This window comes from Netta rufina (genome assembly GCF_964035555.1).
Source record: "Netta rufina genome assembly, chromosome: 17".
Classification (NCBI taxonomy): domain Eukaryota; kingdom Metazoa; phylum Chordata; class Aves; order Anseriformes; family Anatidae; genus Netta; species Netta rufina.
Window position 1 is genome coordinate 7,875,605 of NC_140141.1, and position 109,326 is coordinate 7,984,930.

General features: G+C 44.8%; 4 protein-coding genes across 7 annotated transcripts; 2 read left to right on the forward strand and 2 right to left on the reverse strand.

Moving 5' to 3' along the window:
• Positions 1–1,223: 1,223 nt before the first annotated feature.
• On the forward strand, positions 1,224–24,741 carry LOC311215820 (protein CUSTOS; the record flags this gene model as incomplete). 2 transcript variants are annotated; one of them, XR_014618919.1, is made up of 8 exons in its annotated part: positions 1,224–1,359; positions 1,571–1,616; positions 2,382–2,480; positions 3,158–3,231; positions 3,557–3,647; positions 3,987–4,358; positions 23,736–23,861; positions 24,603–24,741. XR_014618919.1 is itself a non-coding variant. In XM_084297180.1 (6 exons), 6 exons carry the CDS (start codon positions 1,224–1,226, stop codon positions 4,333–4,335), a joined length of 795 nt encoding a protein of 264 aa, XP_084153306.1. In that variant the 3' UTR covers positions 4,336–5,106. The 2 variants fall into 2 exon arrangements, 1 of the variants encoding a protein (XP_084153306.1); XM_084297180.1 differs by lacking the exons at positions 23,736–23,861; positions 24,603–24,741 and having other exon boundaries at positions 3,987–5,106.
• Positions 7,172–22,106, reverse strand: HNF1A (HNF1 homeobox A; the record flags this gene model as incomplete). Of its 2 annotated transcripts, none has more annotated exons than XM_084297370.1 (10): positions 21,706–22,106; positions 14,552–14,751; positions 13,642–13,828; positions 13,084–13,322; positions 12,176–12,333; positions 10,213–10,414; positions 8,707–8,898; positions 8,349–8,470; positions 7,904–8,045; positions 7,172–7,299 (listed from the first exon to the last, which is right to left on the reverse strand). In XM_084297370.1, the coding sequence occupies exons 1-10, from the start codon at positions 22,038–22,040 to the stop codon at positions 7,172–7,174; spliced, it is 1,905 nt and encodes a 634-aa protein (XP_084153496.1). In that variant the 5' UTR covers positions 22,041–22,106. The 2 variants fall into 2 exon arrangements, with proteins under 2 accessions (XP_084153496.1, XP_084153495.1); XM_084297369.1 differs by having other exon boundaries at positions 12,176–12,396.
• A 5,602-nt stretch (positions 24,742–30,343) lies between the features above and the next one.
• On the forward strand, positions 30,344–87,756 carry SPPL3 (signal peptide peptidase like 3). The gene is made up of 11 exons (XM_084296998.1): positions 30,344–30,621; positions 62,828–62,905; positions 69,501–69,589; positions 72,568–72,687; positions 75,918–75,996; positions 76,757–76,869; positions 82,036–82,142; positions 83,081–83,244; positions 84,469–84,668; positions 85,748–85,857; positions 86,606–87,756. The coding sequence occupies exons 1-11, from the start codon at positions 30,599–30,601 to the stop codon at positions 86,675–86,677; spliced, it is 1,155 nt and encodes a 384-aa protein (XP_084153124.1). The 5' UTR covers positions 30,344–30,598; the 3' UTR covers positions 86,678–87,756.
• Positions 87,757–93,249: 5,493 nt separating this feature from the next.
• Positions 93,250–106,168, reverse strand: ACADS (acyl-CoA dehydrogenase short chain). 2 transcript variants are annotated; one of them, XM_084297120.1, is made up of 13 exons: positions 105,938–106,168; positions 105,390–105,503; positions 104,764–104,875; positions 104,346–104,536; positions 99,230–99,372; positions 97,591–97,740; positions 97,271–97,382; positions 96,713–96,864; positions 96,273–96,443; positions 95,635–95,772; positions 95,267–95,362; positions 95,001–95,057; positions 93,250–94,636 (listed from the first exon to the last, which is right to left on the reverse strand). In XM_084297120.1, exons 1-13 carry the CDS (start codon positions 106,146–106,148, stop codon positions 94,484–94,486), a joined length of 1,800 nt encoding a protein of 599 aa, XP_084153246.1. In that variant the 5' UTR covers positions 106,149–106,168; the 3' UTR covers positions 93,250–94,483. The 2 variants fall into 2 exon arrangements, with proteins under 2 accessions (XP_084153246.1, XP_084153245.1); XM_084297119.1 differs by lacking the exons at positions 104,346–104,536; positions 104,764–104,875; positions 105,390–105,503; positions 105,938–106,168 and adding an exon at positions 99,552–99,673 and having other exon boundaries at positions 93,254–94,636.
• Between the last annotated feature and the right edge of the window lie 3,158 nt (positions 106,169–109,326).

A 109,326-nucleotide genomic window follows, 5' to 3' on the forward strand; every position in this document is an offset into this window, starting at 1 on the left:
AAAGACACAGAACTTCCCATCAGCATTTTTCTCATCAACTCTTTGTTTTACTTGTAGTTTGAACTTAATGGTATCTTAATTCAGTATTAAACTACATTTGGGAATATTCTTCCTTCCTTAACATTTCCATGCAAGGGTTTCTGTTTGGGAGTTTTTTGCCTTGTCCAGCCAGAGGAGCAGTTTGCAAAACCTCCTGCTGATTTCACTTTTCTGTCTCACCAGAAAGGTGGGAAACCATACAGCTCTTTCTGTTATGTGACATGCTTCCATCTGTTTTTTTTTCCCCCTGTACTTTTGTCTCTGAGAAGTGACACATTTCAAAAACCAGGCCTATAAGCACACTGAGCTCTGCCTGATCTGCCTGAGTAAAACATACTTTGAAGCATCTGGTGCTTTGACATCTGTGAAGCAAAATAATCAAGCTGAAATGGTGTTACAGTCTGTGAGAGGAATCCCAGTGTCTGTAACAGTTAGAAAGAAATCGCCACAAGGAGTACTGCTGGGCTGGGATGAGAGAGCCACCAAGCCAAGCTGGGAAAGCACTGAACAGAACTGTCAGTTCTGTTCACACAGAACAGAAACTGTTCTGTTCAGCACAGAACAGAACTGCCGGGCAGCCTTCGGGTTTTGTGAGTGAACGATTTGATGCCTCTGTGGACGTCAGATGGAATTTGTTGTTCCGTGTTTGTGGATGAAGTGGCTGTGAAAGGCGCAGGCAGAGGAGATGCTTGTCTCCTCTCCCACATCTCAGATGTTTTTCACTTATCTTTTACTAAAGAGACGAGATGTTTTTGCCTTATCTTAATGAAATTTATCCTAATGAACCTTGCACGCCTAGTACCTTCTCTGACCTGCTTCTCAAAGCTACATTCCTACAGCAGACAGGTGCCATCCTACCAGGCACTTAATGGTAGAAGGTTTTTGTGCTTGCCAGCACATAAGGACGCCAGTCCATCGCAACCTTCCCTTTGGGTGCCCTGGTTCAGTCGCTCTGAAGCCGTGAAGTTACAGCCTCAGAGCTTTGTTTCCCGGGGGAGCGGGGGAAGGGCTTTGGAGAGGTGCGGTGCCTGCCGCCGCCATCTTGTCGGGCAGCGCCCTGCAGGACTACAGCCCCCAGCATGCCCCGCGGCCGGCAGGTGCGGCGCGGCAGGCCTACAGCCCCCAGGACTACAGCCCCCAGGACTACAGCCCCCAGCGTGCCCGGCGGCCGGAGCCGCGTCAACATGGCGGCGCCCAGGGGTGGCTCGGGCCCGGACTCGGACTCGGACTCGGAGAGCGGCGGCGAGGCGGCGGAGCGGTTCCGGGAGGCGGCCTGGGACTGCGCCAAGCAGGCGGCCGTGGGAGCGGAGCCGCGGGGCGGTGAGGGCTGGCAGAGGCCGGGCTACGCTCACCCGGCGCGGCGGCGGCGCCCAGGGTGGCGGCGAGCTTAAGGGTCTGCCCCAGCCCGGGCGGTGGGAGGCTTCCCTCTGCCCTCCCGAGGGGTTTCTCCAGCCCCTGTGTCTGGAGGAGGGATAAGGAGGTCCTGGCCGCGGGTTTCTTTCTCACATAGCTTTACTTCTTTCTTTGCCAGGTGGCTTTAAAAAAGATCGGTTACAGTCTGCGCAGCAGAGCCTAAGGTATTTGTGCTTCTTGTTTCAGAGCTGTGTTTCTGTGGAGAAAAGCCTGAACTATGTTGTGTTTGTGCTACTTACAGTTAATACCTTGTGGCGCTTCCATTCGCGGAGCCATTTGGAAACAAATGACTGCTGATGGTTAAAGCATTAGTTCAAGTTGTCAGAAATGTCCTATTAAGGAATTAATATTTACTTGTAACAATTTAATAAAGTTTAAAATAGAGAGTTATATGTAGAAAGACATATTTAAAATATTGCAATTGCAAAGCCAATCATGTGTAAGCTGGGAAAGCAGCACCTAAGTTAGGAGCCTTGCAATGGAGGTGATGTTGGGCTATCTACGTTTGCAGCATTTCTGTAGGCTCAGTTTTGAAAGTTGTCAGCCAGGCAACTTCATAAAATCCTTTCTCATGGGACAAGATTTACATGAATTGTATCAATGTACACAGGAAGCACATAGCAGAGAAGGGATGTCCTGACATCACTTGTTTGCTTTGGTAGGCTATTTATAGGCTATTCTTTAGGCCATTTCAACTACAAAATCATTGGATTACTAACTGTCAGAGCTAAATAACATGAAGTTCACTCTTGGGAGCTGAACTGTCACTGTTGAGCTATTTTCCACCTTTCTTAGTAGTCTTGTCTAGCAACAAAGTATAAATTAGTTCCTACAGAGTGGGAAACTTTACAGTCCCTTATCTCCTGTTTGGGTGAGAGCACCGGATGTTATTGCCCTTGGAAGAGATAACCTGTTTCTATTTTAAACAGGCGTGAGGTGAATGGTCATGATGAAGATGGAAATGAGCTACAGACCACACCGGAGTTCAGAGCACATGTTGCAAAGAAACTGGGGGCAATGCTAGACAGGTATTGGCATGTGATAGTAAAAAAGCTTGTTCTATGGGTAAAGTACAAAGATGCTTTTGTTTGCTAAAAGTAAAAAATTCCAGATCAGAGTGTAACCTGGATACGCAGGGGAAGCTGTTTCTCTTCTCATTTCTTTCAATCCTGTATTTAATGCAAACTTCCAGTATTCTAATCTGGCCCATCTCTTGTGTTCCCCTGTTAAAGACTTACCTCTGCAGCACCACCAGTCTCCATTTGCTTCTGCAGTAAATGTATGGTGGGAGGAAAAAGCACAGTTTGTCTGCCTTAGCGCTTTGGTCATTTAAAGGTCAGCACAAGAATCTTCCCTTTGTTTTTGTGGCTTAAAGCCATACTCTGTTCAGGGTTGTGCTGGCAGCGTGCGTCTGACTGGGCTGCTGCTGTCTCTATTATGTGTGTAACTATTGCCCTGAGAACTAGAATTCCTGGAGTTTAATGTAGCCTTTCAGAAATGTTAAGTCATTCTTGTGGCATGTGTTGCTAAGGAGAGAAGGCATAGTCTGCTTTGAAAGCAGAGAATTGAAATACTGAGAAAAAAGTAAGGAAAAAAATATCTTCCTCTGAGCTTGTTTCCTAGAAACACCCACCCAACTTTAGCTCATTTTTTGTACAAAACTGAGATCTAAGTGTCTAAGATCTGACTGGGGTTTTCTGTTTAGTTTCATCACTGTCTTGAAGGATTCATCAGGACCTTCACAGACTCATGTGCAACAGCCTGATGGTGGAGATGATGGTGAGTTCTAGTCACAGACCTCATGGGTGTTTTGTGATCTGATTAGTTAAATGGTGACGAGTGGGATGGATCCTATCCAATGCCAGCTGCCTAAAGAGCACTTGCAACAGCAGATTTTGTTAGCACCATGGGAGGCTGTTACTTTGATGTTCTGATTGTTGTGCCCTAAGTCCTCACAGACTGTTAGTCCCAAATAATTTCTGTTAAGCCCTGTAGCTATCCATTAACAGCAGTGAGGTTTCCTAGTGAGATTACTGCTGGTTGCTCTCACTTTTTTTTTTTTTTTTAATCTTGGCTAAAATTCCTTTCTAAATGCGTATTTTAGGTTTTCGCCTCTTCTCCTCCTCTGTCCCGGGAGACTGTGAGAAATCAGAGTGTAGCCGAGCCTCAAGGAGGAGACAGCCATCTAGCTCCAGGTGAGGTGCTGTCAGCTGCTTCACTCCTAAACGCTGTTCTAATCCACATTTCAGAAGCATCTTGGACTCCCCCATGGGAACAAGAAGCTGAAGAGCCTGAGCAATGTTTTCTATGACTCTGAGTATAGCGGACTTCTTTTGTTACTTTTTTAATACTGGGGAACTAGAAACTTTTGTGGGAGGTACAAACTATTTAAACGCTAACTGTGGGTACTGGAGTCCTGGAGCCCCTGGATGTCTACCAGGTGCTCTGGTCTTAGATCACTCTGCTCTCTGTGCATTGGATTGATTTGAAGCAAGCATATAACATAACTTCCTTCCCTTTTATTGCCTTTCTAGTGACCTGGACAGTGATCAAGAGTGGCAAAGGTACCAGGAGGCTGCTGTGTCAGCTGCAGACATTTTGAAGCAAAGCGCTTTTCCTGTGCTGTCCCAGGATTCCAGCCAGAATCCAAGTCAGGGTTATGTAGAGCACAGCCAGAAGAAAAAGAAGAAAAAGAAAATTAAGGGGGAGAACAAGACTGAAAAGAAATTAATAGACTCAGTGGAGTGTGACCAGGTCAGCAAAGATTTGCCACAGTTGTCTGCAAATGGGCTGCATAAGAGACAACACAGCAATCATACAGAGAACGCAGCATTGCCAGGATCTGTGAAGAAGAAGAAAAAGAAGAAGAAAAAAAGTGAATGAAGGTTTTGCTCTGCAAATGACAGGTGATTGTGATGAAGAATGCAGAAAATAAAAACTAAGAGTTGCTAATGGCGGAGCTTTGTTCAAAAAGCTCAGTGCCTTGAGAATCTAAGTGACTTCCTATGTTTTTGGCATCCCTCATGGAAGGGAATATTGTCCTAGTGCAGTGTTTATCTGTGCTGCTGCTTATGCAGACCCAACACAAAGGGATTAAGTACTGCACATGGACTAGTGTGGCAGAAGGATGTAACCATAGCTGTGTTCTTCCTGATCTGTTCTTTCATGTCCTGAAGCCAAGTCTCATGTCATGGAGACAGTGTATGATGAACTGAATTTGGTTTACATGGCAACAGGTGATCAGCTCCTCTTTGCTTGCTCCTAGATGCCTACTAAGAATAGCTCTGGCCTGTGGCAGACTCATGTATCAAAAGCACCCTGGCAGATGTCAGCCCCCCCCCTTTTTTTTCCCCCTTGTGATCGTCATAATGATCTGCTGTTGAAACCTGCCATGTTACTAATCCCTCTGTAGTCTGCACCTCTTCAGGGTGATTTCAGCTGTAAACAAAGGGTGTGCAGTGAGTTTATTTTGGGATTGTTACAAATAGGTAGTTCTGTTCAAATGGTGTCCTTTGAAATGTGTTTTCTACGGCATTTTTTATTAAATTCTACTACACCGTTAGTCTTATTTAATTTGGCAGCTTTTTGTTTTGTTGCATTCAGAAGTCTCCTTCAGCAAGGCGAAATACAGCTGAAGATGGCTTTTCAGTTGGTTGGTGGTCAATGCTATGAAATTGCTACGGGAAGAACTTAAATCTTAGTCACCGTGTTTCGGACTTCATTTTGGTTGACTGTGGCTTTTGTCTCTGAACTACAGTGGGCTTTAGTAGTTTTCAGTGTGGTTCTTAATCTGTTGGTATTTCAGCTCCAGTATTTCAGGAAGCAGCCTGTTATTTGGATAAATATTCCATTTCTGGTTTAAGACTGTTGGGTTTCAGTAACTAACTCATTGGTCTTATTCAGGGGACCTAAAAGCCAGACCAGAGAAGTCAAAATAGTGAACTCTTGTTCTTTGAGCATGGGAAAACCGAAGATGCTTGCTTTGCTACTGTAAAATCCTTGCTGTATTTCACTCAAGAACACACAGTTGGCATCCAAAAAATGGAGAGACTGAGTAGAAGATTGGCTCGTAAACAAAACAAATGTGACAAAAAAAATATAGCCAGTTAAAATTTCAGCATACTGAAGCTAGCACCTGGGGTTTCAAATATATAGTGGTTGAAATATTATTTTTTGCCTTGTTTTATGATGACTTTTTTTCTGACTCAATGTACTTGCAAGTAATGCACATAGGAAACCAGGAAGCCATTCTAGGGTAAAGTTCCTCAGGGAATGTAATTACTGCCACTAATTTCTGATGCTTGACAGTATCAAGAGGAAGCTCTTGACAAAAGAAACTCTAATGGACATCTGCAATATTGAAATTTCCAGATAAGATATCTGAAGAGTTCACTGCTGGGCATTTTTTTTTTTTTTTAAATTCTTCCTTATATCTTAATGTTATTAGTCTTGGGCATATTTTATTGTCAAGGAGTTCTGTCCCTTTCACAGCAGAATGAATAGCTCTGTTCCTGTCACAGTGGCAGAAGCACGTTGATTGGGGCTTTTCTTGTGTCTGGCTAATGACGTATCAGTGATGTAAAGATTCAGAGCAAATAGAGAAGATGTAATTCCTCCTCTAATTATTTCTATAAGCAGATCTTCAGGGCTAAAAGCCTTCACTTAGTGCAAGCAAGACTCTTAGACCCCAGGGAAATTATTTACCTATCAAGAACTGTAGAATCTAGTCTACAAGGAAGCTAAGAACGAACAATTTTGTAAAATCAATCCAAGTTGACATCATTACAGAGAACAACTGAAAGAACTGCTGCTTGTGGAGCATGGGAACCCCCCCAGATGCTGTGCATTGTCAGGGACCGGTAGAGAACGACACCCCCATGGTTCAGCAAGACAGAGTTCATGTGGTTAATGCAGAGAGCTGGAATCTCCTTGCTGCTGTTAAACTTTAATTTCTGCATTTAAAACAAAGCAGAGCTATACCAAAAAAAATAATAATAACCAAGCCATTTCCACTGGGATAGCATGATTTTAGAACAGGTCATTTTGAGCTGGGACTGCCTGGGATTTGTAGTTAACTAAAGGATTTGTGGCTTGTAGTCACAGGTTGTGACCCCAGCTTGTACCGACAGGCTTTTGCCAAGCCATTCCTGATTCAGTTTCTGGGTGATTTTCATTGCAAAGTTGAAAGCCAGGTTCTCACTCTTGCCTCCAAGATTAAACAATTTCTTGTAATTCCCATTTGGGATTCCTTACAGCACAGGAGGTCAGTGTTTTACAGGCGGTGTTCCTCTGTTGGCAGCTCAGTTATGCTCTTTTCTGTGTGGCTTGGTTTGGTGTTGGCAGGCTTGTGCAGGCCCAGCCTCGTGAAGGCTGAGCAGGATGCAAGTCCCATCCACGCCCTGGTGTTTTTGCAGTATCCCAGTCAGATCCCTATCTTAACAGGGCTCCGGCAGCCACGAGATGTCTGGCTGTTCTAGGCTGGCTTGTGGGGTTGGGTTTGGGGGGGGAGCAGTGGGTTCTAGCAGTGCCAGCATCATTGTTCCACAGCTTCTGCTCTGAGCCTGCGCCGCCTTCTCCCCTGGAGGCAGCTGAATGAGGGGTTTGTGAGGCGCGGCCGCAGCCTGGTCTTCCCGCGAAAGGCAGTGGTGGCAGATGGCAAACGCAGCTGGAGTCGCACCTTGCGTGTTGGTCGTGGCAGTCCCCGTGAGCTGGTTGCTGGTTACTGAGTGGAGGAGGCCATCTGCGTGGAGATGAAGGTCTCGATGACGTTGTGAGAGGATGGCAGCAGCTGACTGTGGCTGTTGGTGGAGTCGGAGCTCTGGTACAGCACCAGGCTGCTGGAGGACACTGTTAAAAGCACAGGCATCAGTTAAGTACAAATTATTGTTGCAGTCTCTTTCTCAGTTGTGTTGGAAATACGGGCACACATAAAACTTTCTGGCATAGTGGCATAATTACTTTTTCTACTTAGTGTGCCGTTACATACCTAGCTCAAGTCCTGAGCTAGCTTGAAAGTGTTATGGGAGGCAGCTCTCAGGGAGTTTGGACTGGAGGATTCGACCTGGTTTTTAATGTCCTAGCTAATGTCTTCTCTTGGAGCAGAAAACAACTGGAGTCCCTCAACGAGAAACTTGAGCTCTCCAGCCCTGAAAACCACCTGCACGACTGGCTGTGCATGGACATTGTTTTTGTCAGTCTTTATAAGGTTATTTTCCTCTCTCAGTTCTGACGAAGGGTCCCATTTCCACAGCCTGGTTTTACACAGCTTGCACAGACCGTGCGCAAAACCATTTCTTCGTGCCACCTTTTCAGCAACCCCCATCCCTCCCCAAGACCCTGGGAGAGCCCTCTTAGAGAATGCTGAGCCCCAGGTGCCATTTTTGGACTGGGTTTTACGGCATTGGTAAGAGAAATTAGGCAATGTGGGCTTTAAGGTAGTAGTAGCTCTTACCAGCAGGGCTTGAGGTGAGGCGAGGGCCGGGCTGCAGGTGCTGGATGGTTGTGTCTTGGTTCTGCAAATGTATCGTCGGAGCCTGCGATACCGGCGTGTGCATCCCAGACTCTGTGTGGGTTTCTGAGTCAGGTGTGAATGCCTAGAGGAAAAAAAGTTAGTGGTGCCTGGCTTCTGCATCCCTGCTAACAGGCACTAGAGAAGAGTATTAGAAGGAGCGAGCAGGTGCTGTTTCCAAGGAGATTAAATTCTCCTTGATGATGCAGTGACCAGTTTGTTTTAATGCCTCCAGTACTGCAGCTGCTGCCAGCGAGGCAAGGAGATGAGAAAGGTGGTTCTGCTGGGACGGTGCAGACCACACACCCAGAAACTCTGACAAGCAAGGGGCTCCCAGCAGGTGCATTTGTGAGGTGGGAGAACAAACAGATGTGCTAGAGGCTGTTACCTGTTTAGTTGGTGTCAGGTTAGTCAGGGCGCTGAGGTTGGCGGTGTCTGTTATCACCATGGTCTGTGGTAAGAGGCCTGTGTGTGTGTACTGGGCCACCTCGGACTTGGGGCCGTAGAGAGCTGTGCACGAAAGAAAACAAGACCATGTGGGTGCTGGAGCTGTGCATGCCATTAGCTTGGCTGAGCTTTTCCTTCATGCTGCCTGTGTGTGAGCCAGTGGGAGCAGAGGGGCAGGGAGGTGAGTGCAAGAGGAAAAACAATTCAATAATGACAGCACTTACGTCTCAGAACCAGCAAATGCTCCGGAGCAGAGCCTTTTGTTTGTTTTGCTTGAGCAAACGAGTTCATGCTCTTACCGTGAGGGTTCTGTATCTGGGCCATGGTAGCCATGAAGGGGCTCTGGTTTATGTGGCTCTGGACCTGCTGCATGAGGGGCTGCTGGTAGGACGGGTGCAGCTGCTGGGAGAACTGGACGGGCTGCAGGGTGGTGAGGCTGCTCCCCATGCTGTTTATCACGGGAACGCTCTGGGGCTGGGTTGAAGCCAGGCCTGAAAAACAAGGAGTGATGTCAGTGGTGTCTCACACCACGGGAGGAGTGGCTGCTCTGCAGCAGGGCCTCTGAAGTCGTGGTCATGGCAGGTCTGTTGCAGCAGGGCGAGTTCGGATCCTGCTTTTCAGGAAATCGGTTGGTTAGCCATGATCATGAGTAGACTTCATGCCTGTGAAAATGAAGCGAGGCTGTGCAAAACATGTAATGCACACAGGTACCATGAAAACCCCCTCTGACTTCCCATGTTTGCTCCTGGGGTGCATCCCTTTGTAGATCACTTGCCAGTTTAGTGATAGCCCCGTGTAAAGCTCCGCTGGAGAATCCTCACTCAGAAAGGAGCTCAGAGCTACATCTCGGTGTCCAGCTCGATCCTTTATTCTTTTTTGTTATGAAGTTGTTGGCAACAGAGATCACTGTGCTGTAGCTGCCCAGCCACATGAAATGAAAATTAAACTCCTTTTGTTTGGGCTGCCAAATTTTGGAACTTGGACCAGTGAGAAAGTGGTAGAAGGTTTCACACATCAGTACTCACTTCTGTCTGGACCCTATTCATGGAAGTCACCAAGTCTCTAGCACTGAGACAGTGGTAATGCTCTGGCAATCTTTTTTTCTCCTCTTTTTTTTTTTTTCTTGCACAGAATTAGAAACAATGTTATAATCCTGGACATAAATGAGGAAATGGAAATTAGCTCCCAGTTGTCACCATGGAACAAATAGGACTGCTTTCTTCCCAGGAAGAAGATAGAAGAAGAGAGTATACATTTTTATTTTTCTTTATCTAATTAAATGCATTTTGGCAGTAGCCTAGTCCTGGAATGAGAAGTAATCTCTTAAGTCCAGAAAAGCTGTCAAAGTAAAAAAAATGTTTTTACTGCTGTAGGTTCCAAAGGCATATGCTGCTTTTTACAAGAAACAAAACAGGATGTTTTGTCTTTCAGGCAGGCACTAGGAACATGTTTCCATTTCCATGGGTTTAAGGAGGCATGACGTTTATCTTTGGGAAGATGCACAGGAGCAGGACAAAACATTGGCTTGGGAATAGATTGCAAAAGTCCCGTGCTCTCAAGGCTTGGGTTTCTGTGTAACCTAATTCTAATATGAATAAGGAACATCTGTCCCCTAATTACATGGGTACCTGTAAGTAGTGCAGTTGAAGATCGTTAGTGTTTGTGGCAATTTCCCCAGGTACCTATCACTGCCAAATTAGTGCTTTTGTCCCTGAAAGCAGGGAGGTGATGCTGACAATTACAGGCAGCTCCCTATCCCGATAAGCAGTCATTCCAGAGAACAAACAGCCGGGGACACAACTCACCTATCACGAGGGTGGAGGCACCCGTGTTGGTGAACGCTGGTGTTAGGGATGAGGTCTCGCCAGCTCCGATCGCCATAACACTGGGCAGCGAGGCCATGATCAGGTTCTGAGTTTGCTGGCTCAGTGCGTGTGGATTTTGCTCCAGGCTGTGCAAGGCGGTCAGGGTGCTGACAGGGGGGAGAGTTCCTCCAGAAGCCGAGATCTGTGTGGAAGGAGAACTGTGAAAAAGCCACCTGCAGCGGGCTGAGTTGGCGAGTCTCAGGGCTGTGATAAACTTCTGCCTGCCCTAGGCCCCTTGCTAACCAGGAGTTCACACTTGCTTGTCTGCAGTTTTCCTGGTTTCTCATGCTCATCAATTAACTACCACAGGTCAGCTGATGAATTAATAAGAATAAATCCTTGCTCTGTTTTATTTTTTTCATACTTAAAGGGCTCAGAAGGGCTGTACACACATGAATGAGGTCAGTCCAACTGCATTCTGTAGGGAAGGCTTATCCTATGCTTTACAGCTGAGGGAAGAAGATGATGCCCAGAGAAGTTAAGGGGCTCAGGTAATTTTACGTGATAATTCTATCTGTGAAGCTCAGTACAGAATCCAGGAGTTATCTTTTTGTTCACCCTTTCCTCTGAGAAATGTCTGTACTTTCTCCCAGTGCATGTCTTTTTGTGGCCAGTGAGTTTTCAGACTGAGACCTTAAAGGGATTGCTGAAAAAATTCTTTATATCTCTTTCCTTGTATTTTCTTCAGGCCACGTTAACTGACAGTTCCCTGTTCTTAGAGATAAAGCATATCTGTTGGGTAGAAATTATTCTATGCTTAGATGTCTTTCTGATTTAGTTTGTGACCTTGAGTCACCAAAAAAATTAGTAACTGTTTTCCCAGCCCCTGAAATGAACCACATCACCTTTGTTCATGCTCTAACAGGGTTTTGAATTTTCAAGGCCCTTTAGAGATCTGTAGTTGAAGTACAGTGGAATGGCAAAATATCATTCTAATAATTCAGCTGATAAAGAAAATTGACATTTATACTACTTTTTTTTTTCTCCCCTCAGAAAAAATCTATAAGGACACTTTAGGAAGAGCAAGCACTAACAGGTTAAACAGTGGGACAAATCATTTTGGTAGCAGTTCTGGAAGACAGCTTTAGAAGATGTTCAGCACTTCATGAAAGCCTTTATTTTTTTCTTCAGGGAGAGACCAGAAAACCAGCCAAGTGAGTGAGTGACTGCAGAGATTTAAATCATACTCATTTATAGTGAACTTAGCTTTGCCTCAGGCCAGTATGTGCAACTTCTGCCAACTGATTCCCTATAAGCCAGGGAACATGTGCAAACTGAAGGTGGCCAGTCATGTAGCCTTAATGTTTCATTGTTAATTATGTGGAAGGAGGTATAGTTTAAAACAAAACCAAAAAAATCTCAGAAGGAAATTTGAGAAGGTAAATTGCTGCAGTCAGATAACAGGTAAGTGTCTCAAGGGTGTGTGTTGCAAACAGGCTATTGGGCTTAATTTTTACAGGCAAGTAATGGATCAGAGACCAGTTAATCTCATCTGATCAACTATCCTGAGATGTGTAGAGGTCAAATGACAGATGGAGATGATGAGAGACTGTCAGTGGGGAAAGGAGAAGAGAAAAGAGTCTCCTGGGAGGAGGGAAGTCATGTCATACCTTGAGCTCTGTGTTTTTATTTTTTATTTTTTTGCCAGGACAGACTTTTTTTTATTTTATTATTTATTAATCTTAAGGAAATGGCCATGGTTCTTGCTTTCATGTCTGAATGCTCACCCTTCCCATCAGTCACAGGTATCCCAAGCATGATCATATTACACAGCCAGTGCAAAGTGGCTCTGACACTTATCTGTAAGAAGGTGGCTTTAAGAGTATTTGAGGAAATACTGAGTAACCACAGGCAGAGGACCTGACATGGTCTAGGCAGCGGTACGTCAGTGTATGTCACTTACCAGCTTAGTGTCTGTGCTCAGTAGGTTCTGGCTGGGCTCCAGCCCAGGGGGAGAAACCTGATGCAGGATGGTTTGGGTGGTCACCATCGAGTTGTTCCCGTGGTGGTTGCTGCTGGAGGACTCAGCCTCGCTGGCTGGCTGCTGGTTGTACCTCACTCCTGCACCACAACGGGGGGGAAACCGGTCATCAGAAGTGAGAAACGGAGCAACTTTGGCAAGTGCTAAATTCAGCTTCCTTTGTGGGCACTTCAGTGTTTAGAGTTACATTTTTACCAGTTTGCCCTGGCTCTCCGCTGTAACTTGGCCTAGCTCCTTCCTCTGATCCTGACTTTAAGGCATGGCTGTGTGCTTGCTTGCTTGCCCTGCAGGGAGCAAGCAGGGTGCACTGGAAACCACCTCCTGGCATGTGGGTGTAGAGATGATCTTGCTGAGACTCCTCTCTTCCCAGGGTGAGAGTGGTTTACTGCCTCTGGCCTATGAAGCTGAAGAAGCTCTGTTGTTCTAGGGTGTAGAATGACCTTTCCTGATGCCTGAAAACTTAAATCACAGTGTGTAATGGTGCTGATATGTATTGGAGAGAGCAATAGGCATGCACCAGAGTGAAAAGATACAGAATTAACCTGTGGTGGCAGCCCAGCAAATAAATTCTTGAAAGGGGATTACTGTCTGCCAGCCGGGAGGGAGTGCAGAATGTCAAAGAGTAAGTGAGGAGATCTGGCTGAAAGTTTTGTTACTGAATTTAATGTCACCCTGGCTTTTCTAGCCACTTGGAGACATGATCTCTATGCTCTTTCCTTATAGCACGCTTTTTTATCTGTGAATTCACTTCCTAAAGAGCGATGGTTTCAGTGACCACATTCGGACAGGTTTGAGTGTCTCTTTCAAATCTCCCTTTGCTTGTTTCTTACCATGAACTTTGCTGGGTGAGAGAGCAGATGGTGGCTGGAGGGAGGATGAGTTGTGAGGAGTTAGGGGGGGAGCAGGCGTGGGCTGTGGCCCGCTGAAGGTGTCCATGGCCAGCTTGTGCCGGAAGGCCTCTTCCTTCCTGCGGTTGGCAAACCAGTTGTAAACTCGCACCTCGGTCACCAGGTTCGAGCCCAGGCCCTGGGCCTGGGATGGGGAAACTCCTCTCTGAATACACTCTGCTCTGTTAGGAGAAAGCACAAGAGGAGTCTTGCTGAGCTCGCCTTAGTCAAAGACACGGAGTTAAGTGCACAGCCCCAAAGTGGCTGTGGCCTTGCACACCATGTGGAAGGATCCTGCAAGGTGTAGCAAGACATGGGGTGTTACTGGATCCTGTGTGAACAGGAGATGTTCAGCAGTGGCATTTCATTCAAGTGTGGCTGGTGGCAGTGGTGAGATGCACTGCTGTGTCACTGCTGTGCCACCTCTCACAGGCTCTAGCATACCGGGAATGCAGAGAGAGCCTGCTCTGCCCTTCCTCAAAGCCAGACACCCAACTTTACCTGTTGCACTCCTCCACCAGTGCCTCCCTCTCTTCTTTGCTGGGGTTTTTCTGTCTCTCGTAGGCTTGGAACAGGATCTGTTGTGAGGCAGGGCCCCACTTAAAGCGGTTTCTTCGTCCCTTCTTGGTGGGCAGATCGTCTCCCATGGGTTCCTCTGTCAAGATACCCTGGCCAGCATGTGTGAATTCTGCAGGCACAAGAGGGCAAAGGAATTTGCTTTTGGGAAGCAAAAATGACAGGCTGCCTGTCCTTTTCTGCATGGATTATATCTTTGCTCACACCTTGGAGGAGTGAAAGCCGATGCAGGAGACTTCAGAGTAAGTATGCCTGGAGTCCTGTTCTCCAGAACAATATGAAGGTCAAATGCCTCATTTTACTTGCAACCCATCAATACAAAAATAAGTGTGGCCAGTTCCAGGCAGACTCTTGGAATACAGAATTGCATGCTGCAGGGATGGGTTCCCAATGGGTGCCCATAAAGAGAGGGTTTAGAATGCACGAGGTGACAGTCAACAGTGCTTTGCTGTGGCAAGTACTGCTGCATGCTGCTTTTTGCAGCTAGGGGAACTGTTGCTTTAGCTGAAACTGCTAAAGCCTCGTTCTCAGGCAGAAATTTTGTCTCTGTTAGCCTACACTGTTTTAATCAGAGGATGGGTATCAAACTGTAATTGCAAATGGATAATGTTAGGTTGCTTCTCTTTAGCCAAATGAGGGTTGGGGTGTCAGATAAGTGCAGGCTGCTTCATGAGGGTTTTTTTTTCCATGTACAGTTTGAGTACTGGCATGGACTTCTCTAAGCTTCCTGCCAAAAGTGGCTTTTCTTTGATATAAACGGGGAGTAAGGATTAGCAAGAGACAGCACAGGCTTTTATGGAATTAGGGATAGGAGAACAATTGTTGCCATACTTACGCTGGGCCACCTCTCGCTGCTTGCGGACGTACCAGGTGTAGAGGGCTGCCCTTTTTTGGGTCTTCATGGGAGTGCCCTTGTTGAGGTGCTGCGAGAGGTGAGATTGGTTCAGACCAGTAGTGTCCACCACCTCGCGCTGAGGGATGTTGTGCTGCTGGAGGTAGGATTTCACCATCTTCGCTACCCGCCAGGGATCCTCTCTGGAAGGAGCAGAAAACATTCCTCAGGAGAACCATCTCTAAAGCCAGTGCTCAGCAGACCTGGATGCCAAGCATGTGCACTAGAGCTTCCTGAGGCACATCAGCCATCACCACTGCACGTAGTGCGGCAAGAGCGTTAACTGGCTGAATAAGGGAAAGGTATTCTGAAAGGTGTCCTGAACCTTGTTCAATTTTGGCTGTGCATTCAGGGTAAAAATTGCATGGTATCAGAAATAAGGTGGCAAAGAAATAGCAGTAGCTTCCCTTAAACTGATCTCTGCAGGCACTTTGATTTCCCTTTAGAAGAGGAGTCATCTGTGGTTATCAAATGAATTTCCCAATATGTAGCCATGTCTTTGCCATCTGTGCTCAGTTCTGTGCAAGGTTTTGCCCTGCTCTGTCTAGGCAGTTGTCATCTGTGAATGACAGACAGCACTGACCAGCAAATGAGCAAAGAATTCATCTTTCCGCTGGAAAGTAATGCAAAAGTATTTTTTTTTTTGCTGCTAGTGAGAAATAAATGTTATAAGGAGGGAAGTGACATTGGATTTCAGCATTCAGCTAGATGTTTTATGGTTATAGATATTTTTTCCAGAGTTGACATCTCTTTTGCCATTCTCTTCCTTAAGGCATAGGTGCTGGGGTAAATGTACCTAATTTTTCCTGGACAGATTCATTCGGATACTATGCTGAACCTCGCTCATGCCCTGGAGGAGATCCCATACAGTGGTGTAGGAAATGAGAAGAGGCTTTCATCATAGTGTCACACAACAGCTCTGTATGCATATGCACACCAAGCCATCCAGGGTTACGGTTTTGCACATCAGCTGTGTTGTGCAATTCCACTGCTTTGCATCTAGACCCACTCAAACTTCTACATGCTTCACAGAAGAACAAGAAACCTATTAATTCCTCTTATTGCCACCTTCCTTTGGGATAACAGCTGAAGGAATAGACAGACCTACTTGAGACCTATTCACAAAACTTGACACTAATCTGATTTGGGATTTTATTATGACTGAATCTCTGACAGTGAAGGTCACCTGTTGGAATATCCATGTCAGTTCCTAAGGGAAATAGAGAAAACATGACTTTGTGACTTCTTTTTGTGTATCAATTTCACTAGCACTGAAAATTACAATAAAAACAGATGTGAAATCATGCAGGCTAGAACCAAAAAGTGCAGGAGCCTCTATGGAAAAGATTCTGGGTTAGTTTTTAACAGAGAGCATCCTGCTGTGTATCATCTGTGAAATCTCTGGTGGAAGTGGTTTGTGTGCTGTAGAAATGCAGTGGTGTGGCATCCAACACCAGCATCAAAGGAGTAACAGCGGGGGAAAAATGTACCTAGGATTATGGAGAAACTGTTGCAAGTGCACACAGGTCTGAGCAACAGGCAACAGCTGTACTATTCATGGCTTTGTTGACTCAGTAAGTTGCCAGAGGCTGCAAAATGATAAGGAGGACAAAGTCCACACCTGTTCTCTCAGTGCAAACACCCTTATCTCTGTTCCCCTCACAGTCTCTTTCCCAGTGGCTGGATAGTCCAAGGAACAAGCTCTGCTGCAGTTAAAGTATGACAGACGCAGTGTCAGTTATAGCTCTGAAGATTCTGTTTTCTTAAAATAGAACCGTTTGCTTCTCTCCTATGATGGTACAGTTGCTATAGAGGATTCTGTCTTCTAGCCTCTTCCCTTTACCGTCTTTGTCTTTCAGTAGCCTCAAGTTGGGCTGAACTCATGAAAGCTTTCCCTTTCTCAGTGTCTTTTTCTTCTCTTACCATCCAAACCAAGGATCAATCTCTTCCCTCTCTATTTGTGATAGTCTAGCCAGCATACGTACCCTGAATTTGTTGCGCAAGTTCCTGTACAAAGGAGAAAAGGCTCAGACTTGGAATCTCTGATCTCTTAGATTTGAGCCCTGGCTCAGATGGGGGGAGGAGGGACTGGTATTACTGATGGGAACCTCTGTTATATATTGATTTCCTTCCTGCACCCTGATCATGAGTCACTTCTATCTCCTCTGACAAGGAGTCTCCTTCTGCCTTCCTTACTTCTTTGAGGTAGAAATAAAGCAGGAAGAACCTGTGAGTCTCTTTTAACAGGACTTCAAAGCCTTGTGTATTTCCATTTTGTTTTGAGACAAAGCAGAAAGAGTTCTGTGAGGTAAAATAGTGCAGGGAAGTCTTAGCCCTGTATGATTTTGTAGGGCAGCTGTATGAAATCCAAGCTACTCTGTATGCTGTCAAAACACAGGCTGTAATATCAATGCAGCAATTTTTTTTTGGCCCTAGGCTACATCACAGAGCAAGTGGTGGCAGTTGGTCAGCTGGACCTCACATGAACCATTGCCCAAACACTGAGTTCCATGTCTTTATTGTTGTCTAAGACACCATAAAGTGAAACCTTCACTGGTGGTAAGACTCATTGACTGTCAGAGGGCAGGATTTCACTCTAAACCTAGTTTTCCTGGTTGTAGGTGCACTAAAATCTCAATTCCTGAGTTAGAACTGTAGTAACGGGTCTGCCTTTCTCAAACTCTTCTATCTGCAAGCCTCTTCTCTGTTTTTTATCTCTTATTTCTTCTCAGATGCAAGCTGCTTCCCCACTCTTCTCTTGTTCTCCCAGGTCTAATTTCTGCCTGCAGATTCTTGTCACATAGTTTTTACTTCCTTTTTTCCTAAGTCTTGCTGTCCTGCTGTCAGCTTCATCTCACCCTCTGAGCATAGCCCTTCTCCCTGACTCATCTCAGCCACAGGGGCCTGGGTCCTCTCTGCATTCCGGCTTCCCATTTTCTTAGTTCTGAGGTCACTTTTTAAGGGCGTTTTCACCTCCCTTTTGTTACCTGAACAATAAGTAACCCAGGTAGTTAGTTATAAACTCAAAGGGAACAAGAGGCTGGTTGATAATTTATAGCAACATCTCAAATTTAAATGGAAAGTAAATATCAAGTTGTTAGCATTAAAGAAAACCCATTCCAGAGAGCTGGAGATGTAACATTCAGGGGACCTTCTCCTTCCTTCACTATTACTGACTTTTCTTTCTTTTTCCTTTGTTCCTTTCTTTCCCCTCCTCTTCCTCGTTTTTTCCCTTCTCTCCTTTCCTTCTTTCCTATTCTCAGATTCTCAGGTAAGAGAATCCTTCATTTCCTCAAGGTAGGTTCTGAATTTCTGCTTTGGACCAGACCTCGCTTAAGCAGAGGTTCAGAGCGAGGAAGTTCTCTGGACCATCCTCTGGCCCTTTCTTCTGGAGCCTGCCAGACAACCCTCACTGATGTCAGTGCACAGACTGGAGCCGGGCTAGGCAGAGAGCAGGGAAGGTAAGACCATCCGGCAGGGTTCCTTTCTATTGAACTTGGCCTGGTTTGCCTCATCTTGGTTTATATGTGGAAATGAAAGGGGTGTGGCAGCTTCATCTCCAGATTCCCCAGCTAGAGCCATTCTAAGACGCACTGTCAATGGGGAAAAGATTGACCCTTTATCATCACATCTTTTTTTTTATTTTTTCCTTGTGGAAAACATGCTTTTATCCCTGCCTCCAGGGGAGATCTGTTGCTTATCTCCATTTCTGTCTGTCCTAATAGAATTTTACCCCTTGCCCTACAGGTGAATTGTTGCTATACGTCTCTATTTGCTGTACATGTATGATCTGTCCCTTCTCCCAAGGTAGCTTCTTTCTTGCCTTCTACTCTAGGTAATACCTGATAATTACTCCACACAGCTCCACCTTACTAGTGAGTTATTTATTCTTTATCATAGATGCAGTTCTTTGTGTAGAATAACAACATTCTTTCTAAATCACTCAAATTGCAAATTTACGGAAGATCAGTAAGATAGGGAGGAAATAGAATATTAATTCCTCACTAGAGAAGCCATTATATGCAATTCCTCTGTCAGCTGTTTTCTGCAGGGACAAAATGTAATAAATGCCCATAGGTTTACTCTGTTCGTGGATGTCTCTTGTCTACATCCTGTTTTGCTCATCTGTGCTTAGTGGTTCTGAAACTGTGGCTTCAACTTCAGTGGTCCTGTGAGGACATATTTGGTGTCTTGATGCTATCACTTTTCCTTTCCACCACCTGGTAAACCTAGCAATGGTTTCTTTCCTGATGCTACTTAATGAGCAATGCCTGCAGTTACCACAAAGACTTTCTTCTATCACTTGTAGCTGCCCACAAGTCAATCTTTCTGTTCAAATGTGGTTTACAGTGTTAGACCAGGAATTGTTAGGCCAAAGAAGCTTCTGTCTAAAGGCAGAAGTGCCTCCATCGAGTTTCTAGATTTGAAATCCTCATGTGGATGCTGAAATAGCTTTGCAAGCATTAAAATTCTAATGTGGATACCTGGGCTTGGAGATTAGTTCTTGCCTTCCTTCCTTTTATTTGTGGCTGGCAGTAATTTCCATTACAGACTGTTCTGCCTTGCCTGTAATTATTTACAATATTATTTTAAGGACATTACCTTTTCCATATGTTAATGGAAAGGTTTGTTCTTAAAACCAAAAATATGTTTATTAATAGGTAACAACTGCTTAGATATTATCAAACCCTGATACTGGTTCGGATACTTTGAATAGATCCCCAGACATACAATTGCTTTAAATGCATTTTTATATATATCTTTGATCAGAAATTTGAAACTTGACGATACAGATTTCCTACTATCTTCACTTTATCTTGAATAATTTTGATCTATTATATTCCTTCATAAGTGCGCTTCTAACTTACTGGCTGAAACTGGGGCTTTTGGTCCCCTTCATACTGTCTGGAGCAGCAGAAGTGAATTACTCTATCTTGTAGTACTGGGGAGTGACAGAATAAAGTTTTGGAGTTCAGAACAAAGCTTTGCAATTAAGACCCAGTATGAGGCTTAGAAGTTCCTGATTCTTGCCCAGTCCTCTGTCTGCTCTCCTAATGTTTAGGTAAGTCATAGAATCCCATTCTGTAAAAGGGGAATGCTGCTCAGTTGACTCTGCAGAGAGATGGGAGACTGATTGGAAAGCATTAATGTTACAGGTTTGCAGGAGAGGTAAGTGTTGTGCTGAGGCTGGTAATAAGCACAGGAAAGACCAGTAGCAAGATCCCAGAATGGCAGGGAGGGTCAGAAAACAGATTTCACACTGAATTGAAGGTGACAGGAAAGAATTCCTTCCATCTGCGAGTCTGTTCTCAGATCACAGGGGATGGCATGTTAGTACTGCTTCACCCATTCATCAGAGAGAACGGGACAAAGCCAGGTGCTCCTCTTCAGCTTCCATGGCTGCCTTTGTGGAAAGATACCTGATCAGAAGTTAATGATCAAAAAGCTTATCAGGGGCTTTTCATCTATAAATTTATAAGACAAAAGAGAAATAATAAAGCCATTGGATAATTAGTAACTAGCCAGGGCCCGCCCGGTGCCACTGGTCTCAAACTACCCCAAGACCTGTACGCAGACTCAGGGAGACGAGAAGGAGACAAGGATGGGGGGAAGGAAGGAGAGGGAAAATTAGCCAGGAAGGCATCAAAATGGGAGGATTAGCAGCAGAGACAAAAGCGAGGAGAGAAAAGGGAATAGTTAAAAAGAACAAGGGAGAAGAAAAGTAAGGGGAACAGAGGAGACTAAAAGATGTAACAGAGCTGGAAGGGGGGAAGACGAGGAGAAAGAGTTACTGGTCCAAAAAGAAGACTGGATTGCTGGGAATGCTCTCCCCACCCAGGTAAGAGCTGATCCAGTGAATTTACCTCTGATGGGTACTGCAGAGTCATCAGCTCCCAGTCTCCCAGGGAGCTTTCACCTCTTAAGTATTTACAGTGAAATCAAACTCTTGACATGGTGTTTTTCTAGCTCTGGCCTTTGTGGTGGGATTTTAAGTTTGCCTCTTGTTTTTACCTTTTATATTAATTTTGTTTGCTTATGAAGAGGAGTGACCAGAAAGCTTGAGAAATTCTCTAACTGGGTTTTAGTGAAGATTTTAAGTGCAGAACGTTGCTGCATCCTGTGTCTTCTGTCAGCTTGTGATTTCAAAATACCCACCCCTAAAACAGATGGGCAAGATTCTGCTTCTGTTGTGCTAGATAGCTTGGGATGGACCCGGTCCTTGCTTGGGCAAACCTCTTAGCTTGCTCTCAGGAATAGTATCCCGGGAAGAATCCCAAATAGGAATCTTGGTGAAAGTTTCTCTGAGTCTGTTACAAGGCTTATTGGCTCAGGGAACTCTGCCTGTTTATCCATTTCAAAAATGCCTGTATGCAAAGGCAAAATTGTGTGGCAGTAAAACCTGTAATTGTTGCTGTATGTGTTCTGTTGTAGTTGTGACAGGCAGCAGATGGTAGAAGTGTAGTTTGTTCTGCCTAGATTTTAACCTCTGCGTCTATTTGATTTGTGCTCTTTCTACAAGAAAAATCTCCAGTGAAGTGAGGAGAACTTTGCACTTGCAGGAATGACAAGAACAAGTTCTCTTGGTTTGTCTTAGACCAATAATCTGTAGCAAAAAATGGTAAAATTAAAAATATTTATCTCCTTAAAAATAGCAGGAAAGCATTACAACTTCAATTTACAAAAAATTCATAGGCTAATATGATACCAGTTAAGAGTGACCACGTATGTTTTCATTTTTCATCCCTCGATGACTGAAATTGTGAATCCTACAAAAATGTAAATCTTAAAAACTAGCATTTAGTCAGAGATATAAGTTATACAGGCCTCGGACTGTCCTCAAGCTAGATGATATGAGCATTTCAAATATGTAATCAGGGTCCAGGGCTCCCTTTATGCATTTTAAGTGAGATTAAAAGAGAAAGTTTGAGCATCTGTAAGGAACTGAGGGAGTGTTCTGGGAGAGCTGCTAGTCTGGGCATGGTTGAAGACTGTCTCTCCAGCTAGATCAATTGTGAATACCAGGAACATTGAGCGGAAGGGATAAGGAAAAGAGATTTAGAGGGAGAATACAAGAAAGCAGCAAAGAGGAGCCTTACTGTAATAGTCTTTCCACCACAGCCTTCTGGTGAGCAGCCTCCTCAGGGCTCAAGTTTTCCAGCTCCTTCATTATCGGAGGGGTAAATTCCTCCCCGTCATCAGAGGTTTCATCTTCCGATAACCTGGATTCCCCCATTCCATTGGGGAGATTGGGGATTTCGGGACAAGATTCCCCTTTCTCTGTCTGGAGGGCATTGATGGCGCGCTGACTTTCACTCTGGAGCATGTAGGGTTCCACTTCGCTCAGTGCCTTAATCAGGGTCTCCTTGGTTAGCCCCGACTCCAGCAGCGCTCCCAGCAGCTCCACTTGAAGATGACTCAGCTTCGAGACCATGGTCTTCAGGCTGGTGTCCCTTGGCTCTGAATTCCAGGTTATCCCGCTTCCAGCTTCCCTACACCATGTTCCTGAGGTAACGCGCCCGACTGTCAGCAGAGTGGGCACAGCACAGCCTCCCGCCTTTACGCCCCCCCAAAAAAAACAAAATACAAAATTGAGCCACTTCAGACCCCCCACGACTGTCCTGAGCCAGTGCTGATAAAGGGACCCTTGGCTATCTGTTTACATTGGAGCAATGTAAATTCTCCAAGGTTCATATTTATCTGTGTGCTTAGCAAGTTACTGAACTTTGGACTTCAGCACTGCAGCAGCAGTTCACAAAGTGCAGAGGGAGAGAAAGCAGGGGGAGGGGGAAAGGGAGGGAAGCAGAAGGGAGAAGGAGAGTAAAACGAAGGGGTAGAAGTTCTGCCAGCATGGAGAAGAAAAGTAAGCTATGGAAAAAGAAAAGGGGAGAACGAGAAAGGAAAAACATGACTTATTTTTGGCCCTATTGGATTTAGAGAAGGAAGGAGATGGAGTAGCTAAGTGGAAGAGGCACGTTGGGTTCTGCCTGGTTCAGGAGAAGGTGCTGCTGTTGGAAGATGGCAGAGCCTACTCAGAGCTCTGGCTGGGGTGAAGTTGAGCTACTTGCAGCCCTTAAGGAAGGCTTTGGGCTGAGAGAAAGCTGCTTGAGGCTGCAAGAAAGCTGCCTTGGCAGCCTCGTTAGCCCTCGTGCAACCCTCCAGTAGAGAAGAGCAATGGCTGGGTTTATATAAATGTTCCCAAGACTCACAGGACATTCTGGAGATCCAGCTGGCTTCTGTGGCAGAACATCAAGTGTTGAATGACTTTTTCACTTCTGCCTTTTTGTTTGCTGTGTATCTTGGTATACAAATCCCAATCCCACCATTATAACTTGCCATGTTTATTGCTTAACTGATGAGCAGGTGCAGCGTACCCACATAATTCAGAGGATTACAGGGCTTGCCCCATTGAGCTTGTGATTCAAGCACATGATAAGGAATAGCCCTGGGTGTTGGTATATGCTGAAAGTCCCTCTCCTATCTTCAGTTGCCCTACTTCTGAGAAGTGCCGGCTTTGGTTCCCATTTATTACTCTCTCTTGATACCAGCCCCTCTCTAATGTTCTACTCCCACCTGTTGGGTGACTTCTGAAAACGTGTTCTCTAGCTCAGCTGGAATTACTTAGTGCAGTTCTCGGGGAGTCGTTATGACAAAGGTCTTCTCTGCTCTGAAAATATATAAATGACTCTATCTGCTTCGTGTGGCTAAATTAGGAAATATCATGGTGTGGACTTGATTGTGCATGAGCATCTTGTGCAAGTGATTCCTTCTTACGTGATCAAGAGGATTTAAAACCGATGTTTTAACGGTGGTTTCCTAGGGGCAACTACTTGTCTCTTTACATGCTCCCATCAAACCCAAGCTAAGGGGAGCCCAGTTTCAAAACTCACTAGTTCCAAAACTCACTGGTGTCCTGAGACAATGCTGCAAGGTGAACTTGGCTACAATTTCCCTTTGTGGGCAGCATTAGCCATGCTCTCCGGGCTGCAGTGACAAAATGCTGAAGTCAGCAGCTGAAGGATAAAGCTCTTTTTCAGACTGGATCCCTTCTTCTGCATGGCAAACTGCAGTTGGACTGCTGGGTTGATCCTTTCAACCAGGACTTGTTAACTGTTAGCTTTTGTTTCAGATGGCATCTACGCCCAGGGTACCACCAGCTCCCCTTGCAGCAGTGACCTAAGACAAGTTCAGATGGCTGCAGAAGACTGAGGCAAAAAAGAAGTAACCATTTGGAATCCATGTAAAAATACTTAATGTAAGAAACTTTCTTGTGAATATTAATATATAAATACATCTTTGGTTTCTAAAGGTTTGTTTATTGTTATACTGCAAGAGCATTTAAGGAGCGGTGAGTTCTTTGGGATCGTCCTATCACTGTTTTGATACAATTTATATGCATTTTACTTGTGATTTCAATTGTGCTCATTTTTCTCTTCCAGTAGACATGCCAATGCTGGTCAGTAACAGTAATTGCAAATTGTAATTATAGTATCCAACTGTGATATATATTTTATTCACAATACATCCTTATAATTTAAGAACTTTGCAAATGGGGATAACAGATTGTGGGCCTCCTACCATATGTGACAGAAGATTCTGTCATACTAGGTTACTTCTGTTTTTCTGTGGCATGGTGATTTCTTTTACCTAAACTAAGATGGAAAATATCACTGTTGTTATTTAAAAGATTGTCCAATCTGTTTTCTGTAAGTCTGTCTCTTGCATGCTTGGGGAGGAATGAGAGGGCCAAACAACCTAAACTTGAGGCAAAAACGGCAGTCTTTGTCAAGGGAAACCGTGAAGAGAAGAAAACACAGCAACAAATTGTCTGTGTTGTGTGGTTTCGAGGATTCTTTATGCATCCAAAATCCCTTTCCCTGTTGCTTCTGCTTGCCCTGGGGACCTTCAGTTGCAGGGGGTTTTAAAATAGCCTGTTTTGAAACTGGTGAAATTTGAAGACTTTAGAAACAGAAATGAACATCTGTTTGTATGTTAGGACCTCATTGAATGCTGCAGCCGGCTGCCATGTGGAGAACTGTGAGCTGAAAATGGAAACCTTTCAAATACTGAGGAGGAGGTAAATACTCTATTGCTTTCACCTGAAGTGCTTTTTCCCTTGGTCTATTAGAGTTGCCCGCTTTAAACTGTAGTAGCCTAGACAATTAACAAAACAAGAAAGAAAGAAACTTTCTTTCAGCTTCTACAGCATCACCTCTATATCCACTGTAACCTGCCAGACCCTGCTAGTTAATGGTTCAGGACTCCATTAAGTATTTCAGGTTCTTCAGCGCAGGAAAACTAGTGACCTTTTTAGTGTTTCTTAAACATTACAAATTGCTAGCAATCAGACTGAACACTTGGGAAGTAGACAGGAGGCTGCTGCTGTGAATTACTCCTATTTTAGACATGGACAATAAAGATTGCAATATCGTTTTTTCTCAGATTATTATGAGTGCCACAATATACTGTTCTGAGGTAATAAGGACAGCAGAGGTCAAGGGTGGAGGCTGCAATGCGCGGCAATGCTTTAACCGACTAAATTATAGTTCTAGTAGGAGAGCAGGAGCTAAATAGTAGGGTGCCATAATCCATAATACTCTTGTAACTAAATTGTACCTCACAGATTTTGCCTTGAGAATGAGTATTTGAAAGAAAAGGAGATTGTTGCAATTAAGGAAATCAACATATACTAAGCATTGGTAATAAATGAAAATGGGTATGGCAAAACAATTTGCTGGGCCATTACTTGATTCTTAATTTACCCAGACTAACATGATCTTTGTAATTGTGATAGGGCAAGTTTTTGAAGTTTGAAAACACTGAATGATGCTGCTTATTCTTCTCATGTTTACAGTATCTGTTTTTGTTTTTCTGCAAAATTGCTTGGTTTTCCCTAGATGTAACTAATATGGTTGCTGAACTCCCTCAAATTCAGTGCTTCAGTGACAAGGCATAAGCAGCTTTACAACGCTAAACTGGCCAGATTAACAGCAGGCTCACAAAAAATGTTTTATTATCAAATCGGTTTGGATTCGGATTGCAAAAATAGATCAGTAAATAATCACAGGAAGTCTGATTTCTGTTTTATTTTAATGGCAAGTTTAATAAAGATTGTTTAAACACACTTGAATACTTTGCCTTGTTTTCTGTGCGCTTTAATACAACTTTGATGCATTTTTCTGCTGTTATTTTCTTCATTTCTCCTGAAGTAGCAGGCAGTCAGATAACACTGTATGACAGCCATTTCATAAAGCTGGGCTCTTGGCATTCTCCAACATCCTTCCTAGTTAGGCATTTGTTGCCATTTGAGGCAAGGATGTCCATGGTTCCTCCAGTTTTTATTGATGTCTAATAGTCTGTCTCAACTGTCCCAATGTAATCCTTTCTCCACTACATGTAATAAAGTGGATTATTTAACACTGATAACTAGTGCATGAAAGCATAAATAGGTAGAAAATAGGAAAGTTATTCTTATTTTAGATTTACTGGTCTGTATTCTACTTATTACACTTATTACCAAAGTAACAGATTGTAGAGTCTGGTGAACAGAATGGAAGGCAGATAAGACTCCTAACGCCTGAATTCTCAAATCAATATATCTATTACCTTTGTTTCCATTTATTGAATTATATCTATCATTAAGTGTACATCATGAACAATACAGTAATATGCTAGGATAAAGCCAGCCTCATGTGATTTCAAGGAGCACATTGGGAAAGAAAGAAAGAAATCCAAATATTTTTATGATATAAGTGCTAGTAAAGGGAGCCTGCAGAGTTCTATGAAAAGGGTGGTAAAATTGCCATTGGCAAAAGAAACACAGAAACGGTTCTCTCAATAGTTTATTTATTTTCCATTTTACTGTTCTTCCTGCTGAGATCGCTAAATGCTTTATTGGCCTGAATGACATTAACATCCTCACCTCTGTGATATCTGAGTTGTTATATGTTCACCCCTATTTCTGTGCTTGGGGAAAAGAGGGTTATGCAAATAACAAAACCAATTATTTGTGCCCTGGGAGCTTGGCACATGACTGAAAAATCCAAGGTAATTGTCATTTATATATTGTTTTCATAGGGTTGGATTACAGCTGTTTGTGCAAACCCTGAGTATCTCAGTGGGAAAGAACTTACTTGAATACATGCTTTTAATGTTCCAAATATATATCCATTTTATGCTTTAATTGAGTAGTCTCTTGTAAATATGTGATAATGTAACTGAAAATGTGATTTTCAGAGGAGAGTTGTGTGTGAGTTTTTTTTGTGCCTCCTTTCTTACTTTTGAATTAGAACCACCAAAATCTTCAGAACCCAGAGATGGAGGCTATCTTTCGACTGAGACACAGGAATAGGTTCACAAGTTTCTCCTTACCACTGTTTGCAGGTTGCAGTTTCGTTCAGAAGAATTCATGTTTTCCTCTGTATCACCAAAGATTGTGCTCGTTAAGTTTTAGGAGCCTCAGTGAGACTGAGGCTAAGGTGTAACAGCTATTAAGAACTGAACTAACTGGCTGCAGAACTGGAAGGTGTGGTGTAATAATGCCATAGGACATAATGGGTTTAAAGTATAGGCTCGCTGTCTCTTTCTCTCTATTCCTATTCTGGTATGGAGAAATAGGACTGTGTCATTCTCATTCATCACTCCATTTCCCGTTCGCTTATACACTGTTTCTATCATCAGGGTGAGGATGAGTTGGAGAACAGGAACAGCTCTGGAGTTCAGTTAATGAAGGAGTTTCCCACTAGGTGGTAGTGAAGAGAATCCTATCACATAACTGGTCAGTGCACATTTTAATTATTTTCTCAACAAGGGGAATCCCATAAGGATCTTACAAGCAGAACAGCCCAGAATAGCTGTGAGCTATACTGTCAAAACTGGATCTCTTGATTTTTGCACTCCGTAGTTGTTTCCATGCCATTTGCTCCTCCTAAAACCAAGCTGCATTAACAACTCTAGCTGTCATGTCCTTTCCTGAAAGGTGAAGTGAATCTACATGATGAATCTGCTCTGGTTTTCTTCCCACCTCCATTATAAAGGCATCAAGACGTGGTTAGCCAAATGTCATCTAATGACATTTAAGCTCTTTGGAGATGAAGACTCTTTGTAGTCAGTACTTTCATCTGATTCTCTACCATACTTGCCTGTCTGTGTTCTGGGAACTACATAAAAAAATACAATATTTTTGTTTACTGCTAGTTTTGAAATACTTTGACAGGTCTAGGTAGTGCATCAGTCTGCATCAAAGACACCAGAAAGAACAGCTATTTTGGAAGGGCTTTGTAATGCCGGAGTAAATTGTCACTGAACTTCAGAGTAAAGCTCCCTTGTAGGTCCAAAAAAAATATACACAAAAAAGATGCTGGAAAAGCTACCTGCAGAATGCAAGCTGTGCTCCCTTTTGGAGTGAGGGCAGATGTTGAGTCTGTGAGGAGGAATAAGTTTCTCCTGTGAATTCATCTGACCAGTGTAACATGATGGAGCAACCTTGCAAAACCATTTAGTAATTTACACACAAAGTCTGAGATGCTAGAAAAAAATATATACTTCAATGCTCATCAACTAAGAATCACTTTTGTCAAATTAATGTGTTGCAAGTTTTGCAAAACTGATAAACTGGAAGCTATTTCAGTAAGGGCACAAAGCAGGGATATTGTTTTATAGATAGTGTCTTTTACATTGTCTCAGAAAAAAATAAGAAAGGATATTTAGTATCAAGACAACATTGAAACATTGATTTATCTTTGCCTGCATTGATTCAAAAAGTCTTCTCTCTTGCATTTATTGTATCAGAACCATTGAAAAGGGTAGTATAAACACACATCCCAGATACTGGGATAGCACCACAACAAAGTGAAGATTCCAAATTATTTGTCAGTTTTCTAGTTGTTACTGTAGATTCTTCTGCTGCTATAAGGAAGGAGAAAGCAAGAGGACTTCTCCATTGTGCAAGTCCTATCACTAGTCTGAACGTTTTTTAATTTGAAACAGGGAAAACCCTAATTTCCACACAAACTGATCAACTAGGCTATGTACCCTACAGCTCAAGGTTTTATGCATGACTCGCTCCTCTCTGTTTATATCCTATCCACCAAAGCTTTAAATCTTACTGAGATAAGCACAAGTATTGTGTATGGGGTGCAAATTGGGAGATATATGGTCAGAGGAGAATTTTTTGCAAGGTAGCCTTGCCTGAGCTGGGTGAGAGATGTTAGTGTTGCTGCCTAATCCTTCCCCAACACATCGCAGCCATGACTGACCCCAGCAGGAATCCCACTAAGCCAGTCAGTCATGATGCTTTGATTATTCACACCACCTGGTTGATAAATCCAATTCCCAAGCAGATTTTTCTAAGCGTCGGGAGCTCTAAGGTCATTCCTGTCCACAAGGAATATGAAAAGTGCAGAGGATTTGTATGTTGAGGTGTGACAACACCCCGAAGCTGTGAATCACTTGTAAGACTCCATAAAATAAAGGGGAGAGAAGATTACTTCCTTTGACTTCCTTTCATCTCCAGTGCAACTCTTCACCACATTTTCAATGCATGCACAGTGTAGAAGCTTTTGAAGCTTCTTACTAAACACTTGTTTAAAGTTAAGCACAAGAATCCCTGGCGTTCCCTCCACCAGTAACTCTGCATCTGCCCATGCAGCATCTTCCATTGACAGTGCCCCTACACTTCAGGCAGCTGGAGCACACTGTGTTTCTTCTTTACTGATGAGGAAACCAAGCTAGCAGAGGAGAATTGAGCCACCCAGGATTACACAGAACTGAGAAGAAATTATTTGTTCTCAGCTTTTAATCCTGTCTCATGACTACACACAAGCCTAAGCTGTTTGTTTTTTTTTTAACCCCCATTTAAGAGAATAACCCAGGTGAGCAGAATTAAGTCATACATTCTATCCATCACTAATAAAAATAAGCTCAGGTGGGCTCCAGAGGCCATTTTGGAGCCGTGATGCACCTGTAGGTGCAAGGAGGCTGTCCTAACGCCCATTCGTTTTTCTGTAGATTCTTGCGAAGTTATATTAAGGCACAGAATTTCTACATACCTCGAAAAAAAAAACCCCCACCAACCCCAACCACCTATTTTTACCAGACCTGGGCGTTCTTCTCCTATTTCGTGCGGTTCCCTCACCTCCAGCTGCGAGCTAAACTCGGCTCGCCTCCCTCCCCCGCCGCGAGGAGCAGGGAGCGAGGCCGCCCCGCATCCAGCGGCCCCGAGCCCAGCCCCGCGCACGGGGAGGCCCGGGCCGGGCCGGGGGCAGGGCCCCGATCCCGGTGCCCCCGGGGGAGCGAACCCAGGCTGTTACCGTCCCGGCACAGCTTTCGCTGCTCGGGAGCTGACACAGCCCGGACGAACGAGCCTCCCCCAGCACCCCACCGCAAGGGGGACACCCGAACCCTCACCGCCCCTCACCCCGACCCTGCGGGACACCCCCCGCAAAATCCGCCCGCCCGCCTGGTGTCGGTGCGGCCGGGCCCGCCAAGCAGCGCCCCCTCGCCCTGCCGCACGCATGCGCGCTGCCCGAGGGAGGCGGCGGCACGTGAGCGTGTTGTGGGCACGTGACGCCGCGCGGCCCCGCCCCCGCCGTGCGCGAGCGCGGGTTCGCGGCGAGGCCCGGCCCGGACCCCCCCCCCCCTCCCTTCAGCCTCCCCCCCCCCTCCTCCTCCTTCCCCTCACGCCTCGCCCGTCCCCGTCCCGCCCCTCCCCGCCGCCGCCGCCGCCTCCCCGCCGGCCATGAGGCCCCGGCGGCTCCTCAGCGCGGCCCCGCGGCGCGGCTGCTGAGCGTCCTCCTCCTCCTCCCGCCGCCATCGCCCTCCCCGCCCGGGCGGGGACCCCCCCCCCGCTCCCCTCCCTCGCTCCTCACAGCCGCCGCCATGTTGGGCCGCCAGCCGCAGCGGGGCCGCCGCTGAGCCCCGGAGCCTGCGGGCGGCCAGGAGGAGGAGGAGGAGGAGGAGGAGGAGCCCGGGGCCGGCCGGCCTGCCGCAGCCATGGCGGAGCAGACCTACTCCTGGTGAGGCGCCGGGCCGCGCTGCGGGCCGCGGGGGGGGTGGGTGATGGGGGGTGTGAGGGGAGATCTGTGAGGGGATCGGTGTGAGGGGGGGGTCTGTGAGGGGAGATCTGATGTGAGGGGATCTGGGGGGGGGGAGGATCCTGTATGTGTGAGGGGAGATCTGTGAGGGGGGGGGACCTGTGTGTGTGAGGGGATCCGCTGTGAGGGGGGGGATCCGGTATGTGTGAGGAGATCTGTGTGTGTGAGGAGATCTGTGTGAGGGGGGGGGATCCCTGCGTGTGAAGGGATCCTGTGTGTGTGTGAGGGGATCTGTGCGTGAGGAGGGATCCTGTGTTTGCAAGGGGATCCTCTGTGCGAGCAGGGATCCTGTGTGTGGGGTGCTGTGGGGGGAGGGTTGGGGTGCCCTATGTGTGGAGGGTGGCAGTGCTGTGTGTGGGGCTGGGGTGAGCTGTGTGTTTGGGGTGCTGTTAACGTGTGTGTGGGGCTGGGGTGTTTGTGTGTGTAGCGTTGGGGTGCTCCGGGTGTGTTGGGGTGCTGTGTGTGGGGTTGGGATGGGGTTGGGGTGCTGTGTGTGGGTCTGGGGTGCTGTGTGCCCAGCTTCTCTCCTGGCCCTGGTGCCTCACGGCAGTGCTGGGGCTGCCCGGAGCAGAGGATCTCCTCCGGCCTCCCCGTCCTGGAGCTCCTCGGGTCTCCTCGGGTCCCCGGGGGCTGCCCGGAGCTCAGCACCTGCCCTCCCCGGCTGTGTAGGGCTGGCTGGGCCCTGTGTGTGTGCGCGGGGGGGCTCGCCCGGTGACAATGGGCTTGTTCTGTGTACAGGAAATAGAACGAGGAGGAAGAGACCAGTTCCTGTGGGAAGACATCAAGTATAGCAAATCAAAGCAGAGGGCATTTTTTTCGGCGTCCTGACACTGTGTTGGGCCTAGCCGGCGGTGGGTTGAGGAGCCGGGGGCTGTTTTCTTCGTGTAATGCTGGATTTTTGGTATTGTCGAGGATCGCAGCCGAAATACATCAAATGATTTTCGAGTGCATCCGCTCTCTTGACCTGGCCACTGCAGAGATTTGATTGTGATGCTCTCGCTGCATTTAAAATTCATTCTAGTGAGAACATCCAGGGTTGTTTCTTGCGGATTTTTTTTTTTAAGAGTTATGATATTCTTATTAAAAAAGGAGTTAGATCTCAACTTTTGACCTTGGTGTGTGCTGGATGTGTAGATGGGATTTCTATTCTAAATAGTTCTGGAAATCTTTCCTATTACTTTTAAAACTTGGGAGCCAGCGGGGATTTCTGTCCTGCCACATGTTGAGACTTTGACAACCCCCACTCCTGTGTTCTGTCACTTCTCTCTCAAGAACCAGTAGATGTATGGGGCTTTTGCTTCTGGCTAGGAAGAGGATTAACTCTTCTTTAGGTCAGGTTCATTAGGGAAATGAAGCTGGGATTTAAGTTTTTCTGTGTTGCTTGTTAGACGGATCCCAAGAGCAGCAGCTCTTTGTTGCAGATCAGGTTTGTAGCAGAGCAAGGATGTGAGACTAACATCTCAAAACACTGTAATTTTGTCGTGTCTGTATTCACTGACGTGTCCTCCTATTTTTGAGGTTTCTGTCACTTCCCATTTAGCCCTGTGATCAGTATTATCTGGAGGCTGCAGAAAGATCAAAATCCAGTTTCATCCTAAGGAATCCTGCCCTGTAACTTGCGCGCTCTTGTCTGCGTACGTGTTTAATTACTTACACTTCTAGCAACACTCTCGCATTTGCTTATTTTTAATTATGGCAATACAGCTCTGCATAAAATTGGCTGGTGCTTTAGGGCTTTTAGGAAAAGTGGGCATGTTAAGTTGTCGGCTAAGGAAACCGATAGCTCTATAAAGGAATTGTGCAGAACTGTGTCCAGTAATTCGTGCTGCTGTACAGTTTGGAAGTTGGCAGGTTTCATCCTGTCCATTTGCTGGACCCAGTCCTTTTTGTGTGTTGCAAAGGCTGCTTTCTCAGAACGAGCGCTTTTTGTGTTCCTCGGTGTCGTGGGTAGCTGCTGTCAAGATTAAGTGTTTTCAGAGATGTCAGATCAGGTATTTGACATCAAGAAAAATCCTTTCACGTACCTACCTTTGGACAGATGTAAATTGAGAGTGAGGAAATGGGTTCCTGGCCTCAGCAGTGCTTCCCTTTTGTCCAGAAATCCGAAGCTTGATTGCCCCTTGTAGTGCAAAGCTATCAACATTCATCATCAAATCACTGCAGGTTCATAATAAAGTTGTTGCTTTCCTTTTCTGAATTGTCTCTGATGTGTTAGAAATACCTCATAAAATGTACTTTCACGCTATGATTGCTGGACATCAGCACTGCAAACATTTACACAAAATAGGCCTGCTGACGTCTGCTAGCGATGGTATTTTGAAGAGATGAGAACTGATTCTGTTTTTGCTATTGTTTTCTATGTAAAATTCTGAGATGTTAAGGTGGGTTTATATCGTTAATTACTAAGTGAAATTGATTGCAAGTATTTTCTTATATTAAGTTATTGTAAGAAGGAGGTACCTGTACTTTTCCCCCATGCCTCTCACAATTTCAAATAGATAAATTGTCTTCTGGCACTACTCTTGTGCATTGCTTTTTGCAACAACCTCTTTTGTTTCCTTTTTTTCCGCAGTAATGCCCACACCTATAACCATCCATACTTGTACTTAGCTCCTTTTTAAATCTCTTGCCAGGATCTCAGATACAGATGTGTTCTCCCTGACAAGAGGAACTACTGAGAATTTTGCCACTGAGTGCTGTCACCCTGAAAAAACTAATTTTAACATGAAATGCGGGATAAATGCCAGATGGAAATGCTCTCTCAAAGGATATGCGCTCCTTTTTAAAGAGGTGTTTGAATAGAATGCCTGTCAGTAGTGAATAGAGACTTTTTCTTTGGCAAGTACCTGCAATAATAGAAGGAAGTTAGGAGAGCTGCGTATGGTGCTGCTATTACTCAAATGTGTAAGCCACAGAGAAACATGACTGCTGCATCATAGGGTTGCTCATGATTTTCTATGTTAAATGAGAGCTGAAATGAGTTTTCTGCAAGTGGAATGGATTGGGAGAGGAAGGAGGTCGTGGAATACCCACCTGCCCTCTGCGTCCTGTGGGTTCCAGCAAGGAGACGGGGCTGGGTAGTGACAAAAGTTCTTGCTGCAACACGGGAGGGGGGAATAATGGGGGCAGAGTTACTTGCCCAGTACCGATGTGGATGTGTGTGGGTAAGAGGTTTGTAAATGGCAAGGATTTGATTTTCAGGCACCCGCTGTTGGAAATATTACAACGGGTGAATCTGATCTAGATCACGACCCCGTGCAAACCTTGTTGCTCCTTGATGTCCAGTGCCTCATGGTGATGTTTTTGCAGTCGGTGCCATTTAGAGAGCACAGCAGCACATGTATCTTGTTTGCCTTCAGTCAGTAGGTGTTCAGTGTTCTTCAAGGCCTGATGTAACACCCCGTCCCTTTTCACTGTTGCCCAGTCTGGCAATAGAGATTGCTTTGTGTTTTTTGTTTTGCCCTTTGAATGCACAAAAGATTTTCACAGCTTCTTTCATATGTGTGGAGAGGAGAATGAAAATTCTCCAGAACCAAATATATTTTTAATTTGTCCTTTCCCAGAGTGTTGCCTAAGAGCAATACGGGTTGCAGCACATGCAAGCCCATCGGGGTAACGATCGGGGAGAGACGGGGAGGCTCGGCTAAGAAAAAAGGGAGCTGCTGTGTTGAGTCAGTAATCTCAGAACCGACTGAACTCCCTCTTAAACGTTTTAACCAGTGGAATGATTCTTGTGTTAGCCATCAATTGTTTGATGACTGAAATGGTGATATATTTGGAAACTTCTCTACGTAATGCAAAGGGTGTGGGAAATTAAATGTAATGATGTGTCAGAGTAATCCATAAAGCTCCCGGGTGCTGGGCTAAGTGTAGATGCACAATGCCATCTTTGTTCCTGGGAGAACTCCTATCGGTTGTTGCTAAATGTCTTTCTAGGTTCAGAGCTCTGAGAATTCGCTTTCCTTGCATTAAACGCACAACTGCCGTGAATTAAAATGCGATCTCCTCCAGAAGACTGGGGGTTAGTGCTTCGAAGGCTTCGCTGGCTGGCTCAGAGGTGTATGTGGGAGGGCAGGGAGTAAGGGGAGCTGCAGCTTGTTCACAGAACTTGTCAAGCACTAGTAAAATCATTTTAGGCATTCAGGTTTTTTACTTGCCTTGCGCTGTTCGGGCTGAGAGGCCCTAGCTGTCTAATTAAGGTGTTTTGAGGCAGGGAAGCAGCTTACATCACAAACAAACCAAACTGTTCCCCTGAATTTTCCAAGTGTTGCACTTCTTAGGAAAAGAACTGCAGAGAGCACAGACGAAGTTCTGTTGGGTGTGCTGCCTAAGATCTTTTCTGAGAGCTTGGCATCCAACCCCAGAGGTTGGCCTTCAGTTTTACCTCTTTCAGGGGCTGGCTGCGTCCCGTTGTAAGGCTTGTCAGAAGCCTCCTGAGGACAGGGATGTCCATTTAAGGCATCAGAGAAGTGACTTAACCGCGGTAAATTTGAGGATGTCGGATTTATGGTGAGTGCATTTGTCTTTCAGTACCAGGCTCGCTTCACTTGTTTGTTCTCCTCCCTCCAGCTTTTGATAGCTCAGACGGTACGTTGTGTGGGCAGGGACTGTCTGCAATGCTGGACTGAAAGACAAACAAAGCAAAGAGCGTGAGATTAGCTGCAGTTTACAGTTACTCGAATGTCCGTGTATGTACAGTGAGTGATTAGCGAAGGAAGATTCTTGCTACATCAATACAAAGGCTGCATTTGGTAATCTAGTAATCATTCTTCAAGAAACATCTAAAAGTGGAGACCATAAACGGATGTTTTCTTGGTGCTGGAGTGCATTCTGCATTTTAGTTCAGAATTACATGGGTTCTGCCTTTTTGGAGCATTGTGGCAGTGGAAGTTACTGGTTCCTTGCTTTTCCCCAGTGATTTCTGAACTTGGCCAGGACACAGGAGATCAGTTCTGTCCCCGAGGGTTTTGGAGCTTGCATCCCTCACCTTGTGAGCGAGTGCTCATCAACAAACTGTGGCATTCAGAGGCTGAACTTTGTGTGTCCTTCGTGGACATGTGCTGGGCTGGGAAGCAGGCATCGGACTTAATGGTTAAAAAATTGATTTGGGATTGCCAGGGATATAGGCTCCCCTTCCTGCCTTGATAAAATTGTAGGTTGAAAGAGGGAAGGGGCTGTATTCCAGGGGGTAGCTAGGTTGCTGCTCTTGAGATGAAGCTTTGGATTCCCACTAGTAGAAGGCAAGGCGGAGATGATTTCCTGAGTCATAGGTAAGTGAGCTGGTAGCTGTGTTAGGGGCCTACCGCAGTCACTGCTTCTCTTCTGGTTTTGTTTTTGTCAGGCTAGATGAAGCCTGGGAGCTTCTCTGTCTTTTACTGAAGGATGTGATCCAAAGTAATTGCTTTTCTGTGAACTTTGGGATTTTGGTCTGTGTTAAGCAACCTGATGCTGTTGGAATTCGAGGGATTGTGGGGGGGATATTAGATAGGGCAAATTAATTGAGGATATTAATTTTGACAAAACACATCTAATCTCAGAAGAATGCCACAGTTTTAAATATTAGATTTAGGTCCTGAAATCTGTCATTAATTGTCACTGAAACGCAGTGCCAAACAAATGTATTTTGAACTATGTTTTTTAAAATACAGTGATGCAGACTTCCTGAAATTTGGAAGAAGAGCAGAACCAATTCTGTTCAGATACTTTATTTCATTGTTTTAGTGATGTGATGTATCATCATCTTCTGCATAAGTGCCACCTTTGTTATTATCTTTATTGCCCTTTGGCATTTTACGATGGTGATAAACATTATAATATACTCCAAAGCAAATAATTGACACAAGCCATTTAGTCAGACAGTCTGATTTAATTCCGGTGACATCTGAGTAAAGTTTCCAGGAAGAACCAAGGCTGAAATTGGTTAAAAGAGAAATTGTTGTGCACATTTTCTTTTTGCAGCTACATTGCTTTAGTGTAACTGATGAGGTTTAAAATTGGGAATGATTCAGTCAGTTACATGGGCTGAGCGAAGCAGAGTGAAACACAAGTTAGTGCGCCAGCTGAACTGGATCAAGGCAATCAAACTGACTTTGAAAGGTGATGATTTAATAAGATTAATGGGGCATATGTGTCATTACAGCCCTTCCTGATCCCCTTTCTCCCTCTCTAATTCTTCCAAGGATGCTAACATTGGTGATCTTTTCTCCTGCCCTTTTCAAAAGTGGTGTCTATGCTTGAAATGCTTTGATCTGCCACGTCTCCTCTCTACAGGAACGCTGCTCTCGTGACACAGCAAGTGTCCTTCTGTCCACCAGAAGCGCCACGATGAGATTATCCTGGAACTGACTAATTCTGTAGCTCTTGTGCTGTCATCTTCATTATCAGATTCTGTTGAGGGTTTCTTTTCAGGGCCAGCTCTGCACCTCAGGTCCTAACTTCACTTGGATAGCCTCTGTGGCTGTATGTGACATTAAATGGTGTGGAATACACAGGAGTGTGAGAAAGTAAGGGTGGTCAGCTGCCTTTTTGGAAGGCTATTGGGTAACTGATAATTTACAAGTTAGAACAGAAGATTTTTTAATAACCCATGACAATTATGCTAAAGTAATACATGTGTTAAACGGGGCTAGCCGTGTACTGTGCTTGTGGAGATGGGGACTAGGGATGGAGTGACTTACTTTTTCAGGATGTCAGAACAGAGATTCCTTAAAATCATCACAGCCGGCCTCCTCAAGCCGAGAACACACTAAGAAATGATTTGCTATTGCACAGCCTTGTGCTCAACATGCCTCCCTTGTTCCTGAAGTTGCCCACGTAGAAGCTGGTGAGAGAGAATCATATCTTACAGTTTATGTATGTTAGCATTTTTCCCTAACCAGCGGAATCTGAAGGAAAATTATGGTGTTGGACTCACATTTTCTCTCCTTCTGCCTTCTGAAAATAGTATTTTCATTTGTTTCTCTGCCTGCTCTGTATGTTCTTCCTTTCCTTTCCATAGCTAGTTCAAAGGTTTTTACCCAGGAAGGTATTTCCTTGTGCAGCATGGCTATGGAGCTGAACTGTGGAATGACTCCTTTCCATTTTTACGCCGTAGCTGCCTTTCTGCAGAGGTGGCGTGGGGGAAGCGGGAGGGACCCACGGGGTTGCACCCTCTGTTCACACACAGTCTCTGACTTTAGGCATGAGCTGGCAAGCTTATCTGAAGGAATAGGCTTGAATCTAGGTTGGTCTTCAGTTCAGCTGCTAAAAGAAGAAACTGGGCTGTGCACTGGAAGCCACTGGTTTTTCCAGCCCCCAGTCCTCTACTGCTACCCGTTAGTTCTGCCCTGCCAGGCCTTTTCTGCTTGCTGTTTTTTGTCTTGAAAGCCCAGATTTACTCCTTCACTCCTATGGACTCTGCTGTATTGGGACAAAGGTATCTTTAAAAATTCTTTTGTTATCTGGTAACTAGTCATAAGATGACTTCTAGTAAGCTCACACTGATTTTTCCTAACTCCATGCACCATTTTAAATAGCTTTAAAAATTTGGCAGAAGTTCACAGAGATGGTTGCTAGTGTTCCACTGAATCACAGAGTTTGGCAATTCGTGGCACGTGCCATTTTCCCATATCAATGTATTCCCAACTACTGCCACAGACAGCAGCTTCAAACTATAAGAGCAGGAGCACTGCACAAATGGATTCCCAGCACAGCCTCGTTTTGGATGGTGCCAGAAAACCGAGTGCTCTCACCCATGTGTTTGCTGCGCCTGTCTCCACGGTGCTGGTGCACAGGTAACGTTGCAGGGGGGTTTCGTGCAACTCCAGCTGGCAGCAGGTGGCTTCATTTTCATTTCAGTAGATACTTGAATTAGTAAGTTCACTTGACTCCAGTTTAAAGCTTGAATTAAATCTTTGGTAACTTCTAGGGCAGTTAGAAATTCAACGTGAATTCTGAATTGTGGTTGGAGTAAGCTGGTAGGACTTCCTACCCATAAAAACTTCACCAGCTGGTGGTGCAGATATGGTGGACATAGGAGAGCAGAGCTCGGTGGTAGTGGTTATACAAAGGGCTGTTTTTACTAGTCCAATTTTCCTGCTTACAGGGCTACAGTGGTGGTTTATCTTAGCAGCATCTGTGTCAGACCCATTTGGCGAGATAAAATAGGTGTAACATGACTTCAGCCCAGTTAGTCATTGGGAAGTGCATTCTGCAGGTGACTGTTAGCTAAAGGTGAGGTTGGCGAAACAGCAGGAGGCAAACAGAGCTGGGCTGGATGGATTTCTGTGGCCCGTACTGCCGGCTGGTGAGGTGAGCGTGTCTTGCTTTCGAGGTTTGAAGGCACGAGGTCGTTCTGGTCCTTTTTGGACGTTCAGATTGGTGGTTGTTTGCTGGAGGGAAGATCGTCTGCTCTGTGAACCCTTTTCTTGAGATGGCTGATCCTGTGCCTTCACTTGAATTGCTGCTCCGAGAAGTTAATCACAAAGGGCTAAAAGCTCTCGTGGGGAATATTACGAGCTCTGTACGGTTTTGAAGATGAAGAGTAGAATCTAATTAAGCTTTTTGGTTGAACATAGTTTAAAGAGCTTTATTTTTTTCTTGTAAAAGGAAACTTTAAAGCTAAATAGCGAAGAGCTTTTTTTAAAAAAAAAAATGCTATGAACTTGCCTACTTTTTAGGCAGATGCAGCTGTAAGCAGTTACAGATGGTACAGAACAGAAGGAACCTCTTTATCATACTTAAGTGCCTTACAAGACCCCCAGTGTTAGTTTTCCAACTAGTTATCTTTCTCTTTATTTTTTCATAGTTTTGCAGATGGAGCATGGAAAAAAAAAAAAAAAAAAGCTACCTTATAGCTAAATCAAAAGATGAAAAGTCTGCCATAAAAGAGAAATACTTCTCTGCAGGGTGCTTCTCTGCAAGAAGTTTCATAAGAATCCCAGAGCACCATCTCTAAAGAGTGCTCCTACTTGTTGTTGTTGCAAGCAAAGTTTTTTAGATATTGGGCTAGAATTTGTTGAAAGCCGTCTCCATCTGCTCTCCTGCTGCCTATTCCTTGCACGTGTGACTGAAGCCTGACAGGCAGTGTGTTAGTGCACCGTGCTGCTCTGGCATTTGGGCTGTAGGGCAGGGATCGGGCCTGGGCCAGTCCTACCACTGGACAACTCCTCTCATGCACGTGGTGTGTGTGTCTGTAAACTGGCCACATTTGCCCCTCATGAGAATTTTTAGTTTTTAAGTCAGCCTCTCTCCTCATTGGGAGCAGCAGGACCAGGGTGCCTGTTTTGGTGGGCTGGTGCTTTGTATTCCCATGGCAGCCGAAGCCCCTCTCTCTGCAGGTTGCGGGTGGTCTCGTTGACTGCCCTCTCCCCAGCTGCTGTCTGATATCGGTTTTTCTTGGTGCAGGCCTGGTACCAGGAAGGCTCCCGGCTTCATCTAGGCACGCTTGGGCTACGCTGCAGCTCTAACTTGTGCAGGAACGTGCCGTCAGCATTGTTGCTGAAGGTTCATGGCTTGGTGTTGGTGGTGTCAAGTCATTCTTTTATGGATTTCTTTATGAAAATAGTGTTTAATTCTACCCGTGCAAGTCATTATAATGTATATACCATAATCCTGTACTGTGTGGGTAAGTGAGCTCATCAGCAGTACACAGAGCTGCTCATGCTGTATGACAAGGTCGTATTGATCGATTTGACTTTGATTTTGGCTTGTTGATTCTAAGACCTAATTGGTAAACACTTAGATTGAATGGTTGGCTGGCTTTACTATTCCTTAGTACTCCTTAGTGCTCTTTAAATTTTATTTGATTTTGGTTACTGTTTGTCTCCAATACTGTTTCAGTTTTCCTAGGTGACAGCAGACTGCTGGTGTTCCTTTCTGTTCTGCTGCGTAATCTGAGCAGTGTTGAACCTGAAGACTCTTTGCCTAGCAATAAAACAGTGGTGGTAGGGACCATGGGGCTGTTCCTGGTGTCTAGGTGGGAGTAGCACAGCAGCATGTCTTGGCTTTATACTCCAATGTGCAGTTCTGCAACCATCAGGGATACAAACATGAAGAAAAATCAGAATCCTTTAGGCTATTTTAGTACCCTACGTCTCCTTCCCTTTGTTTCTCTGTGCCTCTGGGAAATTAGTTCCTCCCAGTGGTGCTGCAGATGTATGTCAGACGTTTCTGTAGCAGTCGTTACCAAAATATCAATGTTTCATGGAGAAACCAGATGTAAGGTTCTGGTACACATACTCCTGTGTTTTCCCAGTCTCTGGACTGCTGTGAAGCATTGGTTGTTGCACTTCCTTTCCATGCACACAGTGACTTACATAGAGGTGGGACCTGCAGCGTGCTCTGTTGTCAGAGTTCAGCTCTGTTCGATCGGCTCTGTCACTTCCAGAAAGAAGCATTATAAACATGCACGAACACCTGTTTGATTGGGCTTTGGCTCCAAGGAGTGTTAAAGGAGTGTTATGTGACCAAGGCTGGTGGCCGGGTACCTGCACTGCTGCCCCTGGGTGTGTTGGCAGTTACAGAGTCCACGACTGGGTACAGATTTACAGTGGCCCGGGGCTGCTGACTCTCCTGGATTGAAGCAGGACCTTGGGCTGCCCGTGCAAGACGAGGAGCAGTGCTAGAATGGGAGCCCAGCGACACAGGGTGGAGCTCAGGGGGGAAGTTGGGTATATGGAAACAGGCACAGGACGTTTTTAGGTGGGAACTCTGAGAGTGAGTTAGGCCGCTCAAAATGTACTCCCTTGTACAATGTATGCCTTGAGCAAAGCTGTACAGGTAGAAGAGGACCAGCTTAATCTTTTGGCTCCTGATGAGATCAGATATATCATTCGGTAGTGGTATTCCTTTGTACGTGTGTGATGAAACCTGCATTTTTAATGTGTTCTTGTCTGTTGCTTCAGATGGGGATACTCCCTTCCTTAAGTCTGACCTTTGCTTTGGTCTGTTACCTGGCTCTCTGGGTCCCATAAGAAATCAGATTAAAGGTGTGTTAGGGAGTTTATTGTCTTAAATACTTAGATATTATTTTTGTTCAGTGTCTTGTTCCCTGTCCAAGCACAGCTGCCAAAATGAGTATATATTTATCTTAAAATGCTTTTCAATAAGATTTTCAAGGTGAGGTCATTTATTAGGTCCTCAGAGGCAGGACGGGCTGTCCCGTGTAGTGCTGGGTGATTTGTGCTTAGCACCAGAGGAGTGCCTGGCTAGCTCTTGCTGTACCCAACCAAGACTCACCCCGATCCACGTAATTAAGCCACGGGGCAGGTGCCTGACTGCTGTGGCCACGCTAAATCCTCACAGTGTGGATGGGCTGAGGACAGGCTCAGCACAGAGGTTCTGGTGTGGAGCTCTGCTCTTCGCCTTGGGATTTCTTTTGCAGGCTAGCAGAGGTCCAGGAATTTCCTTGAATATTTCCCTGAATCCCCTCTTTTTGTCACGTAATTAACCTGTTTTCTTTTGTCAGTGCCCTTTAACTGCTTGCTGGCACCATGACAGCCGTGGCCGTGTTGATAAACACGGCTGGGACGATGCGCAGTGCGTCAGCCGCGTGGTCGGTGAACTTAGCCCTGGATCTTCGGAGGAAGTTGGGTGTTTGGGTCCTCACGGCGTAAAAGGAACAAGAGGAGGAAGGTGAAATGGAACTAGCGTTTGTATAGGATATTTATCTTGAACAGCCTTCTTCGGAGGAATGCCGTTTCGGTACTTGGGTGACTGACAGCCTCCGAGACGAGGCTGAATTGCATTACTAGAAGACAGGCTGTGCTTTCTGATGTGGAAGACTCAATTTTCTGGAACCTTGTTCAAATAACTTACTGCTTCAATTTTGGAAAACATTAATACGGTTTCTTTTCATCATGGTAAAGCGTGAACATTTGTTATCCCTTGTTACTAATAGTAGCCATGAATTTGCTATTTATAGCTGAACTGTTGCGGGGCTGATTTTTTTTTTTTTTTTTGTAATGGAAGTTTTCAGTGCTATTAGGAGACCTGCTGTTGAATATCCTGTATCCTGGTAATGCAAAGGAAATGGATAGCTTTGGATGAAGAGGGTTCCAGAACTCCATGGCAATTTATTAATAGGCTCTAGATGAAGAATGTGGAAAGGCTGCAGTGCCACAGTCTTTCAAAATTGAGACTTGCTTGTTGAAGTGAGATACTGGAATCTTCTGACCCCTCTGGACATCAAATAAATTCTCCAGTCATCTGAAGGGGTCCAACATAGTCTCCTTTTCTCTGCCTTACTAATTCTTTTACTGGTAATTTGTGCAAGAGAAAGAAAGAAAGGAAGTAATTTAAAAATAGTTGTAAGGAACTACCTGAACTTATGATTCTTAGGAAGTGTGGTGCCTTGTCATGGGAGTGGATGTCCCATAATTTTTCCGTGCAAGTTAGACTCTGCAAAATGCCCGACTAATAGAAAGCCATGGTGTTTGTTGGAAAAAAAAAAAAAAAAAAAAAAAAAAGGTTGCTTTGAGTAGTAGATGTTTTATAACTAAAAGTCTTGGGTCTTAATATGTTGACATATTTTTAGAAGTCAATGCCAAATGGACTTTTTCTTGATGATACGATGAACTTTTCAGTTAAATGTTGAGCACATGGCTAACAAAATATTTTTATTAGTCTTGGGATACTAAATTTAAAGGCCTTCTACCCCCATTTCTGATACAAGGCAAGTAGGGACCATAAGGCTAAGTAGTAATAAAAGGTCTGCATAGCTCTGTAATACCATTTGCAATTCTCGTAACAAAGCTCCTCTTTTCAGATCTTTTTGTTGGGGTATAAAGACACCAGAGGTGTGTCCAGAACCTGCTTGTCACTTAGCAGTTAGGGCAGTGACCAGCTTTTGTCAGACTGGGGCCCTCTCTCCCCAGGAGGACAGGTCCTAGGAACATGAAGGCATGCGGGTGAGGTTCAAGAAGTGTGCTGTGTTTCTGCTGGCATGTGGTTAGCTGCAGTTCCTAGTTCTTCTTAGGGTGTTGCTCCATTTTCTGTCAGCTACAAAACCTTGCTACCTATACCTGCTGTGCCCTACCCACAGGGGAGTTGCAAAAACTCTCTAAATTTCTCCAAGAAACCCTTTACTTAACTGTTTTGGTTGGCTTTAAGGTCTGTGTTGTTTTTGTGATATTAAGAGATGGGAAGTCTGTGATCTGAGCAAGGTAACCAATCAGTTACCTGCTTTGCTAATTGACCAAGCCATTATGTTCTGCACCACGTGTAATTGTCACCTTCAGGCCTGTTCATTGCTATAGGTAAAACCATACGCTGTGTTTTGTAGAGGAATTGTTTCACTCAGCGCAGTGGTCTAGGCCTAGAAATGCTCTGTTTTTTCTTTGTCCTTTTGCTAATAAATTCTCAGGTGGTGTATTTCTAGCCAGTGCCTTCTGTTTGAACTTTCAGGGAAATCATCATTCTGTGCATTCATTCCCCTATTACCATGGCAAATAATTCATGCTGCTAATTATGACACTGTTACAATGGCACAGAAAAATGGGCAGGGAAAGAATACAGCCTAATTATACTCACAATTTATCTGTCTTATAAATTTGTAGAATTCATGCCAAGGTAGCTCCCAGCTTACAGATAAAATACAACCTTCTGACATGTGATATCTGCATACTGAAGGTAGAAGAGAAGAGTCCCGTATTTTGAAGTGTCCCCTTTTGCCTGGTACACAAGGAGAGATGCGGTAAGGATGTGTTGTGCCCTGAACCAGATTCATGTTCCACCAGGGGGAAACAAGTTCAGAGAGACCCTTCTGTTTAGTGCTGAGGGCCTGAAACTGGGGAGGCCGTGAGTTCCCTAAATAGCTGCCTGCTGGCAGTTTAATGCTGGGCAGAGTTTACCATGCAGGGCTCAAAAACCACAAAGAACCGTTTCTGTAGTTGTGAGCTGAATGGGAAGGCATTGCAATGTCTGGAAGTAGATGATAAATCCTATTTTTGTGTTAGTTGGAGTTCAGAGAGCTGAGGAGGCCTAATTAAGGTATGTGCTAAGCACCTGAGAAGCAGCAACAATGAGGAAAACTGATAGTATCTTCACGGTCCACACCTAATACTGGAGACTCCAAAACTAATGGTAGCTCTGTTTTGTGTTGGGACTGCATATTGCAAAGCAGATAGCCTCTTTTCTTATCCTCCTGCTGTAAGTGTTGTGGATTCAGTTCCATCTTGTCTGAATAGTGATGGATAATTTGTCTCCTCTTTCCCATCTTCATATAATGTTATTTGTAATTCATTTTTTAATATAAAATTTGAAGATCATCAGCATTGCTAACGCCCCAGAGTCTAAGATGTTCTCAGTGTAGGAGTTCGCACTGCCCAGGATCTTCTACTGGGTAGTGCTGCCCCGTGCAAACTGCCTGGTGCAGGAGAAAATACGATGCCTGATGTTAAAGGACGTGCTTTTCTAGTCTGTCTTCTTAATAAAAGATGTTTTCTTTTGTTGAGGACCTATGTGATTAGATATTTATCCTCTTTCATTCCCATGAGAGTGGACACTGTGGTTCATACTTTTTTAGTCCCTGTGTGTGAAACTTGATTTCATACAGATGATTACATTTCTGGAATCTCTGCAGCTCTCTTCCTAAGAGGAATTGATAAGCAAATTGGCTTTCTGAAACATGAAAGAAGCTTAGAGCAAACACTTCATCATCACATTCCTGATCATGTCCAGCATTTGCCTTTTGCAGAGTTCCTGGTATTTAGTAATGTCTGTGGTTTCCCATGGGGCTGCTTAGCTGAACATAGGAATTGAGAGCTGATCAGAGGGAAGAGAATGGAGAATGACTTCACCATAAGTTAAACTGGGTGAAAACTGTTTTGGATTGTGTGTATGTTTTGTATTTAGTCTTCCAAAATCATGTTAGCGTTGACCCATATGTTTCTTACTTTCACAGTAAGTTACTCATCAGAGAAAGAAAATACCAACTAGCATACAAAGTTTATGTAGATCAATTGAATTATTACTCATATCTGTTTCAGAAATTATTCACATCATCTAATTTTAGACTCCAAATTTAGGACTGTATAAATACCTGAACTGAATGGAGAAGCCAGAGGATAACACAAAACCCTTGGTAGCAGAATGCCTCTCTGCACTGACTTGGGGAACTGAAATGGTGAATGAAACACTGAAGATGCCCTTTGTAGGAGGACTTGAGCATCCATTTTTCGCCTCTATCCATTTGCCACAACTCCATTTGAGTGAACATCTCAAATAAGTTCATAGAGAATATGACAGTTGGGGAAAAAAAAAAGGTCAAGTTTTCCCCTTTGTGCAGTGAGGTGTCAGCAGGTACTAATTAGTCTGGAAACCTTGCCCCGATTTGCACAAATGCAGTAATTTAGGCATCTCTTGTAGGGTCACAAACAAATGTGAGCCCTTGTCAGAAGAGGGATGAAAATGTGCTGAGAGTTGTAGTGCTGTAGTAATTCCTGGAGAGATTAGAGGAAAACAGTTGAACAAACCAGCATTATGTCCTGGATAAAGAAAAGTTCTCTTCAGTTTTTCATCCAGAAATCCTATCTGCAGCCTTTTTGTCACTATATCACATTAAGATGTCTCCCAACTTTATTCCTTTCACAGAAAGATTTGGTTTTTCTTGCATTTCAGATACCTTGATTTAGATCTGTTTTAAAATACGAGAAATGAAACAGGCAGGAAAAGTATCTTAAGCTTTGTGCTGGTGGATTTCAAACTGCTTGAGCCTGTGCTTTGCCTCATGTGACGTGCTGGAGCAGCTCGTGCCTTGGTGGCAGCCTCTGCTGGGCTCCAGGCTGTTAGAGAAGCCTAAAGGGAAAGTCTTTGTGTGTGTGTGCTTCTTTCCAGATACAGTGCCATGGGATTTCAGTTGTGGTTTGCGCCAGCACTTGGGGAAGCTTCTCCAGCCCCGCTTTAGTCCGCCCCTGGACTAGCATCACTTTAATCTTCATTTACTGCTCCTGGCAAAAATCTGGCCTGAGCGATCTGGGATCTCTGGTCTAATTCTCAAGTGGTCACTTGGATCTGGGGAGAAATAATGCCCAGTGGAGATAAATGCCAAAGCGCCTTCTGCTTCTCATGCAGAGGCTTCTGTGTTGTCATACAGCAGCTCAGCACTAGTGGCAGTTAAATGGTTGTCTAGTACCTATCAACTAGTAACTGAGTGGTTGTCTAGTACCTCTTAGTACTCGGAAGGAGACTGAATCACGCTTTCCATTGTTTTGGTTTGTTTTTTTCTCCAGCTTGGGATGAAGTTGTGCAGAGCTGATTTTTATTTTTCTACCTTCTTGATAATTTAATTTAGCATGAGTTTGTTCTGGCTAGATACTACTTATAAATTTTAAATGTTAAAATTATTTTTGAAGGTCGAGAAGCGTCAGCACATTTCTTCTACTGCGTTCTGCATCTTTGCTGCTGTAAACTTTTGGAATTGGTGTGTGTGGATGAGATGTATTTAATTTGCTTTTCTGTCTCTGATTGTAGTATTTGATTTATAACTTCAGGCATGGCTGATGAAAGTTAATCACTTACATATTGATGAAGGTCATTTTCTCGTATTTCAAAAATAGCAAATTCTGTTGCTCGTGTATAGACTCTTGTAACTTTTGTTGAGCTGAGGTTATCTTCCTGTAGTTCTGAGCTGAGCACTTCTGCCTGGGGGGCACACTTAGAGTAAAAGAGCGTTCCTGGGGTGAATTGTGTTATTTTTAGGAAGGTTAAACGTCTGGATGTTTACTACAAAGCCTTTCCAGGAAAGCATTTTGTTCCTGAGCAAGAAATATCAGCAGATATATAAACGTAGTACAACGGCGTGTAATCTCTGGCTTCCCAGGGGACCCCGGTGTTTTCAGAACAGACTGTTGCTTAAAGTAACTGAGGATTACTGAAGGATATCGGGAGGATTTACCTCTGTAGTATTTCTGTAGGTGGCTTTGAGACATGGCAGTCCAGACCAGCTATGAAACTGAGCTGAGGTGCCAAGTGGGATGGGAAGGGCTGGGTACAGGAGACACACAAAATCCGTTTGTAATGTTTCTGAGACTCCAGGTGTCTGCATTCTGGCTGACAAAGGTAGATTTTGACTGAGATAGGTTGAAAAATGTCCTTCATTTGTTTTCTGGATTCAGAAAATAGGTACGGTGTAGGACTGGGGAAGGAAGTCATAGAATAACAGGACCACAGAACGGCTCGGGTTGGCAGGACCTTAAAGCCCCCTGCCTTGGGCACAATGCCTTCCCCAGCCCAGGCTGCCCAAAGGCCCATCCAGCCTACCCTAAAAGCTTACCTGGCTCTCCAGTTGTGTGTTAGCTGGTCCACTGGGAGGTTGTTCCTCCCCACAGATATCTGCCTGCCTGCATTGTGATGGCACCAGACTGTTCCTGAGTTGTGTAGTTGTATTGTAGGTATTTTCTTTCACAAGGCAGTTATGTTTATTCGTCTTGTTAAAACCTGGTCACTTTTTTTTTTTCTTTTTTACTACATATACTTAAAGAAAATGTACATTTAAATTCCTGCTGAAGGATCAGCATTTAGGTTTCCAGCAGGTAAATTTTCCTGGAAAGCTGAGTCCTCTATTACAGTGTCTGCAGCACGTCTTCCAAACCAGGCAGTATTTGTCCTACAGCAGCTCCCAGATGCCAACCATACATTACATCCTTCCGAGCCTGCTGGTACATGGACAGCCGTACCAAGCCCAGTGGTTCTGTATTTTTCCTAATAGTATTGAGCTGTTATTTTCCTAATATATAACTACTGTAAAAAGCAGAAACTGCATTGTTTCAGTGGGCTTCAGGATTCATGCAAAAGTGCCAGCTTGCACTTTTCAAAGCAATTCTGTTAAAGATGGGAAAAATAGAAGTTAACCCGACTTGTATTTGTAAATTTTCCTTGCCCTTGTGGTTGGGTGTGTCACAATTTTTAATAACACCTGAAAATCTGATATGTCTGCTCCTAGAACTGCTGGGTTAGCCTTCTGTCTGGTTAGGGTTCCGTTGGTGGAGATTTTATCTGACTGCTGGAACATTTAATGAATACATAAGCAAAAAATGGTTTTGGAAGTGGTGCACTGCTCTGATGTGTTCCAGTTTGTCTAGCACACAACACCCATTCAATTACAATAATTTGAATAAATGAAGTAAAAGGAAAGTTACACTAACAGGCAGATGCGGAAAGAGGTTACCATCTCTGGTGCTTTTGCGTCTTTTCTGGTTTGGGAGGACCACTGCAAGTTCAGAGATGACCTCTGAATGGAAGAGAACTTGCTGCCCTGTGTAATGTTACCTGGGTGCCCTTTAATAGAAGTTTGCCTTTAAAAAGGTGAGCAACAATGTGAACCTGCTCTCCTTTGAAGTTCCTAGGAGATTTTGAGCCAGTTACCCCTCAGCTTGCAGAAACATTACAGGCTCACCCTCTGTGTTGTCCGACTGGATTTGGTGTGGACATTTCAGTTGTGCTTGCAGAAGACTGGAAGGTACTGAGATGATATCACTGATAAAACTAGGTAAAATTGCAGGTGGCTGTAGTAATGGTCACATTCAAATTTCACTTGGTCCTGTACATGAAGAACCACGTACTTCGATCTGTCCAAAAAGGTGATGTGATGTAATATTGCAGACAGCTGTTTTACAAAAGTTTGCTGTTGGTAAGCATTGCAGCTTTCAGAGGGCCAGGTTAAAGCTGAACATGTGAGTTTCCCCTGATAATCCACCCAAACAGTATTGCTTCATTAGACCCCTATACTAGTTAGAAGAAGTGGGTGCAAAAGAGCAGTAGGGCATGTTCTCCTCCTCCTTGTTTCTCAGGATGGAAAAAACAAACTGGGTAATATGCTTGGAATGGGTCCAGGTGATTTTTTTTTTCTTTTTTTTTCCTTCCCTCAGAAAGCACAATGCACAGAACTGGAAAAACTGCCGTCTCCTGTGTTGCCACTAGTGCTCATGGGACTACGGAGATGTTAATCTGAAAATTAACTCGAATTTGATGGGGTGGGGGGAATTGTTCAACTGGATCAGCACATTGGTTGGTGTCAGGAAAGAGGGTGAGTTCCCCTATTGCTCGTAGCACGATTTGGGGTCATTCTAATCCAGTAGTTGCCACACTTAGTGTTCCCTTTTGCATGCGCACCCACTTGTCCTCTTACTGTGTATTTTTCTAGGCTAAACAAACTCCGTGCTTATCTCTCCTAATCATCTTAGTAACTCTTTTCTGCACTCGGTCCAGTGGCAGGCTGATAATTCTGCTCTCAGGAAAGCTATACTCACGCTGAAGTACCACTGTCTGCCTTCCCCTCCCTAGCCCTCTTTCCTTCCTGTGCTGTCTTCATTGTTTGCTCTTATGAAACGGGATTAAAAAGAGAGATGATGACGAGAGAACGCCTCAGGAACAATGTGAGCGCAGAAGTGTCTATGCAAAATACTAACATTAGGTTCCGTGATATGGAGAAATAGCAATGCTGCTAAGTTAAAACTGCATTGACTTCTGGACTGAATCATATGCAGCGTTAACGAGTTAATTGCATTAGAGTCTGTTCAGATGCATTTAGTGCCATACCAACAATTCAAGCCCATGTTCTGTTTTCTAGCTTTATGCCACACCGAGTCACTGAGCCTTCAGTGTAGGTACCTTGGAGATGTGCTGCACTAATTGCTTGTGTTTCTTTGTGGTGTATTGTGCTGGTGCTTTATGTTCAGAAATGGTCTTGCTGTAATAAATATACATAGCCCTCTGATTCACCTGCTTCTGTGTTATTTCTGTACTAAGTAAAATAGTCATTTGTTCTCTTTGTGGCATCTTGTGTGCTTGTGGGTGTGAGAATTTTATCTCCAGTTAGTTGAGAGTCAATGACTTGCATCAGAACAAGAGCAAAGTTCCAGCTTTAAGCTTAATTTCCCCCCCACACCTCAATTGTAACTGAACTAATCCTGGGAATCCGTGTGTGTTGAGGTGCAGCTTTGGAGGGGATCCATTCACTGGCAGAAGACTGCTCTTTGACATACTGGTGATGTAGATCCTGATGGTATTTCATGCCTGATTTTTTTTTTTTTCCATTTAAAGTAATTTATTCTTTGTAAAGGGTTGCCTTACATTTGCTTTTTGAAATATGTATAGAAATAAGGAGTTATACTTCTGATTTTGTGGGCAGCAGAGCATTATTTCTCCACAACGTAGGGGGACCATGTAATATTACCATTACAGAACAAGGGTGTTATTCTCAGCCAATGCTTTTGCTTCAGTGGATGAATTAAACATACCTTAAATTTTCCGTGTTCAATTGCTGGTTGTTTCTTGACTCACTTATGGCTCATTTTTTCTGTCTAGCACTTTCTTCTTGTATTATCAGGAGCAATGATGATACTTTCTGCTTATATCGATACAGCTTTTGATCATACTGGTATGTTTGGAGAAAAGATTGATTCATCTTCAGTGTTTGATATTTGCACGTGTGTGTGTCCCCATGTCTGCCAAAGTCCTTTGATGCTGTTGGAGAGCTTTCAGTCTCTTACAGACCCAGGGGGCTTCTTACTGTTCTTGAGCTGGACAAGCGTGGAGCTGTCTTACTATCACCTACTTTCCTAAATCTAGAAAAATGTAAAGCATGAATGGCACAGTTTTACAGTACTCAAAGGTAAAGCTAGTGCAGCATGATCAATTATGTGAGCTTATTTTTGATGCACAGGGAATTGTTGATTCTTTGAATGCGTGGGAGGCGAGGTTTGCTATTTATTGTTATAATTTTAGGCAGCAATGGCTTCCCTAATACGTTGTTTAAGCTTTTTTTTTTTTTTTGTTTCAGTGAAGACATACATTAATTATTTTTTTGTTCAAGACACTTTTACAGTTCATATTATAGTTAGAAGCTGTATGCTAATTCTTTGGCAGTAGCTTGAGAAATCAATGTGAATCTCTTAACTGGGAGACAAACATGAGATATTTGCTTGCCACCCTCTTCTCAATCCAGATAGAGCAGTAGTGAAGATTCAGACAAATACTTGCCTTCCAATAACAAAAACTCCCATTTTCTTAGCTGAGACAGCTTCTAGTTACAGTTTGGCTCCTCTGAGATGCTGGTGGCTGGAAAGCTCCGACTCCTGCTGCAGCATGCATTGTGTCAGCAGCGCTAGGTCAAGCCCCAGCCTAGCTGTCAGTGTTGTCGCTGCTGCAGCAGCTTTTGCCCTGCTCTGAGGTCTTCGTGCTCTGGTGGAGCAAAACACCCCGCTGCTCTGCGTTGTGGCCATCTCGCTGTGCTGCCGAGGACCAGGCTTTGTGAACAGCCGGCAGTTCTCGCAGGAGAGACCTGGCCTTTGAGCAGCGAGTGGATTTTCCTCCAGACAAAGGAGGAATCATCCTCGTGTTTTAGGTGAGTGTTACTGTTAATGAGCTTCTCTGTTAAGTGGAAAAAGGCTTACAGAGGTCAAAACGTACAACGTGGGAGCCAATGCTGAAGACTTTGAGGAAGTTTTTATCTTTTTATTACTAGAATAAAATTAAATCTAACTCTGCACGGTCTTATGGCTAATGCAGAGCTGTGCTACCAAGCGACTGAAAACTCCAGCTCGCATATGTGACAAGGATATAAATGGATACCTCTATAGCCCCCAACAGTCTCAGCTGTCAAAATTCCAGAAGACTTTCCTGCACTGGGGATCACCATTAACATCTCCAGCAGCTCCTCCTGGAAGCGCAGTGTTGCTTGGATCATGGTGAGGCTGTCTAGCATAAAAGCGTAGGCAGTCTGCACAGTGGTTCTCTGTTGATTTAAATTACAGTAACCACACCCTTGATTTGCCTTTTTTTCTGATGTAAAAAAAGGCTATTTATGGAAAATTCATACAGTTGCAAGTGGTAATTTAGATAGAAGAGCTGTTTCAGCAAAGCTTCGGGGTAGGCTAAATATTGGACTGACCTTTGCAGAGTTCACTGCTCTGGTGGAATCTGAAAATTTACATAAAGAAATACGCTTGTGGCTGTGATGAGAAGGGATTGTGCGTAACAGATCCTGATTTGACCTCTTCCCCCTCCTTCCAGTCCTTCTTTTGATTATTTGTGGAAAATGGAAACAGCTCCACGGGAGGAAAGTCTTCCTGTGCGGATTGTGCAACTTCACTTCATTCTTGTGGTCGAGCCATAACCATCTTGCTTTGTCAGACAGATCATGCATACGTGTATGTATGTTTTCATCTTTATATGTTTACTTCTTGTCCTGATACTTGCTGGTTTTCTCCTTTCCCCGAAAGCACTATCTTCCTGGTTTGGTTTGGCTGTCTGTGTGAAGCGAAGGCAACACTGAATCTGTCCTGCAGCACGCTGAACTCTTCTATAAATCAATAGATGTGAAGACAATTACAGGCCGTACAAGTGCTCCACTTATTCAGAGATCAGCAAATGAGTCTAATCTCTTTCATTCTCATAAACACTTCTTTTTTTTTTTTAACATACTGATGGTTTGGCCTTTGCAATGCAGCGTGGTTACCTTTCATATCCCACTGTATACTCTGTGTGCCGGTGATGCCTGGGTTGACCTGGCGGTCTCCTTGCTGGGTGGCTGGCACCTCAGGGTGCTGTGCTGTGGCAGGACCCTGCAGCTGCAGCAAACGGATCTGGAGAGCTGGGCATTGGAAGCCTCTGCATACTCAGAGGGCTTGTGTGGACAGATAATTTTATTAAGGTTTTCAAGAGAAAAATGGATGCTGCTGCACAGTGCAGCTGTAGGGTTTACTAGTGAGAACAAATGGGAAAGGCTGCCGAACCCAGGCTGTTCCGAAGTGCCATAGGTTGCAGGAACCTCAGTACCTGAAGTCTTTTTTGAAAGCTAACTTAATTGAAGCAGTGTTAGCTTCTGCGTAGGCAAATAGGAGTAGGCAGGTTAGTTTTGTTTAATTGACTTAGCTCCAGTACCGCTTGGGTTACAGATGTATGTGTTACAGTGTGCTTAATCACACCTAACTGCGAGCTGCTCCTGGAGGAGTTTCAGTCCCACCTTGTCCCCGGCCACGCTGACTCCTTTCGTCTTTGTTTCTCGTCGAGTAATTGTGCAGCTGCTGGCCGGAACGAAAACCTTCACAGGAGCGATAAGCTGTCAGGGCGTCTTGCTGTTCTGCTGGTGTCATTTTTCTACCTTTGTCATTTCCTTTCCATGAGCAAAGTAAGTTTTTCTAGAGAAAGGGCAAAGATGTGAAAAGGGGGTTTTGTTGGCAAAGCTCTCTTAATGCTCTGAAGTCAGAGGTGAGCTAACCTAAGGCGGCAGAAATCTACAGCGCAGGGCTGCCTCTGAGCCTCCTTTGCCTCAGACATCTGATTTTCAGGCTAACACAACCCAATCCTGTCTTGAGCAGGAGTCCTTTGCGGCAAGTGTCAAGAAGGGGAAGAAGTACTGCTTGCTCTCACTTGGAGCTGTCTGGGCTCAGCCATGTGCTGGGGCTGCTCTGCAGTCAGGAGCCAGCACCCTGGGACAAGTTAGGTGATCTGGGGCAGCTCAACTGGAATAAACCTGACACTGGAAATACAGAGTTGAGTAAAACACGCACTGTTATCAGGCTGTGTGTTTTGTTATCAGATGTGTTTTTCCATATGTTCTTGTTTGGCTTAACTCATTGAAATGCTGTCTGTTTTCTTTGATAGGAATCCATTATTGCAGACATTGTACGGATGTTTTGCTTACTTTTTCCGAAAAATGTTTGCAGTCATTTATACCTGTGACACAGCTGTAAAATCTTTTGTTGGAGAGGCTTCCCTGGCTTGTGGTGACATATATCTGGCAGTAGAAACATGCCCTGTTAATCAGGACACCTTTTTTCTTTCTTCGAGAAAGGAAGAAGGGAAGATTTCCTGGTCTGTTTTTATTTGTCCATTTTGCAGCAAAAATCAGATCAACCAACCAACCAGCCCTCCTTAATAATGCAACCTCACAAAAGTGGATTTATCTTTATATTTAGGGAAGGGGTGAAAGTCCCCCTGTTCAGTCTATAAATACATAATATGAAACAACAAAAGCCTGTATTTTCTATTGCAGCAACGTGAAGGGTGTTCAGTGTCTCCTGGATGTTTATTTGGCTGCTGGATTCTCACACAAACACGTACGCCCAGGACAAATTATTTGAAGATGCAGTTTTTCTCCCAAGTTTGGTGGGGCATCACTGTGGAGGTCGGCAGCTGACGGTATTAGCATGCTTTTGGGGTGCAGGGCTGCCGCTCAGTGCTGCTTGGAAATAATGCTCTTTTTAATGAGTATTTTTAGGCGTTCGCGCAGCGAGTGGAAGTTGTGCTCTCATTCCTGCCTGGAAGTGAGTGCTCCAAGCTGAATGTGAAATCTGGAAATCTTCCAGTTGCTGTGATTCTTAAACACTGTGAAACATATAATTCTTTGTTCTGTTGGCAAACAGTCTGCTGAACCAAAAGGGTTGCTCAGATAATGTTTTTAACAGAAAATGTGTTTTTGCAAGATCGCCTCTCCTGATGCCTTTCTGAATGTACACTTCAGTTTCGTGTCACAGTGAGCTCAGAGCAGTTTCCTCTTAGCAATTTAGTCGGGAGCTCGGCATTTGTTTGGAGGAGGAGAGTTTCAGGAAAGCAGCTTTCTGTAAAGGATAGAAGAGGGAATTGATTTTTTTTTAATTGGATGTGTAAAGACGTAGGTTTGGTACCTAATAATGTGAAAGTGTTCTGAGATCTGTGTGTGATAACCAGCAGGATTATCTCGTCTGATAACTTAGAAATGCCTGCCTGCGACCTAGCTGGGCCCGCATAGGAAAATATGGCTTAGTGGGATGTCTCACGTTACTTGTTTTCACTTCAGACTCGCTTTAATTATTATTTTTTTTTTCCCCTGATAGGAGTTTCAGTAAATTACTCAGACTTAGCAGAGCTTATCTGTACATGACAATGAGATGAAATGGTAAGCTTACTTTAGAAAACAAGCTAGTCCTTTAACGTAAGTGAAGCCGTAGCAATTTGCTTATTTTTCCTATGAATCATCCTAAAGAATGGAATAGTGTTGAGATATGTTTACAGCTGTGGGTGCCATGACTTCACGCTTAAAATTATACTTTTAACTGTTACACTCAGATTTAACTTTGGTTTGGCGTCAGGCCTAATGGAGGCTCTTAAATATGTATATATCTTGCACATGTAAGGCGGTTGAAAGAGGCTTTTTAGTTATACCTTCGACCTGGAATCCAGCAAAGGAAAAAAGCTGTGTTGGCTTTGCCTACGGAGGGAGTCCGCCCCCGAGCAAAGTGAATATTTGCACAATGAACTGTAAACGGGCTCGGTGCAGCGATGGAGCTCTTCTTGAAGGTGCCCCAGGGCTCTGCTCAGGAGCCCTTGAGTTTGCTGTGCTCCTCTTAATAAATTAAGGATTAATAATTATTAAAATAATTAAGTGTTGTAGGGACTGCGCACCAGTGACTTGTGCTGTAGCTTGGAAAATGAATTGCTTTCAACAATGAGCTGTCCTGATCACTCTATTCTCTTGTCCTTCTTTTAAGGAATAAAATAGTAGAATGGTTGACAAATGTTGAGACAAAGAAACAGAAAAAACACCACGTTTCCTCTGTGAGTAGCATACTTCTGTATGGTCAAAGGTGCAGGATCGCTGCAGCCAGGTGAGGTGCAGGTGCAGGCTGATTGCTGCCGGCAGCTGGTGGCTCCCAAACCAGGGGTGGGGCAGGGGAAGCACGTTGTGAAATGTTCTGCTTCTTGCCTGGGATTTACCAACGAGTATTTCTTGACTTTCTGTTCACGTTTTCTCTGTTACAATAGCAATCACTGATGCAATAAGCGCATTAAATGGCTTTTGAAATAGATGAAACCCGTGGAGGAGGGGAGGGGGATGGGAACTTTTCCCATCCTTGATATTATCACTGGACACCAGCTTTCCAGCAAATCTTTGTTTCCTGGTCCTCTTTGAGAGAACTGACAGTCTGCTGAGACAGGACACCCAAACTGAATGCTGGCATTCAGCAGGTTTTGAAAATGAGTGATGAATGATAGGGCAGGGAAGGAGATGCTTCGTGGCTGCCCTTTCCGTGCTGGTACCCGCCTCCGAGGAGTTCCCTTTGGAAGAGAATGGAAATTGGAAAAGGAGGATAGATGTTTTGATGGGCATGGGTTATTACCACTTACCTGGCGAGGAGACAGTGGGCATTTGATAGAGAAGTCATATTTTAAGCCTGGATGAAAAGTACCGTGTTGATTGAATAAATAGTTGTGGCTTTTCATGTGGGCTGGAGAGCCTGTGAAGCTTTGTGTGGCCACTTCTCAGGCAGCCACATCTTTCAGAAGCCAAAGCATGCAGATGAACTCATGGCTGGAACCTGCTTACCCCAGTTGTGTCTGGTGTGACACGGCCCCCAGGAGTGCTGAAGGACTTTTGTGGAGGATAAAAAGTTTGGACTGGAGCTGCAGTCAGAAGGACTTCCATTAGGTGTCAAGACAAGCCCTGTAATTTCACTGGTGGGTGGTTTCAAACAAGAGGTGAGATAAGTCATGACGGATCGATTGTCTTCCCCCAAAGTAAGATCAAATTATAACTAGATTAATTAAATGATCTGACATTCCTATCAGTGCCAGTTTTTGTGATTCTATCACAGATGCCTCCAAGTTGTAGATTTGGACCCCTTAAACAACGCAAAAGCTCTGTCAGATTTTAATCCATCCTTACACCAGCCTGTCTAGTACCTTTACCTTCCTTTTGTAGTTTTGTTTTCCTTAATCTTGAAAGCGCCTGGACATTATGATCACTGCCAAAGGAAAGTACCTGATGCGATGCAATCTTTGGTCTCCATGCAGCCTGGGGTGAAGTTGGTCCATGTGCACTTCTCAAGTTGGTGTGAGTTATTTGCTGCTCTGGTGTATGTACAGGAAATGCAGAAGTTTATCTTGCTGCTGTTACAACAACTTTTGTGTGAGAATGATTCACGTCCAAGGCCCTCGGTGTGCATTGCTATGGAAACTTCTCCCTCCGCCTCAGCAGAATTTTTCACAATGATTTCTTGCACCTGGAACTCGGAGGAATGGCTTTTGCTCCTGAAACATTGTCTGAGGGACTGAATTTATTTGATTCTACATGGAATTGACATCTTGTGCAAACAAAAAGAAGGTTTTGTTTCAATTACACAAAACTTTTCCTGATCTCTGAGGAGTTTTGGGGCACTTAAGTCAATGTTGCTGCTGAAAAAAATTTCCTCCTTGATTTGTATGTCCAGCAACATGCCAGATTAGGATTCTGAAGCATTTGAGAAAACTTTCCCATCCTTTCCATTACTATTCAAGCAGACAAGTCCCTGATCTAGTTTTCCATGTAGTTTTGCAAACGGCTGTGCTAGCAAAGGTTGATGATGGAGCCGAGATGACTGGAGAAAGCTGAAAATAAGCTGCTTTTGCAACAGCAGTGCTGTGGCTTGTAGTCACATCAGGCTGGCCCAGGACAGGCAGGTTACGCAGCAGGTAGTGCCCCACGCTGTCATCAGGACACATGGGGTTCCTACTTCTCTCTTTTTCTGGCTCACGGCTAAATAAATGCTCAGTGCTCAGCACAGGGCAAAAAGGTCCCTGGCTTTGCCTTCGGAAAGGCTGGTGGGACTCTTGGAAGAGTCTCACCAACTCTAATCTTTTGCTGGTAAAGGAGATCTGCAAAGTGGAACCCCAATATTTTAATATATTAAATTTCTCAGCAGCCAGCTGGCAGAGCCCCTGCAAGGTGAAGGCTCACAGGCAGAGAAAAGACAGGTGGTGTTGGATCTGGGGCTGCAGGGCTAAGAGAGCTCGTGAGTGTCTGTAAGCCATTGCTGCTGTCATTGCTGCTTGTACGAGCTGGTCACCGTCCTGCAGAGCTGGGAGTGAAGCGGGTCTCTGTTCCCCTGGGCATACAGAGGTTCTTCTCTGCGTCCCACAGAAGGGCGAGGGCTGCGTGGCACGCCAGCTGTGCCGGGGGATGTTTTGCGCGGCCGCTGGGCAGCGGTGGCGTGGCTGGGTGTCCCTGCGAGCCTCTGTAGGTAAAGGCCCATGGAGCGGCCCGTGCCAGGCTGGGGAGCTCGCTGCTTGGATTGTTGTGGGGACAATGCTGGCACTGTGGAGCTGCGAGGCTGACCCGCGGAATATGTTGCAGAACAGTGCTTGCTGTGTCTCTGTCTTGGCACGCCTTAGCAGGCTCTGTGCTGGAAGCACTGCCCGTGGAGCTGCCAGGAATAGTCCCCACTGGCAGGGAAGTCACTACAATCACACTCGGCCTCAGCCTTGGAAAGGTGCGGGGTCAGTGTGGGGTCTGGAGCCCTGGAGCAGGTCTTTGGGAAGTTCCCTCTCCGCCCTTGGCCGGTGTAAGGAGCTTATGGAGAAAAGTTCACCACCAGTGTGCTTGGTTTTATAATGTCCTTGGCCTGACGGTTGGTTTAGTTATTAGTTGCTTCACCAATGTAGCAAGAATCTGCCCGACAGCCCGATTAAATGACTTACTTCTAAACCAGCTTCCTCACAGGGATGTCGAATTGTGGGTGGGCTAGTCTGAGAACTGTGAAATGTTCTCAGCTGGGAAAGCCAGCGGTGTCTTCGTATTCTGAGCAGTTCTGCATATGTAATAGAGCTTAGAAATGGGTTGGTGCTTCTCATATTATGGCACGCAGATGAACTGCACGAAAATAAGTCCTTCAGAAGACAGCAGCCCTTAGCATAGTCTTAGCCAGGATTAATTTTCAGAACAAGAATGAAGAATAACTGTCATTTCTTTGTATAGTAAGTACCAAGAATTGCTTTTAAAAGCACTATTTAAGTCAAAGGACAACTTCTATGCACAGGCATGCCATGGGCATTTTCTATGCATGCTTCCGTTAGTTCTGAGAACAAATTCTTAATTTTATAAAAGTACTGTAAAGGAGGAAAATGGTTTCATTTTTATATGCACAGTGAAAGGCAGGTAAAATGTTAATGCATAAAGTACACTCCAGCTCCCCAAAAAATTTCCAAAGTGTGGGGATTTTGTTTTGGTTTTGGCTGATACCGTTTGCAAAGAACATGGCACTGGCGCCGTGCTCGGCAGTGGAAGTACGCAACTTGCGTATTTGAAATGTGTTTTAGGAGAATCCAGTTTTATGTGTATGGAATCCATTGGATGGTTGAGCTGTAGATAATCACTCAAATCTCAGTTAAAAATGCAAATGGGTGTGCAGATTACTGTCTGGCATTTTGCATTATATTCAGTACATTGAAGTAATCTTCTTTCTCAAACTTCCACGTGATTCTGTCACCTGCTGATTGTCTCGAGTCCAGATTAATGCGTTAGGAAGTGTTTACTTGGAAGCTAGGTGTTCAGGCTGCTCGTGAACTGTCCAGTGCCAGATTCGAGGAAGCAGTTCTATTTTATGCAATGCCTTTTATAGTTTAGGGGGGCAAAATATTAAAAACCCCAGGATTTTATTACGACGAGACCCACTTCAGCACTACGAACTTATTCCTGGAGTTTGCTTGAGGGCTGCCTGTGTGGGACACGTAGGATGGGAGCTGGATGTTCCTGAATTGCTCGCTTCAGTCCCACATCGCAGGTACTCCTGGGTTTGCCGTGCTGGCCGCTTTGCATTGCTCTTCTTCCAGCTGCATCCCGAGGAAGGGAAGTATGAATATTTGCTGCCTTGACAATGAGCAGGAGCTTTCCCAGGCCGTATCTGTGACACCAACAGTGAGATTTTAGGATATCCTGCTGCAGATATCTTGAGAAGTCAGGAAATATCACTGGGTCTGCAGTGGGCGGATCAGTACCCTATTGCACTTCTCTCGTGTAGAACGAGAGGACTTGAATTCTGGCTTCTCCCTTGCACAGAAGCAGCAGATAGCTGCCCTAATCACTGCTGCAGCGTATCAGTAGGGTTATGTTGGGTCACGGTGTAGAATGGGTTTACATATATTTGATTTCTTTTGTTTTGTCTAAGGGCTTTCATTTTTTAATAAAAAAAATCCATGGATTATTCCAGGGCTGATCCACATATCATCATTGTTTTATCTGTTTTACCATTCTTTCTAACACTTACAACCTTGTTTTGACTACTGTTTAGTAATTAGGATGAAATGTAATTGTAATTATCATAGCTTCCAAAGTTGCTACTGAATGGTGACTTACTTGTACAGAAAACGTTGTTCTTCTCAGAAGCATGTGCCGATTTATGGATATAGGATTTTATGAACATCAGTTCATAAGTGTAGTGCATAACCCTGGACGTGTTTACACCCAGCTGAAATTCCATTCCCTCATTTCGCTTTTCTTACACGTTTGGCGTTCCTGAGGATTCTGTTAAGGGAGAAGTTCCACTATTAATTCTCAAATCCAAACAGGACACAAAGTTTCCTTTGCCCGTAGCTCAGAGTTGGGTGAGGCGGTGTTTTGCCCTGAAACTGAAGCTAATAACAGGACATAGACCTAGTGCATTCATCCGTCTGCAGTTTCTTCTGTCTGCTTACATGCAGTCATTAGCTAAAGCTAATGTGCTCTGATCTATATTGTCTACCACCTGAAGGCCATTTATATAAACTAATTGTAAGTGCTTATTTACATGGCATATTTGCAATTAACTGTTTTCATCTTTCTGGATGCTTTTAAAGCTTCTGATGCACAGCCTTGAAACTAAAGGTCAAACAAGACTGAAATCAATATAAAGATGATTTTAAGCTTTATAGATACATGTGTTGGTCTACTATGAGCAAATACGACTTCTGTTTTTCACTCTTACTGGGGGGTAACATTGAAGTTATTCATGGTAATTAACAAAAGCAGTTGGTTTCCCATTTCTTAAAAGCTTACTGCACAAGCATACAATTTCATCTAGAAGAGCAATCTTTTTCAGCGATGTTTAATACTAAATTTCTTTAGTAGAAGATCATATTTGTGTTTATATATTAAAAAATATTTTTATGCGTCTGTCAAGTAGTACAATTTTCTCTAAATGGCTTCTAGATTGGCAGTGGAATTGTGTGATTCTCTGTTTTGTATCGTTAGTTTTTATTTGCTGACATACATTTACTTTGGAACTATCACATCATTCAGCTGTCTTTGTTCCATATCAATAATCTTGTTGAAATTAGGCCTTTTAATTGGCTTTCAGAAAAGCTTAGTGATCTTTTTTTGTAGTACAAGACTAATGCAGTTAACATTGTTCCTTATTCTTTTCCATTACTTCAGCACAAGTGGCTGTAAAACTGCTGTGAGTTGGGCTGTGGCTCCTGAGCCTCTCCTGTCATGTTGTACCCTGAGAGTCTTGGTGGTTCTCTGCTTGGCTCTCTCCAGTTATTGGGGCTTTCTCTTTTGGGGCCCCCAAAACTCTAGATACAGTTTCACGAGTGCTAAGTAGAGGGTGAGATCATTTCTCTTGACTTACAGGCTGCGTTCTTGTTGCTTTGCTCCTCAAGGTCCCCTCTTAATGATTTCTCTGTCCTCAAGTATGTCAGCCCCGCTTGTGCCAGCTGAGAACTTGCTGAGGTTGCTTCTCTCCCATTGTACGGGGCAAAGAAAGTTTTGGTGTAAGCTACGGAGTACGGTTTGGTCTGTCAAGGGTAGGAAAAAAGGGGAAAACTAGTATTTACATTTCTGTGCTTTAAACATGGAAGTATGTTATATTGGGAAATCCATCTAAATAAAAGTGGGTTTTAGTTCTCCTGCTGAAATTTTTATCAGAAATCCTCTATCTAGTGATGTGCAAGATGTAATAGAGAAGTAACTGCGTGTGGTTTAATAAATGCAGATTGCGGCTTATTTTGTTTGTTTTTTTCTGTACTGAGTGAACCTTGACTTCAACTGCCATATTGCAATTTAACTATTATCAGCTAAGGCATAGGAAAAACAGAGATTAGTGTTATTAACATGCAAGATGGCATGCTGAAAGCAATTCCACGTGTTTGTGGAAAAAGGAATCTCAATGCAGTGAGTTGAGAACAAATCTCTACAAGGCTTTTTGAGCTGTTCATTGACTGTTGTACAGATTTTGTATGCTGCAGTCTTGAATATAAAAAGTTAATTTACAAGCTATGTATTTTATATTCCTAAATGATATAACAGCTTTAGAAATAGCTGTCATAAAGATGTCATTCCGTTCTCTGTTTGTATAATGCTAAGAAAAAGAATTCACAAATGGTACTGGAGAAATGGACACTCAGGATAACACACCTGCCTTCTCTCTTCCCATTCCAGGGCATATTCCCTCGTGGACTCCAGTCAAGTGTCTACTTTCCTGATTTCTATTCTCCTCATAGTCTATGGCAGTTTCAGGTAAGATTTTTCTTTAAGGCTTATGGATCTTTTCTTTTTCAAATAAAAATGTGACTACAAGTGACAGTTTATAGTTTATGCCTTTTGTTTTTGTTGTATCTTTGTTAGAATGACAGCTGAGGTAAATGCAGTATTTCTTGGTTCTGAAAAGGAAATAGAGACGGAAGAAAAAGAAGCCAGTTGAGGTTTCTGAAAGACATAATTGTATGACAAGTTGCAAGCACATATAAGATAGCTGTGAAGTCAATCCTTGAAGACAGTTCTGTAAAATTGTGTTTTGGAGGGTATAAAGGACCTGTTGAGAGATATATGGACGTAATGTTGTCAATAGTAGGCTTTTAGATACAGTGATTCAGTGTTTGATTCAGAGCATTCTTACTCTGATTGCAACCAAATCTCGTAAAATAGATACTCCTGAGTGTAACAGCACAACAGAGAAGTGAGAAACACATCAGTGTTGAATTCTAGCAGTGCCTCAGACCAACTGCTGATTAGGTTTGAATCTTCAGAAACCAAATTTGCCCCACTTCAGGGGACTTGAGTATGTTTAGAGAAAACTTTGTTGTCCTGCTAAGCTTGCATCTTGTATCATACCCAGCTTTTAATGTAATGGCATATAAGGAAAGAGGTTCATACTGACATATCAAAAACAATTTACAACTTGGAAATATTATTTCTTTGAAACTTAAGTTCAGGATGTTTTTCTTCTCCCCTCCTTTTTTTTTTTTTTTTTTCTTTGAAGAACATTGCTTCATTTAACAAGTCTATGATAAAAAGCCATCCATATAGTATGAATTCTCTGCACCACGTTGAATATTCCTGAAATAGATGATAACCATGGTCATAAGTATGATGTAAGCTGCAGCTATTAGGATAAGAGGCTTTAAATCCCAGTCATAAGTTAAGCAAATCATAAAATGAAAGAGCCAATTTTTGGTAAGAGCTGTCTGTTTTTGCTAGTGAGTATTAGGTAACAGCACTGCTGCTTAAATTAAAATAGAAAGCTTTAGGAAGACAAAATCTAGAGAAACTGCAATTAAATAAAAGGTTGCATTTGAATACCAATTAACAGTGTTTTTTTCTTTTCTTAAAGTTCTGAGTCAGTCTAGCATATAGTTGAGGGGCTACTTCAGTCTTTAATTTAATTCATGCAGTTCAGTAAAAAGGAACTATGCATATGGCTGCAAGACCTGTAGCTTTTATTAAAACCAAAATTAAATTGAGAAAACATAATGCAATATGAAACAGCAGGAGTGCTTGAACGTAAATTGCCTCTCCTTCTCAGAGCTTCTAAGCTTTTAAGAATTTTCCCTTGCTCTTTCCTGTCCTGTTGCTATATACACGTGTTCTTTTACCATCTTATCCTGTGATTACATTTAAAACCACTCATTACAAGGACTGAGCTAGGACTGACTTAAATTCAAAAGAATCTAACCTATTGGATGACATGGTAGAATGACGATGGATACAAATCAGTTGAGGAAATGCCCTCTTCTAGCCTACTTCTGCATGTGTCCTAAGGACTCCAAGACATAAGCTATTGCAGACCAAAATAGGGCCCGATAGTTTTGAAACTGATTTCTAATGAATGGCCTACATTTAGCTTCTTTAGTAGATGCTTGAGCCGAAACCCACAGTTTCGATGATGACTTGGGTAAACTTCCAAGCTGTTTGGTCAACGAGTGAGGTCAAAAGCAGTTATTTACAGAAGATTGTGAAGTGCTGTTAACAACAGCGCCCAAGATGCAATTCAGATTTGTAAGAAATTTAAGTGTGGTGCTAAGTTGCAAAATGATGCTTATCTGGAAATTCCCGTAGTAAAATAAAAACTTCTGGCAGTGGGTGGATTTCCTTAGAATAGCAACTTGCCGGAAAGACAAAAGTTACTGCTTAGGGTGCTCGTTCTCAAATGAAAACAACATCTTCATCTAGATTTGAGTGCTTCATCTCAAATGGAGCCGTGGTAAGGCAAAAAGAAAATGGCACTCCTCACATAACCTTCTTGTTGTAGAAAGTGGGCATGGTTTCCAATTTCAGTCTGAAAAGAAACAAGTAGTTATTGTAGAGTTATTGTGATACTGCTGGCAAGTGACATAAACAGAAGTTCAATAATAGGATCAGAAAGAATTGGGTGGGTGAGTCATTAGGATAAAATCCTTGTGTGTGGTGGATCTAATCTAATGCAGGAGGTTTCAGGGGAACAAAGGAAAGCCTGGTCCAGTGTCCTTAGTCATACAAGTAGCATTTGTCCAATGACAAATAAATAAATAAAAACCATACCAAGCAACAAACAAAAAACACCAAAATACTCAGAAGAATGTCTAATAGATCCTGGGAAAAGTCTGTCTCCAGAATGAAGAACAGTTTATGCATTTGAGATCTCACTTCTCTTACTGTGGCTGGAAGAGCGTTTCCTTCCTGCATTTGTGCAGGGTCAGGAATTTTATCTTCAAGCCCTTCTAAACATCTCCCATAAATGTTCTTACCGTCTCTCAGCCCTTGTACTTGATACGCTTTGTTGTTGGCTGTCAGAGAGGCAAGTATAATCTTTCAAACAGTTACAAGATGTACACAGCAGCATGCAAATGTTTGTTCTAGTTATGGATTTTTAAAGAGGTGAGCTTAGCTGGAAATGGGTTGTTTTCTGGGGGTTCTTCCCATACAGTCACCTATTGTCCAGGTGCTTTGCTGGGACAGAAGTGCTGGAGTTACTTTGTATGCATGTAGCAGCTAAATCTTTTTCTATCCTATCACATACTCAAACATGGTTATGTAAAGCCTGATTTAACCCATACTCTACCTGTTCCAGTTCCTGCTTTTAAGCTAAACTGTTACTGGATCCTCCTCGATCGGAATGAAGCCCAGTTTTGTTTTGAAAGTATTTGCAGAGGATTGTTTGCCCTGCGTTTAAATAGTTTTTGTTTGTTTGTTTTCAGTGCTGCAATATTTACTGTTTATAAGGTGGTTTGCTCTCCACTACAGAAACAGGGACTGCAGGTCCTCACAGATCCTTGCTGTCTTCATTAGTTAATGCAGAACTCAGGTGCAAGCTTTATCTCCTGCCTGCAGATGAAGACTGACCTTCCCATACCAAAGAATCTCCGGTCTTCCCATATTAAGTATTGCATGCTTGAGAGCCCTCGAGACTATAGAATATATCGTGGTACTCAAGAACAATGCGTATTGGTTTTATTTTCCTATTTTTCCCCACTGTGTCTTGCTTGTTTAAGTTGTAAGTTTGGTAGGAAAAGGTCCTTCTCTTTGGTGGTTCGTAAACAGTGCCAACAGCCACGATGAGTCCACCTTAGTTAGTTAGCAGGGTGTCGTGCATGTGTGTTTGAGCTGAATGTGAAATTTCAAAGTAGGTGTAAGAACCCTAGATTTATCTCTATGGCAGTGGCTCGAAATGCTCAAATAAAACGTGTGACTAATTCTGGTAATAGTGTGGAGTAATAAAAATAGCTTCTCACTAAGAGAAAGGGTGTGCCTCGAGTTCACAAGCATCTGTAGCCACAGCACTGGCAGGGCAGACAAGGGGTCTGGAGAGCCAGAAAGATACCTGCACGTGTGTGAAGCGCCTGCTGGAGGTGAGATGCTCGCATCAGGGCTCTGGGACTTTGGCATGTGTGGCTCTGCAGGCATAGTCAGGAGCCGGTACTCCATCTAGTCAGTGAGAATATTTTTCCATGGACTTTTTGCTACTGTTTCGCCTGTTCTTATTCCTACTCCAGACCTTGCATTGCAACTTGTCGTTTAATCTCACAGGAACACTTTATAAGCCACTGTGGCAATGTTAGATCGTGTAACATGTTCTAGCCTCTCTCTCCATAATACGCATGGAGATTTGATTCATTTGAATTAAACTATCTGAGCTCAGTGTCTGACTGTAATTTTTTATGTAGAGCAGTTGAAATCTGGCAATTCTCACAGTCCCAGAGCTGTTCATAAGGGTGACTGTCTTCACTGAGCAAAGCGAGAAGGAACTTCTCAATATATTGCCTCTCCTGCTGACTCTTTAGAGATATGCTTGCTTTCAAATTTCTTCCTTTGTTTCATAAGAATATTTTCCTGCAGGGTTTCCCCGAAGCATTATTGCAATGGAAGTGATCCATAGCTGAATCTGAACTTTCATGATAATAATGTGCCAGCAGCTTACTCATTGCTTTGGCCTCAGCGTAACCCTACTGAGTGCTTCCCTGTGGGAGGCTTGCTTTGAACCACTGTGCTAGAAATCCTACCAGCTTGAACTGCTGGGGCCCCCAGAAGAGACAACTGTAGTTTATTGCCTGACAGGAGATGCTGAGTGAATGCTGCTTTTGGAATCCAGGCGCAAACTTGAACAAAGAGCAAATGCTTCTCGACTTGCTGTTTCTTTCCAGCACAGTAATTTTCAATATGTCTTGTTTTAAAAATACAGTTTTTAACTTTCACGGAAGATGTTCTAGTGATCACTTCTCAATTTTTATCATGTTAGTGATAATTTGCAGCAGAGGTAAGGGCCAAATCATAAAATGGGTGCTGATGATTCAGAAGTTGGTTTGGCTCACCAACTGTGTTGCTAAGTGACCGTAATTTCATGGTTTATGCTTAATTTTGAAGTGAGGATGTTTACAGGTGATAATGTAGTAATTGCTGATTCTATTGAAATGAAAGCAAATGGGCTGAAGTTGTTTGTGAGCAGTAGGAATAATAGTTTATTTTCAGTTTCTTTTGCTGATAGCTCCTTAAATTATGAGGAGTTCCCCATTGCCACAGTCAGGATGATGGTGTGATGCTCTTGCTAAGTTGAACTAATTTACAGAAGAATGAAATGCTGCTCTGAGGAGAAAAAAAGAAAAAAAAAAAAAGTTTGGCTGAATCTTGGATCCAGCCCTGGAGGGTTGTCAGCCCTTTCTTGAATTTTTATATCTTGAGAGGAAAATTTTAGGGCTTAATGGGGTTTAATGGGGAAAAAGGAAATGTGAAAAAAAGATAAAAGATGACAGACATCTTTAGAACAGATCTGTTTGTTAGAAGCTGTGTTCTCTGTTGCCTGTTTGAATCTTAGATAACTTTTCAGCTGACACCCAGGTTCTGCATAGCAGGTCTGTAAGTCCAAGCTTAAAGCTTCCTCGTATTTTATCTGAGTCCAAAACCGGTTTTAACTTCATACTGGGAGCATGTGCATAATAGAAGCAGAACAACAACATAATTTTAAACTGGAAAGCCTTTTTTTCTTTTTAATTTTATACAGGAAAACTACTCAACCTCACTTTCTTTAATATACCGTATCTGCCTAGATACTGCAGACCCAAATGTGCTTGATTTCAGGCTGTATGACTGTGACACAGAACTGCTTACCTCTGCGTTGCAGTAGTACACACTAAAATGAAATAACTTTGATACAATCTTTTATACAATTCTGTAGGTGTTTTATTTTTTCCTTGTCTGTCAAATTAATAGAATTTGCTTACTTTTCATAGTGCAATCACTTGCAGCTCAACTTGGAAAACAACAAAAATAAAAGTCGAATGCCTGTTGACCTGGAAGTTGTATCAAAATACGTGGTATTTGCTGCTGCTGCAGTCTGAAGGGAAGAGCCATACTGTGCTTCTGATGGTTCTCTGTAGCTTATTTGAGCAAATAAATCTGCAGAGAAGTCATGGACAACGTGCATGCATGTTATGATAATGAGAAACTATCATGGTAATCTTGATTGCTAATATTTTTATATAAAACAACATCGCATTTTTGCGATGTTGTTTTATATAAAAACAGCATAGAATCACTTTTGCCACAGCTCATCACTTTGATGCAACTTCTAAATTACATTCTAACAAATTTTGATTAACTTTCTGAATTTCATTTAGGATCTGTTTTGGACAGCAATTATTTTTATGATTAAATTCTGTGTTATTTTGGAGTCTTTTCGGTATATATATCAAAATGAAAAGACAAAGAGGTGGGTACACTGGGAAATGTCAGCTGCTATGGATGAATTAATTTGTACTATTTATTCAGAGCTTCCTCTAGATATCTGAAATGCCTATATGGTTATTTTCTAGGCTTTGCTGAAGCTATTTCAATTAAATAAGAACTTGTATTCAGCAGGGAATTACTTACAGGCAAATTTTGGTCATCATTCATTACAAGAGTTAGAGGAAGGAAACAATGAATACAGTTTTAAACATGAAACCAAATAGTTAAATTTGAATGAAAAGGATCAAAATGATAACTTGGAAAGAGTTCAAATACATCAGAGAATTTAAACTTTTACTGTATTTCCATCATGTTCTACACTTCCAAGCAACACAGATAAGTATCTTCGTTGTGGTTTGTTGTCAACACTTAGCAGTTCAGACACTACAGTGAGTAGTCTCAGTACTGGACCAAGTGTGATTCTGTGCCTTGTCTCTAACGGTGGGTGTTGTTTTTTTTAATTTCTGGCACATTTTTTTTTTCTGTTTTGTTTTGTTTTTTAATAACCAGCACATAAAAAACAAGACTTTTCCAGGGAGAGAGTGCTGTAGCAGTAGAATGGTAATGAGACCGTAGCTGATAAACCTAAATAGGAGTTTGAAATTTGCCTATTAAGTTTGCTTTTTTTTTCCTGCAGGTCTCTTAACATGGACTTTGAGAATCAAGACAAAGAGAAAGACAATAGCAGCGCAGCTGGGTCTTTTAATGGCAACAGCACCAATAACAGTAAGGGTTAGCTTTACTCCTTATCTTTCTTTCATCACTTCAGTGTGTTGCATCTTCTTTTGTTTCATCCGGTCATGTGTTTCATGCTTTGTAGATTCACCTGATATAATTGAACTGTTTAGTCTAGGCACTTGACATTTTGCTTTGCACTAATACTGCTATCTAGTTCATGCTCATGGAAGCTAAATTTAAAACATCAGTGTAGTGTTTCCATAATGCATAGAAATTGCATGCTGCGCAATTTGTCAGGTCTTCCTGGAAACAGAAACTGCCTTATTTTTAAAAATACAGTTATGGAAGGGAATGTCATTTCTCTTTGTCTGCTGGTTGTCACTGTGACATGACGTATTAGCCTGCCTGTAGACAACTAAAGGTTTAATCTCATGGTATGCTAATGAGTCTATACGGATGATTCAGCTTTATCAACACAGAAATTGAAGTATAGATTTCATGTGGCTTTGGGTGACTCATTTAAAATGGACAACAAAGTATGTGTCTACACACAGTCTATTCAGAGTGGGGATTAACTTGTCAGCTCTTATGTGGTGATTGTCCCCTCTCTTACTGTAAAAATAGATTCCAGACAGCTTGGCCATTTGAGATGCACTTTTTTGCAAGCAAAAGTATGCATGTGAACAGTTGGAGTGGACTGTGTTGTACACAATGTGCTGTAAACTCATGCCTGAGTTTAATTTACAGTAATTTATGTGGCTATACTCTGAGACTAGGAGTCTAGAATGAAGTTTCAGCATTTTCAGAAAACAAGACTGGGACATGCGGGCAGCCCTGCACACAAAACCTTGAATATTAAGGTTGCTTTGTTTAAAATGAGAAATACAGCTTAAAAATTACTACATCGTAACTTACAGGGTGTTGAATGTGTCATGCATTTTTTGCTTTTTGTTTTTTATTCACAATCTTGCAACTTACATTGTTGTCAGATGACCGTTTCCGTTGACAGCACAGTTACAGAAAGAGGTGGTTAGTGATTCAGCAATGAACAGTTGAGGCTTTGGGAATCTGGGAAGTAAGAGAAGACAGTCTCGGGTTGGGGAACAAGCACATTAATGGGATTAGCTGTCAAAATGATCAGAAATAAAATGAGGAACTTTGACATTTTACATTGCATGCACTAATTCCCATATGCTAGGGTGGTTTGTAATATGTCATTTCTTGTTTTTCTCTTGGGAAATTGAAGGGCATGTGAATAAATTTTCTTTCTTAAAGCAGGAGGAACTAGATTTAAGACACAGATTAGAACATAGGAATTTCTGTCTTAACACTGTTATCTCTGGGCTGTCTATATTTTACCATTTTGTGTCACACCTCAGTAACAGAGATACATGTACGATGACTTGACCGTGACTTGTGTTCTTCTGCTTCTTATTTTTAAAATTTATTGTGCTACTTATGTTTGAGAGTAAGTTCTTGATCAGAAATAGTAAATAACCATGCAGTGTAAGCAACGTGTCCATGCTCATTGTTCAAGTTCTCTTGTTTATAAAAATAGTGGAATACATATGGCAGAAATTAGTGAGTGTATTTTGCTTGTGTTTGAGGGTTTTTGACATCCTTAGATACCCTGATAACGGTGATTTGTAAGTAACCCATTACCTAGACAACTTGCCACTCTTCTCCAGGAAAAGATAAACACACATTTTTATACACATACACACATGCTTACAGCTTGTGTGTATGGGTATACTTGTGTATGTTTGTGTATATGTTCATACATACATATATAAATATTCTGCTTAATAATGTAAAAGCTTATTCTTAAAATCCTATAACTGGTAAAACACTGCTTCATACAGCAAGGCCCAATTACTTTGGGGTAATACGGTGATATTAGGCTGGTTTTAGGTCTCACTTGGTTCTGAGTCTTGTACTAATTTTGTCATTAGAGGCACTTTGGATACTAATCGAGTGACTGGTCCAGATGTTACCTGTCATTTTAATGCTGTACAGGTATAAGTATGTCTTGTATGGTTCCTCCTGCAAAGATTTGATTTGTCACAATCAAATGTAAATACAGCTACAAATGCTGGTTAAGTATCAGTATGATTTGGGAGGATAGATGGGCTTTCAAAGCCTGATCTTTAGTTAGTAATTCTAAAAACTTCTAGTGAATTATAGTAAAAAGTGGCCTGTCCCATTGTCAATAAACCTGTGTAGCAACTCTGCGTGGTTGATTGGGGGGAAATAATCAGAATAAAATCCTTTAGTATCTCTGCACTCTTTAAAATTGCTTCTAGCTCTTAAATGTAGGCATGATTTTTTGTTGTTTTTTTAGGATAAAAGGTGATTACAGTGCATGCTGATCTGAGTTAGCAGTTTCATAAACAGGTAGATGACTTCGGTGTTTTTCAAAAAGTGCCCTATGTTGGTAGGCTCGATGGTATCTGGTGATTGCAATCGGTGATACAATTTGAGTGCATCACCCAAGCAGAGTTTGGAGCTGTAGCACCCTTTGCATGAGCTAGGTCAGCCTAATGCTCTGCAGCTCTGCTGCTGATAAGGCTCTTGTCCTCGTGCTGAGTGGTTAAACCGAACCTTTGGATGCTCTCTTCAACATGTACGTGTGGCTTAGGGTAAAACATGGCACATAGATCATGTGCTGCATGATTCACAGTCCCTAGCTAATTTTAATTTTAACTTCTTATCCACTCTGTCAATGGCACAATGGCACAAAAACCTGAGATCTGTTTTCAACTTGCTGTTCTTGAATTGCCGCGAAGCCGGCGTGTTGGTGTACACACCCAGCTGCTGCCAAAGTGCTGCTTGGCTGTAGTAATTTCGTGCTGGCTGCAGTGCCTGGGTGTGGCAGTGCACGAGGCTCTCAGGGTCAATTTCTATTGCACCAGCACTGAAGTGAAGTCTATTGTTAAGGGCCTGAATTAACATTGGTGAGGACAGGCTTTCAGAATGTGTGTGGTAAGAAGTAGCCCAAATTAAATGTCACGTTCTTTCCTCCACAGGTATTCAAACCATTGATTCTACCCAGGCATTGTTCCTGCCGATCGGAGCATCTGTGTCTCTCCTAGTTATGTTCTTCTTCTTTGACTCAGTTCAAGTTGTCTTTACAATATGCACAGCAGGTGACTAAGTTTTCTTCTCTTTATAATAATTTCAATAGAACAGAAAGCACTGATGTGATTAATTGTTGGTGATAATTATAATGCATGTCATAGTACGTATTAAGCAAATTAATTAGGTTTCATGATCGTTTTTTCATGTCTCTTTAGCTATGAATAGAGTGACAAATACTATTCGAGAAGTATTTTCCACTTAAAAATTTGCTAAATATAATGAACTATAAATCGCAGGAGTTTTGAAAGATGCTGGATGTGTTATTTTAAGTAAATAGTTCACTTGTTATAAGTCAGTACTCAAAACTGTTCATGCTATTTCATAACGCAGGTACTTTGTAGGATCATAGCATAATTCAGGTTGGAAGGAAGCTCTGGAGATCATATCCAGACATCTTTTCCTAGTTTAATTTTGGATTTTGCACTTATACAGATTTTCTTAGTTTCAAGGATACTTCATGTCTCCCTATCATTTTCAGTATTATTCTCTTGCACTGCTTGAATTTAGAACAAAAATGAGATGATTGTCTGCAAATAAATTGCAAGTCCTCTGATTCAGTTTATTATTATTTACATTTTGTCATTTAAGTAAATATCACAACTTTGATTTTTGGAAAATTTTAGCCTTTTGATCTTTCTGCAGTTTTTCAAGAGACCAGTGCTGTTCAGGGAAACAAGATTCTTTTTAACTGCTCCAAACGTGTAGGAGCTTTTAAAAGTAGTCCTCAGTCCACACGCTGAATCTGTGAAGACTTTTAAACCCTTAAATACTTCTCTTCTCCTATCTCATGTATACACAATGCATGCTTTTCTCTAGTTTTTTAACTCCTGAACTCTACATCCTCTCCAGCCTCTGAAGCAGGGCTGATGGCGAGGGGTGAAATCAAATCTCTCCTCTGGAAATGAATCTTGAGACTTCAGCTCTAATTGTAGTGGCACGCTCCTGCTGGTACTGCTCTTACAGCTTCGGCCTCTGTCACATGCATTCTTCCCTACTGAAAGTAGATCGTTACTTCAAATAAATTCTAATGTACACTAGATACTGGTGATAAGGGAAACTTTATGATGAGAAAAAAATGTTAATGTCAAGCTTATTGCTGCCTGTATTTCCAGAATGACCCTGACATTTGTAACTTTCTTTGTGACACTGGTGGCATGTGGTGCGACTGCGTTGTGTCAGCTGGGGCATGCTCCAGGTTTAAGAGGATTGTGCCTACTTGCACTAGTGCCCTGGGCTATCTTTATTCTTCAGGCTATGTTTATGATACTGTTTCTCTGATCTTGCATATGAGGGTGTCATTAAGCACGGGGGACCTTGGCCCCAGGAGCTCTGAACTTTGTGACTTTGGAGGCTACAGAGCTGGGCTGGGGAACTGGGGCTGGGGGCTTGGCCCCTTTGAAGCTGCAGTGGTTCTATTTGGCATCCTCCTTTTTGTAGATTTTAGAGGCTGATGTGGGTGTGTGCTTTTGAATTATAGCTGGTGTTTGGTTTCTTAAACCACTCATAAATCTGCCTGCCTCAAAGGTTTGCCTTTGGGGAACAGTCGAGAGCAAGGGAGGACCCGCAGGCAGGCTGAGGTGCAAGGAGCAGGCAGAGCTGGAGAGCTGGTGGCTGCCTGCAGACGGGAATTAAGCCGAGGGATTCCCAGTTGAATGATGGGTGCTGAGGCTGAAGGGAAACAGAAACACCCAGCTGGAAGCCTGAACAGTAAGGAGTGAGATCGGGTACTCCCAGACAAATGTGTCCTGGTGTAATTACATCTGAATTCATGTCCACTCCAGGAGAGCCCGGCTGCAGGCAGCGGTGGCTGTGGATGCCGGGACAGGAGGTGCAGGGTCCCCTGATGAGCAGAGCCTGGGGGGGAGGAGGGGGAAAAGACAGATTTCAAGGCCAAAGAGGGTCAGTTCAGCTGTGATGGAGGCTGAGCGGGGAGCAGGGCAGGCAGGCAATGGGGATGTGGGATGCGGGGCAGCAGGAGCACAGGTTGTACTCTTGGCCAAGCACTTCTGAGAAGGGTCCTAGGCAAACCCATGCAGAGTTCTACACTCTTCATTCTTTCTCTACCCGTTCTGCCTTTTTTTATATTTCCTTTCTGAAATACTGATAGAACTGTGAGTTTCCATGGTGCTGTTTGCTGACACTTTTTGTGTGTGTGAATTTGTTTGTTTATTTTATCTTCCTCGTACCAGAAGGGACAGAACCGAGAGGTGGAAAGATGTGGTTTGAACAAACCAAATTTTCTCCAGTTGACTCAGGCTGTGTAATAAAGAGACTCCCTATCATCTTAGCTTGAGAAAATTAAAAAAAAAATAATAATTCCTTCTAAAAAGCAAAAACTGACACAAGTTTTTAAGGAACGAGTAGAGAACAGCATCCAGAAAATGTCAAACGATCCTTCTGTTTTCATGTTGGTCTGTTCTTGCTACAGCAGTTCTGGATGCTGTGTGAGTGCTGCTGACAAGTCTGTTTCTCCAAGTCCTCAGTCTTTTAAACAGCCCTTAATACAAGTTCACTGCTATTACTTAAAAAAAAAAAAAAAAAAAAAAAAAAAAAAAAAAGGAAAGAATGATTATAAATACCAGCACTTACTAAACGCTTTTACAGATGTTTGGCTGGAATAAATATGCTTCTTGGAAAAAAAAAAAAAAAGTATTTATGGAAATAACCTTTTTGCTTATTTGTGTGATTTTATCATTTTTCCTGTTTTCAAAAACTTAAGAATTGGTAAAATATGCAGTGCTTTAAGTTGTAATATATTTCAGTAGTCAATAAACAGTTATGAGTAAGAAGGGAGAATAAAGTGACTGAGTTGAAAAGCCAGAGAACCCCTTTATTACGCTGCCTTAACCTGTCATACGTTAAATAATTTTAGAAGAATCTCACAACCAGTTTGTAGCAAGTTCTGATGTTTTTGTTGACTCCTAGAATGTTTGGAAACTGTTTTTCTTGCAGACATGATCATGAACAGCTTTGAGTCTGACTTTTTTTTTTTTTTTCTTTTTACACTTGGAGATAGGAGCATTTAATTCCTTTGAGAGCTTTTATTTTGATTACAGTTTGAAAGCAATAGAAGTTCTGCAGAAAACCTTGGAGTCTTTAACTGCTCTTGCTTCAATAATACTGCAGCATATGATAATAGGACATTGTTCCAAGAGCTTTTTCAAATTGGTGAAGCTTGTTTGTGTACTGTAGAAATCAGGTCTGAATGTACTAATATTACCTTTTCTTCCTTTTCTAGTCCTTGCAACAATAGCTTTTGCTTTCCTTCTGCTCCCGATGTGCCAGTACTTAACACGGCCTTGTTCGCCTCAAAACAAGTAAGGACTTGAGAAATGTTTTGTTCCTCTTCTCGTATGCTGTATTCATTTCTTTTAATGAGGATTCTTTAACAGAGTCTTTGGTTATGAGCATTAACCTCGGGGCTGAAGTTCGTGCATATTTTTTGTGTGTGTGAACGCTGTGTTTCCACTTTGAAACTAGGAAGCACAATTTCTGCAAGTCACGCATGCTTGGCAGCCTGGGGAATACAATACAATTGCGGGAGACTAGATTTCCCAACAGCAGCATTTAAGAAGTTTGGGTTATTTTGGCTGAGAATTCAGTTTCAGAATTAGTACTGGGTTTTAATGTTTGTTAACATTAAACTCTGGATGATAATGCTGTTTTTTCAGGGATTGTGGTTATGCTAGTGAAAATGACGATTGTTCAAGCCATGTTTTGAAACTAATTCTTTCCTTACCTTGTGACTGGAGTTCATGCTCCAAAAAGCACTATCATAGATGGTACTAGGAAATAGCATTCATACTAACAATTTTAAGAGACGTGCCAGGATTTACAGGTTATTATTATTTTTTTTTTTTCCATCTTCGTAGTTCAGGCTTTACACACATGATTTGAATGTGAGGAAAGCTTGTATTTTGTTGCTGTTTTGGTACCTACTTGTGGCAAAGGAGCTTCCCCTCAGTTGTTCTTGGCGTCTTTCATCAGCAGTTGAGCTCTGTTCCGGTAGCATCCATTTTCTGTTCTTTAAATGGAAACATAAAAGTCTTGCAGCTTATGTTTACATGTTGTTCCTAGGATTTCCTTTGGCTGCTGCGGGCGTTTCACTGCTGCTGAGTTGCTCTCATTTTCTCTGTCTGTGATGCTTGTACTTATCTGGGTCCTCACTGGCCACTGGCTCCTTATGGACGGTGAGTATGTGAATCAAGGGATTTGACTACAAGTTTGTGCCTGTTCTGACACATCCAGTCACCTGGTGATGATCGGTGAAATTTGCTGTTATTAATGCCTTGCTGGATTGTAATGTTTGTGGTAGACTCCCTGAGAACAAGCCCTGTCAGAAACACGCCGGGGTAATGTTCAGGACACCTGTTTTTCTGGTTTGGAAAAGCTTCCGAGGAATTGCCAGAACATCCATGAGAGATGATCTGCACTCGTGTGGTGTAGGGTGAATTGCCAGTTTTAGTTAAAGATGTGTGGAGACAGCAGTTACTTATGAATCATAACTTGGTCTCAACAATCTGGTTAATTTTTGCTGTGTGTCATGTTGGGTTTTGGTTCAGATGATCAAATAATTTGTTGTGAGACAGTTCACAGTAGCTAGCTGTCTTTGATCTCTTTGATGCATGCCAGTTAGGGTGGTGAGATGGGTGAAGCTGGCAGGCGTCCAGTTGGCTTGAAGGGGTGATTTATTTATTTTTTTTCCTTCTGGTTGAACTGAATTTACAGCTTGCTGTTCCTACAAAGAGCTTTCCTCCTTCCCTCCTGCCTTACAAATCTCTTGGGCTAGCTCTGGCATTCGTTTAATCACAGGGCAAACTGATTCAGCTCACTAGAATGGCAGGGTACTCTTTTGCCAGGCTATTTTTCTGCTGCTTGCAGTGAGGTGAATTGGATTGTTGTGCAGTCAGGTATGTGCTAAATTTGGCAAAAGGTAAGCGGTGAGAGGACGGAGTGGATACGATAGCAAAGGGATGAAGGGGTAGCCAGGAGCAGGACCTCTGCTCCTCAGCAGTGTCAGGCAGCTAAATTGGCTGAAGACATCTCGTGAAGTGGCACCCTGAGGTGGTGATTGCTTGCGGAAAAATAGCTGGAACAGCATTACCTACCCTCGAATTTGCTTCTTGTGATAAAAAAGCCTACATCCCATCAGCTTTCTAGCTCCTCCTAAATGAGATGGCAGCAGCAAGTCCTTAGCACTGGAAGCTGCCATGGCACCTTGAGTGTTTCTCTTGTATATGGGGATTATGTTTCATTCATGTTTTTTGCTGCTGTAAAAGTTCCACCTGTTACATACTAGGGTGTACCTTATAAAATACTCAAATAAAAAATACTCAAAAAAAAAAAAAAAAAAAAAAAAAAAAGAAAAATGTGGGTGGTGTTTGGTTTGTTCAAAGCAGACTGGCCCACCATGAAATCAAGGGTGCTTGTCACTCTGCAGTAGCTACGCAGGTAAATGTAACTTCAAGCGTGGATTTTGACACAGTCTGAAAAGACTTGTCTACCCTGAGAAGCTGACAGAAGCATTTACTTAAAATGGTTATTTTTGTGAGCACTTCACTCTGAAATAGCGGGCTGTGAGATAATTGCAGAGTACTGAACTGGCACAGAGTGGCTTCTGGGGTTTATTTCCCTGTGGTTGTTTATGATTTACGTGTAGCTTTGGAGTATTTTATGTATTTTATATTAAGTGAGATTGTACAATACAGGTAAGCCTCCTTTAGTTTGTTTAAATGCAATTACACCGACATCTGTCAGTGACATTGAGCAGAGAACAGCATTTATTGGCATTCATCAGAGGACCGAGTCGGTTTACTCCTCGTGCTGTACTGCTGCAAGCGGGATCACGTCATCTCTGCCTTTACCCTTCTCCTCTCTGTAGCTGCATACTTGAGACCCCAATTCACCTTGTTTGGAGCGAAGCGTGGGCAGGAGGTGGTGCTGGGTAGCACAGGCAGGCGGAGCGCTCGCTAGCCTTTGAGGCTGCGTCTGCTCGCGGCGCTGCGATCCAGCTCCTCCCCTGCGCGTTGATCTTTGGGTTCGCTGTCAGCAGAAGCGAAGCAGATGTTGTGAATGTGCCTCGCATCGCCCGGGCTGCTGGCTGGAGGGAGAAGTGGGGCAGGGCTCGTTGTGCGGTTGGCTCTTTAGGAGAGAGTATCTCTACTTCAGGGCTAAGTAAAAAGGAAGAGAAATACTTACTGGCCTTTTCCATTTCCTGCAGAATCGAGGTAGAGTGCTTCCTGCCAGAACAGCCTTCATTGTGCAAATACCACGGTTCCCTCATCTCTCCAGCAGCTGGTCAAACTGTTTCTAAAATCTAGGGATGTTATCAGATAGAATGAGGAGACGTTGTCTCCAGCGGGTTGCTGTGGCCTGTGCTGATGTACCTTCATGGGTCTTGAAATGCTGGTTCTCAGGGGGGACGGACTGGTGACAGAATCATCTAGAGTCATCGCTGTCAGCTGGTAAAACTCGCTTAGAAGCTTTCCTAAATAGTAGAAATACCCAGAGATGAAGAATGGGAAAGCAGTAGATTTATGCATATCCACCCATAGCTATGGGGCGAACTGAAGAGGCTGGGATGCCCTGCGAACTGCTACAGGCCTTAACAGCTGCAGCAGCTGGGCAGAAGCTGCTTCATGATGCGTGCTCGTATTTCTGCTTTTTAAAATACACTTTGAGGGTTTTGTAGATATGCAATTAGATCAGAACTTCAGCACCTATTTGTTTCAAAGGTCAACTGGTGGCTTGTGGGGAAAGTTTAACCCCTGCCAGTTTGCATAATGCTTTGTAAGTGAGAAACCACAGCAGCAGAACCTCGGTAGTTTCATCTGTTCTGGCTGCACTATCGCAATAAGACTGAACAATACGCTGCAGCTGAGAGTCTCATCACATACGCAAGAGTATTGTTAATCCTCAGAATATCCTTGTTCCATAAGAGTGTGCTTGCAAGGACTTAGAAGTCAATCCATGCACTTGATCGAAGGTTAACTGTTTCAGTTAATGCTTTCACATTCAGCTCTGAGGAGCGGTGCAGCAGCACTTCCAGCTGAGCTGCCGTTTGCACAGTGTGCTCCCCTTCTTTCTGCCTCTTTAATTTAGAGTGCATTTCAGTGGAGATCGGCCTTGCGTAGTTAGTCAGCACCGTGCACAAACTTGGGTACGGTTTACTTGGTTTCTCGTGTGATGTCTGATTTTTTCATTGGAGAAGGAAACTGGCTTCATTTTACAGAAGCACATTGGTGGCTTGGCTGCACTTCGGCCTGTATTACTAGCACTTGCTCTTGGGCATTCTGGCTTCCTTTTTGTTTTTTAAACTTACCAATATTTCTTAAAGCAGTTGCAAAACTGCATGATTATTAGTGTGTGCGTTTCACTTTGATGTAAAGGAGTTTTTTCCATTCCCTTTTAAATCCAGTACTTGCTTAGTATGATGGAAGCGTGTTGCATATGTGTGCCTGTGTTTGTTTCAGTGGCACAGAAATTGAGTGTGTGAACAATAGCTAAAACTCCACATTGGTTAAAATATTCCCTCTTCTAGTTAATTATAACCTGGAAATCCTCTCTTGAATATAGGCTAACTTGAGCTATTATTAGCATTGGCTTTAGAGAAATCTCTTTGATTTAAGACAGACTGTTCCCTTGTATTTGCTCCTCTGCCAGACGAAGCCTGTAACTGAAGGCTCTATTGAATTACTGAGAGCAGTTCTTTTTCTTGCTGCTTTGCTGTGTCAAATTCTTTAAACCTCGATAATTTGCTTATGTTTTATATCGAGTTGCAATTATACAGCGTGATTTAGGGTACATTTTTATCTGAATAATCCTATTACTTCATTAAAACTAGCAGCTGTGCCGCTTAGAGTTATGTTAAGCTTGTCAATTCTCAAAAGGTAAGGTGGGTTTGACCAAGTCCTGGCCAGGATGCAACCCCTGGGCATTGCAGGCGGCCACCTTGGCAATTGCTTCGTGTCAGCTTTTTCTCTCGAATCTGCACTGAAATGTTTCCATAGTGTTTTGATGGAAGAACTCCACATCTTACAGATGAAATGCAAGCATAAAACATTTTTACAGTTCCATAATTATAGCGTTACAGTGTTAACTCGTGAGCTTGGCGGCTCAAGCTGTCAGGCTGGTGGGCTTGTACTTAATGACTATTTTCCCTAGGGTTTCACTTGGTCAAAATAGGATCTGATTTTTTTTTTTTTTTATGAATTCTGTGGCATGTTAAATGAGTGCATTTTTTTTTTTTTTTAGAATTGTCTGCGTACTTAACTGAAATCTGGTCCCAACAGGGCTCTGTTATTCCTCGTAAACAGCAGAGATGAAAGATTTTGGTTTGGTTTGTTTTTTTCTCTAGGGATTTACTTGTAACCAGTTGAAATGTATTTATAGTCCGCTGAGTGTCTTTGGCATCTAAGGTTAGACTCAAAGAAGCAGGAAATCACAAATATGAGAAAACTGGGATTTTTTTTTTTAGTGTGACATCTTAGTTTTCTACTGTGCCAAAATATATAGGGAATTTGATTAAAACTGCAGAGAAAGGGCTCCCCCCCCCTCCCCTATCTGAACATGCAAGTTACATTTAAGGTTTAATTTTGCATTGCATGTGTCTGATCGTGGAAGAGAACTGACAACGCTGAGCGTGCAGCAGCACTCAGGTCAGCTTGTCAGTCTGACTGAAAGCTAGGCCTTGGGAGAGAATTTAGAAGACTTGCCTGCATTTTTTTTCCCATTGTTGGGTAGGCTTTCACATTTATTAATTGTTACTGGGAAATCCCTGTGTAGCTAAACAATTGTACCCCATAGTGTTTGGGCAGCCTTGCACAAGCTTGTTCAAGTAGCGGATTGGTTTGAGTGGTTTCTTTGGCCGTATCATGTCATACTACCATGCTGATTTCTGAATTAAGAGCCAAGCATTTTATTTACTTATTTTACACGTTTACTGTATAACCTCCTGGCAGTGTAAAAGTAGAGTTCTCTGTTTGGTGTTTGTTGTTCTCAAGTGGCTTTCACAGAGGAGATCGTCTCTGGGATGCTTGTCATGAAAATGTTTCTTTGTAGTAGATGGTAGGAGTGGAGTGCAATGGGTAGTTGTGTCTGAAGAGGTATTTCTCTTTGTACAGGGACGTGTTCACAGATGGCTACATTCCTGAATGTATTTTGTCTTTTCTTAACTCTGCTAAGAATTTCACTTTCTGGAAATACTAGAAAATATACTGGAAAATAATCTGGTGCTTGCAGTGTTGCAGTTGCAAACTTTTTTTTTGAGGGGGAGGGAGTGTTGGTTTGGTTTTGTCATTGTTGCCTTTTTTTTTTTTTTTCTCTTTAATGTACTAATTATGTACTTGCATTTGTAGCTCTGGCTATGGGCCTGTGTGTTGCAATGATAGCCTTTGTCCGGCTGCCCAGCCTGAAGGTTTCCTGCTTGCTACTCTCCGGGTTACTAATTTATGATGTCTTTTGGGTAAGTGTTTTGTTTTGTTTTGCTAAAACTGTTCTCATCCTTTGGATTTGTAGTTGGCTTTGGGCCATTTTTACACGAGATGTACTAGTATGAAATCGATGAGCTTCATTGCTCCGTTCCGAGAAGTTAAAGTCTGCAGCAGAATACAAAATGATCTCCTCCCTAATTACTTAACAAAAGCGGGAACGTGATCAGAATATTTCAACTTTGACATATTGTAAGAAAAAGTTAGACCTCAAATTTTGAAACCTTGGCTGCGGATCAGAATAAGTGTTTCCAAGTAAATGGGAAGCCTTATCCACGCTCGTGCAGGACGTGCATGCCAACTTCTGATTAGCAGTGGAATCTGCAAAATAGAAATGCAAACTGATTTACAGCCAGTCAAGTTGGCATAAAATCTTACAGCAGTTTTACAAGAAACCTGAAAGAATGATGTCCTTTGTAATACTGAAAGGATTTGGTTTTACCTTTGCATAACAGCGAGCACTGATTCAGGAAGGTACTTGTTGACAGCTCTGGCATTGAGTCAGTTTCCCAGCACGATGAGCTGTAGTGTAAAGGCCTATTTGAAATAAGTGTTGCATCATGCATTTTATGAGTGAGCACTGTGCTCTCTTCTCTCTTCCAGCTTTCTCATATTTTCAGTGCCCTATTACCTGCCTTTGCTGGTGTTTGTAATCTGTTGATCGGTATCTTGGCATCATACAGTATATTCCAGTTATTCTACAGGATTAATTGTGTAAAAAATTTTATCTGATTGTTTTTAAAATACATTTTGTTTTTTATTATCAAACGTAGAATGTTTGTGTCTGGAAAAGTAGATGCTTTCTTTTCTTGAATAAATGAAGCAAAAAGGAAAAAAAAAAAAAAAAAGCAAGCCACTTTGAATTGCTATGCAATTGCAGTTTGTCATTTTTAATGATTTCCTTCTTCTGTAGGTCTTTTTTTCTGCCTACATCTTTAACAGCAATGTTATGGTGAAAGTGGCCACGCAACCAGCTGATAATCCCCTTGATGTTTTATCCCGGAAACTTCACCTGGGACCAAATGTGGGTAGAGATGTTCCCCGCCTGTCGCTGCCTGGTAAACTTGTGTTTCCAAGGTAAAATCAGCAGTTCTTTTACAGTACTATATAAGAAAAGTATTTCCTGACTATACGTCACTCCTCCTTCATGATGAAGATCTGTAAAATAATGAGTTGTAAGGATTGGACGCTTTGCATTTGCTGTATCATAGCACGCAGATATGATGCTAATTGGGGTAAAAGAAGTGGCCCGTTCGGACCAGGATATTTTTTTGACATAAATGTGAGTTCTACCATTTAGTGGTCACTGTTGTAGTATGACCTAATGCTTAAAAGCAAAAAGAGCTTAAGTTTACTATAACGTTAGTCTTGATTAATGCATACTTGTGGGATGGGAGTTAGAAACTGATCTAAGCGACAAAGGTTACTGGGTTAAATGCTATGTTGAAGGGAGATTATTCCACATCTATCTGCTGTGGGGGTTCCTTGATGTTTCAGATTTAGAGCTAGTTACACGTAGGCCTGATACAGCAATAAACTCAAGCACTTCAGAAGTCGTGCAGTAGGCTAAGTTGGCTAATTTACTCTGTTCTTGTTTCTTTAGAAGCTGGGGTTCTAAAATTGCAGGGATTAGGAAATCGTTCTCTGCAATGATAAAAACAAAACTGGTTCATTCTGTGACAAATTAATTTGATATCATTTCATGAAAAAGATCCTGGGTTTAAGATACTGGCTGGTTTTAGTTCGTAATCTGCTTAGCGGTTGGCTCTTTTCTGGGAATCTGATAAAGCTGTAGGTTTATGTGCATTTTGTCCGAATTAAGCCAAAGATCATAAATCCATAAACTGACTTACTGTCACATATTAGAAGTGATCTACGTACACTAGAATGGAGGTGCAGTGTCCATCAGCGATGGTCAAATAGTTTGGTGAAATTGTTGGCTGGTACCTACCTCCCAGTCACGTTTAGGAGAGAGATGACTGAAATACCGAGCTGATGGATCTGTTACATCGAGTGACTTAGAAGAAAGAAGTTTAAACACTGCTGGTAGAAATAAACAGGTTTGGAGCAAAGTGTTATTAGTGTCAAAATAGGTAACGTTTAAAACTGAGCTGGAATGGTGATCATGTCACGTGAGGAAAAACCGTTAGTAGCAGGTATTTATGTAAGAGCTTCTACTACATAAAAGGTGGCCAGTTGAAAGTCCAGCCTGTGCAAAATGAAGCTCAAAAACAAAGTGGAGGAGTCTAGAGCTTGTCACCCTCTGTACTGGGCACAGACCCAATTTCAGTTGCTCTCCAGTTCCACAGGCAGCCACTTCTCCATGCTGGGGATCGGAGATATTGTGATGCCAGGTCTTCTGCTCTGCTTTGTCCTACGTTATGATAACTACAAAAAACAAGCCAACAGTGACTCCTGTGGTGCCCCAGGACCAGGGAACATCTCTGGACGTATGCAGAAGGTCTCTTACTTTCACTGCACACTTATTGGATATTTTGTAGGTGAGTAATTGGTTTAATATGGATAGCTGCTTAGTGAGCAGGAGTGGGATTATTGTAGTAGGTTTAAAAGATGATGAAACAAAGGGTAAAGAGGCTTTGGGAGACTGCATGGTTATGTTCTTTTTTGATCTTCCTCTCTCCATTTTCATTGGCATGGTCTAGGGAGAACAACTCTTCTAGAGTTCTGTTTTAAATTATTTTTGGTGTATTTTATTTAGAGGATGAAAGAGATTATCAGTGTATTTCTGTGAGAACTTTTTATACCTTGCTTTACTAGTACTGAAGGTGTCCTAGCTCACAGCTGGGTTGCACAGAAAAATATGGGAGTTTCTAGATGGGTTGTGCTGTGCAATAGTACATCCTGAGAATTAATTTTATAGATTCCCACCATTTTTGTATTCTAATGTTAATTCTTATGATCCTGTGACATTTTAGCTCATGCAGAAAATTGTAAATAGCCACAACTAGAATCTGTTTATAATTTGATGTAGCCATTCCTTTCCTCACTAACACAAAATAGATTTTCCCCGAAGGTCAGGATATGTGTGTGCATATCCGGAACCTGTGTAGTCCTTTAGAAGATGAAAAGGAAAGATTGTCTCCTGCTTGCCTCCCCCCCCGTCGCCCCCTGCCTTTCCCCCATATGTTCCTTTTGGGCATGTATCCAGGAAAAGCATTCCTGGTGCGTACAATCCTTCCTTGCAGCCCCTCGTTTCTCAGGCGAGAGGCCTCAGACCAACAGTCTCGAGAGGTACCGGTGCTGGAGGAGCACGTAAACCAATTTGGTGTGTGCTTTCAGCTTCCTCCCCTTTGCCTTTTATTATGTTTGTGTTGTGTTATTATTAGCTTAGTTTTTGAGATTTAAAACCGAAGCAAGTGGCTCAACAGAGCGTAATACTAAAATAGAGCAACTTCCCTTTTTGCTTGTTTTGTATCTCTTCAGGGAAAGCTAAGCACAAGCAGGTAACTTTTCCGTAGACTGTCTTAAAATGGTGGGGAAGGAAACCACCTGTGGATGAAATGATAGAGAACATCCATGAGCTACTAAAGATATTTATAGGCACTTTTTTCTTTTACAGGTCTATTAACTGCAACAGTAGCTTCTCGTATTCACCGGGCAGCCCAGCCTGCCCTCCTGTATTTGGTACCTTTTACCTTATTGCCGCTCCTCACCATGGCCTATTTAAAGGTAAGATAGGATTATATATTCCTGTCAGGAAAGTGGGGATCAGCTGGAAGCGAGATCAGTGCTCGTGCACTGGGCACTGGTTCTCACAAGGATGCTGCATGCCCTTGCTCCTCCTTAACAGCCACAGCCAAGAACTGAGGTACTGCTGCTGCTGGGGTGGATCCTCATTTTGGAGGACTAAGTAACAGACTTGTTCCTGAACTAGAAAATAATCTATGCATGTAATACTTCTGAACTTGTTTAGTTTATGTTTGCTGGTACTTTAAGTGCTGTTTAAATTAAATAAATGAATTTCTCCTCACCCAGCTGGTTGTGAAAGAAAGCATTTGCGCAAAAGCTGGATAGAGAGAGGAGAGGCAGATCCTTATTTACCTATTTCCAGTCACCTGTTCTGAAGTCAAATTTCAAAATGTAACCTTTACTGTTTCAGGGCTATTGTTGAAACACACATCTAGCACTCTAGACTGAAGCATAAAACAGGGCATAATTTTCCACCCCCATAAAATGTTTTTCTGATGGGAAGGAAATACTGAGGTCAATCTGTCACAAAAATAAGGCATTTCGACATGTTGTGGGAAGGATGTATTTTATGGTCTTTATTGTAATCTGCAAAACAGGTGGAGAATAGATTTGCTTTAAGATATGCTTACGTGCATTTTACGTATATACATGTATTTTTAAATCTGGATTCTAAATGGGCTTTATGGTTTCTGAGTGAATGGTCCTCTGCTGTTTCACTGCTGTTTAGGGCGATCTACGTCGCATGTGGTCTGAGCCTTTCCACTCCAAGTCCAGCAGCTCCCGTTTCCTGGAAGTATGATGGAACAGATAGAAAGTGACCTGAACTTCTGCCTTGGTCCTTTTCACTTTGACTTGTGGCTTTGTCATCGCCGAAAGCTGGACAGGCTGGTACTTGGGAAGGTACCAATTACAGGACTTGTATGAAAGGACTTTGCATTGAAAGGAGGAAAAAGAAAAAAAGCTAAGGTTCTGGAGCTCCATGCGACTCCGTATCTCCCTGCAGATGTGGAACTGGGGACCCTTTGTGCAACTGCAGCCACTTTCCTCTTTTCCTCGCTCTAACGGATTAGTACCAGACTATTACCTATGTGAGAGAGGAAGAGACAGACTAGAAACTGAAAACGGCTTGAAGTCGTTCAAAAACTTGTGAACACTAAAAGAAAAACGGTTAGGCAAACTGAAGCTTCTTCAGCAAACGCTCATATACATTGGGACCAGTTTCCTGTTGGACTTCGGTTTTGAAAAGAACTGAGACAGAAGGTCTTCTGTCACAATATTTTTTTTGTTGTTTTTGTTTTTTTTTGATTTATTAAATATTTCCTGTGGTGTGAGGTTACTTATTAAATCCACAGACATTGAGTGACTTCTTGCAGTAAACATATAAAAATTTGTTGTAACAAGTTACGTTTCCACCCAGATGTCATGTTGCAGTGAAAAAGGGCACGATTTTTATACATATATATATACACACATATAGATATATATATGAATAAATAAAAAGGAAAACCTGCTAAGATCATGCTATGTAGCAGACAGGGGCTTGCTGTAATTTTTAGCATGTAGAGCAGTTTACTCTGGCTTTCTTGTATATGAATCTACAATGAGCTGCTGTTTTTTCTCCCCCCTCCTGAAACTGAACCTGCAGTTTAAAAACAAGTGTAGTATTTGTATTGGTTGTACTCACGGACTTTAGGGGATATTTGATTTTGATCAATGTAGCAAACTAGGGAAGAAAAAAGTTGAAACCCACCCCTGTTGGTTTGAGGGGGGAGGGGATGGGAAGGGTGTCTTTTTTTTCTTTTTTTTTTCTGTTTTTTTACAAACAGCTCCCTTGCAGGTTTTTAGTAGATCCTTCTTGACCCAGTGCATGTATTATAGCAGCAATTGTCTTTGTGCTTTCTGATCATAGTAATGTATCACTTGTAAATACATTTTTTCTATTTTCTATTTTTTTGTATTTTTTTGCATTTTGTTTCATTAGTGTGCTGTATTTTTTCCATGCCCCTGCCCCTTAAAGAAAAAAAAAAAAAAAAAAAAGAAAAAGAAAACTGTCCTTTACTGTTGTGACTGGTCAGAGTTTGTGTGTTGACTGCTTTGTACCTGACAGCCTGTTAAAATGTGTTGTGCTGTTTTCTTAAGCCAGCAGTTCCAGTTAGGTTAATTTATTAACTGAAAGGCCACCCTGAGATAACCAGAACTTTCGTCCATTAAAATATTTTACCAAATTGTGTTTGGGGGGCAGCTCTGCTAAACTTGTACCTCTTGTTAGTCTGATGCTGATAAGTGCTAGCTGAGCAGAAGGAAAGCAGGATGAAACCTGACTGAGCAGCGAGCTCCCTCGGGGTATCGCTGCTTTGCAAACAGGTAAGGGAGCTTCGGTGGAACGTCTGACCCTTTCTGCTCTGTCCGTTCTTACAAGAAGAGCAAATTCAGCCTGGTAGAAAATATCGTCTGGCCGTGCTTCGCAATGCAGCTGTCTGGCCTGTTTTTAATTAACGTGCTCCTCTCTCCTCCTCAGGCAGGTCTGTCACGGCTCACGGGCCGTGGGGCTGAAGTGGCCGAGTGGCCTCTGAACCAGCTGTGAGTGCTCTGACACAGGTAGGGCACGAAAAAACGTTGGAAAGCAGCACGGCAGTTCGGGTGGGGGGGCTCTAAGGTTTTCAAGTGAGTGGGTGGCAGGGGGGATGTTGTGTTTTTATTTTTTCCCCCAATTCCTATCTTTAAGTCAGTTGAAAACATTTCATCATCAGCTCAGTTTTGTTGAAGTAAATCTTTTTAAATTAAAAATTTGCATCTACAGTTAATAGCAGGTGTAAGAGCCCGGACTTGCAGTCAGCTTGGGCCAAAAGGAGGGCGTTGTTTTTTTAGCTGCACACCTCAATCTTAAATTGAACAAAATATTGATAAGGGTGTTCAGAAAGAAAAAACACTTTTTTTTTTAGTGGTAGCAAGCAGTGGGATAACATTTCTAGATCCAGTATCCAACTGGTAGCAATGCACATCTCAAGTGCTTGCTGTTTCTTTGGAGCATCTTCCTGCCTTTAGAATTAAAATAAACGGTCTTTCTCTGGTTTTGCGATGGCATTTTCTAGTCCGTTCCAGGAAGCATGCCTGTGAGTGATTTTCTACGCTTAAAAGGCATTCTGGAGAAAGTTCTAGAAGTGTCAAGTGACAAATGCTTAATGAGAATTAATCTAGCTTTCCTGAAGAGTCTTGGCCTTCCTCTTTTAAGCTGTGTTGCCCTGTGACACCGTGTAAATCTGACTTGCACCAAGATTGCAAGCCACTTTCTCTTTACAACCAGTTGGGTTGTAAACGCAGCCGTTTGTTTCTGAAGCTACAGGTGGTATCTTCTGCTCTGAAATGAGCCCCTGGCTTCCCAGGTGGACACCTGCAGCTGCCAGGTGAGCAAAACTGAACTGACAGATGCTTGCTACCCCTTCAGCGTGGAACAGCAGCCTACCGCTGGTAGGAAAAGGATTTGGTGCTTTGGAGGCATGACTGTTCTAAATGCAAAGCTGTTATATTTGCAGAGGCACAAAAACATTCTCCTGTTATTTATTTAAGTTAAAGCTGTAAAACTTTGTCCTACAGCTCTCCTGTCAACAACACCTCAACTTTTGGGGCGGATTAGAACAGGTTCCTACCTCAGCACGTAGCTGCTGGCACCCTGAGCAGACACACGTACCTTCTGGCCTTGTTTCTTCAGCGTGGCCAACTGCACATTTTCTCAGATCAAGGATGAAACTGTACAAAGTGCTGGGTCCTTTGGCTTTCTGAGGGCGCTCTAGGGCCTAGATTCCCTGTCCCTGTTAGGTCCTGTTCATGCCTTGGTTTTACATTTTGTTACACTCCTTCATTAAATACTTGATACAAATTCGTGCATTGTAATCTCCAGCCATCTGCTCTTTCTTGTGAAAAGTTGTCAGAAGAAATATTTTAGAAAGTATTCGACTAATAAAAGCTTTTATGTAGGAGGTTAAAAGGATACTGGCAATAAAAAGTGATTGACGCATGCGTGTTTAGCAAAGTTAGGACAGGGACCAGAATTGTGAAATGCAAAGCTGTTAAAAGTTCTGGATCCGGTTTTCTGCTGTGCCTTTAGGAACAGTCAGCTTAGAAATGTCACTGTTCGTCTCTTGAAGTTTCCCCTAAGGTCACACCCTTAGTCTAGAAAAAGATTCTGAGTTCAGAAAAGACCTGGAACAGTTTTGCCAGCCAGTGCAGATGAAGTATTTTACAGCACTTCTATACTTTTACAATACAGGCTGCTAATTCTGTCTGTGTTGGCCCAGCAGATACAACCTGTGAAGCCTCGAATCCGTGCCCGGACCTCTGCAATATTGCACGGCGCTGCCTGCACAGGCTGAGGAGCACATCGGGGTGCCAGCGCTGTGGTTTCCATCGCCTCACACAGAAGCCGTTTGTGGAGATGAATGTTTCCTGTCTTGAGCGTGGAGGTACGGTGTGTTCTCAGAGAGAAGGGGAAGGAGTCACTGAAGCAATGAGGAAACACAAACTGACTGTTGGGTGGCTTCCCCAGCTTAGGGTTGACCCCCGTTGGAGGGGGAAGTGCATGCGCAGCTCCCAGGTATTTTTCTTTTTGTACAAGTAGTGAACGTGTAGAATTTGTTATTAATATTTAGCTAAACAGCAGTAAGCTGCATTTTCATTCAAGTTGTAACACTGCCAGATTTCCTTATCTCGGTTCCATTTATTCTTGTTATTCTTACAAGTATTTTGCCTTTTAACTTCAGCCTGTCTTTCACATTTGTTATTTTTTAAGCCATCCGTGATCACTAACAAAACCAGAATGTGTGACTACGTTGTCTGTGCTATTTTATGAAGGCTCTCCAGTTAGGCAGAACAAAATCTAATTTAAAAGCAAAATCATTTGTCCTATTTTTCTTAACAGTAAAGCTGACAGAAAAGACCAGTAGAGGAGAAAAGTGTTCTGGTGTGAAAGCAATACTGTGCTAACTTCAGCTGAGCCCCAGCAAAACCTTTCATACACTGCTTAAACACGCAAGACTGAGGGCATTGCTTGGGTTTGTGTCTAAGAGGTGTGAAGCTGACAGAGGTGAGCCCCATCCCTGTGCTGGTAGGAACGGAGAAGTCAGAGAGGGCTCCAGGCTCCGGCAGCTCCTCGGTGCCACACCGAGCGGCAAGGCCAGGCCAGGAAGGATGTGGCTAACGCCTGCGCTCCCCAGGAAGAGATCTGTGCTTCTCCCCTGTGTGTGCTCAGCTGTGACAGCCCAGAACAGCTCATCTTCTCCTTTAGTCTGCTGAGAACTCATGAAGGGATTGTGAGCCACATATATGTGGTATGAAGTGTGTCAATTCTAACTGGTGGGTGAGGGGAAAGCAGCTCCCCAGTCCTGGAACTGTGTTTCTTCTGTTGAAGGATTTGTTAGGGCTCCACAGGAACTGCTGGAGCAGGAAATGCCAAATAGACCTGCTGCCATCGTGTGATCAGTCCTCCTGCCCTGGAAACTGGTCTTGAACTGGTGAGTTTACCTCCAGATGGAAACACTTCCAAGGTTTCTCCTGCTTCATTCCCTGCAGTCTGTTGTAACCGATCTAATGTATGTTTAGACCATTTGGGGGCAAAAGTGTCCTTGAAAAGTGCAGCTGTGCCTTTTTTTTTTCCCACTCTTAACTTTCATGTGACCTGATTTTCACATCTTGGTGCCTTAACTTTGCAACCTTTGCCCAGTTTGTAAACTGACAAAAACGTTCAGCTTCAACCTGAAATAGAGCCTTTCCTGAAAGGGAGCCTGGCCCTGCCCACCCTTACCAGGGGAGTGCTCTGTCTGGGGGTGGCTCTTTGTAAGAGCTCTCTATTTAATGCTGCAGAACTTGTTTGTGTTTTGCTCTCTCAGCAGTTCTCTTCTGTAACAGCCCCGAGGAACAGACGTTCATGTGTTAAAGCCAAAATTACCTGACAGCAGCAGAGAGGAGTCGGATCTCAGCATCCTGCTCAGGAAAAAGCCAGCTCTTTGCTCTGGGAGCTCTGTGGAGGTCTTTGTGTGTGACTGTGCTGTTTAACCCAAAATATTGCTGAGAACAGTGCTCTGAGACAGGTTACAGATCCCTGCCTGAATCTGGCAGCAAGGAAGGTATTGGAAAAGCTTTTGTTTGAAAGACTTTGCACCCTTGCAGCATGGTGTTTTTTTTTTGTGTTAGTAATAGCAAAAGGGAACTCTGTAAGAGGCTCTGAGCACATTCCTAGGCTCCTGAAGCTGATTGTCATGCTGTACCTAGACCAGTGATTTTTGACCAGCTGCACCCTTGCTGTAATTCAATGCTGTGCAATGTAATTTGATTACAGACTATGGCAGAGGAGCAGCACTCAGCAAATTGGCATCAACTCTGCAGCTGGTAGCCTCAGTTAATATGTTGGCTAGGTCAGCTGTCGCGCTGATGTCAGAGCCAGCAGGCAGCTTGTTAACAGGCACGCAGCACACTCTCAACAAGTTCCCAAAGGTGGGCTGTGGGCACAGGTGCAGCAGCAGGGCTCCCCAGGAGCAGGCAATTACTTGATGCTGCCCCTGCGTTCTCTGCAGAAGGGCCACATGGGATGCTGGTGCATCCGTTTGTAGTTTTTAGCAGGGTGCTGTTGGCTGAGATGCTCACAGCTGGACTCCCGCTTTGTGAGCGTGCGGGGCAGCTCCGCTCTGCTCCGAAGAGAAGCAGCAGTCATTTAATGGGGTTAAGTGAGGGGGCGTGAGGGGGAAGAGGCACAGGCTGAAAGCAATGAAGGTGTGGGAAAGCAGATCTAAGAGAAGCAGCGAGATGAGAGGGAAAACAGCAGCAGGTGTGCCCTAAGAGTGACTGTTCTGGTTCACTGCAGCTGCAGCTGGACCTCAGTGGCTGAGACCAGAGAAGTCCAGCACTGAACAGTCATGGTGCGGTCCCAACGTCTTCCCTTTCTTGCAGCAGCCAGGCCTGCAGCACCTGCTGCAGCAGAGGAGAAAAAATCTTGTGTAAATAATCTCTTGCCCCTCCACAGCCATGCAAACAAGCCTTCCAGTGGTACAGGCAGAAAGCAAGCCAGAGGAGTGTCTCATGGCTAGAAGCCTTTCATAATTTACAACACAGCTGAAATCACTGCCTGGCTGTTTCTGGTAATTGTTGGGTCTGTGAGACCAGCAAGGAGAAATGTGACGCTTTGCCCCAACGTGCCATTGCCCTCTAGTGCCCAGCAGAGGTATTTGTGTTACGGGGACCTGTGCACGAGCAGACACCCCCTGCAGCTCCAAGTGGTGTAACTGGTGTGGGCAGGCCAGGGTGGTTTACGCCTCGAGCTTGTGGGACTGGAAGAAACTACTCTACATGAACTCACCTATGAACTAAAAAATAAAGTGTGGAGTAGAGGTGCTTTAAAAAAATCAGGTTTTATTTGTCTTCTGTGTTCTCTTTTATGTAATAGAATTGTGCTGGTTTTTGGCCTTTTTTTTTAATTTGCCACACAAATTACACAAATGACACCCCAGGAACATAACCATTTACATCTAGTGTACGCATTGTTTGGACAGGGGTGTGGGCCACACAGGTTGTAGTCTTAATCCTGGCCCTCTTTTCCTTTTTAGAGCTTCTTGTTTGACTGTTTCATTGTCTAAAAGATTTTTTGTTTGTTTGTTTTTGGCCAAGGATAAGTGGTTGAGGATATGTGCTACTGCAAAAACTTCCTGGTAACGTTTTCTGTATCACCTGCGCATTTCCTAGATGTTGCCCAAAATACATTATAGACTAAAGGCTGTTACTGCCACTTCGTGCACTTTCTTTCCTGTTAGACAGTTGTTCGTGTAATAAAAGCAGTTTGGGGGACATTTATTCTCAGTGTCTCAGCTATTGCAGCTTTTCTGTCCTTTGCTTTTACAGCTACATCCATAATGGCCTGAGCAAGCAGGGTGGGGGCTGTGTTGTGCAAGATGGGTTTTCATTTTCCTTACCTTTGTTTTTCCATCCACATGCAGCATCACAGCCTGTGTCAGAGCCCTTTGTGTGCAGGCAGTACCTGTGGCCTCCCCTCTAGCTCCACTGCTGCTGGCAGTGGGGAGCAGTGTGCTGCTGCTGCTGCTGCTGCATTTCTTGGTATGGCCTGTGCTGCACAGGGAGCCCACCACAGAGCAGCCCACACCTGAAATTCCTGAATCCAGCAGCCAAGGCAGCGTAACCTGCAGCTTAGGACAGCACAGGGGGCACATCCCCGTGCCTCAAACCGTGGCACTGAATATCACATAGTGCTCGTGACAAAGCCTCACAAAGGAAGCCACAGGGAAGTGCACAAGAAGGCAGCTGACTTTACTGCACAGCAGGGTCACTCGCTGTGCTACCACAGAAAAATGCTCTGCTAGGAAAAGGCCTGTGCTCACCTACACCCACAGGGTGCCTCCTCCCTCCTGCATTCAGGCCATTGCTTACAAACCTAAGTATGGTCCATGCACCATACTTTGTCCGAAGAAGAATCAGCACATTTCAAAAAGAAGGGCAGTTAATCACTGGTGAGGAAAACTTCCATCATTGTCCTCGTTCACAAGACTGGATCGCTGTTGTGCACCGCTAGGAGGTACTTTGGGGCACCGTCGTGCTCTGACATTCTTCAGCCACGGTAAGCCTTCAGCAGTTGACCTGCTATCACCAGTCTTTGGATCTCGCTGGTCCCCTCGTAGATCTCAGTGATACGAGCATCGCGGTAGTGACGTTCTGCAGGCATCTCTGTCACATAACCCATCCCACCCAAGATCTGGATGGCCTGAAACGAAGGTAGCAGGTTACAAAGGCAGCAGGTCAGTCCCAGGACTTTGTTCTCCACAGCCGCCATAAAAAGAGTTAATCGTACTGCGTGCGTACCTGGAGGGGGCACACGGGGGAATTACAATTGCCGAGTAAACAGGATTAGAGCTGGTTGTAACAGCAATATCGACATCCCAGGCAGCAAACAAACTACTTCAGGGGTATTTGTTAGTTCTTCCATGGTCAACTCTTTTTTTTTTTATAAGATATATTCTAGCAAAGATTAAATTCCACTCCCCCCCCTTTCCCTAGGAACTTTCCTCAGCTTGCTGTGTGAAACGGGGAAGTACCACAACCCGGCTTCCAGCATGCTGTGTAGTTACCTGATGAGCAATGCTTGTTGCAGCCTCTGATGCCGCCAGCTTGGCCATTGCCGCTTCCTTTGGGGAAGGAAAACATCACTGAGGATGCAGCGATCACAAAGAAGGAACGCCCCATTTGCACACTGAACCCACTTGCTGGTGGTTAAACACCAGCAGCAGGGGCTGGGCATGAGCTGAGCGCAGCACTGCCGTACGTCACAGGGGTTTCTTGCCTCCTGCCTGTGCCCAGAGCTGTCGCTGCTAGACAGACAGAAGGGTGTCAGTACCTTCGTGAAGGGCTTCCCATTGTCTTTCAGCATCGCAGCTCTCCAGGTCAGCAAGCGCGCCCCCTCCAAGGCCACAGCCATATCTGCTAGCTTAAACTGCAACGACAAACACTGCCTTTGGCCGAGGTGGCTGCCTCTGACTGCACGAGCACATACACCCGAGTGTCCCACCTCTGAGGCCAATACCGCTGGAAAAGGAGCGGCTCCACCCTAAGAGTCTAACTCTTTGAAAACATAAACAATTACCTCGCATGCCCCAGTCAGTGCTGAGTGCACACTGTGCCCCTGGAGCCAAGTCCCAGTGCCCACGTGCGCCTTTCTGCCAACCCCAGCAACGTGTGCACCTGACGGGGCAGGCAAGCGCGTACCTGGATGGCCTGCAGCTTGGTGATGGGTGACCCAAACGCCGTCCTCTTCTCAGCATAATCCACAGCACAGTCCAGGGCTGCCTGCGCTATTCCCAGCGCCTGGGAGGCGATGCCGATCCGGCCTGCATCCAGTGTTTGCTGAGCAAGACAAAGTATGTGTTAAATCAGGTTGTAACTGATCAAATGGTACACACTGACACACGCACACAGACACGCACATGCGCCCTATCTGATTTCATCCACCTTTAGAGATGACCCAGGACAGCTCTCCTTGGCCAAAGTGTTTAGGGAAAACGCAAGGTTTTCCCTCAATCTACAGGTACAAAATGGGAGGCTAGAACATTGGGAGATGAAAAAAAAAAAAAAAAAAATAAAACCGTTCCTGCTCACACCATGCCTCAGCATCATCCCTCAATCAGAGAACTGCCACACTGGGTCTATGAAAAAAACACTGTCATTCACCAAGCTCTGTGACCGTGGTCTCACGTGCTGCCCAGAAGGGGCTCTGCACTAATACTACAGCTCACACTGGCAGCTCTCACCAACGTTATCCTAAGTCTGAAAATGGATTTGGAAGTGGCCAGCTGGGGAACTACTGCGTCACACGGCCACAGCTGCAGCGCTGAGCTGCCTCTTACCATGGCGATTTTGAAGCCCATTCCCAGCTGCCCCAGCAGGTTGGCCTTGGGTATCCGACAGTCCTCGAAGATCAGGTTGGCTGTGGAAGAGGCGCGGATGCCCAGCTTGTCTTCCTTCTTCCCCAGCGACAGCCCCGGGGTTGGCATGGGAACGAGGAACGCGCTAATGCCCTGCAACAGGAGCCAGACTCCTAGGAATGGTGACGACCTCCCACCCACCTGGGTGCCAGCAGGCTTCCTGCAGATGCTTTTCGCAGGAGCCGTGCGACCAGAAAGAAGGGGAGGGCTGAGGCAGAACAATAAAGCCTGCACACATCAGCCCTGCTCTGCAACGCCTGCACAGCTTGAAATACCCCGCATGGTCCCCCCAGAGCTCCTTCAGAGCGGTGCTCCCGTCACTTCCTTTACTCCCACTCCTTTTCCCGACTCGCGGAACACACCCTATGCTTCAGGGCTTTATCTGTAGTAGCAAACACCACGGCGGCCGAGGCGTCCCAGGCATTGGTGATCCAGGCCTTGGTGCCGTTCAGGACCCACTCGTCACCATCCAGGCGTGCCACTGTGGTTGCTGCTCCCGCATCGCTGCCATTTCCTGCGCAAGGCAGCACAAAAACCATTCAGGTGGTCAGCGGCAGTTGATGGTGCAAAGCCAGCGCCTGCCTGCAGCCCTGCTGTCAGCTCGTGGCACCACCTGGAGCTGCATGGTGTCACCACTGTCACCACCGTCCCTCCCACAGTGGCTCCACACAGGAAGGGGAAAAGTCAGTGGCAGAGCTGCCATCTCCAGGGCTCTGCTGGCACAGAAGGGATGAAACTTTTCAGCACGGGCTGCATGGTGCCACGCGTACCTTGGGCGCTGAGACTTCATTTAAATGAAGCGCTATAACCCAGCTGTCTGCAAACGGTTAGTTTGACAGACCTGAAGTCTGTTCTAAACCTGACTAAGGAAAACAGGTTACCCTGTGCCCTTTGCAACTGAACAGGAACAGTCACATCACCTGGCTCACTAAGAGCAAAACATCCGATTTTCTCCCCGCTGGTGAAGGGAGCGATCCACTGGTGCTTCTGTTCCTCAGAACCAAACTTGAGAATTGGCCCTAAATACAGAGACTTTGAGAACGGAGAGCTGAGTTAATGCCTGCTGAAGGCACGAGCAACCCACAAACCCCTGAATACCTCAGTGCTCCCCAGCACACCAGAACCCACCCCAGGAACAGCTCCTATTTCTCCGTTTCTCCCGTACGCCCCTCTCCTACCACCACCCTGGTGCTGGGCTCGGTTCAGGCCTGTCCCCCCAGCGCAGCCCCGAGGCACTTACATTGTTGACGCTGACGATGACGCCCGTGGACGCGCAGCCCCTGCTGATCTCCTCCACCGCGATGGAATAGGCCAGGTAGTCCAGGCCTGCGCCTTTGTACTCCTCCGGCACGTCCATAGCCAGCAGCCCCAAGTCCCCCATCTTCTTCACCTGCACGGGGAATGGAGCAGTAGGGCGCTCTGCTCCCCCAGCGTCCCAGCACACACATCATGCAGACACACGGTGATACAGGACAGCTCATGGCAGGGCTGCACACGGGTGAAGATGTGCCTGACTCCTGGTGAAATGGGAATGTGGCTGAGCAAACTGGTAGGTGACCCCAGTGGCTTCGACAAGAGCTGTACATGGTCACTGCTGGCTGGGATGAGCTCCTGCTCAAAGGAGGGAGCCCTCTCAAGGCAAGACAGGCAGCTACACCCTCACCAGAACTTCCTCAGCCTCCCACTGTTCTCCCCTCACACTGCCCCTGTGGGTTGGAAGCCCTGCATGGGAAATCTAGCTGATAAAAATGTCAGAACTTTACCTTCCAGTCTGCTGTGCTTCAGCCTAGGACCGCACAAGGAAAGAATTTTACAGAATGAGTGACCCACAGAACACCGCAAGGAGGCAATTTTTCATTCCCATTAGAGCCAGGTCTTGCTTTCCTGAGAATTTAATGGCTGGTCACGTTCCAAATTATTCCAACCTTCAAATTATACCCCACCTTCCTCAGCTGGACCCCAGCTTAATTCAGAGCACTGCCTTGCTCTACATCTCTTATTAATACCCGGCAATATACAAGGGAAAAAAACAAGCTGCCCTCTATTTTTATATTTAAAATGCAATATAACAAATTTAGCCCAAGCTTTTTCTGTTGCAGAAGCAAGTGTATTACCAGGCTCTGCTTGCTTTAATACAACCTGTGAATTTTAACATTTTTCCATCCTGTACAGACACCCCAAACACTCACCCTTCTCTTCAAATCCAGAGGATGAATGAAGGACAGCAGCTAGTTCTACACATGTTGCTTTACATTAATAAATATTGTTTACAATTTGAGTTTTCCCCTACACATTCATGTGAAAATAACAATCAAATGTAAAAATCTCAGGTAAGAGCAGTGAAGTAAGACAGAAGCTGTTTCTTCCTTAGAACAGGTGTGCCTTTCCTGGCTATCTTCCTTACTCCTGAATAGGAAGGAGGAATGTAATATAAGGAATAGAATAAAAGGAATATAACAAAACTTGCATGCCTCTGACACTGCTTGCTTGGAGCCTTCTGGCTAATGGTGTAACTGTTTATTTTTCTTGGGCTTAGTATTTCACCACAATGACACCGGTGCAGCAGCCTGCTCCCCACAGCACAGACTGGCTGCAGTGATTTGCACAAGGCCTGAGCAGCGCCTCCACTTCCTCACAGCCCTGGGGGTGCCCATCAGCTGCCTCCCGACCTTCACACAGCCAGAACCGTGCCCAGCTCTCCTGGGGCTCCTCGCTGCAGACCACGTTCAGGTTATGTGCGTGCAATAAGAGTTTCAATGCCTTGAGAAGTCAGTGCTGTTACAGCCCCCGGGGCAGTCACTCAGGGAACTTAAAGAGCCCGGAGGGTCCCTGAGCACCCGGCACCGACACGGGCGGCGGCGCTGCCGATAACCACGCACCTGCTGCGCGGGGAAGCGGTGCTCCCTGTCCAGCTGGGCCGCCAGCGGCATCAGCTCCTTCTCGGCGAAGTCGCGGCAGGTCTGGCGCAGCATCAGGTGCGTCTGCGGCAGCTCCGCGCTCTGGTACACGGTGTGCAGCCGCGCTGCGGGCGGGGCAGGCGTCAGGACGGCGGCGACGGCGGCCCCGGGGTCACCCCGACACGGACCGGCCCCGGGTGGCGCCGCAGGGCCCGGGCCCGACCCCCCCCCGGTCCCGAAGGGCCCTGCACCCCCCCCGCGGCCCCGGTGCCCCCCCACGGCCCCTCCCCGCCCCCGCCCTCACCCCGGGGCGCGCCGCGGGACAGCGCCAGGGCCAGGGGCAGGGCCCGGGACAGCGCCGCAGCCATGGCCGCCGCCGTGCCTCAGGGCAGCGCGCACCGCGCATGCGCCACGTGCCGAGGGCGGGGCCGGCTTTGAGAGACACCCCGCCCCCACAGCGCCACGGCCCCGCCCCCCGCATGGCCCCGCCCCCCGCGGGCAGCACCGGGCACCCGCAGCGGCGCAGGGCGCGGGCAGGGACCCCAGCTGGGCGCTCAGCGCCCCCGGCCAGCACCGCCGCGACACCGCCACCTCCTGCAGTCACCTCTAGCTCGAAACCACTTTATTCGTCCCCAACCCTCAGGCAAGCAGGTGAACGTCCTCGAGCACAGAGGGCAGGCTGCTGCCGGTGCTCCCCGGCAGTGAGAAGCCTCGAAAATCCCAAGGAGAGCGCACAGAGGAAGGCGGTTCCCAGAGAAAGCAGGGGACAGGGACAGCAGCGCCCAGCCCGGGACCAGGGACGCCTTCCTTCAGGAGCTGCGACATGGACATGTATTCCTCAGTCAGTCCCCAAACAGCTGTCCAGGAAGTTCGCTGGCATGAGTCCAAAGCACTCGCCTCAGAAGTGTGAAAAAGAGGTAAAAGAGGTCCTGGTCCTAAGAGGACAAACACTGGAAAGATTCAGGATGCGTGGGGTTGGTCCCTTTGTTAGAGCACAGCACGATCCCAGCCCTCTTCCAGCTCAGCACAAGGGACCTGTGAAGCTGCCTGTGCAGGTTCCTGTCCTCGTGCTCAAGCTCTGCCTGGCACTAAAGCATTTCCCCCGCTGTCAGTGCCCAGCTGGGGCCGTTCACCTGACAAGGGGCAGATGCCAGCAGAATCCCTTCCTAGCTCACGGGCGTGAGCACCTTTGCTCCATCGTTACAGCATCAGAGCGCACGGAACCGAAGGAAGCTGCTGTTAGATCTGTTAGATCACTTCACCAAGGACATCATCCCGCCTGAGGGATGAGTGCAGAAGTCCCTGACCTTTTGGATTACAATCAACTTTTTCAGTGCTGGGTTGCCCTCTTGTAGGGCCTTATTTCTGCAGCATGCTCTTTGGGCAAAGACCTTCTGATCCGGCAAAGCAAGCATCCAGCTAGAAACTGAGGGATGCCAGCGCTGCCTGCAAGCCTCCTGGTTTTCCTCCAGCTTTCCTTCCCTTATTGCTGAGTAGATGATACATTCACCAGTGGGAAAGCCGCTGCCTCGGTGCTTTTTTCTCATCACGGCTGAGGTAATGACTGCTTAAGACAGGAATCAGCTTTCCTCCAAGCGCCCACGCTGTACGTACCAGCAGGGTGCTCAGGCTGGCCCGTGGCACTTCGCAAGGCAGCGGCCAGATGGCAGCCGCGGCCCGAGCAACGCTCCCGGCCCCGCAGAGCCGCCCGCAGCCTCCCGCAGCTCGCACCCGTCGGCACTCACCCGTGCAGTGACTGCTGCTGCTCGCTCCGGTCTGCCTTCCCCTAAGTATCTGTACTCGGGGACACGGAAAGCAGGCAGGAAACGTCACACCCATAAGAAAAGCAGTTCGCTTCATACAGAAAACGAGATAAAAGGAACGTTGAAAGGCACCTGGATTTATACTACATAAAAATTCAGCTCAATATGCTAAAACGTCCTGGGAACAGCTAGCGGCCTTCTCTGACCCTACCTGAGCAGCTTCGAATGCTTTGGGGTGGAAAGCACACCTCTGGGCAGCTCTGCAAACATTCTTCCAGCAGAACAAAAGTTTCCCATCTCAACAGCGTGACATGAGGCCGCCCAAAGGGCTGCTGCAGGAGGCACCTCAAGCTCCACCTGTACTAACCCTGAAATAACTAACCAAGATCCCCTCAGTGCCTTTGGAGATGCTGGTGGGGAGCGATGGCAGCACAACTGTTCTTCATCTTTCAGCCACGCAGACCTCGCCCCTCCACATTCCCAAGGCATTTGTTGTGGTTGCTCATGATTAATGCTCCACCCAGAACAGGTCATTTGTTGTGGTTAATCGTAATTAAAAATCCTTCCCAAGAGCTGGAGATTCTTTCGTGACTGCCCCCCCACATACTCTCACTGCTTACGCTGCTGCTCGCTGATCCTCTACGCCAAGGCTCCCATCATTAATCTGTGAGGGAAAGGCAGCGGCTTCCTAGTGCTGTCTATGCATGAACACGCTGTGATGCCCGCCCCAATTAATCCTGCTCACACACAACCTATGCAAATCAGCCTTAATACAGCAGGTATCCGACTGCATCTGCCAAGGGGTTAGGTTTCAGCTATCCCAGGGAATGAGTGGGACTAACACCAGCACATGTCTCTAGCCCAGACACAGTTTAACTCCCCCGCACAGCAGGCAGGGCTGACCAGCCCAGAACCACCAGACTTGAACCAGAAAACAAGCAGAGAAGGGTTCTGCTCGCTGGGGTTCTGCATGGTCAGGAGCTGGGCACCAGCGCAGCTGCTGGGAAGGCAGAGCTCTCTGCTACTTCCTATCGCCAGATCCCAAACGCTGCTGTGAAGACACCCTCTGGTCTGGCAGTCACTAACTCAGCAGGAGACTTCCTCAAATATAAATAAGCAGCCGAGTAGGCAAAGCAGTGATGGGAACTCCGACAATTACAAAGAGAATGTCAGTTCTCACGTTTTGGTCATTAAAGATCCCCCTCTGTAACACTGAATAATTTGACCTGGGTTTTTTAGCTGCTAGCACCTCAGCTGAAACAAAGCAAATGGTAACAGCACCATCCCTCCTTCCAGCACCTCCGATATTCAGGTTTAAAAGGTTTTAAAGTATCCAGAGACTGAAGCCTAGGAAGCTTTGCTTCCTAAGTGATTTTCCCCATTCTCCCTTTCTCCTCTAAGCCCCACTAAACCGACACCTCCCCTGCACCCCAACTAGACTGACAGTGTGCCATTGGTCCAAAACCAATACATTCTGTAGCAAGAGCTAAAAATCCTACACAAGGGGAATCAAGAGGAACGATAAATATACCGAGATTAAATTCAGCTCTAAGGTTGACCCTTGAGCTCCAAAATTCAGCAATTTGCTTGCAAAAGCTCAGACAGAAATGCTGTCAGACTGACTCAATGACCAAACTGGATAAAGCCTCTTTTTCCCCTCATCTCTTCTCCCTAGTGACATCTCTGGTAAAATACAGATCGAGCCATTCCCAGGGGGCTGCTCAGACCCCTGGAGATAGAAAGAAGATTCCTGCATCACTCAGAAGCTGAATTAGTCTCTTATTTTATCTTTCCCACTGGAGAATATCGGGATGCACCCTAAAAAGCAACCTCAGCCACGCTACAAACTAAACCACTATGCACGGAAGAGATGATCTATCCAAGTGAAGAAGAGATCTGCTCTTCAGGTGTCAGTGGTACCCGAAGGGGGCAAATTGTCCTGCTAAGAAATAGCTTACCCGAATAATCTGACCTCTTGAAAGAGGGTAGTCACCCAATAGGTGAAACATCAGAAGCACTAAAAGTGCAACCTAAGCTATAAAAACTGTAACAGCAATAGTTTTCTAACAGTGCCTCTGATCCATAACCTAACCAGGGTACCAGAAGGTATCCAGAAATGGAGAATGACAGAGGCTGGATATGTTAAGAACGGTGGATAGTGAAGCATTGCAGGGAGAGTTCCTTTACTTTTGGGAGCTGTCTTCGTTGCTTCGTGTGTTCACCCTCACGCAAGGAAAAAAGGTTTGACGAGAAGTCTTGTTGCATGAGACGACAACTCCAGTCTGGTCCTGGACATCTGGAATGGTAACGGCAGCACAGCATCCACGGACACACACGGTTACTGTCCTCCATTGTACGCGTAATCGGCCTTGTTGTGCATTATCAACTTGTTGTCCACAAAGTAAAAGCTGTCTGAGCGGGTCTCGTATGGATTTTCAACCATCAGGCGGACTGTGAAAGAGAAAGCTCAATTACATTCAACAGCCTGCCACACTCCAGTGGGCAGCATGAAGTCAGAATAAGAAGGGCCCTGCCGCTCTGCTGGATTTACCAGGCTGATGCTCTGCCCTACCCAAGGAAGAGAAGCAAACCACTCTGCTGGGCACGCTTCAAAGGCTCCGGCCTGCCCTTCCTATTCACAGGACAAGCACTGCCAAAAGCAAACAAACAGGGGTGGAGTAATCTCTCACAAGGCATGGAAACTGTCAGAGCCTCCACTAAGGCAAGCAGCAATCATCGTCTGTAGGCAGAGAGGCTGCAATCTGCAAATAAAAGCAAGGGGCTGCACTCCCCATGTGTACACAGAGGAGGTGCAAACACTGCGCCTCCTCCCGCAGCCACAGAAGGGCCCACGCCACACGCCCCTGCTCTATCCACCCCCTGAGGTCAAACATACCCCACACAATGTGTATTTGCAGAGATTTGGGCGGCTCAAAAACACACCTCTCAGAGAAAAGCCAGATCTGTTCCAAAGCTGAAGGCTCAAGCTGTAACAAGCAAGCGCTGAAAACAGCCGTGTGACTACTGGGAGAACCCTTCTTCAAGGCTTCCTTACCTTCTGGACTATTCTGTTAGGCATTAGGCACAGAAGCCCTGTAACTGACCAGTTCTTGCAGTCTGTGACTTGACAGTACAGGTTGTCTTGGGCTTTCATTCCAAAGGTGGAGAATTTGCAGCACAAATGTGTGACTCAGGATTAAACACAGCCTAAATGAGGAACGCGTATCTACCTATCCCTGTCCCTTCAGCCCAGTCACAACTCTTTGCACAAGCAGAGGGAAAACAAGAGGGAAAAAATGAGCACACATGCATACACAAACACAACAGCTCAGTACGGAGAGGGAGGTACTTACTAAGGTCTTCTGAGAGCTGAGGGAACTCATAGATGTGTTCACATGTGTTCCTGCTACTGGGGATGCAGAAGCCAAAATCAAAGTCAAAGTTCTTCAGCAAGCGATCTCGGAAGTAATGTCTCTCGATCATTCGAAAGTTTGACACTGGCTTTTCTCCCACTGTAAATTCCACTCTGTAAGCCAAAAGTAGGAAAAAAAACAGCTAAGAGAACCTTCCTCTCTTCCTACTGAGAAGAGCCTTTGTCCCAAGACTACACAAGAATCCAACAGATTGTTCCAGGAAGAGATGCTTAGATATTCTAAGTGCAAGAAGGGTTCTCTCTAGCCTTTGACTCTAGTTACAAACCGCCAGTGACACTGTATAAACATCTCATTCTCCCCTCTATGAACTCTTACTCACGTTGCACCGACAGTCCGAAGACGAAGAAACGCCGGGGTGAACTGGTAACGAACAAAGCGGCCTGCACTAGCGTCAAGTTCACTGTTGTCATCTTCATCGTCATCGTCTTGCTCTAGAAAATGCACCAGCTCAGAGTTACTCTGCCAACAGCATGCATGTAAAGTAATACCGGCTAGCAGGAATATCAGGACAGCCTTGCTAGTACTTAGGCATTGAACGTGAAGGTATTTAACAAACGGTTTGAGACGCACACTAGCATTAAGAACTACAGAGAAGATCTGATAAGACAGCTGGCTCAGCCTTGGTGGTTCCGGAGCTAAAACCGCCCTCAATCTCACAGGATATCCCCCCTAGTAATTGCCAAAACACATGTAAGAAACTCTGTGCCCTGCCCAGCCAAGAAGGGAAGATTCGCAGCTGATAATATTTCCCCCATCACACTACAATCACATTTTTATGGCAAAGCTAGGAAACTCCACAGCAGAGGAAAACTCAGTGTTGAGGTAAAGCAAAGGGATTTAGACACCAGGGATACTGAAAGCCCTTTCTGCTTAGCATGAGCCCTGCACTGCAGCTTCTCAGTTCCCGAATCCCTCTAGCCTCTTTGCAATGTTAGGATAACATACCTGAAGCAGAAGGCTTTGCAATTTCAAACAGCACTGTTCCAGTCTCGAGGTCTCGGATCTTGAACCTGGTGAAGTCGATGTTGTAAATGTTGTCCTCAGGTTTGCATAAATAATCTAGAAGAAAGAGAAAACACATAGTAGCATTTCAAATGATCTCTGAGTAACTAGTAAAGGAATCTGTGTTCCTTGTTTTTCTTTTTTTTTCTTTTTAACTAGCCTCTTAAGATACATACTGCAAATTGCTTTTCAGAAGCTTCAGGCAAGCAGGACAAAACTGAGGCTAGAAGAAACAAAAGCACGCTAGGTGCCAGGGAGCAGAGCAAGAAAGGAATCCGGAGAGAAAGGCAGAGAGCTGCATCCCAGAACAAAACCAACAAAAAAAAAACCACGCAACTTTCTGAAAGTTGTAAGAGAGCCGCGGGCAACGCAGCCCCGGTACCCCCGGTCCCCAGACGGCAGCGGCACCGAGCCTGAGGGGCACGGAGCGGCATGAGGGGGGCCCAGAGCGCTGCCCCTCAGCCCCCGCAGCCCCCTCAGCCCTCACTCACTCTCCGTCACCCGGCACAGCCCCAGGACGTGCTCGGGCCGGACGGTCTCCAGCGCCAGCAGCTCGGATTCAGTCCACGGCGCCCCCGGCCGCGTCGCCGCGTCCCCCGAGCCTCGGCGGCCCCGCAGGCGGCTGAGGGCTCCCCCGGTGCCCGGCGGCGGCTTCTTCTCCGGCCCCGCCGCCGCCGCCGCCCTCGCCTTGGAGCCGCTCATCGCCCCGCCGCCGCCGCCAAGATGGCCGCCGCCGCCCGCGGTAGCTATGGGAGCGGCGGGCGGCGCTGCGCGGGTCAGAGGGCGCGGGCGCTGCCTAGCAACGCCGAGGGGGCGTGAAGCTAAGCAGGGCCCGCCGCGTGCTCGACCGGGAGGGGAGACCGAGTGGGGCTGTGTGTAACCCCCGCCTCGCCGCCGTTTGGCACCGTGTACCCGCCCCAGGCAGTCCCGGCCCCGGTCCCGGTTCCCCGGTCCCGGTTTCCCACCTGCTGGGCGGCCTCGGCCCGGTACGGCCCGGCTCGGGGTGCCTGCTCCTGTGCTGGGAGCCCCTCCATCCCGGGGCTGTGCACAGCAACCGGATGGCAGTGGGGCATGCCTCACGGAAAAGCCTGGAGTTACCTAGGGAAATAAAAATTATCTGGGGAAATAAAACCCAACCGAGTGGGAAAATAAAGCCACCGAGCAGGCAGCACGGCCCCGGTTCCCTGGCACAGGGCCAGCAGCACCACAAGCCGGCCCCCACAAAGCGGCTCCCAGGCCTCGCCGTGAGGGAAGCCACATCTCGTTAATTGAATCAGGACCCGAATCCCGCAGGGCTGTGGGTTAATTACAGGGAACGGGAGGCCTCTGTCCTCTGGGGAGCCCTGCTCCTTCTAGGAAGCAGCAGCACGCACTGTGCTGTGTGCCAAGGCTGCGGGGCAGCAGGGACTCCGAGCCCACAGAGCCCAACGCTGAATGCATGTGGGGTGACTGGAAACATGCTTAGAGCAGCAGGTACTGATGGCTGCTGCTGCTGCTCATAAGCAGCTATTGCCAACAAAGTGCTCTTTCTGGAGCCTGCCCGTGTTGGTGCTCCCAAATCCTCCTGGCTGAGGTGGGTTCAGTCCCTCCCAGCCACAGGCAGTGCCTCAGAAAAGGCACAGGACCAACGTCCCTCGTGCCCCAGAGCAGCTGGGATGGGGCACCCAGGGCAGGAATGTGCCACGTTCCCTCTGCTCCACCTACAGCCCCTTCTGCCTGCCATCATCTCAAGCCAAGACTGGGGCAGCTCACGGGCAGATGGCATCTCTGGCACTCCTGAGGTGAACAAGGGGCGAGGAGGGCAGCAGCAGTGCTGTCGGGAGGATGTTGTGCAGTGCAGGTCGTGCTCCATCGCCCCGACCAGCCGGGGAGGTGGCATCAGGGCGGTGTGGGACGAGGAGCAGCAGGGACAGGGGTTCAGCTGCAGGCTCAGGGCTGCAGCGGTGCTGGGGGGCAGGGTCCCCCCTTTCCCCAGCGTGACAGAAAACCAACCACCTCATCCAAGTGACAATATAATTCTGTTTATTTTCCTTTAGCACACTGCTGGTTAAAACTGCCAGACAGTAGATTTCAGAACGTTCCCTCAACCAAACATCCTGGGGAAATTAAAAAATAAAACAGCTACCGTGTACCAAAAATAAAATAACCCACCCCCACACCCATCTTTTCCCCAAAACAAGTCTCTGCAAAGCCAATGCAATCAGAAATAGACATCTGTGCTTTTCACCCAGGGCCCAAGCTTGCTGCAAAACAAACTAAAAAAAAAAAATGTCACTGCAAGTTGTTATAACACAAAGCAATGGACAGTAAAATAAAAAAAATCCTCCTCCAAAATCCTTTGTACTGGTGACAAGCGCAGGTGGGGATCCCTCCCCACGCTGCTTCAGCCTTTACAGACAGCTCAGACCTACAGCTTCGAGTAGTTTGCGACGTGCCCTCGATGCCATGGGCACAGGCCACGGGGCCAGCTTCCAACATTAAGGATGCTACACCCACAGCACCCCAACATTACCGCTGAACCAGGCCGGCAGCTCACCGTCCTGGCCACTGCTTCCCGGCACGAGGAGCAGATCCTGCCTCTGCTCTTCCTTTCTCCAGGGCCGCTTCACCAAGCAGGCTGGTTTCAGAGTGGGAAAGCCCTGAATGCCTGTGAAAGCCCCAAAACAGCAGTCCAAATTCAGCGAGTTTCCGGATGATGTTTCGCTCCAGCACAGGAGCCAAGAGCTGTTACCGTGTGACAAACGGCTGCGGTAGGACAGGCGAGCACATCCTCCCTGCATGCGACTACGAACAACTCCGGGGCAGGGATCTCGTGTTTCCGAGACGCACTTGCCCCAGTTAAACTGGTTCAAGCCGTACTTTGCCCCTTGCCTTGAAACCTCCATCGCACAAACTCTTTAGCAGAGACCTTTGATGTTTGCAAAAGATTATTCACATTTTCTAATCAGCCAGCACTGTTTCTAGGAGGGAGGAAAGCACTTCTGTTCGTTTTTTTTTTTTTCCTTATTTTTTTTTTATTTTTAAATAAAGCACTTTTTGGGAAAAAAAATCAAAACCTGTCAATAACCTGCAGTAGCGTCCCACTGATCAGCGAAGGGACAGCGCTGCCACATCCCTCCCCCTCCCGCACCTTCCCCCCAATCTCCAAAAATAGTATTTAATATACAGCAATAAACTCTGAGCAAGCCAGAGTCCCGGAAGACATGGACCTGCTTTCACCTCTCCCACCCAGCCCAGCACCATTCCCACGTGCTTGCTACGACGCTCCTGGGACGAATCCCTTCAGATCCAGGGTGATGCACGTGCCCCAGCCCCGCTGGGCCAGCACGTGGAGCAGGGCTGCAGCACGGGAGGCCTCTTCCACACAACCTCGTCTGAGCCTTCGCAGCCCCAGCCCAGCGTTGTTTGTGCCGCTGAGAACCCTCGGCCGAGCCTGCATGGGACTAGCCAGTGAAGCCAGACTGGTGCAACCAGGCTGACGTTAAAAAAAGCATCCTTGAATTGTATTAGACTTTGGCATTTGTTGCGGAGATGCAGAAGCGCCAGTAGGTAAATTAGCTCAGCGCTGGCCCAGCTCCCATTTCCCTTGGACTCTCAGCAAGGATATTTCCTTCCCTACCACATAAGTGCACGGAGCAGACAGAGCTCTCCCACATTTAGGCACCAAACAGAGCCTGAAACACTCGGTACTTTGCAGCTGCTCAGAACCTGGCTCACATCAAGGGCTGAAGCTGCTCTGCTGCTCCTCTCCCCTCCTCCTGCATCAACAAAAGGCCTGTTCAGCCCCGGCTTCCAACACCAACACATCTCCCTGGCTGTTGCAATTTCAACTTAAAGGAAGACCAAAGGACAAAGCACAGGTTCCTGCTCCCTGTTTGGA

What these genes read in the sequence shown, in the direction of transcription:
- SPPL3 (XM_084296998.1), top strand. Translation starts at nt 30,599, where the DNA reads ATGGCGGAGCAGACCTACTCCTG. An exon ending in CCACTGGCTCCTTATGGACG is followed by an intron (nt 76,870 to 82,035) that starts GTGAGTATGTGA and finishes TTGCATTTGTAG; the next exon opens with CTCTGGCTATGGGCCTGTGT. An exon ending in TCACCATGGCCTATTTAAAG is followed by an intron (nt 85,858 to 86,605) that starts GTAAGATAGGAT and finishes ACTGCTGTTTAG; the next exon opens with GGCGATCTACGTCGCATGTG.
- ACADS (XM_084297120.1), bottom strand. Translation starts at nt 106,148, where the DNA reads ATGAGCGGCTCCAAGGCGAGGGCGGCGGCGGCGGCGGGGCCGGAGAAG. An exon ending in ATAAAGCCCTGAAGCATAGG is followed by an intron (nt 96,444 to 96,712) that starts GTGTGTTCCGCG and finishes CTCCTGTTGCAG; the next exon opens with GGCATTAGCGCGTTCCTCGT. An exon ending in CCAAGCTGCAGGCCATCCAG is followed by an intron (nt 95,363 to 95,634) that starts GTACGCGCTTGC and finishes TTGTCGTTGCAG; the next exon opens with TTTAAGCTAGCAGATATGGC.